Source organism: Pleuronectes platessa, chromosome 2, assembly GCF_947347685.1.
Source record: "Pleuronectes platessa chromosome 2, fPlePla1.1, whole genome shotgun sequence".
NCBI lineage: Eukaryota > Metazoa > Chordata > Actinopteri > Pleuronectiformes > Pleuronectidae > Pleuronectes > Pleuronectes platessa.
This window is the reverse complement of record NC_070627.1, coordinates 24534300-24678478: the sequence shown is the minus strand read 5'-3', so window position 1 is coordinate 24678478 and position 144179 is coordinate 24534300. Positions and strand designations below refer to the sequence as shown.

At 43.3% G+C, this 144179-nt stretch overlaps 1 protein-coding gene and 1 long non-coding RNA gene across 3 annotated transcripts; both read left to right on the top strand.

Moving 5' to 3' along the window:
- The first annotated feature begins 33884 nt into the window (after window positions 1-33884).
- LOC128459457 (uncharacterized) lies at window positions 33885-36109 on the top strand. The gene is made up of 3 exons (XR_008342146.1): window positions 33885-34256; window positions 34655-34707; window positions 34884-36109. It is a non-coding gene; the product is annotated as an uncharacterized LOC128459457 (long non-coding RNA).
- An 8595-nt stretch (window positions 36110-44704) lies between these two features.
- Window positions 44705-141317, top strand: pdzrn3b (PDZ domain containing RING finger 3b). 2 transcript variants are annotated; one of them, XM_053444397.1, is made up of 10 exons: window positions 44705-45581; window positions 51996-52082; window positions 54502-54609; window positions 133251-133504; window positions 134970-135057; window positions 136977-137075; window positions 137216-137278; window positions 137576-137677; window positions 138033-138149; window positions 138917-141317. In XM_053444397.1, the coding sequence occupies exons 1-10, from the start codon at window positions 44868-44870 to the stop codon at window positions 140414-140416; spliced, it is 3132 nt and encodes a 1043-aa protein (XP_053300372.1). In that variant the 5' UTR covers window positions 44705-44867; the 3' UTR covers window positions 140417-141317. The 2 variants fall into 2 exon arrangements, with proteins under 2 accessions (XP_053300372.1, XP_053300379.1); XM_053444404.1 differs by lacking the exon at window positions 51996-52082.
- Window positions 141318-144179: the final 2862 nt, after the last annotated feature.

Below are 144179 nucleotides of genomic sequence, written 5' to 3'. Positions count from 1 at the left end.
GACTTGAAGGATGAAGAAGGGTTGGTTTGTTAAATTTATAATAATCCTAGTGATGTTTTCGCTAGTCTGTTTCATCTAAATTGTATTAATTGTTGTTTTCTTTACCCTGGAATAGGACCTTAGTATTTAAACACTTTATATTTACATCCAGAACGGGTCCTCGCTACAGAGGCCGCAATGTTTTTTACAGACGCCTGGACAAACTTAAAAACCTGTTGAGTTGTATGACAGCTGAAGGTTACAAAAAGGTCTTGTTTCAAGTTTGGAAGGGGATGTTGAGGTGAGGGGGATTCAGCTGCAACATGCAACTTCACCAATAGATGTCACTAGCTTCTACACACTGAACCTTTCATTGGAAGTATCCAGATTGTTAACGTGCACGTACAGAAGGAGCTTAAATGTACTTCAAAGATAAGAATACAGGCAGTGGTAAAATTGATACCCTCACGGTCTGTTAAATAAATAGCTACAATGTAGTTTGATGACATCTAAGTGCACTCACCTTCGGTTATACCTCCTGATGAAGTGTTAATAATCTGTAAACTGTTGCTTTGTAAACAACCTGTCTGAACACGTTCTGCTGTGAGTGAACACACGCTTTCAAAACATAGACCCAAGTCGCAATTTTCGTTTAAACTAATATACAACACGAGAATAAAGCCCAGTACAAATTCAACTTGTCACATGGTAAACGGCAAAACAAATAATAAAAAATACTCCTTGTGATAAATGGCTCGTTTTATCTCTTCTCACAATAATACCAGCAGATAGGAGAGAGGAGATGAAAACAGACAAAGCAGGAATAAGCCAGACAGGAGTGGCAGGGGATGCCGCAGAAAAGCAGGCTGGTATTTAACCAACACAAGGTAAAGATGAAGCAGGAGATCCCGACAAATAAGACTGAGCGCTTCACTCGGCTGTCAGCAGCAGCTTGAGATACAATGCACTCTTTTAGCGGAGCAGCTTGCAATCAAGGGTACAGAACGCAATGGTGAATCTAAGAATGGAGATCAAATCTGTCAGGACAAGACGGAGAGGTGCAGCAGGATGAGATGCTGACACAGATGACATCTCAATCACTCTCTGTTGCCACTTCCTTCGTCCGCCTCCTCCACAGGATCGTCTCTGGGAGATATATCGAGTCTAAGTCCACAAATTAAACCCTGATTAGGTTCCACTAATCAAACTCCTTCGGATTCCTAGATGTTCAGCAAAGTCAATTACATCATATCTATGAATTTGACTTTCTCATTACATTTTTTTTCCCCTTGCAGTTTTTAAATTACAGCGAGAGCTGAGCGCCTTGAGTCGAGTTTAATCAAGTGGAAACTACCAAAGCCCCGTGACTCTGCAGTAGGCAATCTCCCTGAGCCTCGCAGCCTATTGCAATGAGCCAAGGCTTCATCAGGCTTATGAGCGCTGTGTCATATCTGCATTACAGCTGCGCCACTCTGAAAATACCCCCACTGTCTTACTAATGAACTAGGTAAGGGCCAATCCATAAACTCTACCACTGGCCCAAAAAAAAGTGAAAAAAGACATGTCAGTCCTTCCACGATCATCATGAATCTTCAGCGGTGCAGAGCTATATGAATGATTTAAACTAGCATCTGTAGAGGCGCATCAGCTGTCAGCTGTCAGGAGATGAAAGCCTGGATTGGCTCACAGGACTTGATGAGAGAACATAGTCACTGGGTATTCTGGGACAGAGAGTGGAGGCAAGCATGGAGACCAGCTGTCGCACTAACTGCCGGCACCACAGTGCGTGGCGATAGGAGGCCTCGGGTGCAGAAGGATGCTGTGACAAGAGCAGGAAGGAATCCAGCATCTCAGGCTCTGTGCTCGGCATCGCTGGAGCCCTCTCTGCTCAGGATATTTGATATCTGAATTCAAGTAACCCAAAGATCGATAAGGTTTCAATCACGCTTTATGAGACCAGGCCCGCTAGGACCGTTTTTTTTCCCTCTATCATAATTTGGGCACTTTAAAAAGATAGGGGGAGGAGCTGCCGCCTCACATTTTCTCAATATCTGAGCCAAGGCACAGCTGGTTTGATGTGCACTAACTCAGCTTGTCAAAGGGTTATGAGCTCTGCCCTACATTTATGTGCTTGGACTTCATCGTGCGTAAAGTAAAGGGTAGTCACATTCTGTTACTGAAGTGGTTGCACCACACATGCCTGCACATGCTGGCATGCCACTGTGTTTTCACACCGCAATAAAAAGCATCCTCTATTTAGATTATTTTCCTGACATATGACACTGATCTAATGGTTTCTGCTGGGGGTGAATGAAGCCAACAGTGAGACTTGATTTAAATGAAGACTCCTTAGTAAGATTTACATAAAAATACATAAAATGTTTTATTTTTTCAAGTGTTTACATTGAGTTTAGGACACTTGCATTAATTTATTACTCTAAATATTTCTATACATCTGTCTTTATGCACATTTGCAATTTGTGCATGAAAAACCTGGTTAGAATCAGGGTGAGAGTACTTAATTTGTTGGCTAGGAAGACATCTGTCTGGAGCAATGAGGAGGTTGTAACCTTCCTCACATGAATACATAAATCAAACATGAATGACATATTCCCATTAGGTTTTCAATGTTTTGTCCTTTTGACCATTTGTGATTTGACTCATGCTCTTTTAATTAAATTGTTTCAGCGTGCCCTCTTCTGCACCAGTCTAACAAGCCTTCATTTGCATCTCCTTTTTGCAATTTTCTTGAACTTCAGGGATGTAAACCCTGGCTAATGATCTCCTTAGAAAACCAGTAAACAAGGTCTGAACCCCCCTCTGAAAATTCTTCCACTAATATTGAGTGAATACAAAATTTGGGCGAACTTGCAAAGGCAGTGCAAACCCTCCAAATGATGTTTGAAATATTCGTTTTTTCAGCTTGGGTTTTGTGTTATTTGTTTATTTCTTTAATCTGTTTCTCCACACTCAACATTTTAATATAATCTACCCAATAAATCCTCTGATTTATGTATGTGGAAAAATAAATCCTGAAAATAATGAGCAGTTCTGATCTGTATAAAATGTGGCAACAAATCATTTTCTGGGGCATGAATAAGCCTTGAAAAAAGACACAAACACACATACACAGAAACACACACACGAACACGTATACCTTCACCATGACTTCAGAGAATGTTGACTTCCTTATCCTAATAGGTACTACTTGCCTAACCCTTAACCTAACCTTAAAGTTAACCTAACCGTAACCCAATCCTAACGTTGACCTAACTTCAACCTAACCTTTACCTAAACCTTAACCTCAACCTCAATCTAACCTTTAGCTAAACCTTAACATAATCTAAAAAACAATTGAATAATTTACATTATGGGACTTGCTATCATCTTCATAAGGATGAGAAATCCCCATAATTTGACCATGTGTAAACTGATTAAGGTCCCCACAACATTAGTAATACCTTCACCACACACACATACACAAACATACACCAGAGAAAATGGCCATAATCACAGATGCAGCCATGTGAAATACCTGCCTTGATTAGTATCTGGGTAGATGTCTCAGGTGAGTCCAAGGTTGACAGTAACCACAACAAGAATATAGATGTACATGTATAAGTGCTGTATATATACATGCACATTTTTTCATGTCCTCTTTTTGATGCTGCTGTCAGCTCGTAGTGGTATCAGATGCATCCTAGAATAGACTGGAACACTGATCCAAGAACATCAGATACAAGCAGCGATTCAGAACTGAGGGGGAGGCGCTGCAGTGAACGTAGCCAAACACACCCACTCATCCTCATGCAAATTCTCCGTCTTATTCCATTGAGCCTCTGTGCTCATCTCGCAGTCAGCCCTGAATACTGCCAGGGGTTAAGAAGAAAGGAGACCGCTAGTATGGCAGGAGTGCGTTAAAAGCAATCTGAGATGGAACATAAAGGGGGAGGTGCAGCCATTCCCTGCAAGTGTGTGTGATTTCAAAGAGCATTGGTGAATCAGTATCATCTGGTGGCACCAGCGGGGTTTCTGGGTGGTCAAGGCTCCACAGTTTCCCATCGATAAGCCTTGTTTTTGCCAACTTTCCTGATCTACATATGCAGTGGGGACACTCGTGGTACAAACGTTTAGTACAACTCGTTTGTTTTCTCCCCCTTTTTTGTCAGTCTCAGCACCGTATTCTCCCGGGCGTGCTGGGGATGCAGCATGGCACTTCAAAGATGGAAAACTAGCAAGGGGACAGCACACATCATCCACTGTAGGTCTCTCACTGGGGGTGTAAACATGTTTATGGAGCCAGAACACGGCTAATGTTGAAGAATCTATCCTGGGATGAAAGCACGCTGCCTTACAGGAGATTTTATCTGTTTGAATATGTCTTATACTCACCAGCTGTACGCTTAAAAGATGTGTGGCTGTAAAAAGTTGGCGTTTTGGCAGACTATTTATCTGTAGTTGACTTGAATTGAGAGCCTACGTTCTCTGGCAGCAACTACAACACTTACAGCTTGCTGCTGAAACCTTTGTCATGTTGACAAAGTTTTAAATGATCAAATGATTAGCACAGAAAAAGCTACAGCTCCAATGAAAATTTGCCAGAGCTGTAGAGCGGATACTTAAAGCCATCGTAACTTGATTTAGCCTATATCCATATTATCCACTCCACCCTCTTCTACTGCATTCTAATGCTACAAACAACAACTGTGAAGTTTATGCCACGTATGCACAATATTGTTTAAGCCATAATTACAAGCAGCCTAGTGGGAAAAACTATGCACGTCAGACTTGTAATTCCCAGTCTGAGATATCGGATACTGTTAATGTCTCCCAGTGAGATGAAAAGAACCATAAACAGATCAACAAACGTGGCAGAATGGCTGCACATGTGCCGCAACTAGCAATCACATCAAAATAAAATCCAGTATTAGATAAGGTAAGATACAGAAAAGATACATTTACTGGTCCCACACACATGCACAGACACACGACATGCAAATGGGGGGACATTTGTTCTCTGCTTTTGACCCATCTGGTGAACACAGGAGGACACCGAGAGCAGTGGGCAGCCATGCACGGCACCCGGGGAGCAGGTGTTGGGGGAGTAAGGTGCCTTGCTCAGGGGCACTTAGACAGTGGGGTAGGGAGAGTCCTCTTGGACTTTTGAACAGATCCAGGTGTTGTCACTCCGTGGAGTCGAACCAGAGACCATCCAGTCAGATTCTCTGCCCATAGTCCAATTTTTCTGCCACTAGTCACTAATACAACCCGTTCAGCTCATTTTATATTTGATACACACACTTTGTCTTTTGTCTCACTTACTGCTACAAAAACAGAACAAAACAAAATAAGTTAATTCAAGCTATTTATCTGAAGTGACTACAATTACCACCAGGGCTAATACCCTTGAATAATGCATGAAAAATCCCAAATTCAGAAAGAAGACAAATATAATCCTGTTCTCCCCATTATTCCAACATTGAGCCAATTCAGCATTAATGTGTGATGTTTTTTGGTCTATTAAAGGATAACGTATCAGATTTTATTAAATGATCACTTGTTATTCTGTTCATGAGCGCAGACTTAAGCTAAGGAGGTTACGTTTTTATCTCAATTAGATGGTTTGTATAGCAAAAGCTACTAAACCGACTTCCATGGAATTTTGTGAAGGGGGGGAGCATGTCATGTGATCCAGAAAATTCATTTTTTACTGTCTTTAACATTGTAAGACATGGTGTTTTCAACATTTTTGTTGAATTCTCAGATAAATAATTCATACATCTTTAGGAGTGTGTGCAATTTGGTGCAGATCCAAATTTGGATCTAGGTAATTAAATATGTTTGACCTTATGGCACGTATGTACTCTACTGGGTGAAATTGTAGATAATTTGTTGGTTTGATATGTTGATACCAGAGAAGTTCTGTTTACAGATTAGATTTCTATTAGTGTCAGTTGCGAGTATTCATGTCAGAAAGAAATATTAAAAGGGTTCATGAATTTTTTTTAAACCAGACTCACACTAATTTGTATTTGAAGCACATTTCAACACTCATTGCTTAACCAAAATCAAACTAAATGCCTGTGATGGAGCCGCACAACTTCAAAGAGAGAAGAAGAAGAAGAAGAAGAAGAAGAAGAAGAAGAAGAAGAAGAAGAAGAGGATTTGGGTAAAACATCGACCTTTGGAAAGAGACATTTGTAGATTTGTATTTTCCTTCGTAGGGGAGAGCGGGGTAATGTGGGACATTTTTTACATTTGCTCCCCTCTAGGCGAGCTAAAATGATGTATCAGTAAAATTTACACATTTCCCATTAATTCAGGATGTTTTCTAGCAATGGAATTGATCAGAATGTCTTCAGGACAAAGGGCAGTGAAAATATGATTGTTTTAAAAAAAGTGGTCTTGTGTCCCACTTTACCCCGGCTACTTGTTTCAAGTGTTTGGCAAGCTCCTCTTCCATCTCATCTTTGAATATTCTCTTTGCCTCAGCTACTTCACCCCAGGCTACTGATTTTACTTTCCCTTTCTCTTTTTTCTTTATGAATCTTTTGAGGATTGTCTTGTCAATATTTCTATCCCTTCCAGCTTTTCTTAAGGACTTCTTTCCTTGCATGACCTCAGCGGCTGCACTCTCCATCTCTGCGAGGGGTGTTTGGCCCCAGGTTGTCTTCCTGGTGTCGTTTCTTGGCATGATGGCTTTTCTACAATGTTTATGACATTAAAAATAAAACATATATAATGTAATATAACACTAAAATATGTTTGAGACTAAACTTAACTTGTGCTTAATGGTGGGGTAAAGTGAGCCAGTGTCCCACTTTACCCCGAAGCCACAATTTTAGAAAAACAACATCTTTTATCAATTCAGGCTAATCTTCAGCTAGCATCAATCACATGGTTTTATAGGTTGGAAGTTCACCAACATGTATGATATAAGTTTTTCTACCTCATTCAATTTGTTTTGACACAACAGTTGATTCAGTTCAAAGCAAGAAAACTTACTTTTACATGCAAAAAACACATTTTTGTGAAAAAACATACTTACCACAGCACCAGCACCAACTTCTCCTTCATGGCAAGGGGGGAATGGGAGGGGCTTTTAAACATAATAGTCACATGACCACAAATGTGTTCCGTTGCCTAGATACAGGGGGTGTTTCACATCACCCAATGTCCCACATTACCCCGCTCTCCCCTATCCTTAGTATGTTTGAACACATGGCTACATCCTGCACCTTGTATAGAAAGATGAATGATGCATCCCCACTTCCTCTCGCAATCCAGAAAATATCCAAGATGCAAAGGCTGCCATATCTCTTCAAGGACATCATTTGGATTAGTCTGCACAGCAGCGATGAAATGATGCCTCATTCGTGAAGTCCCATCGATACACATGCTCGACCAATCGTGGGTAATTTTCAGCTGTCATTCATGACGTCTCAGCCCTTATTTAAGGACAAACATCAGTCTGATGAGAACTACTTAAAATGACAGGACCATCTTCAAAAAAAATTATTGGATGTGAACCTTGACAGTTTGGCCAAATTACAGCATGTCTACTTTAAATATAGAGGTTCAAGCTGATACAACTAAGTAGCTCCTATTTAAGTTGTTACTTTCCATGGCAAAACAAATCAAATTACAGGACATGGCTGCTTTAGAGAGTGTGTTAAAATTGCAGCAGAGGTTAAAACTGCCGTTTCCAGTGTGATTTGATATAGATGTTGGCTAAATAAAGTTTATTCCATCCCGCTGTTATAGGATTTATGTTTTTTTCATTTACTTTAATATGACAGAGAAATTGAGACTGCGTTAAAATGTGCAGCCTGCAAAGTTTTTTTTCCTAAATGTGCAGATGCATAAAAGAGATGTTTTACAACTCAGTGGATAACTAGAATATACGTGATTTATTGGACTATCTGAAAAACAACTTTTTTCAGTTCTCCTCCCCCTGAGAAGCGGGCAGAGGGTAAACACAACTCTGCACACATTGGATTTCATCTGTCTCGTATTTCTCCATAACTAACTATGGATTTTAGATTGTCTTAGCCATTAAACCTGTTTGTTGTAAACTGAACGGCGATGGCTCCCCACACCAGCCTCAGGATGAGCGTGTGAGAAAAAACACAAAGCCTGCATGGCCGGCTGGTATATTTCTTTGTAAGGAGCTGAAAATGAGATTTGTGCTCTTATCTGAGGGGATCAGCTGCTCAGACGCCAGATCTTTCTTCAGCAAATTGCGCCTCAGATATCCTCTTGGCACCATTGTCAATCAATTGTTGTTGTTCTAGCCATGTTCTCTGCGTGATACACAGAGCACAATAATTATTTTGTGTGAGGCTACATCCACACTACAATGTTTTAATGCAAGAACAGATACGGCTGCTGCACACGAAAACTTTGGGGCTCTGATTTAGACTGAATTAGCAGAAATGGAGATGTTTGGACATTTTATTTCATTTTCAATTAATATGTATAAACTAAGACACTCACTACCACTTGCTCATTGGGTCTTTTCGATGATGTAGCCTTCGCTTATTCGTCAGGCTCCTATCACACGACACCCTTCTGTAAGAAAACAACCGGCATTAGCCTCAGCTAACAGTGTACAACACTACATGGATAATCAATTACAATTGTTGCTGACCCATGTTGTCTTTGCCAACAGATGTTGGATAAGATCTGTAATTTACAATAATACAACTGCATGTATAAGAGACAGGCTATTATTGACACAATCTGAGACGATTCAACCAAATATTTCCTGTGAAAACCGGGCAGGCCCAGTTTGTGTGAGTGGTCACGTGATGTGCTTCTCAGGCGTGTTAGTATGGACAGGGATTAAAATTGATACGGGGCAAAAACGCTCACGTGGACAGATATTGAAATAGTAGTAGTAGTAGTCTGAGGCCTCAACAGAAACCCAAACCATTATGACCATTGCTAACCCAACTTATGTTGCATGTTTCTCAATGCGTCTGATTATCAGTGAAAGAGGAGTAATGCTTTCACATAATTAGGATGTTAGTAATATGAGTATTAATAATCCGAATGACAGTGTTTTTATATTTTTCCCTTGACTTCAAGGGCATTAGGATCCACATTAGGAAAGGGATTTGATGGCCCTTCTGCCAATCTTTATGACGAACAGAATGCATCACTGCATGTGGCTTATATATAGAGATTGAGAGATGTAAGAATTATTTTTCCAATATTTCTCTGCCTGCGAGATGGGTCAGCCAATCACATTAATAGTTCATTGCTTGGACAGGGTGAACTGGGGTGATGTGCCTTGAAAGAGGAATCCATGACCAAACCAAAGTGAACGACTTTGAAGGACATTCAGGCTTTTAAAGGATATCACAAAGCAATCACCGCGCATGCTGTTTCAGGATGGGAGTGAACGAGGTTAAGCTGCTGGGCCGAGGCTGGAGGAGAACAGTGACGCTCTACCTGTCAACTTTATGATGCAGTCCCACAGGGGCTGCCGACTGATGTAATGTGAATAAACAGGTGAATGACAGAAGGGGGGAAAAGAGGAAGAAGAACGGTGTCAAGTTGATCAGCTGTCCGTCGCTGTCAGACTGAGACTTTTCACAAAAGCTGAGGTCGCTCCATGTGTGACCTTTTGTGAGTGGCAGCATGTGACCTGAGCTGTTGCGCAGCGCGCTGTGATTTGCACTAAAAAGACACATTTCCTTTTGAAGGCGTCCCACACAGGAAGGAGCTTAAGCTTTAACTTTAAAGGGTTCGAACATGAATCCGATTTCCCCGGGAGCCCACGGGTTCCTGAACCACAGCGTACTTTGACTCCAAATGTAACTTCACCTCAGGAGCCTTGAATGTTTTATACAATGTAGGCTACATTTACCCTCTTGGGAAGCAGAGTAGCCAACTGTGTGTAATTTGATCTGGCATTAAAATAAAAAAGAGCTTTTTTTTCCCTGCTGAATTTCTAAAGATTTTTTGTTACAGCCCTGAAATTAAGGTTTTCCAAATTTGATACAATAATAAGTTGTCATTTGGCAAACACCTTGTGACATTTCCATTATTAAAAAAGACAGATCATCTTTGCATAGAGAGCTGCAGCCGGCTGCAGTTTTATTTATTTTATATTTTTTACAGAATCGCTGGTGTTACCGCAAACTAAGTATTGTGTGGCTGCCAGTCACTGGAAGGTCTGGGCAGGCGACGCAGGCCTGATGAAAGATCTATTCAACAGAGCAGTTGTACACTATACGTCTGTTTAGCTTCCATTGCTCCATTTCGTTGTTATTATTTCCTTCTACAGTTGTCTCAGTTCATTTATCTACAAGAGAGCTGGTCCCCGGAGAACCAGCAGGAACAAGCTGTCATTTCTTTTTACAGGCGCTAACGTTAACTCTCAGTTTAGGAGCTTTTGTAGTGGACCCCTTTCTTCTGCACGTCATATACTGTATGAGCCTCTACCTACCGTATCACAAACAATAAAAAACTGAGAGGCAGCCTTGCATCTGTCTATCGTAGTCTGAATATTTCCACCCAGCAGCTCTGCCGCCGACTAAAATCACGGAAGGTTCACGGAGGTCACGGGAAAGCACGACGAAGGAGAGCCCAAGGAGAGACACCGGAGGGGGGGGGGGGGGGCATACAAGGCAGAGCGCCATGTTTGTGTTTCTAGGCCAATGATGCATGACCTCTCTTTCACACCCTGCTGATTGTTTACTGGGCTCTCATGCACACACTTGAACGGGAATGATTCTGCCTGCCACATGGAGTACTTTCACTGCCCTCCAGTGGCTCTATAATAAAAGTACGACTCAGTTACTCAATCTCTCTCTCTCCATCTCTCTCTCTCTCTCACACACACACACACACAGAAACAGACACAAACACACACACACACACACACACACTCCAGCATGCCACCGCCCTAACCAATTCCATCAGTGTTTGCGCAAATGTTCCTGGAGCTGGAATGACAGGCTCCGCAGAGAAGATCCAATAAATGTTTACTTACCTCACTGCTATCATCATTTCACTTTATCTCATTTGGCGTCCCCAAGGCACTACATAAATTACTTTCAATGCAATTATGGAAGTAACCAATTACAGCCCTTGTCATTTCACCGTGGAGTCTACAAATAAGCAGCGCAAGCCTCCATTTATTACTCCAAACCGTATTCTTAAGACCAAATTGAACGTGGGGAGAGATCTCAGCAAAGCAAAACCAGATGTGGTTCGCAGTGTTTCTCTCCAAGCCTCATGAGGAATGCATGAGGGTTTTTCCTTCTTCTTCTTCTTTTTTTTTGGTGAGAGAGTCTGTGGGATGAGGCGAAGGGGTCGAGGGGTCGAGGGGTTCAATATTACAATGGATCCACATCAAGAGCGTGTGCAGCCTTGAGGTCGCTCCCCACGCCAGGAGGACCTCTCAGTAGCCATGCTGGGGTTTGGAGCTGCAGGGTGTGTGGTATGTGATGATGATGTGTGTGTGAGGGTAGGTGAGTGGCTGAGGGGGTAGGGGTGGTTACAGTCAGACAGCAGGGGGCGTCATTGTGTTGCCAGACTCACAATCAGAGCACCCTGGAGTCCTCCATCATCTCCGGCCTCTCACTTTCCCTGAATCACGGCCAATGGGATTGAGCCTGGGATTTAAAATAACACGACACACTGGCTGAGACGAGCGGCTCGCCATTCTGTTTGAAGCTTGTTTGTTTTAATTTGGCGTCGGAATTACACTGGGATTTTCAATTTGCCTGCAAAGGAGTCAAACCAAATCTGCAGCGTCTGGACGGAGAACAGAAGGTCCCACGGGAGAGGTTCTTCTGGGTCAGCCATGTCCCCTACACGTCTATAAATAGAGAAATCGTCTGAAACGTTAGCTACATGTGCTATTTCATTTAATGACTTTGGTTACACACGTGCACGCGGGCTCACACGCAACCAAAGCCAACCTATAAATGCAGCCGAGGCAGAACATTTTACTGTTTGTTTGCCAAAACAAGATTATCTGGTCAGGGGTTCAAATCGCCAACCCGGTGATTAAAAGTTTTATGCAAAATTTCCAACATGAGTCTGCAGCTTCCTCGGATGAAGACACAAGACGATACACAATTTGAAGTCATTCCTTGTTTTCTGGCTTTTCATTTTCACCACTTGATGCAGTAATATGTTCGTTTTCAATTTGCCATCCAAAGGTTTCACATATTCGGCCTGTGTGCCTCTTTGTTCCAGCCTGCCCCGCGCTTGAAATTTGGTTGACCTTCTTATTACAGGCTCGTTGTTTGGCGCTTTCTGGAAAATGTCAAGGCCCTCCCTTTCACTGACGTAAGGATTACCAGGTGTTGACCCAGAATCCATTATCTCCTATTAGAGCCTGTCTTTCTTCTCTCCTTAATGTGGGTGTGTGTGTGTGTGAGTGCATGGCTTTTGTCATTGTTACAAAAAAATATGAATACTTAAACTGAACTCGTTGGGTTTTAATTAGAAAATGTAAACTGATAATAGATGATAACTGATAAAATGATAGTGTGTCCAAATCATTCAATTTTAAGGGGAAAACATATTTTCAGGTTTGGTTAGGTTAAGGTAAGGTTGACTGTGTGTGTGTGTTAATTAGAAAATGTAAACTATAAAGATAGTGTGTCCATTGTTTACATTTTAGTAAAAGAGGATAAAACTGTTTATTCGTGGAAATGGTGTCTAAGCTTCAAGCCTCTGCGTGGCGTTCTTCCATGTTCCCATTCTGTGCTGTGCATCCTAATCGCTATTCTCTTCTTCTTCTTTTTAACAAGCCCACACAGTGTTATCTATCAACTGCTGCTGATTTAAGATGTATGTTCGAGAGACATTTGTGAGGATCCATTGTAATGAAATTGGACTGTACGCTCCCTCAAGGATTTCAGAGGATTTTTTTATTGAGGATTTTTGCAGCTTAAAAAAATGTCTGATTTCAAGGCAGCTTTTCTGAAAGAACTAAAATATGCAATGCTTGTTGTTTTTGTGTTGATGATGTTGTGGAAGCGAATGGAAATGGTAAAAAATAAAGTTGTTATTAAAGCTTCCACACCATGTTTAAAAAATACTTTATTCGTTGTTTCATAGGCACAATCGTGCATACACACTTACACACACACACACACACACACACACAAACACACACACACGTCATTTCACACCCATATCAGAGAATGCACAAGTTTGACAATACAAGAGTTAAAATGATTGTTGACCTTTGGAACTATTGGAAAATAGAAAACTGTTAGATGTTTACATGTGATGTACTGTGGTTTGCACTGTATTGTATTTTACACTGTCCTGCCCAAGGACTGCAGATCCAAACCAGGACAGAGAACTCATACCTCATCCAAGGCTGATTGGCCACTTATTAAATATTGAGATCAGATATGTGAACCTTGTAGAGATGTTCTACAAACTGATCACATTAAAGATTTTTATAATTTGGATGACATACAAAAATCTAAAGTCGCAGATGAAAAGAAAACCTCCCTAGTTGAGGTAATAAGCTTTATTGCTTATTCTGACTCAACAGTTGTGTTGTCTAGCCCCACTTAAATAAACACATGACCTCAAAAACTTAATTGAACAAAGGTGTACACGTGCACACTAAACATTTAATGAAACCAACATTGATTCTTTCAGCATTTGCGACAGATTTAAATACAACAGGATTGTTTGCTCAACATCCTTTCGTGTTCCAACTCCATGTGGGAGATGATACAAACCAATTCACACTGAGATCTTGCACCCACGTAGAAGTAACTAATGTGAGATTTGTTTCTCCGTCTTTAGAAATAGAAATGAGGAGTTGAACTTGTGGAAAAGTTGCAGTGATTGATCAAATTTGTTATGCTCTGCAGGATTCACAGGGATTGGTTTTGACATCCTGGAGGGAATGACCGGAGAAACTGGGACTGTGATCCACAATGATGACTGGATGACTGGATTTTATTTATAGGCATAAGGACAAAAGGGAATCTGCCACTGTGCCCTCGTATCAGTTCCTCCTCACTCAGTTACAGACTCTTCTTCCTCCGCCCTTCTCGTGCAGTTTGCCTTTCCCTCCCACGCTTCCCCACAATCCATCTTGCTAATATTACACTCCACTAGCAGAGGCAGCAAACTGAGCTAACTACTTTCTACTCCTCAAAAAAAATGGAGGGCTGTCTGAGTTTTCTGGTGCATCACGGATTCCTGAGGGCATGTTGGTGTTAGCACTGATTCTGTCTTGGAGGTAAAGATGGGTTTTTCAATTATCACAAGGTCGCTGGTTCAATCCCCGCTTCCTCCAGTGTGCATGTTGAAGTGTGTCGGCAGTCTGTGAATGGGATGGAGCACGTAGGCTAAACCGCTGAATAAATGTGCATTTGTGAATGTGACTCGTAATGTAAAGCACTCTGACTGGTTGTTACGACTAGAAAAATACTGGATATAAAGGCAGTTCATTTAACTCAGCTTTACCTTTCACCAAACTGATGATTCATCACCAGCTCCCACACAGTCAGTGCAGTGTTCATCTCACGTTATACAAAGGAGGGGTCTTAGCCCGAGCTAACTCATGGGTCAATTTGTGTAGATTCAGCACTCTATACATTATGCAGTGATTGAAACAATGACCTTTGGAGACCCACAGTACCTAGTGCTCAAATAAATCCTAGATGTGTCCATGCAGCAGCACATCTGACCCTGCAGCTGGTTCACTTCCCCTGTGGCCGGTGGATATTACAAACCATTTTTAGATCTAGTCCATATAGCATCAATCAGATTCCTCATCCTGACCCAAAAATACATGTCCCCTAAAGAGCAGTAATATAGGGGATAAAATCTCTGCTGCACAAAACGTTTCTTTCTTTCTATTTGGCAAGTAAAGTGTCTGAGTGACGGCCACAGGGCCTCTGTCAGGGATCTGTGTGTGTTGCAGGCTCCTGGTTTGGGTGGAGCTGGAGGCCAACAGTGAAGTGGAGGCAGCTGGCCTCGGCTTCACAGATTATAAAAGACCTGCTCATCATGGCTTTCAGATGAACTCCCTGCTCTGCACCACTCTCACTTTTGAATTGTACATTTTGTTGGTCTGGCTTTAGCTTAAACCAGTCCTATTATTTTAATTAATTATTTTTTTATAAAAGTTTTTTTTTTTAAACCATCGGGTGTCTTGCCTTATTAAATATGATCTCTGAGCCGAGCTCATAACCCAAATCAAACTGGAGTGGCACTCAGGAGAGCACATACACTTCCACCAAGACCCAACCCTTATGAAACCACTTTCAAATTCACTTGATCCACATTTTTTATTTGGATCTGTATGAAAATCCACAAAACCATAAATACCAGTCCCCTAAACAAGCCAGGTTGTTTTCAACCAGATCCATGAATTATTCTCTGAGAAATCAAGGAAAATGTAGAAATACGTCATATCTCACAATGCTAAAGAAAGTGAAAATAAATTCCTGGATCTGTCCCCTGATATAGATCCAAACCAAAATATATAATAATGAGTTTTTCCCTACCAATACCGCATCCTTCCACCGTTTCGTGGTAAACAGTAGAGTAGTTTTTCTAGGTAATCCTGCCAATTTACAAACAGAAAACGCCAGTGAAAACCTCAATGACAGAGGTAACGAACACTGAGGTAAACCTAGATTTTTCAGCAAAAATGACCGATTGATGAATCAAGTTTATTGGGTTGCTCGTTATGTGTCTCCTTGTGGGTTCTTTCCGGGGTTTCTGTAACTTTGGTCCTAATGTGCATCATCGCGCGGCGCTGTCTTTAATGTGAAACCCATCCACAGCCATTAAAATCCGATGGAGTTTCACCCCCAAAGAATTTTTTTTTTCTCCCTGCACCTGGTGTCTGTCAAGCGAAGCCATTACAAAAGGCCAGTTGAGGCGTATCCTTTAAGAGGGTCATGTGTTCAGATTTCCTTTCACTTTGTCTCCCCTTGAACTTCTGAGGGATGTGCGTGAGCTTAAATGCCTTGAGCAGCTCGTGAGTGGGTTAACACATGAGAAAGAAAGAAACAGCGCCGGCGTCCTCCTGTTCCCTGCGATTCAGCAGAGCACTCAGGAAGAATTTTCCGTGTGTGCCGGTGTTTGTGTGTTCGTCGCTGTTTTCCATTTAACTGGGCCATCTCCGAGAGAGAGGTAGCCTGAAAATACAGTGTGAGGGGTTGTGTTGATTTAAACCAGCAGCAGTATAACATACACAGAGAGGTCGACGTGTCCAGTCGTCGTGTATTTTCAGCTCCCTTAGCTTGTGAGGGGCCAGATTTCCTTTGTTTGGCCACCACAGCTGAATTCTGCCTGTAGAGATCAGCCACGGTGGCTCCAGACGCCACAGAACAGGGAGTCAAGTAAAATCAGACAAACTGCGAGTTGACTTCTTGACGTTGTCTCGTTTCTGTCACACGAGCTTATACCGAGCAGCATGTGACTCTTTCTCCACATGCTCATTATGTGTGCGTAACCTTTCAAAAAGAATTACCCTGACACAAGCGAGCCCAACCTGAATGTTCCGTAATGAGATATTAATGAGACGAGGTCATATGAAAACACTGATCCCCGTGTCTGTATCCCTTCTTCCCCTCTCAGCTGATCATTGTAATCGTTGTTATCGTCGTTATCTTTCTCATTATCCCAATCAGCACTCATGATCGCCGCCAGTGCCACTTCCCCGGCCGCCGTCTAATTACCATCAGAGCTGTAATCGTCATCACGCCGTCCTCAGCATCATCAGCACCGCCACGAACAAAGTGCCATTTCCACTCTTGCTTTTGAGTATGCTTCTAATTTAGGTGTTCAGAAGCTTCAACTCGCATGGATGGCCACGAACACCAGTCCCGCGATTAGCATTCGAAGTTGAAAAAAAGCAAATAGAAGCTAATGTCGTGTCATTACCGTCGCTGATGAGGAAGGTTTCGCTCTTGTTTAACTGAGCAGAGCTGATTTTAATTTGAGGGAACAACAAATAGCTGGCTCCACGCCAGGGAGGCCTTTATTTTTTCCGAGCCTCCTCATCATCATCCCGGAGGCTGCCTGTCAAGCAACCTGGCCCAGATAAGATTGAGAGCATGTATGTCGACTCCGATTTGACTCACGGAGCGGATGTTCCCTTTTAAAAAACATTGTCTTCTCACTTTACATTACTCCATTGTGTGCGGCGGTATCACTTATATCGTCTTTTTATGGCAGCCCCGCGGCGAGAGGCAGTTCCACGGCAACTGTGTCTTTACCTCCACTCATGATTCCTCCCACTGCTGTTCAGACACGTTGCTATTTTCTGACTCCACGCTGGATGTGTGCATTAAGAGATTCCAGCATTCCTCACAATCCTCCCTTCTTTTTTCCTTTTTTCCCCTCCTCCATGCACTTTTATGGATTCCGCCTTCCTGTTCTCAGTGTTTTTCAGCCCAGACTCAGGTCAGAGAGATGGATGTTGTGTAATGAGTGTAATTGCTCTAATCCTTCCGTTTTCGCAGCACTTTAATTTGTTCATGCTGTTACCTAATCTTTATTGGGCCATAATTTGTATTCTGTATATGATTACATTTCCTCTTCCAGTGGTTTGGCAATTATGGGGCTTGCACGCTCATGCTGGCTTGTGCAAAACTTGTCGTTACTTTGCCGCTGACTTGTAAATAACAACATGAAGGCGAACCCTAGAATCCACATTGGCCCATCCAGATGTTCTCCTTTTTTTTGTAACATTTAAAGCTTGCTGCTCGGCTGCTAACCTACACTCACATGACTTTGACGTTTAATTGAGCTGTGACGTTCAATTATTTGGTGCCGGCTTGTCTCCGACTCTCCAACATTTAGCTGATTTTTCTCTTACAACGCATTCACGTTGAACAGTCCAGCAGAGGGAATATTAGCTATATGCAATTTAGTGGTTTGTGGACTTCTGCAGGGCTGCGTCGTGTGATGTCTGTGATGGCAGGGGGAGAGCGCTTTCAGGTCAGTTGCTGTTTATTCTGAGAGAGTTACAGGGAAGGGGGAGAAAAGGAGCTCCACCACAATCAAGGCTCATTCGCTGATTAAGCTCCATTGTACTTGGTGTGTTTTCTTCCCTCCCACTCCTCAGCCTGATAGGAGGCTCTCAGTTGTGTAAATAACGCGTGGATGGTGTCAGCCCCATGCTGTCTGACTCTGAGTGATGCACAAAGACGTGTCTGGGCTCAGCTGTTTGTAATGCACCTCTGGGACAGAGGTATTTGCAGCACAAGTAGCAGCGACAACATGACTCCTGTAGGATATGAGTTTGATTGCCTGCTCGGTTTACTCAGTAGCTCCACAGCAGCATTTGAGGAGGCAGAGCGGTGGTGAGGGTGTAGTTGATGCCCTGTTAGACTCATTATCATCAGAGGCACATTTTCCCCCCGGCCGCACTGGCTTCAGGACCGCAAATCTACTCCATCTGATTCCCTGACTCCTCATTTCCCTGCTGATTCTGCGAGGAAAGTCCCTCCACCGCTATCTGCAGGGTCTAATTTAGCTGTCTCCCGTCCGTCCAATATCCGCTCACATGCGCAGCGGCTCAGCCCAGGTGGTCGGAGCCCGATGCAGGAACCGACTTGACCTGGATCCCCCTTGTACAAGGCTCTGTGAAGTAACAGCAGCAAATCTCCTTTGATTAAGCCTCTCAGCTTTTAAAAGCCCTTCAAAGAGTTTCAAGTAAATGCGGCTGTTCAGCGGGAGAAGAATGCTTGTTTTTCTCCAATTTTCATTCATATATGGAATAAATGTTAACACAGATTAAGGCCAGCCTTCTAATACAGCTTATTGCGTTACAAAATACTGTAGCAACTAAACACAGCAGCCTCCGTCAACCTCCCGGGAGGCAATCTGAGCGTTAGGTCAGAGAGTCAGGGAGGACACAGGCCAGGTGGCGTCTGAGAAAGAACAGCAGCCGCAGTCGTCCTTTGGAGACGAGCGTGACGAATCAATGCAGATGGAGTCCCCAAAGTCAAGGACAGAGGACCTTTGGAGTCCAACTCTCAGGGGGGTCTTTTCTGCTCCTGCTGCCCTCCGACTCATCAGCGTCATGAACCGGCAGTCAAACATGTCAAGTCAGACTAACCCTGGGCCAACACTCAGTGCATCATTGCAGTTCCTCAAGGCACTTCAGTCACTGTTATACTCCCAGTGGGACAGAGACAACACACAATGATTTCCACAGCCGACCACAAAATAACAGAAAGGCAGTTTGCATTAGTGTTTTCCCAGTTTGACTCCCGAGAGGAGTTTATCCTGACAACTTGAATATTGTGCGGAGGGGAACAGAGTTGTTGTCTAATAAGGTCGAGAGCTCTTAAAACAATGCACATTGATACGGCTGCTGGAAGTCTGCAAGTGTTGATGCTAAGCAGGAACAGCTGCTGCGGAGCTGACACAGGAAGCAGAGTCATACTGGTGTTAAGCCCAAGGGGATCACATCACCGTACGTGGGTAAAGCCGCCGGGGCAGGGTCAGCACCCGCAGCATCTGGCCTCCGATGTTTCACGCTTAAAGAGGAAGGTCAGTTCATATTTAGAATGATACCCTGCTCAATACTGATCAAAGCAGCTCTTTAAAGAACTGATCCGAGCGCTGTTCTTCGTACAGAGATCACTTTTTTTTTTTTTTCTTTTATCTGCCAAGCGGCTGCGTTTCATCTGGAGCTACTGTCAGGGCAACAAGAGTTAACCTGCAAATGTGTATCTTATTGACAGTTAACTAGATCACCATCAAGACTTTTTTTCATGATATTATATTATTTAAAAATATTGATATGCTGGTCTAATTATCCTTTCCTGGTTTGAGTTTTCTTAGAGTTTCCCACACTAATACTTCATAAAAAATACAACCAAATTTAAAAAAGAAGTTGCGATCCACCAAAAATGTTGTGAACAAAAAGACAAACCGTCTATTAAATGACCAATACAGACAAAAATGGTGCATTTCATATTTTATTTGAATACTAAACCACATTTAGCGATTAAATGCAGAACTCACTTAGCTAAAAACATGTCTAATCAAAAACAGGTAATTCAAGTTTTTTCCCCCCAAGTTTATAGTAATTTAATTTATAGTTTTCATTTCCCATGTGTTTAGCAATGATATAAAGTGTGAAAACACTGTGAAGCATAATATGGAACAGTAACATTGCAGGAACATGCACCAAACAAGACTCTCCTGAAAGCTTGTCTCTTTGCCTGCTAATGCCACCAACTGTCAGCATGTGAACCTGCGTTGGACTTTGCCCACATACATGATACAAGTAAAGCTGAGACCCTTTCGTTAAACAATGCTCCATAGTGCTTCTAGTGGTTAAAAAAATCCATAGTTTACCTTTAAGCCCAACCTACAGAGCTAAAGAAGTACTGGAGTCTGAAGGGGAGTACTTCTAAAAACCCATAATGTCTTAATGTCTTTACGTCCCATAAAGAAACAAGTCCACCTTCTTCACTGTTCATGATATATGGTCTCTTTCAGCTGTGCTGAAGAGTCAAATTAAACACATTTGGAGAAAGCATTAGAGAACATCTGCAAGACATTACTCCTTCAGGGTGTTGATCACGAGTGGCGGTCTTCAAATCAAGACAATCGTCTAAAGCAGTCATATTCCCATGTGTGTAAATTTAACATAGACAATCCACTGCAGCTTTTGTTGGCAAATTAAAGTCCTAATTGATGTGTAGACAGTTGAATAAGATGAAAATGCACGATTAACGTATACTACACAGTGTAATTAGCAAGATCTCTGCTCATATATACTGTGAGAAGACTAATAAATGATCCTCATGGATTCAGTCACTAAAGGAGTTTAAGACTGGACACTGTGATAGTGGAAGATGTTACTTAGTTTCCTACCCTGTCAGTAAGTGTCAGCGTCTGTGTTGTACTGTATGCCCAGTTTCAGTGCTGTCTCCAACCACTTCACCAACCAGCCTCTCCACCTCTCGCTACATCTGTTTCCCATTTTCACTGCTTCCTCTCTCCTGACACCAGAGACTGTTTGCCTTTATGATGTAAGCAACCTACTGTGAGTGTGGCGTATTTGGAGGGCACTGATTGGAGATGCATGGTCGGAAATAGAAAAATGAAGAGTTTGAAAAGCCGAACTGTGAAAATGAATTTTCTTTTCTCCGATAAAAGGCTGTTTTGTACTTCCTGGCACCGGTGGCAGCTCAACTCCCCCCCCCTTCTGCTGTCAGCATTGTACAAGGGATGAGGATGAGGGTCAAGATGTATAAGAAGCCGTTTCACCCACAATCGTGTTACTACAAAGAAAATGGAATGGAGAGATACAAGTATATTGTACCAGCTATATTTGTTGATCTGTTGTTTATGAAACATAATTTCACCACTCAAATTATTAAGTTTTGGTTGTGTGCTTGTACAGCATGTTCGTCTATTTGAAAATGGGCGTGTGGATTTTCTTAATTTGCTCGTGTTTTGTGTATTTGTATGTTTCTTCTTAAACGTACGATATATAACTTCAGCTGCCAGGGGGTCTTTCAATCCGAAATACCAATTTTAATGACTCACTATATTAAGTTATCACAGCTCATCAAAATACAGTTTGGAACTTGAAACCTGTTGTTTGCCCCAGAGATGGGGAAAGCCACAGGCAAAGTGGATATGGTGCAATGGAAAGGCGCCAACATGAAACGTCCCATTAGCTTATATAAGCTAAGGAATTTCTCTGAGTTTTAACATTATTGGAAACATTTTGGATAATGTAAGTACAAAAGTCAACAAAATATACAAAATAAGTACCCTATTAATACATTTGAATGTAGAATTGTTACATATTATACCTTTAAGTTGCAGTGTTTGGAACTCTCTGGGGCCTCTGTGATTTCTAGAAGAAAAAAAGGTCATCTTCCTGATGATAGCCGATGCTCACTGAAGGAGGTAAGAGCTTCACGGAGAGAGTGGTAGAAGCTCCTGTTATTCCACAAGGAAGCAAACATGCTTTTCCATGACTGTTATCACTGTGAGAAAGCACAGCTGGGTTTGAAGTCAAAATTCAAACAAACACAGTTTTTTGTGTGTGTGTGCAGCAGCTCCAGGTTTCGTCTCACAGATAACAGGCCTGGTTTTCTGGTTGCTATAATTTTTGGAGAGAGTTGTTTATCTTGTAAAGTGGTGACTGGAAAAGCAGAACATTTTTGGGACAGGTAATTGCAAACGTGAGTTGCAGTATGGGACATAATACAAATGCCAGGATTTGATATGCATATGTTAAATTATATTACATTATAAAGGGACATGCAATCAGCAGGAAAACCCATTTCTACTGTGATTTACAGCTAAAGCTATGTATGCACATGTACATTGTGTTGCACACAGTCATGTCATCTTGCAAGCCCTTCCATTGTAAATCTAAATTTATCCCACATTTAACATTACATGACAAGGCCATCCAAATAGGTCAGTGACACTGAACATTATTCATCCTTCATATCAGGGACACTTCTCTGGAGCAGAAATGTCTCATTAGACAGGTTGAGACCTGACTGATGGCTTCATGGTTCCCAGATCTCTCTCACCTGACAAGCAGCTCTCAGTCTGCAGGAGCTGACGTGCCTCAGTCCTCCCCCATGCATCTCTGCATCTGTCTGCGGACGGCAGCGAGCAGATAAGACATTTGATTATCTGGCCCTGGGAACAAGAGTGTGTTGATGTTTCTCAAAAACCCTGCTGTAATAAGGATACGCGATAATAAGGAGCAGCCATATTAAAATACAAAATAAAACTAATAGATCCCTCTCCCGCATGCTGCTTTAATATGTCATCCTGGGGGTGAGATTTTACATAACCCTGTGAACTGATTCAGATCTGGAGGGGGAAATTATCTTTTGCCATGAACGCTCATCTCCAGAGTGTGTAAATAGCTCCCAGAGCTCGTGGATATAAATATGTACCTCCTTCCATTCAGGTTCTAATGTGAAGCCGCTTGGCGAGAAAGAGACGTTTCAACTTCCAAGTGGCAAAAACTTTTGAGGCATATGAGGGATGTGTGGAAGATTTACAGAATGCCGTGTCTCTGAGACACTGAATTTTAATTAAATTGTAACAATGCCAAGAGTCTACAGCCGTGCTGGCAAGTCAGTGTGGCTGCACTGAGGCCCAGGTTTGGTTATATTTAGTCACAAAATAGACATGGGGACATTTGGGGGAATATATATGGTTTGGATTGAAATAAGTAATAGCCTGACAATAGAAATATCTTTATTATATACAACTTATTTTTTATTTATTTATATACCACTCATTTTTTATATGAACCTACCTGTACACCCTTATTTCTTCTGTATGCAGACTTTGTCACTCTACACTGTCACCTTACCTCATCGTGTGTGCCCGTAGAATTTGCTACGACTACAACTTCCTTAAACAGAGTATGTTGACCTTTTTCTTGGGAGGACATGCTCATAAAGTGAAGGTGAGGATGATAGTAATATCTCTAGTTTTTCATTTATCAAAGTATTGGACAAAGTTAAATTGTATCCTTATTGCAGCAAAAGAAAAAGGATTTTTTAAATATTTTATTTTTATATTATTCAAATATAAAATTGAAGGTGGCAGGAGAGGAAAAGTCACGAGATCCCATCAAATTCATTAAGATCTTTGATATGAGAATCACGAATGTCTGAATGAAATTTGATTACAGTCCAACCAGCAGTTTATGAGACTGGACCAAAGTGGTGATAGCAATGAAACTTCAGTCTGATGTCAGACAGTCCATCAGACTGAAACCAGCCTTAAACGTGTATTTCAACTGTCTAATCTTGGCTTGGGGATGTATCTTGAAATACTTTTTGCTCACACATGGATTTATGTGCATATAAAGATTTTAGAATTGCACAATATCACTTTCTGCCTTAGAGTTTGAATGACATTGTATTCATTTTCTTCTTGTCATAGTTGTTTTGTATTCTTGCTTTTATTAGTCTACTTTGTGAAGCACTTTGTAGTGACTGTTTTCAAAGGTGCTAAATAAATAAGGTTATTATAGTAAATATAACATTTTCTTGTTCTGTCTTTAACCTCCTTTAAAATATTCAATGGACACCACATTTTCTTGCGTTTTAGATGCGCTCTTTGAAGCTGTGTAGTTATCTTATGCCATCACAACAACACTTAAATCATCTTCTTGTCATTACATGTTCCCATCCATCATTTTCAACTTGGCAAAAGGCTCAAATGTCTCTCCACTTTGTTATTTGACTTTAGTCCCATGGCAGTTGCCCTCAGCAGGACTATGTGAGGTAAGCTTTGAAATAAGCTTTGCAAAGAGGAACGCTCGGTTTGAACATCGCTTGTACATAATCTACAAACCCAGCAGCATGCAAGGCAATAGGTCACAGCGTCGGGGGAAGAAAACCAACAGGGGAAGTCTCAGATGTGACTTTGATACACTGTAAAAGCGCAGCATGAGCAGAAGAATGCTCTCCCCAGAGCAGATATCCCATTTCCACATAATCTGGGCCCGTTAGCGGGGGGTCCTGCAGCTCTTGACCAGACTTCCTCAGGACAACAGAGAGCTTTACTGACCCATCCATCAGTCCTGTTTACATTCCATCCTGTAAACTCGCAACTAATTCTGCGTCCAACTGCCCAGCTCTCCTTTGAATTCCTTGCAACAGTCGCACCCAGCCCCCACTGCAGCTCTTTGTTTATGTATTCCATAGTTGTTCCAGATGTTGGCAATGATTGAGAGTCAGTGTTCTGAGAAATCACTTGCAGCTCAGTTATGTGGGGAGCTTTCATCAATGACACAGATCATTACAGCCTCAGTTTTCTACTGAGTCAGGGGCACAAGTGGATTCTGTCCACTAAAAAGGCACAAAACAGTAAATTAGATAATGATGATGGATAAGGATACATCACAATGATTCTCCCCCGCTGGAAAATAATTTTTAACTCCCAATGGTATTTATCATTGTGAGAAGTTGAATGTGACTTTCCTGGGTAATTCTTTGAAGGGGCATCAGTTCATTTTGACCACATCAGAGCAGCTAAGAGATAATCTAAAAGATACGGCGTCCCCTTGATCGTGTGTCCTTAATACAGATTTAAGACCAAGGAGACAGTCACGTTGCTCAAAGTCATAGACAACCTAGACCTAATCTCCTGTCACCTTCGGAGGGCATAAAAATCGCAACATGGTTCAACTCAAGTGTGAGACAGGGTGAAAATTGAAGGAAGAATGGAAAATAAGGGGGAAAGGGGCTTTCACAGAGCAGCCTGGCTTGAATTCAACTCATTTTTCACAAGGCAAGTTTAAGAAAAAGAGAGGCTTGCAGCTTGTCACGGACGCCAGAAGCAATTTAACCCAAGCTACCAATAAAGTAAAGAAGAGGACAACTTTTCAACTTGTTTTAGTTGCAGACTTGCCAGCCACAATTAGACCCACTGTGATATACACAACACTCTGCGGAGACTCTGTTCCTCCACACAAAGAAATCGATACCTTTAAAAAGGAGCTGGAGCTAAACGCGCACCAAAACAACATCAAAAGTCTACTGCCCAATTCATCACTTTCACTGCCGCTATTTCTAGTTAACAGTACCTGTGTTAGCTAAACAACGGTGCTTTTCTGTAGCTCCTCTTAATGTTGCCCCAAGGCACTTAGCTTTCATCAATCTGACACAGCCAAACAAAGCACAAGCAACCTCACCTCTGAGTTAGGGAGGTATTGCTAATGGTCCACAGACATTTAAAGATAGTCTTGCTCCGTACCTTCATTTCTCAACAGCACGGTATGCTTAACTTAATAGATAGTGACACGCTGAACAGAAGAAAGGGCTAATTTCAAACTGTTAACTGTCAGTAATAAAATAGACGTTTACTTACCAGCAAATAACACAAGATGAATGCTGTTGTTAACTTTATCTCCCTGTTTTATAAAGCTTTGATGTGATAGGAAAGTGGTGCGAGTAAAGCAGCTAACTTGTAATTGCCATTGACTTTAAATAAATATGGAGGAAATGGCTCCAAAATCTGTACAGAAGGGTTCAGGGGGTCGTCTCAGATGTCATTCATGACGTTTCAACCAAACTAACTAACTTAAACCAAACTTACCAGAGTAATGAACTCTTCACACAAGACAGACAAAATCGTTGAGAAAAATGTATTTTTATGTATACTTTGAGTTTTACTTAGGCCCATGTCCCATCCACTAACACAGAGAAGGCGACATGTCGTCCATCTTTCGTAGAGTCTATTGTTAGCTGCATGGTTCACCTGTTTCATTTATCTGGTATTTTTCTGAAAATCTATCCAACTCTCCACACTTCCAACTCTTCAAAACTTACTACAATGTGTATGTGTGTCCAACCTAGGCAGCTATGGGATGTAAGAGAATATGAATGTGTTGCATGAATAGCAATGAAATCTGTGACAGAACAGGAAAATTATGTTTTGTTTTAATTCTGAAAACCAATGACATCTTCAGTTAAAACCGGAAAAACAAGCATTTATTACATCGTCATTGCCAATTACATGCTGTCTGTCTTTGTCCTGTCTTCTGCTCATCCTTCCACTGACACACCACCAAAATAGTAATTTGTTGTTTTGTCGTTCACACAGGAAGGGAAAAACGATCTGTCATATAATAGGAATTCAAAAAGCATTCTTTTGCTTTATGGATTTTATCGGTATTACCTTTGAGAGATAAAGGATGGATTGTCCTTCCAAATCATGAAATGAAAAAAAAGGCTTTTGGCTTTTAAATACACTAGACATAGGATGTAATAACGGTTATTTCACAGAGAAGTACTGTATTATTTCAAAGTTAATTGTGTTTCATAAATTAAGTGTATATGCCATAAAAACACAGGGAATTATTTTCATTAAGAATACTAACCATAAAGGGATATTAAAGATTTTAGAGGACTATTCAAGTGATTATTGGTGTTGAAAAAATTCACACTGAATTCTATTTAAAAGTACAAAAAGTAAAGCAAGACCTTTTACGTTTTTTTCTACCTTTTTTCTTTTTTTTACAGTGTTCGTCTGTTCAACACAGACCACCAGGGCAGTGACACGCTCTGAGTGCTGACATGGTTGATGTCAGTCAGTCGGGATCTGTTCCTGTATTAAGTCCAGTCCCTCCCTGTCCGAGGTTAAGTTTCTCTTCATCAAATGAAACGTTCGTGGATGTAGAAATGTGGTAGATTTCTTGGGAACTTGAAGATGAATCAGTTTGACCACCGTCTGAGAGACACTGGGAATTTTCATATTGAATATCTGAGGATAATTGTCCTATTTTACAGAGCCCACTTTTTCTTGAGGCACTGTATAAGCTTACTATTTCACTTGCGACAACTTACATTATTTATTATGACTTTGGCTCTAATTAATCCTGCAGCCACCAAGTGTGGTAGTATAAGTGGCTGAAATATGACCTATTTTCTGCCTCCCAGTCCAGCCTCTAACTAAGACATTCTTTAGATAAATAGCTTTTCAAAGAAAGCCTCGCTTTTCTGCGGTACGAGTAGCAGCTCCTTCCCCCCCCCCCCCCCCTCCTGTCTGTGACAACTTTGATGGTCAATTATATTTAATAAACAGTTAGGGCGCAGAAGTAAATCAATTTCAGGAGGGCCTAATCCTCCTTCTCAAGCAGACTGTGAAGCCACAAGTCCTGCAGAAATGTTTGAAAATGAACTGTAATGGAACACATGTGTCATGCAGCAGAGGACCCTGGGAGCCCCACATCCCGCAGTGCTCGCTGCCGCCTCCCTCACCGAGGACTTACACGCCAAGAAAAGACACTGCTCCTCATCCGCTCAGTATATTTTCCTAGCGGATATGTGGACGACATTTTGAACCGATGTCATCTGTTCATCAGGGCCCTTTTTAATTATGCTATCACCCAGGGCTTAGCACATGACAGAGCCCAAATTTCAGCAGCATATGCCCAGATCCACATGTGTGGTTGGGAGAGTTTACAAACTCTTGGGCTGGAGGTTTGGTTGCTTTCACCAGTCTGGTTAACCCTGAATACATCTCTGAGACACTCCAGATGCTGCTGGTGAAACTACACATACACAAACAAGTCATTTCTGAAGAAACGCCTTTCTGAAAAATCGTAACAATCACTTTTTCCTAATTCTCTCTTGTCTAATGGATTATGTGCACATAGGCAACGTCAGCAGCAGGAGCAGCGGCAGCAGCTCTAAGTGCTTACAAATGTTTGCCCTTTTCAACCCCTGCACTCAGCTGTTATACTTTCATTTATTCCCTTTCATCGGCTCATTCAAAAGCCCCCTCTTCTTACAAAGCGTCTTGGCGGAGAGCAGAGCCGGTCCATCTCTGATGTGGGACCAGCTACCTTTTGAGCTGTGCGTCTGTTTTGTGTAGCCAATTGTCCATCGCTAAGCAACAGTGGACAGTCGTGGAGGCGTTCAGTTGTTGGTGCCGTTCCAGAAGGTTAATGATGACCACGGGGACGCCACATGTTTCCTGCTCATCCTCCATGGTTTAATGCTGAAGTGGTTTTAGCGTGCCAGAGGAAGAAGAAGGGGTTTGATGGGGTGAAACCGTGCAGCTGCTAAGTCTCAACAACGAGTTGCGTGCACGCTGAAGAATATCTCGCTCAGGAATCCCACTTTTCCTTTCCTCCTCAGAGCTCGCTTCAAGAATTGATGCGTGAGTGAAATAACGTTCAAGCGGTTAATTTTCTGATTCAGCATGGTGTTAGAGGACATCTGTGAAACTGGTGTTGATATTCAAATTGACTGGGATTATTGAAAAGAGCTGGATTGTGGGAGACAACCGTAAACTGTGTTGCGGTGCGATAATGTATCACGTTTTTTCGCCCCTAATTTGCATCTGTTTTCACAAGGCTGGTTCAACATGAACCAATTTACTATTAATAAATTCCCATGTGTCCCTGGGAATGAGTAAATAATCTTTATTCCCTCATTAGGATTCCACAAGGTAAATCCTCTCCGGTGTGAGGAAACACTGATTTGCATCCTGCAGGTATATTCGTATAATCCCACTGGGAGAAGAGTGTGCTTACGCCAGGCTCGCATTAACTAATATCATGTAATGAGAGCCTGTATTCACATAAGTGTCCTGAGCCAAGCTGAACTGTGCCTGCAAGGAATCAGTAAAAGCCTGAAATCGGTGGAAAAATCATCATCGTATGCTTCTGGCATTCATAACTCAAATATCATATGATATCTCACTTTGTTTGCTCACTCTATCATATACAGATGTGCCTGCTCTGTACTTTTGGTCAGCTCATCTATTATCATTGACACACTCAAGCAAAATTGTTTACGTTATCCATTTAATTATGATTTTTTTTCCTATCAAAGAGGTAGGGATGTTTTTCTGAATAGCATCAGCGCTGGAGAAGATGTGGTGGAACAATCATGGCCACAGTATGTGATGTGTAATATAAGATTTGCTTTGGAGGGGATTTCAGTTTGTTCACGTGGGCTAGATTCTTGCCAGTTTAACCATCTTTTTCACTCCGTAACCTCATGAGGCCGGGGACATTTTCAACAACTGCAAATATCCATATTGTTATGCTATATTTGTGAAATGTATTTATTTACTGTGTGGACTTCATTACATGATACTGTGACACTATAACGGGTTATTTAAGCAAATTTATAATAAAAAATCCAAAAGTTGGGGGGACATGACAGTCAGCGGTAACAGGTCTTTGTCACTATAAGTATAAAATGTTTCTTTATACCTTGTTTACACAAAAAGTAGGGGTAAACCCTATGTACAGTAAAATGTAAACCAACCCCAAAAAAAGGCAATTGATTCCTTTCCCTTTGCCAGAAGAGGAGTTTGCCTTTGTGTGTTTTTTCCCTGATGAGTCACAGACGTGTTGGAAACTGTGAAGCTCTCCCACTTCGCTGTGTTGCCAGTGCTGCAACTTGCTCGATACAAAGATTAATGGTCCTGAGATCTAAAAAAAAGAATGTCCATGGCTATTGGCACGTCAAGAGCTCAATGAAAATGATAAAGTCGCACCAGAAAACGTGCAGCGTCATCATCTAGCCAAAATAACAAAGTCATGTGTCATTGTATCCATTGGTAGAAGAATCCAGATGTAAGTGGGTGTTTGTGGGACTTTTTCCCAGTGGAAAAGGGGCTCGAGCGTGTCAGCATGTAAAAACGTGGTAATTAGCTCTACACATAAAGTACAGCTGAGGCTGATGGGAGCTGAACAGCGTGAGCATGTATTTTGTCACAAAGTTAAATGCTGTACAAATTAAAATGTTGTTGTGATGGTGGACATGAAATGTTCCCTGAAAACCAAAGTAATTTCTGTTCAACTGGGGAGAACAATAATCTCTGTGACACATTTAAACAAACCATGAATGACCTCATGGTGACACTAGATACAGAGAATGGGATCAGTGAGAACAGATGGCTTCATCCTCTGGGGACCATGAATGTCTGTATAAAATGTAACACCAATATTTGCTGGGATAGTCACTGCAGCTTGGAAGCATATTTCATTCAACTCTCCCTGGCTGCCTGTGTCTTTCAAACTTTTCACTTCCAGTTTGTAACTAAATTATATAAAAATCTGTCTCTAAACTGAGATAATCCTGATGTAATCTCTATGACATCATCATTTTCTCAGACCTCCAGAGCGACATCATGCAACTGTTCCAGCAGCTTTTCGATTATGATGTGTAAAATCACTGCAATGCTCCTTTAATATCTCGTTTAGTGGGTCTTATTATATGTGGGCCCCATTTTCCCATGATAAGATCCAAAATATAATTTGCTGAGCGGCTAACTCATCAACTATTACATTTGTCATCCACGATGGTTTAACTATGTGAATTCTTTCCATATTATATAGGCCAGGAGAATTAAATTTACCACAGATGTTATGATTTTGGAGCCGGGCAAGTGCTTCTCCGCTGCAACACTCAGAGAACAAAGTCGATGAATCTAAGCAGATTTGTAAGTGTGGAATGAGAAGCTGCTCTAGTTTGTAAGAACGTGTTCTATGTCAAAGCGATACCTTTCTTGTGGTTTCGCTGCGTTCTCATGAGCACCGACGTCGACACGGTTCTTTACAACAAAAGCACGTCTGGCCGCAACACTGAGAGGCATGACATCACGGGCTAACTATAAGCTACGCTGGAGAGCGTCCAGATAAAAGTGGCAGGATATGCAAGGTATTTAAGCCCCATCTGGTATGAGGCCTGTGTATGCAGCCTCGGAGCTTTATTGTATGTGGCATGAAAGGATTACACCACAACGCCTTATTTAGTCTCCCTTGAAGATCACTGATTTGGACCCGCTGCAGAGTCAACATTTGACCTGGAGGGCACCAGGGCAGCCAGATGGACAGCTCACACAGACCAGAAGACGCATCACTGCTGTGTAGAAAACTTTTCATGCAGAGTTTTCCCACTGAATCTCTGAGTTACTCAGCATCAAAGATTTAGCATATCATGTCATATTATAGATAAAAGGCAGGAAAAGTTAAGAAATAACATCACAACATCATGAATATGAATGTGTTGATAACAAATCTTAGATAGGAACGGAATGAAGTCTAATGGAACTTTAATTCCAAGTGCACAAAATAAAGAAGAGTGCAAATTACTCTAACTCCTTGAGAGTAGTCCTTGTTTCCTGGATGATCATTATCAGGCTCATTACATGCTCATAGTTTTTATTTGGAAAACAAAAGCGCTGGAGCGTGTTCGAAAGGTGTCATATATATTAAAGTGTCATGAATAATGTTATCGATGGCATGCCGCACACGTGGCTTTGAAATATGGTCTGGTTTTAATAAGCATCACAGTCCTCACGCTGCCATTCTTAAAGGTACTAATGACGTCCCGATGGACTTGTGAATCTGCGAGCGTGCATTAGTTCTGCTCGAACTGAGTTCAACATTCACCCTGTCTCATCATATATTGCTGATAGCTCAGGAGAACCCCACCCCCACAGTTACCCACACCACACAAATCAACTGCACCACTTCTGATTTTCTTTGCATGGCAGTGACTCCCAAAGAGTTAGTTTCAGCCAAATTCCCAGAGGAATATTTTCACCTCAGTTGGCAGTTAAAAAAGACACAGGTCGTTTTTGGATAATGTAAAGAAGGCATTTTAAACAGTTTGAAGAGGGACTATATATTCAGAAGGTGATATTTAAAGTGAAAACGGTTGAAAGTAAGGTCCAGAGTGAAAAGGACATTGATTCAGAAGGAAAAACACACTGTGAAAGAAGGCATTTTAAACAGTTTGAAGAGGGACTATATATTCAGAAGGTGATATTTAAAGTGAAAACGGTTGAAAGTAAGGTCCAGAGTGAAAAGGACGTTGATTCAGAAGGAAAAACACACTGTGAAATTTTTAAATGTCATTTTTCAATGGTTTCAGTACCACACAAAGAATTACAATAGCATCTGTATCGAGTTGGAGACAGCTGTATTCGAGTCACATATAAAACTGGAAAAAAATTAAATCACAAACAACTGGATTCTGCCAGGGATAAATAATACATGCTTTTCTTTTAAGTCACTCCATAGAGAGGCTTGTATTGAAGTATTCAAACAATACAGAAGGGGCGGCTGAGGGGTAGAGCAGTCGTCCTCCAACAAGAAGGTCGTGGCTCGATCCTCAGTCTTTCCGATCTGCATGCTGAAGTGTCCTTGGGCAAGATGCAAATCCCCTAAATTGCCCCTCGTAGATGTTGAATACACTAATTGCAGGTGGCTTTGGATAAAAACGTCCGCCAAATGACATGTAATAATGTAATGGAATACAGAAGTGCATTGTACTCAACAAAGAAAAGAAGCAGAAACACTGTTTTAGGGGATTATGAGCTACATCTCATAATTTCAAGAAAAGATCCCATAATTATGACCTCATTATAACGACATCAGGTGAAGCTGGTAGACGGTCATCGCTGTTTGAGGAGATGGACCTATGGGATGATACGTGTATGGTGTGATTATTACGAGTGGAGTCATTTGTGCTTTGAGTAAATAACCACTCTGGTCTCTTGATGCTGAAAATGCTGTAGTGGACATTGGGCTCGTTCAGGCAAAAGCACATCTAGACCTGCTGTGCTCGGACATGTGCCGCTAAACCAATAAAGGATGAATTGTTCCTACAGCAGAAGTGCAGCCAAGCTTCGGCTGCTAACTGCACTACAAAAAACATTTGCAATGGCTGTGTAACTTATATCTCTTACCAGTTCACATTTGTTGACATGTGACACCTTCTAATTATGAGACTGTTTTCTACTATAGTTCCTTCTTTCTTTGGTGAGAGCCGTTCCTCTTTAAGACTCACAGAGCAATAGTTGTGTTATTGAATGCATTTGTACGGAAGCACTTTTCTACCATTTTCCAGGAAGCACACGTTCAATTTCATGGAAGCAACTCAGAAAAAAAGCTGGGCTTGTGTTATCACTCGCAATAATCCTCAAATCTCAACAATAATCACATTTCTGAAACACTACAGCCCAGTTCTCAGAAATGTGCACAGTTATGTAACAGTGATTTGTAATATTTGGGTGGAAACATACTAAGTCACTGAAGTGGCCCTTCGGGCGTTATCTGTTTTTAGACAGCTTTGTTTTTCTTATGTTGAGATTGTATTCGATACTACTCAAGTGACCTACACCTATCAAAACAGTTCTATTGATTGATTGATTGATTTGCCCCATCTTATCCTCCTTCTTTTACATTTTGTTAGTCTCATAGGCTTTAATTCATAATTTCACTGTTTTTAAAGCACTTATCAATATTTACTGTACTTATTTACTCTATATTATGTCCCAGAGACACAAACCAGGGCAGCCTCAAGACAAACATTTTCATATTCTTCTACAAAATGCAGAAGTTATTAAAGCCCTGCTCATTTGTGTGTAACAAGTAGGTCACAAACCAGAAAGCTAAATAGGATATTTGTGCTATGTACACGAATTAACATATTTTTGCACATAATATTTTTAAACCAAAGCTGCAGTGTGTTATTTTTGGGCCCGGCCCACACACTGCTTCTTTTGAGAGATTTATCATGCACCGCGATCCTAAGTAGAACAACCATTATCTAAAAAAGCCAAATAGGGAGTGGGCCTGTTTTTCTTTTCTTTTCTTTTTGGAAAGTGATGACAGGAAGATTGTCTTCGCCTGTGGACTGGAGGTGTGTTTGCTTTCACACTGCTCCAGAGAACATAAGCAGAGACGCTATCTCCATTCCCATCTGATCTGGCCAGGTAGAGCAGCAGTAGCATTGGCAGGCAAAGATTCCTTTAGACCAAATGGAGTTGAGGTATTTGCCTCTCAGGCATGTGAAGTAGGACCAGTAGCTGAATAGCCCTGCAATGATGGGATCACTAAGTCAGGTCTGAAGTAAAGTTTTTAAGTCAGTTCTTTGCAATATTGAGATTTTCCATCAGAAAATAATAATTTGGGTAATAAAAAAAACAATATGGTTTATATTTGCAGATGATTTAACATCTGTTGCTGTCTGGTAGAAAAATCCTCATTGGTTTGCAGTTGTTGTACTTTGTGTTAATGGCAGCATCCCCAGAAATGAAAAAGAGAGAATGACCAAACTACAGAAACTTAAAGGTCCCGTAAACTTGACCTGTTTTAAGACACCAACTCCGGAGTGACCCTGATAATTGGATCAGAAATGTCTTTGCCTTTCTCACATGAACAATGCAGCAGGAGATCCTCGCGTTCACAACAACAACAAAAAAGATCCCCGGAGTGTTCAGGTGAGTGGTGGTGCAGCATTCAGGACGTAACGTGTGGAGATCATGTGAGATTGTTTACAGAACACCAGCCACGACTCTTATCACCAAAAGTTCTCTTGACCTCTTTATCTGTGTCTTTTTCGTGTGTCCCTTTGCTTATTCATCCTGAGATATTTGTTTTCTTGTTGTTTCTCAAGGTTTTGAGTCCATCTTGGGTTGGAGCGTCATCAACATACCCACTTGCTCGAGGTGAATCCTCTGGAGGACCTCCTGCTGTTTTCTCACATCGACTCGTTTGGACTCCTGAGTTTATACCAGGGTTATGGCAGGAGAAACGCCCGCAGAAAGTCGGGAGCGTCTCACACGGACATGTCCATTCTCACATACATCCCCTTCAGAGAAAGTCAGGAGATTACCGGAGATCAGTGCATGTCTGAAAGCTTTATCTTGTAATGTTTAATATTCTTGACGAATACAACAATAAAAGTCAAAGCTCAGGTATAGAAACTGTCCAAACTCCAACAACCTAGCAACTGTCGAGCATTGCAACAGACAGTTTGGTGCATGGAAACACCTTTTTCTACAAACAAACAAATGAGAAATATAGAAATGTCCTATTTGAAATTGCCCAATGCTTCACTGCATCACTCATAGTAAAAGGATAAGTCAGATAATGGGTTCTGGGGGCCTTGTAAGAGCTTAATCAACTGAACACTCACAGAGCGCTGCATTCCCGAACACATGAATTTCCTCACGAGTGATCTCTCAAATCACTGAGGAAACGCCAAGGATGGAAGCTACGGAGGGAAACACGAGCAACAAAAAGAGAACACTGTTATTAATATAAATGTGTGTTTTTGAATCTGACATGACAATAGATAATCATTGAAGAATATTCACTTGATTATGTGGCCATCTGTTCAGATGAAGGCTGCGAGTCTAAAAATACTTCAGTTCAGCAACCGTCCAAATTGAGTCAAACCCGGACCAGTGTTCCCCGTAAGGGAAGGCAACAACTATGACCTCAGTCTGTTATTTTGGTAATGGCTAATTAGAAGGGGCTTGTTTCCGATTAGCTCCTAATGTTACTTACACAGACCATTGCCTTGTTTCCGTGTATATTGAGTTATCCCTCAGTGAACCCCTCTCGCTGGTGCACTGCTGGAATAACTGGTTTGGTGCTTCCAATCAGGCTGTTTATTTTTGTCCTTGATAATGTATGCAATCATGACACTGTCAGTCCATTATTCTTATATTCAATCCCAGTTTTTGTCACCTTGTGTATGTTTAACTAATCACTTAACTGGGGAAGGGCCCTGAGACCCTCCCCAGAGAAACAACTGGTATTTGGTTGAATGGTTTTAATTATTCTATGTAGAAAAGACTCGCTAAACTTTGGAGTGTAATTTCTCTGCCTTCCTCTTTGTACATCTTGGGAAAAAACTTACAACCATAGATTTTCTCTGTATTTATTGAAAGGTTTTTATACATTGTAATATATGGAGCACCATGGGTCTTGCATGACATATGTCCTGTTGACATCATCTACTTAGACATGACCTTGATTGGTTTGCAGACCAGCGTGCATCTTATGTTGCTGTGTTGTCAATCAGGCCAGTTTATTCTGTAACTGTTTTTAATAAAGTGCATTGAAACATAAGCTTTCCCATCGAATAGAGAAAGTGAATGAACTAGTTCATTTTGTCAATTCCATAGCTACTTTAATTTCACAATGGTATTACCACCACTAAAATGAATGTCCTCCTTATTCAAACATAACAATTACAAGCATTGATGTTTTATGACTACTAGCAATCCTGCGAGCTGCTTCTGCTGCTTTTTCCTATTTTATTTTATATTAGTGTGTCCCAACTTCCTGCAGTTGGTCCAAAATCATGAGCCACATTAAGCATTTAAACAAACTGCATTCATTGTTATGATTTTTAATGAGCACAGTCCCCGACAAACTGCTCTATTTCTATATAAGATTAATTGAGCAAAAGATACCAGAAGCACAAACATATCCTTATTTTCCTATTTATGTCGGCACACTATATTTGAAAAGTGTCCAAATATTAATCTTGAGCTGGCCTATTCCAAACATTATTTTATTGTACACAAGGACAAATGTGAACTGAACCAAAGCTAAAACAGCTCTTTCATGTTCATCAGGGAATAAATGGGATTTTTGTGGCACAGAGAGATAAATATTTAAAATAAAACAACTGTGTGTGTGTGTGCTTGTGTATAATTATTATTTATATTATCATTACCACATAGAAGTCACCAGTAGCAGACTTGTATAATACACGTAGAGAAATGTTGATAAAGCTAAGTAATTCTATTCAAATTAGTCTGTATGTTGGATGAAGATGAATACAAATTGCATTCCGTAATTTCACTAAACCCAGGCTCTGCGTGGGGATGGGGGGTAACACGTGTCACATTCGTTGGTGGCTGCACACGTTTGATGTGACACAAAGGGAGGCAGCGTGGCCACTGAACAGCTAGCCTAGAAACTTTGTGGCAAGCAAGTGGCAAAGAAATGGAACGTCGGTTTCGGTTGAGTTGAAATCTGGCTTCACTTTCTGCAGGGACTGATAAGGACTCTGCTCTAAAAAATTGAACCCCTTAAATCTGCTTCTAGGATTTTTGAAAAAGATCTGTTGTAACACCTGACTCATCCAAACATGTTGTTTATTAACGGCTCTCCTGTAACCGTAATTATCCATACTTTGACTATCAGGTATTTAATCAATCAACTGAGATCGGGTGGTGTGTTCTCAGGAAGCATGCTCACATCGCACTCACGCTGTGTGAGCCTGGCTCTTGGAGAGCCTGTCAACACTCCAGTCACAGCTCGCTGGTTCGTTGCTGTTCTCATTATCAAACAGCGTTCGTCATAGCGGCTTTTATCTGCATCTCCGATCCTGCTGTCACCCTGATGCAGGTGTTTGACGAGCGCATGGAACAGCTTCTCCCACACCTCAGACTGTTGGCTGAGCAGGCGGCTGTTGTTAAATCCAACGGCGAATATGAGCGTCAGCGGGTGCAGCTCATGCACGTAATCATCCTTTAAACCTGCAGTAATTAATTTTAATAAGGTGTGAAAACAGACACATCATCACCTTTTAAATTGATGATGGTGATCCTGTTAATAAACAGTTACTTATTTACACATCCAGCGGCAACTTTCCATGGTCTTGCTTTGTCTTTACATGTGATGTATATTGGATTTGGCTGCAACCACTAAAACAATGTGTTTTGTGGACTTTTGTGGAGTAGATAATGAGTGATTTTTTTTATATTTTCTTAAATTATTATTATTTTCTTATGGTAAATGGGCTTTTAAGACCACTCAGAAGAACTTCAAACCTCTTTTCAAGTGGCCAACAAGTTCTCACAGCATTTGGTGTTTGGAGACTGGTGTTTTGGTGCCTTGGTCTTAGGGTGCAAGTGGCATGACTAAAGATGAAGATGTAACAAAGAGACGAGACATGCTCAAGCAATTAGCGCCGATTAAAACCAGCATGTGCCTGTGTTCTTGTGAAGAGAGCTACAATTATTTTGATTATTATGATTATTATGATGGAGTCTTGTGTCTGGCCATCTTGTGTACCAAGTCCAATATTCACTCTCCCTTTAGATCTCTCTGAATAATGCAGAGGATTTGTTGCTGTTGTGAACGTGTCGGTGCAGAAAACTGCGTAAACTCTGTAGGCAATTCTTCGGATTTTACCTGGAGGTTATATGGCTTAAGTGAATAAAGACATCTGTTGATGAATCCAAGTCAGTTACGAGCATAGAAAACGAGTCATTTTAACAAAAAAGCAAAATGCAGCTAAAAGTAGTAGTATTTGTCCATGGGGAGAATTCAAGAAAACAATGCTCCTGAAACCACGTCAGTAGTTTGGCCGATACTGGGCATGGTAAGACATCAAGATATCTACTATAGACTGGCACCTAACAAGGCCAAGTAAAGCAAGAGTGGAGGCTGACATTTCCTATGTGAGCTGAGAAGCAGTTGACCAATAACAACAGTCTGGGCCAACTGGCAGATCAGAGCAGACTGGAGGGAGGGGGGCCTTAAGAAGAGAGGAGCTCAAATTAGGTTTTTCAGACAGAGGCTTAAAAGAGGTGCTGCAGTAATGGAAAGTAGGGTAATATCACAAAATGAAATTATGAATCTGAATATGAGCTTCAGATGTTGCTTTCAAGTCCTTGATATATAAACAGACAGCTGATTTGTTCAAGATGTCCTGACAGTGTATGGAGTGTCCGAAGTGTCCTGACGGTGGGGCTGAAGTGACAATCAGCACCAAAGGTCTCTAAAATATTGGAGGCAAAGTTGTCAAGATACGTTATGAATCTTAATGTTAAATCTGCCAGATAAGTGTTGGGCCGTCATTAAATGTGCTTTATATAAATGTGGAGCTCATATACATGCACATGGTTTATCTTTGAACTACGATTTTTCTTCTCTGCAATAAGCTGCAGAGATAAGATGTGCCAAATCTACTTTGCCTGTTATTTATGGACCCAGTGAGAACAGAGCCGCTAGAAAATCAGCAGCTCTTCACAGGCTTCAGAAAGGAACTTTTGATTGGAGTTTCTGGAGCGCCCTTCTTCTTTCCCTCCCCCCCGCAGAGGGACTCATCTGTTCCTAATATTACACACTTGTGCTTCGGAAACCTCTGTGACTAATGCATTATGCTAGTCCTTCTGAAAAAATGCTGAGGGCTTCATACGAGCTCTAGAGCGCATCACACTCAGCCGAGAGTTTCAGGTAGAAAACACATGAATGCACATAATCAATAATGTGTGATGCTGTTTATTGCAGTTGGCCATTAGGGTCAATCATGTTTGTCTCAACACGGTTCAATCGGCCCCTGTGTTTTTTTTCTATTCAGAATCAAATTGATTTAGCTGCACTGTAAGTCTCCATATGTGCTTAATAGATTATTCACACAGATAAACAGTGACCCACTTTATTTATGCTTGTTGGCATAAATATAGCGGGGTCCAATAGGCCAAGGCTGTGGAATCCAAACACTACTGTTAAACTTCAAACTCCCAGTAGCCTCTGGTCATGAAGCTACTTGGTCAAATGTAGTAGGTTTTATTTAATAGTTATTTTACTATTATCTAATGCAGACTTATGAAAGTGCATGTGAATTTTTTTTCGGCTCTAAGTGGTTTGCTTTTCTCCCTTTCCTGAGAAAAGCCTTTTCACACAGAGGCATCACTTCGCTAACGCTAATGACAAATATTGAACGGCCATCAATTAGCCCCGGGCGAACATGCGAAAGCAGCCATAACTACTGACTAAACAGCACCCACATGATAATTAAGAACTTACATGTCCATTCCTGCATAAAACAGGAAAGAATGGTGTGAAGGACAAGTTCTCTCACAAGCATTACGATAATAACAGCAGCAGCAGCTCCGCGCCAATAAAACTTGTAACAATGATTATTATTATTTTGCTTTGGTCCAGAAGGGTTCTTTAGCCAGAGGGCAAAGGCACAGTGTCTGTGTGCTTCCGTCTGCACGTCTATGCCATGAAGGTTTAATGAGCTACTGTATGTGACTTCAGATGTAGGTCAGATTTTCTTCAAAGACTTTGACTTAGTTCTTAGAAAATGGGGATTTTTTCTACTTGTGCAGTTTTGCTTTTGAGTGAATCTGGGTTCCCCTAACCCACATCCTGTTTTGAGCCTCACCGAGTTCAGAGCAGTCTACCAGGGGAAGTGAAGCTGTATTGGCTTCTCTTCAAGCTTGTGATAATGATCTATTCATCAACTGCAAATATTTTGCACTTCACTATCTCTGCCGTGGATCTCTAAAGTTTTCTGCTTTTGATTATCTATTGTGTTTAGTCAGACGTTGATCTTGTGGCAGAGAGTGTTAACCATTGAATGGGAGCGTCACACCGGTGCACTTCAACAACGTCTCTGCTGACACCTGCATTGTGCAATCATTACCACTCGCTCAGTCACATGTTTATGCCTGTGAGGATGTTGTGATGGTTGAGCTGCTGTTCTCTGTCAAAACACACCACAAGGCCGGAGTGGTTGTTTGGATCACACCATCTGTCAGTCGTGAAGACAAATGCACAGCGTTGGCTCTCAGTCACAAGCCCGACCTGCAGTAAGGTCACCCTGAGACCTTTACCAACAGCCTTTAAAGTTACTTATTCACTCAGGACGCCGGAGCCACAAAACTCCAGTTCCCCCCTCTGTGAACGGCACAATAAGTCACTGATGTTTGTAAGAAAAACAAACTATACTATTGGCGTATAAATCATTTGGGGGCTCAACTTAGTTTTGACAATATTACTGACTCCCGAGGGAGTCACAGGCGCATGGGAAACCACAGTGAGATGGATAGTGTATTTCTTTTGTAAGTACATCATGTTTGAGCGGAACATGAAAAGGCATCCAGAAGAGCAATAACTCATCTTCGCAGTTTCCCACAAGGCCCTCATGTCTTTGACATATCTAAAGAAGAGTGGTGATGATTACTAAATGGCCCGACTCCAAAGCCATATAGCCAACAAACCACCCTCATCATACACGCTGTAACAGAGATCTCTCTGTTGCTTTACAACAAAGGCTTCTTCAAGTAAAATGGCTCCACAATAAAACCCAGAGCCACTATATATATATATATATATATCGCTGGGAGCATGGATTACTTTGAATACTTGTTTCCTCACATTTACAGTGCAGCCATTATGGACGGATCCTTTTTTTTATTGTGACCATTTTAACTTGAATTTGGGAAACTAGTCTGATTCGCTTTCTTGCCAAGCATTAGATTAGAAGATCAATACTTTTTTTAATATATATTATATATTGACACTTGTGCTTGTTTTCTAAATATAAAGAAAAAGCCAGAAGTCTATTAGCTTAGCTTAGCATAAAGACAGAAAGCAGATGATAACAGATACTATGGCTCTGTCCGAAGGTAAAAGGGGGTCGAATTACTGACCAGCACCTATAAAACTTTCTATTTAACATGTTTTATTGCTTGTGTCAGACAGGAAGTCAATACAACCTAGAAATAATCTGGTAAATAAATCCCCACAAAATACAATTTTGTTGTTACCACTACCAAGGAGGTTATGTTTCCAGTACTGTTGGGTTTGTTAGTTGGCAAGATTACACAAAAAACAATTTTATTTTAGTAAAGAAAGACTGATAACATATAGATAAACGACACTGAGAGGTATAAGGCAGTTTTTTCCTCAGAAAAATTCAACTGACTTCCCCTTGATTCCGGTTTTCGTGCAAGACAACATAAAACCACATTTTCCAAAATGTTCAAATTATTGCTTCAAATGAGAATCAGCTATTTAGCCGTAAAACTACAAAACTGGAAGCTTGACTTATTGCATGGAAATTATCTTCATAGGCTATTGTGACCTGCAGGGTCTGGTCAGAGCATTTCAACCCTGTCTGTCCTGATCCCTCAATCACAGTTTGGGTTGGGGGGGGGGGGGGGGGGGTTAACTCCTATCTCCCCCGGGACGTTGTCTGTCTTTTAGACTGGACCCAACATGGACTCATCTAAATCCCCCTCTGTTGCCACTTGACCCAGCTTCATGGAAAACATTCCTATAGAAACCAGTCTTACAGATACCGTATCACTTGCCTCAATGTACTGTACCGCAGAAATTCCCAAACTTCCCTCTGCCATATACCTTCCTGCTCACTCTGACTCTGACGCAGTCTATGAAAACAACCGCTTATTTTCTCTGTCTCCATTTTGAGAGCAAACATGTCTCCAGCCCAGGCACACCAAACAACTCACTCTCACAGTAAACAGCCATGCACAGACAGGCAAGTTGTTTGTCCCTGCACAGAAATAATAAATCACAGGCAGCAGGTTGGCCCTGAGGCTGAGAGGAAAAGTGTAAACCTGGGAGGTTGCTGGTTTGATCCTACAGCGCTGACCACAATATTCTGGCATAAACCTTAGACCAAAAGTACAAGATTTTACATTTACATATATCCTAGCAAAGATTAATTTATCATCTGAAGAAACAGGTGTTAAAGTAAAACACCAGTCCCCCCTTCCATTTTTTATCAGTCCATTTTTCTACATCTGCTTAATCATTTCCTGACACACCATGTATCAACTCTATTAGAAGTAATTTAAAAAGAAATCAAGCCATGACCCCGGGAGCACCAGCAGGGAAAAACATTTAATCACAAAAATCTCAGTGTTAACCAGGCTGTAAACAGAACAAGGACCTTTGACGTGACTGCACAGGGAGGTTTCTTTCCCATCCCTTCTAAGACATCCCATAACATCAGTATAGGATTACCCGCCAGCTCAGACTCTCTTTGTCACACTTTGTCCATGAAGTCTTTGATAAGCCCTTGTTTTTAGTTCTGGATAATGCACATATGGAAAGGTTTTATTGAGCATGGCATTGCATAAAAAGGGATTTCCGAAAAGAGGAGGCGACTGGTAGGAACGGGTATCTAATCGAGACAGGGTCAGACCCGACAAGCGCCGTTTCTGCAGAGAGAAGCAGAAGCTGTTCTTTCCCCACTGGAGTTTCATCTACAATTCAAATACGTTCCAGACGATAGGACTTCCTGCTGGGATTGAAAATGCAGCCAAATCTCGGGGTGGATAAAAAAAAATGTAATACCACGCTTCCTTCACATGCAAAGGGCAGTGAAAGGTGCGCTCAACACAAATCTAACGGCGACTCCTCAATTATAAATTTTCAAGCCACACATTGTGATGCAGGTCGATTGGCCCCCAGACTTTCACCTGATCTCCTCCTCAGTCAAAGTGTGTTGCAACATGAACGTCTTCACTTGCGGTTGTACAGCTAGTGTCCTTCCAAAGTTGCTTGTTTTCACAAGTGTTGTGCATGCCTGAACGCTCACCCGCACAGTTGTAACTTTCTGACTGTCATGTCATTCTATCTAATATTAAGGCCTGTGCGCTCCATTCTGGCAGTTCATCATGTAGACATATTTATGTGTGGCATGTTTAGTTATAGCTTGGCATTGCGAAACTACGATAGTAGCACTATAGGCTACAGTGTAAAGAGTGTAACTGAAGACAGTGGGTGGAATTTATAACACCTCAAGTTCATCTTTATAGTTTTAGTCAGCCGATATTTTCAGCCAGTAAATTGCAGCCAAGAAGTGTTCAATGGCTCCAAATAAATAACCAAAAACTACTTTAAAAATGTTATATTTCAGAATCTAAATATGTGGCACACCAAATATATATTTGTTTAGAAAAACTTTGAAAATCGTGTATATGTGTGTGTGTTTCTGTAAGACTGCCACACAGAACAAGGGACACATACTTGTGTGCCCTCTCACACAGGATATCCGTATGAAATATGAACACGACTCCGATGAAACTGAGTTCACTCTTTGTTTGACACAAATCAACAAACCTCAGTTATGTTAAATACTTCTCTTGCAACATTTTAGCTCCAGTGAGCTTCCTTTAATATCATTTTTGTTTGTTTTGTAAATGTTTTGTTTTGTTTATGAACGCCTTTTATGTTGTTTGAACCCCAATGTTTTATTTGTTTGTGTCAATAAAGTAACAGATTTGCTCTCTGCGCACTTCATATTGTAGATACGGTATTCAAGTTTTCGCCCCGATGAGTGATGCCTTCACTGACTGCAAGAACTGATGCGTTTACTTGTTAAAGTCACTCAAACTGTCTATGAATTTGATGGTTTTCTTACACAAAGACCACAAGTACAGTGGGACCAACTGATCTTAACTTATTGAAGAATAGATTACTGCTGTAACTTTCTGTAACTTTCGGCTTAAATTCTTAAAGTTTAACTTTTAACAAGCCCACTGTTTTTTCATTTTTTGCTTACACAAAAAAGCTGTTTCTACTAGAAAAAGTGAACTAAAGTTACTCCTCTCAGAGTTACAAACTTTTTTTCCAACTTTTAAAGTGTGACTTTCCGAGGCGGACCTGAAGGCATCAAAAGTGTGTGTCAATTAGCGGAGCCGAGTGTAGCGCTCAGTGTGTGTGTGCGTGTGTGTGAGGGGAGAGAGAGAGCCCAGTGTGTTTGTGAGAGCTTCACCAATGACCAGCTGAAAACAACCACTGCTCCGACTCTGATCCGCGGGGGTGGGAGCGCACAAGTTCGGATTTGGACTTTTTTCGTGTGAAAACCATGGGATTCGAGCTGGACCGCTTCAAGGGCACCGTGGACCCGGACTTCAAATGCAACTTGTGCAACAAAGTGCTGGAGGACCCGCTGACGACTCCGTGCGGCCACGTCTTCTGCTCCGGCTGCGTGCTGCCCTGGGTGGTGCAGCAGAGCAGCTGCCCCGTCAAATGTCAGCGGATCTCCGCCAAGGAGCTGAACCACGTCCTGCCGCTGAAGAACCTCATCCTGAAGCTGGAGATCAGATGTGACAACCACGCGCAGGGCTGCGATGCGGTGGTGAGGCTGCAGCATCTGGCCGAGCACACCGAGATGTGCGAGTACAGCCCGGCCAAGTGCCGGAACCGGGGCTGCGGCGAGGTGCTCACCCTGCGGGACGTGGACGCTCACGCGCGGGAGACGTGCGACTACAGGCCGGCGGGGATCTGCGAGGGCGGCTGCGGGCTGATGCTCACCCACAGGGAGCAGACGTCGGGCGGCCACTGCTGCCTGGGAGCCCTGAAGGCGCACAACAGCGCGCTGCACTGCAAGATCCTCAGCCTGGACCGGGAGTTCAAGAAGCAGACCATCAAAGCCAACAAGAGGGAGAAGACGCTGCTGGCGCAACTTTCCTCCGTGCACAGCGAGCTGCAGATGACTGCGCTGAAGTATCAGAAGAAATTCACCGAGTACAGCGAGAGGATCGACTCCCTCACCGAGACCGTGGCTTTCTCGTGCAAGGTAACTTTCCTCTCTCAGGGAACTTTCCCCCCTCTGGAATCCGCTGTTCATTCTCCCTCTCTTTGAGAAGAAACCTGCAGATTTACCACAAAATGCATGAAACAACAAGGAAAACAGCAAAACACACACTTGCACCTCAAAAAGTTTATTAGAACATCAACAAACGAACCTCAACTGAAGTGTTTTCCCCTTTAAACATATACCTGAAACACGGTTGAGTCAAGCTGCTCTATAAATGTTGGTGATCCAACTTTACAGGCTTTAAAATGTCAAATGCATTCTGGGACTCAGTATCTCACTTTCATTGTGCCTCCATGTTGTTTTGGCTCAGTGTGGACCGACTTCTTCTTTAGATTTGACCTCATCACAGATGCAAATGGAAGACAAACTGATTTTTTTTGATTTTTTCCCGACCTGTTCCCCCCTGTGAAACCAACTTTTTCAGGAGTTAGTTTCCCCCTGCGAGTGTCAGGGATGTCAGCTGTGCCTCTGGCCAGCTGGCAGTCTTTGGGTGGGGGTGCAGGGCCAAATATTTACTGCATTTCTGTACACAACAAGGGCCAGTCTCCAGCTCTACTGTATGTCCCGCTGTAGCTGCATGCTTGGTTGAGCCTTTCTGTCATCGGCCATTTGAAGTTGTGTGAGTGTGGTGGAAGATATAGATTTCCAATAGGGGCCCCAGCAGCGAGTAGAAGAACTTCTGAGGGCCCGAATGTCCTATTGACAGACACTGTTTTTGGAGATAGTGAACACAGTGATCGTGAGAAAGATTTGATGAGTGCTCCCGTCCGTTTTACACTGTTTAAAGGTGAAGCATTTCTCATAAATCTTGCGTTAATAAAAGTACGTACATCCCTGGGGCCTTTGGTTCAACAATACATTCATACTACTAACCCCCTCCCTGCCTTTTTTAAACTTTAACAATCTCTGTACTCTGGGCATGAGGGTGCCGGTGTAAACAGGAAGCATTTGGTTGTTATTTGCAGAACTGTGCTGATTGCTCGAATAAAATCTCATCTTCTACCCACGTAAGCAGTTGCATCATTGTAAAATGCAGAATTGAACTACACAACATCTGTTAGCAAAGATAACAGTCGGCAACGCTTGCAACTGATTATCCATGTTGTGTTCGACACTGGTGCTGCCAGGTGTTTTCTTCTGTAAGGAGGTCATGTGATAGGTAACTGACGAATCAGCCAAGGGCTTCGATAGTGGCCAGAAAAGACCCAATCAGCAAGCGGTCGTGAGTGTCTACATCCTCGTTTCCAAATGTCTCGGTGTCTGCTCGTCCAGATCAAATTAAAGTTTTCAAACTAAAGCGGGGCCAGCAGCGTTTCTACACGTCTGTTTTAATACTCTGGAGTATAGTGTGGACGTCAGGGGTATCTGTAGCAGAGTTGATACAAAACAGTGTGGGTGAAGCCTTGGGATGGTTTTATGGCTCTTGGTAATCCTCAGCATCATAAAGGATGCACTAAGGCCTATAATGAATTGAATTATGAATGAATATGGTGTGTGGCTGTGCTGCTGCGGTGGGGAGGGGTCACATTGTCCAATAAGGCTTAGTTAATAGAAAAGCCTGTCCAAGAAGAGGAGGAACAAGTTGCACAGATTGAGCAGACACCGCTGACAGTTGAAGGATGAAAGTGAAGTGAGGATGAAAGTTCCCTGTCATCCACGTAATCAGTGAGTGAGATCTTTATCTCCGGTGTTGTGCTCATTTCGATTCCCCCCTCTTAATTCCCTGTTTTTGTCAGTGAGGTTTCTCACACAAGTGGCTTCTCACAAAGACTTCACTCTTCTCTCAATTATCTCTGTCTTTTTTTCCTGGCTCTGTGATTTCATTTATTCATTACGGGCTCATGTTCTCGGCAACACGAGTTTCGGTAGAATGGTGAATTGCGCAACAAAAGCACCGATGCAGGGAAATGGTGGAATCGCTCACGCTGGTGTGGAGAAGCTTGCTGGGCCCGAAGCACAGCTAGTCATCATGGTTGGTTTGACAGCGGCATAAGTCCTTCCACTGAGATACATGCTTCCAGTGCTGAGTTACCACCACCCAGTGTAAACAGGCAGACAACTGAAACGCACTGTAAGTGGAAGATGTGGTAATTCTTCCGGAAATCCTCCACGGAGGAGAAGGAGAGGCATTTTTGTGAATGATGTGGTTTGTCTGAAAAGTTTTCTTTCATTGGGTTCAGCCGAGCAGCGAACAGGATTGTTCGGTGTGAAAATCAGTGTGAAATAGCACCACAAGTGAGATTAGTTCTGGGAAGCAGGCGAGTTGCAGACTATGGCGGGAACTCTCTGAGACCCTATAGCTGGATATATGCTTCTGTTTCAATAGGCTGTGGTGGAACCATATAGGCTCTGAGGTTTCGTGGTACCTGATCTGTGCCTTCCCAAAAAACAACTAATGTTTGGGGTGTAGACATGTCATGTGCTTACAGCAACAAGTGTGACCTGCTGCTTGTGTTTTCCTGTGCATCATTCAGTCTTTCTGACCTGTGTGGCCTGTTGAGTGCAAAGACGACAATAAGGAGGTTAAAACCTTGATCACAGATGTGTAAAGCAAACATTCACAAAGATTGGGACCGGACTTTCTCCGGAGTTTGCCTTCCACACATGAACAACCTAGCAGGAGATTCTCCACTCAGACAATTCACAAGAGCACGGACATCTGAATAGTGTTTGGGTGACGGGTGACGCAGGGGGCAGGATACAACAGCTGCGTGGTTCATGTGTTTCTGTTTACAGCTCCTCCACTCCTGCGTCGGCCCTTATCACCTAAAGTCTCTGTCTTTCCAAGTTGACATCTTCCAAGGCTGTCTTCACAGTGTCTGGCTCTGTCTCTCTCTTTCATCCTGAGATATTTGTATCCTCTTTGGTATTTTCAGTGTAACACATTTTTTCCCAGTTTAACACGCCCACTCACTCGCAGTGAATCCTCCACATAATCTCCTGTGTATTCTCACGTGGGCTCATTCAGACATCGTGCAGTTTTTACCGAGAGGCTGGGCCAGGAGAAACTCAGCAGACTTGGACATTTAGGTTCCTACATACAGATTTCCCCGGTTAATCTCCTAAAATCACCGCCTGAAAGCGGCTTTAGAATGACTGTATGTAAACACAGAGATTACACAACAGGATTCTACACATTAAGTAACCTGTAGGAAACTGCACAACCTCAAATCTGTGTATCTTGCTGTGGGGAATATAAGATATAATACGGCCTCATCCTATACAACACATAGAGTACATCTAGTGCTGTGCAGGTGATATAACTGTGTGAAATCTGACCCTCGCCTATAAATCACAATCTGCCGTTGACGCCTGGAGTCGACTATAAATCCATGTTAACTTCTTTTTTGTGATTTGAATGATCAGTCGATCGTTGATCAGTCAGATTAGATGAGATTTATGGCCTATTAAACATTACTCAGGAGGGAAGCTCAGGTTTTGACATTTATGATGGCTTCCTTCAAAGTCCCAGTGAGCCAGCATTCACAACAGCACACAGCTGGAACAGTTAAATGAAGTGCATCCATCTCCAGCTGTGTTACACAATACTAAATGTCTGCGGTGGAAAGGCTCTATAATCCAGATTTTCTGTGACACATTTGTTCCTCGAATCACTGTCAAATTGTGAACACAGACCCATCATGTCATGCGACGTCTGACGGGTAACCCACTTTACTTTGTTTTTGAGTTCCTGTCACTCTTCGTCTTAACGCGTCCTCAGCCAGATGGAGGATTTTAACGTTTTCTTAAGACATTAACATCAGACGCCGACTGCGAGGGAGATCAGGGTTGGCCTGGCTATGTGGAAATACTGACTGAGGTTTCCAAGAATAGACCTTTTTTTAAAAACATGTTAAACTTCTTCGGTGAGAGAGGAAAGGGCGATAAACCAAAGCGAAAACAAAAAGGAGCTCAGATCCGACCGTGGTTCACTTCAGGGCTGCTAGAACTGCTGTCCCACTTTCCATTCAGCCACAGATCTCTGTTTTGAACCGAGCCTCCTCTGTAGCTGCTTCGGACGACAGTGTTTGCGCTCTGTGATGGGATAAAGGGCATCGATCAAAATCACAAGGCATCAGACAGATTGAAGCTGCATTGAATTTGATCTGGGTAATCAGCGGCCCAATCTGATTAGGCTAATTGTGGATTAATTTTAAAGCATGAATCTACAAGATAAGTTAATAGACTAATGTGCTCCATTAGTTATCTCTCACGCATGGGTGTCAATTGAATGTGATATTAATAAATGGCTTGTAGAAGTACAACCCTTCCAGAAATTGATGATGATGCGGTTTCCGTTGAATACATGCATCATCTTCACTCAGTAATTATCTCCTGATTGATTTGAAATCCATCATACCTTCCCCGCCCTGAAATCCCTCAGATGACCAGGTCACAGAGTTTCTCTTCTTGGCTCTCAGGCCAACAGTTCATGAATCAATATTTCCTTTTACGTTCTACGTCTAAATAGCTACTCTATAATTAGATGCTCTATGTTGAGAGGAGGAAGACAGAGGGGAAGGCAGTGTGACGGAGGACAGACTCGGAAAGTGTGACTGGTGCTGAGGTGAAGGCTCGCTGCGCCTGTGCCAAGTCACCAGAGAGCAGCAGCCCGAAGTTTCACTGCAACTTTGCTTTCTTTCTGTGCTCTTTTTTTCCTTCAGCCCCTTCATCTTTTTCGTCTTCTTCCTCCTTTTCTTCTTCTTCCCCCTCTCCTTCGTCTTCATCATCTTCCCCCTGTCCTTTCTTCTGATTCTTCTTCTCCTTCCTCTTCCTCTTATCTTGCACTTCTCCTTCGTATTCTCTTTCTTCTCCTTCTTGCTCTTCTTCTTCATCTTCTCCTTCCTTCCGTTCCTATTCTTTCTCCTTCTGTCGTCCCTTTTTTCCTTCTTGCTCCTCTTCATCCTCTCTTTTTTCCTCTCCTTCCTTTCTGTCTCTCGCTCATCTTCTCCTTCTTCCTCCTATTCTTTCCGTCTTTGTTCTTGTACTTCTATTCTTTTTCTTCCTCCTTTTCTTCTTCTTCTTCTTCTTCATCCTCTTCCTCCTCTCTATTCTCCTCCTCCCAGTAAAGTTTTGTTTACTTGACACATGTTTCCCCCATGTCCACATGATCTTGATTTGGTCGCAAGGACATTTTATTTTTTATCACCTAGGCATACCTAAAGTTTTAGGAAATGCTCAACCTCCTGAAGGGATTCACTTGTTGTCTTGGAGATCAGAGCTTAGCTCGAGTGTTTGCAGATGTGGAAAAAAATAATCTGCTTAATTACTGAGTTTATTTTAATGGCTCTCGTAGACGACATGTGAAAACACCTTTAAAATTCTTCCGGCTTGTTGTGAGGCTTGTGGCAGTTACAGCTTAATTATCCTGTTGTTTTATTTGTGTTAAATTCTGAGTCATATCCAGCTCATTATTCACCTAACGGCCAACTGTCCTCCTGTTGACAATAACGGCTGTAGGGACCACAATATGGAAGCATGTGTCACTAATGTGTCTGTGACACTGAGCAGGAGTGGACATTCCAGCATGACCCGACAAGCACATGACGGTCGTTTTAGCCTATATGGCAGTGAGGCCACTGTACATGCCAATAATATCTGCTTTATATTTAGTCCCACTATGCAGCGGCATACTGAAGTGGCAGCTGAAATTATGCTACCTCATAACTCCCCTCTAAGTCCTGCTAAAAAAAACAGATTAAGAGCTGACTAGGCGAGTTTCCCAGCGTTCTTCATGTCATGTTGCGACTGGGTAAGAGGTCCGCTGGTGTATTATTTACATAGGACAACGGTTTGCGGGAGGGAAGGGCCGGCGGCTCCTCTTTGAAACGCTCACTTTTGCTCTTTGGGCTAAGCCTGGAGTACGGTGAAACTTAGACCTGAGCGACTGGAGGGAAAATACCCGATCCAGTTCGAGACCATTCGCCAGCAACAGTTGTCGCTGTAGCTGGTGACATCTACAGCTGCATTTCAATCTTCCATTTCCTGCAGCGTGTAAGGCATTGTTAACTCTGTGAGTTGTTATCGTTTAGCTCTCGAGGTTGCACTCTTCAAAATTGCAGTTTTGCTATAAAATTGATTATCTGCTCAGCCCAAGTGAAGATGGGAATAAAGAGGTGTCATTAAGCCAATCTCTTCAGTTACTCCCCTTAATGTGCGGGGGAATGGTGTCATTAACTTTGTCCTGCCCCTGCACCTTGCTCCATCTGTAATGTTATGTGTTTCAGCCCCTCAATTATCGGCTAATAAGAAAATATTCTTCCGTGTCCTGTTTTTTCCTCTCCACGTAGCCGGCTCCATCAATCTGTCGCTCACCTGGAGCTGATGATAGATTATTAGGAATAACCTCCTGCCATCTCTTTGTTCACGTGTCTCTCCTCTGTCTGTCCGTAGGAAGGCGAGACAAAAAGCTTGACGGTTGTCCTTCTCCGTGAGGGCGGATCTCTGGGTTTTAACATCGTAGGAGGAAGGCCATGCGCGGTAGGTTTTAAAAGCCGAGCGATCTTTGGGGGGTTTTTTCATCTCCCTCGGTGATCAGCCAAGTGTCATATGGCAACCCAGGAATGAATAGCATATACTTTAAGAGCACCACAAGCTCTCTGTGTACTGACTGACACAGCTTAGTCATGCATGTGTTTTGTAGTCTGTGGACAGATGGACCGCATCTATCAAGTTTTTATTGTGTTTATATATTGGTCTGGTTTAGCGGATTTGGCATCGCAGATTAAAAAAAAGTATAATTAGTTTTATGAGAGTTAAATGTGGGATTATGGCTTCGACCGCAGTTGTTTTGTCTCTAATTGAGGGGATTTCGGTGGTGAGGTAAACACAGAGGAGTGGAAAGGGGTCTCTCCTTCCGCCCCTGAACCTTTCACAGCCACAATGTTTCCTGCCTCGGGGCTCTGAAGTGAAAGTCATTAATGATCCCGCTTGTCCGCTGAGTGACGGGTTGAAAATATCTCCGCGCCGGGTTCAACGCTGTCTTCCATACATGGATCTCCTTTCTGCCGATCATATTGAAATGGTGTTCCCCTGTATCCCTTTCACCGGGACTGCCCTCTCAAACTGTTACGGGGCACTTTTTCCACCGCCACAGTGACGCACATTTCTGTAGTGATGTTTAACACAGTGAAACTTTCTATTGCAGGAAACTATAAACGTTTTTTTTTTGTCTGTGTGTGTTTACCCGACTCCATGGTCTGGTAGATTTGCAGCCTCGCTCACTGTTGTGACAGAACCCATGTATCAAACTCAACCAGAAGAGAGCGGAGATGATACTTGGCGTTTTCTTTCCCTGCTAGCCTCAAATCAACAGTCTGTGTAAGAAGCTATTCATTAAAATGGAAATAGCTAATATCCCTGTAGCCTGAGACAAGAGCGTTTCATGTGGCTGTTGTTTTGGCATGGCTTGGTAGGAGCAATCAGCTGCCAGGTTTTGTGGTCTCTAGAAGGGCTAGTTTGTCCACAGCTCTCAAGATAGGAGTAATTGTATGGCAGAGGAGTGAGCCTGATGAAGCATTGCTGCAAATTCACTGTACTCGACGCCACTGAAAGAGGAAGCAGAGCAGAAATGACTAATTAGAGTTTGCACTGTGACTGTGGGGTTTCCTCAAGCGTCCCTTTTTAAATTGCTGTTGTTCACCGTTGTTCTGCTCGCTACCACTCAATAGGGTGATTAAAATGTTTTTTTTTTTGTTGTTAAATCAACAACAGGGCTGGGCAATTGAACAATTTCAATAATTATAGTAATTAAATTTCCTTGATCATCAGTAGCGTTATTAAAAAAGTTTATTATATATTGATATAATGCTCAGGAGGCTTAACTAATAATTGATCTACCTCAGATTCATAAAACGTTTTGCTCTGTTTAAAACCACAACCTTTCCGTCTGGAGCAAAAATCTCTCTTTAAATTTAAAAGAAATAATGTAACATTTATCGTTAAATATTTCCATTTCAATTTCGACACACTCAGTAAAAGGTATTTGGTTGGTGAGTTCAACCTACGTTAATGTGTATATGAAATCCCTGAGCTTTTTTAAGTAATTTTACACAGTTTTATTTATTCAATGTTTGTTCTAGTGTCGCAATGGGTGGGTGATCTGATGATTTCATATTGTTAACCATCTTAAAGCAAAGTGTAGATAACAACATTTCATGTCCTAGTTATTCCCAGTTTACCCACATAGTGTTGATCTATGTAACATTTACAAACCAACAAAAACCTAAACTCCTGGATAGTTACGCTGACTGGCCAGAATTGATGTCTTTCATGTATGATATATACTGTATGTTTATCCAACGTGAAATAACAGCATGGCTGATGAGCTGGTGCCAAAAAGGACTCAATGAGTGCAGTGTGGCTTAGTCAGATATTTCTTCTATTTGTTGACTTTGTCGGGCTGTGATTGGCATTTCTAAGGTAATGCGAGTGTTTCACTCAGCTAGTTTCAACCCCGCCCATCTGCACATCACAAGCTCCTGAAACGTAAACACTCATCTCTGACTGAGGCGTTGGAGCAGTTCAAAAAATGGATAAAAGCAGCTACTCTATTTAATTTGTGAAACATCTTTTTTTATTCAGTGGTTCACTGTTATTGTTGACTGCTGATTTCAGCTTTATTTAGTATTCAAAAGAAAGTTTAACTCTGGTTTTAATGACCAGTTTGTTAATGGAATATTTTTTTTTAAACAGATGAGTCCACAGGATGAGTGGAGTCAGGATATTCTCTCCAGTACATGTACAAAAAGTGGGAAGGAAGGTCACAATACAGATTGATCATGTGTAAAAAAGATAGTGATATATTCGCCCATCCTTTGTTCACACTGCTTCTCTCCTTAACAATTAAAGCTCTTTGCTTTTATAATGTTGGAGATAATAACTGCTGTTTATTTCACAGGATGATAATGACGGCACCTCAAATGAAGGGATCTATGTATCCAAGATCGTCGAGGATGGTCCAGCGGACAAGGAAGGAGGCCTTCAAATCCACGACAGAATAATCGAGGTATGTGTAGCCCACCCTGTCGTGTTTCCTGGAGCAGGAAAACAATGTGGAAGTCAATGTAGTGTAGACGTGGAACTTGGATTATGTGACAGCTGCTGTCTGCCCCATAAAGATGACGAGAGCGAGGAAGCACGAGACCATCACTCCATATTTCTGTTCCAGTGACCTCTGGAAATGAAACTCGGGCTGAAAGCAGCAAATGTGACGCATCGCATGAGCATTTTACATTTTGGGCTTTTATTTCAGCTCGAAATGGTAAATCCTGCAGACAGCTCAAGTTTCGACACGTACTTCTACCAATCAACACTCAGGCAAAGCCTTTGTTAAGTGGGGCATCACTGCAGATATGCCGAGATAAACCTGAGGCGAGGATGTCTGTCTTTGGTTTTGCTGAGTGAGACGGAGCCCTGCGTTCGCTTCCTCGCTGACAAATCCCTTGTGACAGTGCTGCCGTGTAGCGTCCTCAAACCCTTTAAACAGAATCTCGTGTGGAAGAGCCGGCTCACCCCGAGGTCAACTTGAGGGATGCATCGAAAAACTCAACATCACAAAGGTTGCTTTTATAGAACAGTTGTCAGCCAGGATCTCACACAATGGCTGCATTGAACAATGAGATGTATGTGGACTATGAGTCTGTATTACCAAGTGCAGCAGGAGGACAAATATGGTTTGTCATAAGCTTTATTGTCAAACCTAAGTGAAATTGCCCCCAGGCCTTTTTGACCATCACATCGCTCGCAGAGATGTTTTTGAAAAGTGTTTACAAGAAAAGAGGATGCCAACATCTGGGCTCTGTTGATTGTTCTATCCTCTCATTCATGCAGTCAAATGCAAACGACTTACCTCACCCTGGGGTCTTCAATAATGTTACAATCATTGCAACACCAAACCGAGGATGTGACATGGCCTGCTTTAAATTTCTTCAAGTAACCCAATAAAGGGTCTCAAAGCTCACTGTAACCTGAGATCTGTCATGAGATCCCTTAACAGGTTGAGCCAGCAGTTCACCTGGATCCGGGTGTCTCGAGGTCAGACAGTGACTGCATTTGGGCCACTAGCAGGATGACGAACATGAATCAGTGGTAGTGTGTGTTTGCGTCCAACTGTAGTGTCTGTTTTTACGAGCTTGCGTGCATCTGCGAGCGCAACAAGGAAGGGTAAAGTCATGTTTACAGGCCAGATGTTGCCGTATTTTGTTACTTGAGACCGTATCTTGTGGTGGATTTAGTTTTCCACTCACAGCCATTCGGGTAATTCGCTTTAGGATAATGCTGCACTTGTGTTTGTCTTGTTTCTGAGCCATTGTGAATGAAGTCACGAAATCTCTCCGACAAGGGGAACACATGAGGACGTGGAAAGCCTGAGGAGGTAGCACAGCACGCTATTAAGTGACCCTTTCTTTACAAGAGATGAGGGATTAGTGGACAAAAACCAACCAAATAAATCACTCAGCCATTGAAATAGAAATGTATAGACGGTACAGAGTTGTTGTTCCACATTGGAGCTTTTCATCGGATGGGAAACCTGATAGTGGAGGTAGTTCATATTTCGAAAAGAATTTCCCTTTGTTAGCTTATTTAAGCAACAAATTTCCATGTCATGATTTGTCAGATCACAATATGAAGTGCAACATCATTGTGACATGTTTATAGTTTAGTGGGTTGCATCTTTAACCTCAGGTTATTGGATCTGTGGGTGACAATGGTGAATCAAAGGAATTTAATCCCAGGCCCCTAAAGGCAGTTTCTTCTTTGGGTTTTGACCTTCTGGCCTGAAACCAACAGTTTGTAACTTTTGTCTTATTTAAAATCTTGTGTGGAACGTGGCGCATTTGGAAAAGCAGAGCCTACTAATGTGGTTTCTCATCACACCTTGTTCTTTAGACAAATACTGCGTGACCTCACTGGTTGTCACATATTATAGCTATAGAAATTGTTCTAGTTGATGGTTGGTAATATATTTCGTGAAGATTCTTTCAAACTAAAGTACATACACATAAAGATACCATAGTTGATTGAGAGAAGAATTAATCCTTGGTTCGAAATGTGAAAATATAACAGGATGTGAGGTTTTTTGGTGTGTGATCTATCGTTTCTTAAATTTTAAGACAGTTTGTTGATAATTTTTTAGATAAAGCTGTTAATCTTACAGTCTGGCCAGAGATTCATCAAGGCTGCTGTTGACCACAATGGTAACAATCAATCCATCATTTAATTGATGTCTTCAGTGTGAATTGGCACTGACAAAGTGAAAAGGTTTGAATCCCCAGTTTAAACCTCATTGCAAAGGTCGAGTTATCTCTTGTCTGTTTAAGGTGAGGCGTGTCTCTCGGTTTAAACCTTCCAGATTTATCCAATGCCTTCAAATTCTGCATTCTATCAACCACTTCTTGAAACCATTTTGAAGTTTTGTTTGTTTAGTTTTATTGGAAACATTGAGGTTGTGGAACCAACTCAAAACACAACACTGACACATTGTCACCTTAGTCGGCACGATGAATATGTCAGCAATAGCTCTTCCGTGTTTACATGTTGGGGTTAGACAGACACAGAGCAACGTGTGCATTTAATTTGGAATCATATTTCAGGAGTCCCAGACAATAAGTCCAATGCTTTTAACTCTGGTTTTATCTCCACCAACTTCAGAGGGAAGTATCTTTATCTGCTAAATCCTTTACATTTTTTGTAAGCTAGCATGCAGCATATGGTGAGTTAATCAAGTCATTTTTAGTATCAATACTGTAATTTTCCATGACAGTGCAATTGAAAACGTTTGTTTCTTTCTCAAACCCATGAAATGCGGCTTAGCGGCAAACAGAGGTGATCATTTTGACAGCCACACCGCTGCTGTGGGGATCCGCCGCTCTGCAAAAGGACAATCGTGTTACATGGAGAAGTGAAAAGAGCGCTCGCTTCAGGAGGCAGAAGAACCACAGCTCCGTCAAGAGCTGTAGCGCTGTTTTCTCCTCCTGCAGCAGAGGTGTTAGTTCCAGTAAGTCTATATGGATGTAACATGTACATGATGATCCACAGCTACTCCTTCTATAAAAGGCTCTTAGCGGGGGAGTGTGATGGCAGATGGCTGTCCTCTAACGCAGCTACAGGCTGGTATGATTCAGCACATGAATGCCTCCTTGTTCATCCAGACATTTTTCTCATAAAAACCTTGAGGTGTGTTTGCTTTTGCTCCGCAAGCTGAAAAATGGTAGCACTCTGGTCGGGATCTGTCTGCCACGGTTAGATAAATAAGTTTGGATCCAGTTTAATAGTTGGACCTGTCGAGAACTTAGGGCTTTTTCTTTAGCCATGCTCTGCTTGCTTTGATAATTTATGATTCTGCACTTGCAAGTTGTTTACCATGTCAATGTAGCCTTTGTACATAGTTTTCTCTCTCGCTTCACATCAAGTATTGCCGGATGTACGATTTCTGAGTATATAAATATTCCCACTAAAATTTCATCAAGCCTGTTTACTTGTGCAATATGACTAAACCCATGTTGCAACAGCAGAATGACTGTGCAGGAGCTCTCAGGGTGAAGGGGATGTTTTTCTGTGTGGGCTCCTGAGTGTGAAAATAGGAAGAGAATGGAGACGCCCGGGCTGCTGTTGTAAATGTCGCCTTGTAAATCCTCAGCAAACATTCCCAGGTCGCCGAGGGTGAACAGCAACAACCACTTTAAAATAAACTGACATTGGGAGATGCCAGGCTCCAATATGGAGGATGGGTTTGTGTGTTGTTTTTAGGGGGGGGTTGGATGAGGGGCTAACAAACAGGATAGTGTCCCAACTATAACATGTCATTAGAATTGGACAGTGAAAATTGGCAGGGCAGCATTCAACACAATAATGTTTTCATTCAGTGTCAACTACTCAACATGCGACAGGGTGTCTTAAGAATTTGAGCCCAAAACAGCATGAATGTTTACGCTGGCACAGTTTTGTAACAGATGATGCAAGTTGGATTAACTGGCGGTTACATCTGTTCATTTAACCTGTTTGAGATGCATCATGCATTTTTTATTTGGCTTATTTTGCTTGAGGAAGAGCAGGAGGAATGTGGTGAAAAAGAGCTAGGGGTCACGATTAAATGTGTCTGAAATGCAAAAGAGGCTGCTCTAAGTACAGTGACTTTATTGGTGGCGAGACCAGATCAACTTCATTATGCTTGATGGATCCTCTTCTTATTAGCATATCGCTACAGCTTATACTGCTTATTATTAAAGATTCCATGAGGCTGAAGTTAATAACATTGTACATTTTTTTTAATGAATGTGGTATGTGACTGCGACCCTCTTTCAGGCAGCACATGTGTTGTTTCTTTCTTGTCATTAGCCGTGTGAGTTGCGAGGTTACCCACAGTGAGCCACTAAACACCTCAAACTGCCCCGTAGCTACTTAAGTATCGAATCACCAGGCCAGAGACAGCTTAAAAGCCAAGCCAGATAGCACTTAGCAGTGACTGACAGAAATGTGAGGCGAGCTCTAGTGGAGGCGGGTCGGAGGCGTGCATGTCAATGAGCCTTTATTCTTCTCCAGGGCGAGGAAGATTGAGACACTTGAAGGATTTTGTGAGAAATCTGAGGCAAGCCGCTGCCCTTTTCAGCCAATCGTGGCTAAAAGTTTCCTTTTAGACTTTTTAAGAGCGTAATGACAAAGGTCAGGTCAGTTTTTTGGTTGATTTAGGGAATGATCAGTACTATAACGCTACTTTCAAGCATAATTTTCCGAGTTCAGAGTTAAACTGTTTACCTGATGGTTCAACTCATGATTGTTGGGTTCAGTCTTGGTTGCTTGGAGTTTAATACGTTTTTTCTGCAGCATGACTGATATAAGAGTTGGCCTATAATTTTGGATGATATTAGCCCTATCAGGATTTGATTATGTTGGCCTTTATAAAAACGTATATTTGACAGACTAAGCAATGCAGAAAATATGTGCATTTTTGTTTAGTTTACATAATTTTTTTTTTTTATATATGGTTGTATTTTATTTTTAATTAGTTATTTATAAAAAAATGTTTACCGTTAAACTGTAGAATACCCTGGAAAAAAAGCATCAGTTACATTTCTTTGTCATTAGGATCTGCCAACGACTTTTTAGGAATCATTGCACGCAGGCGATGTGTGGCCTAGTGGTTAGAGTGGTGGTTCTCCAACAAGAAGGTTGCCGGTTCAAACCCCACTCTCTCCCATCTGCATGCCGAAGCGTCCTTGGCAAGATACTGAACCCCTAAATGGCCCCTCATAAATATTGAGTGTACTAATTGTAAGTCGCTTTGGACAAAAGCGTCAGCTAAATGACATGTAATGTAATTTAAAAAATATATATAATTCAACAATTCTTTGGCTTTTACTGTTTTACTGAATCTGTCTAAAGGGGATTTTAGGACGCCATCAATAGTCCTAGATAAATAAAGTCTCATTGAGTAGTGAATGGGAGAATGGTGCGATTGACTTCACGCCTACTGTCACCAATAAGTTGTTGCAGCACATGGCATCAACAGCAGGACATGTGCCAAAAGTTCTTTAGGTGTTATTTCTGACCCGGAGGGCTACGAGGAACAGACGTCGTAGTTGTTTCTCTAAGGGAATCACATGTTGTTTGGCATTTCTGAGGCAAGAAGCGACCCTTTGTCAGACTCTTTATTAGATTTTGGCCCCTGCGCAGGCAGCGTGTTTATTCCCCAGATGGGCAGGCCAGGCAGAATGTGGCCCCGCTCCGCTGCTCCTGTCTGGCCCATAGACGGGATGAATCCACCCAAGGCTAAGCGGGGCCAATCCTAGCAGTGAGCCACATTCCTGTGCCCCGTGGTCCAGCTGAGGCCGGAGCAGGACATTAACAACAAATCTAACTTTAAAGAGTCAGTTTAATCAGCTTCTGGTGGTGGCTGCATGCTGCTGCCCTTTGCTGAGCTGGTTATAAGAAGCGAAGACAAGCACATCTTTGTTTTCCCCTGCTCCATACGGGGGGGGGAAAGAGGAAAAATAAGTTTTTAAGATGTGGAGTCGTGTCAGTCTAGGGATGGTGTGAGTTGAGCTTGTGCTTTGCTCCAGCCAAGAGGCGGCTTTTGTGTCTGTCCCTCGCCACACACAGAATATTGTACTTTCCACTCAGTTTAACCGGCTTGCGTCCTCAAAGGAGAGCCGACACTCGATGATTTTGCGGAGACACACAGTCTGGGCCTACTGTAAATGTGTTTGCTCTGCTCCAGCCCAGTCTCAGCCGGCTCCTTGTTCATCAGGGCTAGTGGCTTAATTTATGGCTCCTGAAAGGTTTTGAGGGGGGCAGAAATAGACAGTTGTCATTAAGGCTAATTTTCCTGCCTATCAATCACAGGCCTTGTATAAATGGATCAGCAACAATCGGCTCAGGTTGCTCTGCCAGCTGCTTCTCATGTCAGCCCCTGACCCCCAAGCACAGACTGCCCACTGACTCCTAATTAACTACCCTCAATTAAACCCTAATAGGCTGATTAACAGACCCTTAGTTGTGCTGTAATGGCCCGTCGTTTCCTCCCAGATTTCCTCTGAAATGCATCCTGACTGCAGCATGTTAATCACCGCCCACTCGCTCGCTCTCTCTCTCGCTACCTCTGTTCGTACCAGTGTCTCTCTCCCTCTCTCTGTCCAGCAGGGCAGAGATGAGCATGTTCAAATTCCTCAGACAAAACGTTTGGCACCATATTTAGATAAATAGACTGATGCACAGATAATCACAATAAATAAATTCCTGACACATGCTCATTTATAAAATGATCAGTTTAAGTGTTTACATAACATTTGAAACGCCTTGGAATTTGAACAAAACTATTAAAACAACTCTAAAATGAACTCTCTCGCTAAAAAACATACATAATGTTTCTTAACTGATCCATGACCAACAAACATTAAAAATTGCATGTTCCTATAGTTAGAGATTAAATTTTCGATCTTTTTAAAGTTATTTGACATAAGAATCCTCCTCGTTCATTCAGTAGCAGATCTTAAGCTTCTGTCCAATTACCTAGTCTTTCAAATGTCAAGTTGAAAAAGGCTACTAAAACAGTTTTCAGTTTAAAATCTGTCAACTCCTTATATGAGGGAATAACATGTATTCATCATGTAGTATTTGGTCCTCGAAACAATTTCTGCATCTATTTTTGGAATAAAATGTTAAAATTGACATTGATTTGAAACCAGTTTTATAATTAATTTGTCATTTTAGACCTCAATAAACATACCGAGCATTGTTTCATCTTCTCATTTTGGAGAATTTGATGCTTTTCTATATCATATATAGTATTTATCCAAAATTAAAATAATCTTTATTTGCTGCCTTAAATCCTATATAAAATATCTTTTGTCAAATTGTCAGCAAAATGTCTCGACCACAGTTGCTATGTGCATCTCCACTGTGGTTGAGTCTTATTCCATTCGTCTTGCAACCGCAGCTCCCAAAAAGTTTTTTAACTGCACCAAAATAATACAACACGCCAAAGTAGCTTTCTTAATATTTAACATGATCACAGCATGTATCTCACAAGGGAACGCGATGGGAATGGGAAACAGTGGCACAATCCCCCAAAACCCTCATCCTAATGGAAGTGTTGACATTTTCCACCAGATTTATGTTTATGTTGCGTGTAGACCACAGTTGAAAACTGTTTCTACATTTTCAAAGTTGTAAATCTTTGGTTTGTGCTGCAGACGAGGCAGAAATGTTGGAGACTCGAAGTCTTACTCATCTCTGTTAGAGGGACACTCTGCAGGGACATAAAACTACTTCACTGTATCCGATAGGATCAAATAACACAACTTATCATTAGTTCTGTATAGAGGAAGTTTATCCCACTTAGAGCTGATAGATAGAGCAATATAATAGCAACGATAAAAACTAAATGAGGAGTGGTAATTGAGGGAATGCTCCATGCAGAGAAATCAATTAGGTGGAGAATCAGGCTGCCACGCCTCAATGGTAAAACTTTAGAATAAATCACGAGATGTTGACAAGCACGCAGCTTTGTTTGTGGAGGTTTTCCAGTAACATTTCAATAGAAACGTACATTGTGTATAATTTCAGCTGAACAAAGCATAGAGTTGGCTAACCTGACACGACCACTGGATTCCTGCAAGTGTGTTTTACGAGCGGTGCCAACATGGTTATGATACACAGAGGGACTTTCCTCTTTTAAGACACAGATTCCGTCTCATGACTTGTTGGCAGCAGATGTTTGTTTCTATGGAACTGGCCATAGGCTGACAGTGATTTAAACATGGTGTGTGTGGCACTGTGCGATCCAACATGGGTCCTTCCAGAGATTATAGGTTATAGATTTCACTCATCAATCAAAGTGCCGGAGCGCGCTTGTCTCCCCTCTCATATGGAACCGTTACAGTCGCCGCTTCAGTGAGATGATGAAGTGGACTTCACTTCTTCTCCCCATGACTTTTAACCCAACTGGCTGTTAATCATGTACTGTCGGCTCCACTCTTTTTTGGTTTCTTCTTTTTTTCGCAGTTGCATGAATACTCAGAAGTGAAATCTGAGATTTAAAAACTTCTCTTAATCATTCTCCAACTCAAGTTCAGCCCTTAAGGTCTCAATAAATTCCATTCTGAAGCTAAAACGTCTAAACTCATTAAACTTTGTTGTTCCTCGCAACTTTAACAAAGTGCAAGACTGGCCATCAACAAGGACAGCAGAGTTATACAGAGGAGGATGGGTCAGAGCTAATTCTTTCTATTCTACCTGTTGGCCTGCCTTGAGGTACTCTACATTCTCTGTGAGGTGAGGGGACTTGCCTCAGGTGGTAGCCTTCGCTTGGATCAGTCGGAGACGGAGTGTGATGAATGTGGTGCGGCAGGTTCAGCGTGCACTCAGCAGTCTGGAGCACTCAGTCTCAACTTAATGCAAATGAATCTGACCTGTTACGATGCGTTTGGCTCATGATACTCAGACCCACTGTCAGTCTTGGTTTGTTTTAGGTGGAATATGTGTAGGCTGCCATGTGTATCGCCATAAGAGTCACTAACACAGTGATATTTGTGCACAGTAGAAGCATTGTATTTGTTCTACATTTGTTTATTTGATTTGATACAGGGTGGCTGCGTGTCCTTAAAAAGTCTTAAATTCCATTTTACAAATAAAAGGCCTTAGAAATATTAAATTTCCTTTAATTCAAATTAGATGAGTTACAATTTTTTGAGGCACGCCAACATGAAAATGTCCCCCCTCTGCCAGACCAAAGGAGAGGAAGAATCCTTAGTTCTGGTTTGCTCTGCCTCGTTAGTCTGTCTCTGGTTAAGTTTATGGTTTAAACCAATGCCTTTCCAATCAGCCTTCTAACTAGCTTATTGGCAAGTTTAACAATAAGTGACTTTAGAACGATGAGTACTCGTGGTGGTTACAGCCAGTTCCTGGTATGAAGCAAACCGCATTGTGTGTTTAAAGTCTGAGAAACTCGGATCATCGCGGTTGAGTCTAATGGACATGAATGTGCTTGCTTGGAAAGTACATTTAATTTACAGGTTAGGTTTTCCATCGCAAGTTTGGTCTTAAAAAGTCCTAAATGTACGTTTTTTTATTTCGGTAGACTCCCTGTGGACGATGCACTGCGCTTCTACTGACTGAAAATGAAAGTAACGTTTTCCTTGCACATTCTGCCTGTATTTACTGGTCATGGTGCCTATTCTCTTATACTCCATATTTTGAACATTTGCTTAAATTGAACTAAATCACCAAAGTTACTCAGCCACTTCAACATTCACCACATTGCATGGTTTATCTCTGCACACAGGAACTTTCTAAAGTCTTTCAGTCCCTCACATCCCATGTGCCGGTCCGACCTTCAGAACAAGAGTGAGACTGTTGTGAAGCCTTGCGAGTCTAATCAGCCTCCACACGCTGCAGCACTGAGGCCGCGGCCACTGCCAGCAGATGTTAAATTTCATTAGGACTCAACAGATGCAAAACACACAGGGCTGACATCACCGTACATAATTGTCCCTCCTGTACATGACAGATGTTCAGTGATATCTGAGCTAATTGGACCACATCAACACACATATTTTGCAGAGAACTATGGCTTATGTGCCTTAACTTTACATGTTTATTTAGTCTAGCAGTGTAAAATGAATATGAACACCTGCTCTTTTTTTCTCCTTCACTTTGCCGGCTAATCCCGATGACACAACCCGCTGCCGAGTCGCCAACTCTCCCACTCTCCCCAGCCTCTCTCTGAGGTCTGAAGCTCCCCTCCATTCGGCAGCCAGCTAGTGGAACCGACGGCCGCTGCGCAGCCTTTTCTCATGCAAATGTGTGCAAATAGAAAACATTGTTCGTAAGCGTGGTTCTCCGTCTGTTACGCTGCTATGCGCTGGCCTTTCTCTTGTTCCCCTGGGAGAGATGTTCCTTTTCAAGTGTTACCTCTCTGTCTCATTCAAGACTTCCTCTTCCCTTTAGAAAAACAGCCCGGAGGAACGGCCAGAGCTGGCTCATTGAGCAGGCTTTTCAGGGACGGGGAGTTAAAAAAAAAAAGAAAAGGGAGAGAGATGGTCCGCAGGCGCCTCCCACAGACACCCCACCCTCTGAGGATGAGTTATTCTATAGTGGGAAGTGAAGTGTTCTCTCCCTATACTCCCCTTCCCTGAGAATATACAGGTGCTTTCCTTGTAAGAGCACACTTCCTTGTCTTCTAGTTCCACATATGTGCAGTGATGTATGCCATATGCTCTGCATCACCGAGAAACCAGAAAAAAATACAGCTTTTCCCTGAGTCATCACCGAATAACTTGCTAGACGCTACTAGGGTTTCTAATCACACTATTCAGAGGCCACTTGTGAAAAGGCGTTGAGTTATTCACTGAAAAAAAAACAGAGCGAGCGTGCAATTTAATGAAAAGCATATGTTTAATCACTTGTCTCCTCTATTCACGCTGATCCACTGTGCATTTTGTCCTCCACCTAAAATGGTACACCTTGTACCTGGGGTTGAATTGGTTCTGTCCACAAATTCCTGTAGATTAGTACGACGGTGCTTAGGAAGGGAAAATAACTTGCAGGCTCAGGAGAAGCCCGGGACCACCGGGTGAGAGCACAGAGCCCCGTGCCAAGGTCAACGCCAAGGTGTCAATAAAGATACCTGTGCTCCCTGCTAACAGAGGCCTGCTTTGATTAGAACCTCAGCAAGAATATATGTAGCATTTTAATCAGAGACGTGTGCCAGCGGACGCACAGTGCCAGCCATTTTGTCTTGGAGTGAGATCCACAAAGATTTTTTTCCCCCTCGTCTTCTCTCCGTATTCCAGCTGAGTGCTCGGCCAAATGCGTGATTGATATGTGCAGGTGGTAGAGGATATTCCCCTGAGTGCGAACTCCCAGCGAACTTAAAAGAGAATATTTTCCCTCTTTGCCACTTTATGAAAACAGTAGTCTCAAACTTGGAGCAGGCCAGGAAAAGAAAGAAGTAATTTAATGTGTAATGTCTCTAACGCCATGCCTGTCCTGGCTGGACAATAGGCCTTTGTAAGTCCATTGTAGTTTATTTTTTTCTTCAGTGCTCATAACACCATAAGCCCTGCTGCCTTTGGTTTACTTTTAAACACAGGGAAATTAAGCCTTTTTGTCACTACAGTTTCCACGTCCCGTCTTCTGTGACAGTTTACCTTGTGAATAAATGGAAGGAGGCCGCGAGTGCCAAGAGGGAAGATGGAAAATAGTTTTGCGAGGGTAAGGCGGGGAGGCATCTCGTTTGCAGCGGGCGAAGGTCTTCCAGTTTGTGTGTGTGTGTGTGTGTGTGTGTGTGTGTGTGTGTGTGTGTGTGTGTGTGCACCGGTGAGTCCACATAAACTGAGATAACCTTTTTAAACTCTTTTAACATAGAAGTGGAACGCAGTCGCATACCTGGCACAAAGATGACGTTTTAAGCTTTAAGGTATAATCCAAAAGTAAATAGAGTTTGGTCATCTAAGATTGTTCTTTTATATTTCAGTGTCTGTTGGCTTAGGTTAACGTTAGGGTTAGGTTTAAGGTTTGGGGTTAACCTGAAACCTTCTTGAATTCTCGATTTCCTAAGCACAAGGTCACAATCATCTCTCAGACACGTCCTAGATTCAGACCAGATATTATGTTCTCTTTTGTTTTCATATCATATAGCATCATCTGGCCCTATTCTGCCAGGACACGCTCTCTTGGCGATAACCGAACAAAAACAACAGATAAATATGAGAGTTCAGGAATCCAGCCTCCTGAAACAGGGCAGATGTAGATAACAAAGAATTTTGGAAATGCTATCACTCAGTTTGTCTTTGAAACACTGTGGGCAGACATTACATTCGATGTAGTTCTGTAATTTAAATCCAAAAATGTATTTTCGTCTGTCAATACCAAGAGTCAGTGAATGTCATTACTTTTTCTTTGCCTTTTTATTAAAGAAGAGTACCTGTAGTCTTTCCCGGAGAAAGGGAGCCTGTGAAAGAACAAGGCTGGTTTTCACGCTGTGGCCTCTCTGCTCTCTAGCCATGCTATATCAGGCCAACAGCTGCTGTCTCTCAGCGAAGGCATGCTGAGTGCCGGGGCTTGGTTTCCACACACAGCGGATCTTACACAAGGCCCTTTATTTTTGGGCTTATGGCTTACAGAAAACACACGCACATCTCCAGCTCTATCTTGGATTTTATTAGTAGAAGAGATGAAACAGTTTATTCATGTCGGACGTGAAACCCTCAGCTGTCAACTGTAATGTTTGCTGTGTAGTGTAGTCTGTGTAGTCTGAAGCTGAAGATTTAAACAAGGTATCTCAGGTAAAGGGTATGCGTTGTGCTCCACTACTCAAATTCCTTGAATCCAAGCCAAAGAAATGTAAGACCTCTCCCAGCTGTCCCTTGGCACATCAAGACAAGGCCTTTATCAGATTTTTGAGTTTGAGATGGTGCAGTTTGAAGTGTGTTCACAGACAACAGCCTTGCACAACATAAGACGAATGCCACTGAGACCACCACCCGGGACAAAGACCCCCCTTACATCTGTATATGTCACAACTTGCATCCACTTTCTAAAAGCTAAAGAATTTGATGGTTGCTTAAATTTTTCTGAACATTATCACCACACAAAAAAAAGAACCATGTGTGCCTTAATTGCCTAATTATGTACATAAAGGTTAAAAAAAAAGTAAACTTCTGTCTCAGCTGGACCTCTTCCCAGTCCCTTACCTCCAAGTAGCCGCCTTGCTCCTGCAGACATACCGCAACCGCAGCGCGTAATACTGACATACTCTCCTGCCCCTAGAAAAGCCTTAACTCCTCCTGCAAGAAACATTTCCACTTCCAGAACTCAAACATAATTCAAACAATAATTAGGAAATGTTCATGGCACCGACTAACCCGTAAGTTCACGATTCAGGTTGGGGTTAGAGAGAGAAGTGGTTCCAGACTGTTAATGTCTGTCACAGCAGAGTCAGAGCCCTGTGATTATTTTAGTGCAAAGGTCCAAATAAACCCAGAGCGGGTCACGACCTCACTGATCTGAACCAAATGTGCTGGGCTTTGTGACCTTTGTTTAAAGACTTAGCGCGCTGAGTGGCGGGATGTGACTGGCTGTAGACCTTTTCTGTTTTTCTTCCACTATCACTGTCTCGTAAGTTCGTCCCTGGCAGAACATTCCAACAGTGAGAACAGGACTGCGCACAAGCCGGGCTGTATCTGCTCTCAAGTTTATTTACCCAACATCATTTGTCAAGGAGTCATCGGGCAGGTTTTTAGACAAATATACAAATCCTTACTTGAGCCCACCTTTTGAAGGCTCCTTCAAAATGTGTCTAGCCAAATGCCTTTCACATCGATACCAATCCATTTGCGGTCGGATTTGGTTTTCATCTCTCCTGAAGGTGGATTAAAACCGTACCATCAGCATGTACTTCACATGTCCGTTCAAGTGGGCAAACACAGTTCATTATCATGGGATTCCTTTGAAGGGTGAGCGATCCATCAACCGATGAAAGTCAACACTTTCAAACACGTTCAAAGCCTAAAGGACTCCGTCAAGCGTGCCGTGGCCATCTCTTTGCTTCTCTACCGCAGAACAATTTACATGGCCCTCCGAACTCAGTCAATATTTATGTAAGCTTGTACATTAGGGGCTGGCTGACAAAGCTCGGATCCGACGACTCTTTCATCTGTGACCTTCCTCTGACTCGGCTCACAGAATTCTTCTAACTAGGCTGGGGTTAATCAGATGTCAGGCTGGGTGCTCGCCAGGTACTGCAGTGCAGCTTCACACATGGGGGGCCAAGGCTTTTGCACACCCGCCCCCGTGGCTTACCTATTGGACTTACACCCGACTTTTCCCTTCACTCTGACGCATTGCAGTGACAGAAGTTAAATTCCTTTCAGCGTGCAGATACTAACAGGGAATGAAGGACAGGAGTGGGAGGATGGGGCTAGGATCGAAGAGTTCACATCCACAGAGAACACATAATTCTGCCCAGATTTTTTTTGTGCAGATCTCTACGACCATGAAATGCTTCTTAATCTATTATTCATCTCGATGTGCTGCCTTACATATGATGGCTCTGAGTAATATTTCTTGGCAGTTGAAGCAAACTTTTTTTGCAAATGTAAAAATGTATTTATGCAAACACAACGTCTCTAAGAACGGTTAAGACGTGGCTCTGCTGGACAAAGAAAAACGAATCCTCACCTTTTTGTGTTGAAGAACATGCCAACCCGATGAGGTCAAGGGCCATAAAGGGCCACCACTGGTAGCGGTATGACGAGGGCTATGTTGAAGACCTTGCAGCAAGCTTGTATTCTGGTACTTAATGTTTACAGACTAGAACAGGGATTAACTTTCCCCTCACAATTGCTGGAAATGTTTTCTCAGATGTTTATGCACTCATTTGTCTGGCAGTAAACGCACAAAATCACCGTCATTCATAAATGGCTGCTGTGGTTATGTGTCTCCGCCTCTCACTGCTGTGTTTTGTAGCCCATGAATTAAATTACATGATGCAGAAACTCTAGGGGGCCAGACTGGAGACTCCACTCACTCGGTGGTGAGGGGCGGTGAAATAACACTCCTGGTTAGCCTTTTCCAAGAGCATTCTCTGCCATCACGCTGAAATGACAAGTAGCTGCTTTCGACTTTGAAAGCCTCACACTCTCACTCGTCTCGCTGTCTCCCACACTGTCTCCTCCAGTGTTTGCTCAGATGGTTCTCTCCTCATCTTGAGCGCACATTTATTCTCTTTATTCTCCAAACCTCTGATTAATCAAGTATGACTCTCTGAGGAAAAAATGCAACTCGGTGGTTTTGATGCTTCGGCTCTTGTCGGTGTGTCCAAATAAGGAAGGCTCGGAGCTAAATATTAGGTCTGGACTTCAGGGGGAGAAGTGAATGTCATCCTGTTGCACCATGAATGGTGTTATTGTAATGTCTTACAGTCAAGTGACTCAGAATTCAAAATATTCTCAGTTAAACCAAATGGATACCTTTTGTGTTAACTTGACAGATGCATGACATGGAAATTAAAGAGCACACCTTTTTAATGAAGTGTAGCGTTGTATGATTTCCCCAGCATGTGTCTGTGGGCTAGCACCTCAGGACTATACATAAAGTTCACAGTTTCACATCAACAACTCCAGTGAGGTTCATTTGGGGAGAGGCGCCACTTGGCTGCATATTATTTACATCCGTTCAACAGGGATTAAGGTAATCTTCAACTTGCATCTTCAACAGCTACCCCTTGTTTGCGGCGTCTACCGAGGAGGATGCTGCTGCGCGGGCTTTTACAGCTGACTGAGCAGTTTGTCCAGCTCCTACACAGAGCTAAAGTCAACACGGAGGTAAACCGGTCTCCTCTCATCACAAAGACTCATCCAGCCGGAACCAGAGGAAGAACGCTCGCCCACCGACACATGATTCACTTTAGTCAGTTACCCTGTTCGTTCAAAAAAAATAATATTCTTTTTCGTACCTCTGCAAAAAATATCTTTCCTTTGTGCCATTCGTTCCAGAGCTTGATCTATAAATAGAAAACAAGCGTGTCTTAAAAACTAAAAGTGTTACGGCCTTGACAAAGGAATGAGGCTGTCTACACGTCAAAGTGATCAAGAACACTCGGGGCTCAAGAGGACAGAACTTGGAGCTGCGATCGAGCAGCACCTGAGACTGATTATAAATTATTCAGCGCTGAATCAATGATAAGAACACAAAGATCTCCCTCTTGGCCGCATACCTTTTAATAGCCTGCACCATTTAGCCATAAGCCGTGGACTGTGTATATAAAATCAGGTTCTTGCTTCGGAGCCAAGTAAAGAAAAAACATTTTACCATGTCAAGCTTAATAACTCATGCGTCCACGTCCCAAACCCCAAGGTAATACAGTATGGAAATAGCCTGGCGAGGAATGCATCATTTACGTATTTAGTTTTATGAAACTATAAATCAGCCTGTGTGCAGGGCTAAGTTTTTTAGTATTTGTTAGTTTAGAACAATAACAACATTTATCAGCAAGGGGGAGTGGACACAGTGCTAAAGAGGTACCTGCGAAGGGAAACATTTGTCTTGTTTTAAATGGTACTTCTCTTGTGTTCCTGACCTCCTCAAAGATTCTGCAAAGGACTTTTTGTACAAAAGTTTCCTTGTCGGAACAACTAAAGAATATGCTTTTGTGAACACTTTTACAGAGTGCTGAAGTTTTGGATGAGAAAAATGCTAATAACGTGAGATCCTGGGATGCAGAGTAATGTACCGGTTCAAGACGTTTGGCTGTTGATTGGGCTTTTCATGAGGTGCAACACTTTCAGCTTGTGCTTAAGGAGCAATTTGCACGCTGATTATCAAGTGTGACATCACCATCTTGTCAAGTCTGCACAAAGGGTGTGTTGAGGCAGTGAAGGGAGCTTTGTATATTGTAAAACAAGAAGGAACAAAGGAGGGGATGGTGCATGTATGGTCACCTTAAAGAGAGCTTGAGAAAACATTCCTTTACAGTTTCCCATCTGGAGCACAGGGGGGAAAAAAGGCTCACATAACCATATTGGTGAAAGGAAATATGGATGAGACAAAGGCAGGAGTGGAATTAAAACAGGATCTCCCTATTCCTGCACTGCCTGCAGGCTGTTTGCTGTATTGCTCCGAGGGCCAGATCCCCCCCCAGATCTGCTTATCTAAGCACATCCAGTTTGGGCCAGTTTTTGACCCACTGCTCACTTTCCCCAATGTTTGCTGCTTTGAGCTGAATGTGTGGTCCATTGTGAGTGTGGTAAGAGGTTGGCAGCACAGGGACCACCAAAGTGAAGGAAAAGCCCAGTGGCCTCTATCCGCATGAGGTGTCACTGAGGCCTGTACCAGAAACCAAATTATTTCTATCACCATCTTCTATTTATGTATCTACTCTGAAAGTTACCATTAGTCACATTTATATCCTGAATAATTAAATGTACCCAGTGGAGTTTTTTTCTTTACCACCCTTAATCCACCTTTCAGTTGCTTGCCCTGATTTGCATGAAGCCCAGGACAACCATGGCGTATGCTATTAGATTAATGGTCAGGCTAACGTCGGTGTATATATTTGTAACAGCAAGTCTATTAAATTGCAAATGAGGCTTTGAAATGACATGTGTAAATAGGCCTCTTAACTTTGAATATGAAAAATGCTAAATGCATTTTCTGCCTCATAAAAAGGTTTGCAAAGCCAATTTAGGGGAAATATTTGGGTACCCTGCATTATTTTGCAGGTACCATTTTTTTTTTTTTATATATGAAACCATTAGCAGCTTGAAACTGATGAATGACTTGTATCCCCCTTTTCAGCTTGCAGACATGTCCAGTGTTTGAGGTCCATAATTGCCCTTTTAATTTCTCATTACATGGATAATTTAATGAGCAGGTCTGTAGCTGATGACATGTTTCCAGCTGAGATCATCTCAGATTGAGACTCCACTTATTCCTTTTCTTTTTCTTTTACATTTTTAAGGTGGTCCCAACTGGTGAGAAGGAAATGAGAGATTCCCTGTTGACCTGGCTGCACCATTTATCTTCTCAGTTTTAACAGTTGTGTGCTGAACTCTGTGCTCCTGCTGAATCTGTCATTTTTCAGCAAGAAACACTTCACCACATAATACAAGCAACTGCTGTTTGGGAAGTTCAATTTCACTCATGGCACCCTCCAACTCCTCGACATGGCCATTATGTGCCTGAAGTCATGTATTGCAACTGTGGCATCGTTTTTTTCGGGTATGCAACATATGCCTTTTGGGTATGAAGAACACAGCAGGAGTTTGGCGGAGTCAAACGATTTCAAAGCAACAAGACATTTTTCAGAACATTCAGGTGATGGGTGTCGCCTGTGTAGAACATGGAGAGTGCAGTTTATGATGGGTAAATTCTTCTGCAGGGAGTGTTTATTCACAGAATGCCGAATATGGTGGGAGAAGAAGCTACTGACTGAATGTATCTTTTGTGTTGATAGCTGTCCAGCATGAAATTGTCGAAAGTGGTACACAGGCAAACAGAAATGGGAACAAAGCAGCTACACGCCATCACATGTTAGAGACTTCATCAACACACACACTTGTTCGTTGTGAGATTTCTGGAAATATTCCTGCTGCATTCTCACATGGGTTCACTTAGACAACGGCTGGCTGGAAAAGTTGTAGAAAGAGTCTGGATTAACTGACTCTCACGTACAGCTCCTCTCGAAGATTTCAGGAAAATGTCTAGACTTCAGTAAATGTCTAAAAGCAGCTTCAGCTAACACTAAATCTCCCTTTCCTGTTTGTGATTTATGGCATGCATGCACTATACAGGAATGTGTATAAAGACAAACGTGTGTTCCTTAGCGTCTCTGTGTGCACGCTAGTGACCACGAGCTACGAACAAAACGAGGATCTGCACATCAACAATTGGCGCCCCCACGTGGCCAAAAAAACTGCACAGGCTCCCTTTTGAGCTTCGCTACAGCAAAAAGAAAAATCGAAGATATAAACCTGTCTCATTTTAAAGCCCACAAGGGTCTGCTGGAAAGAGTCTCATCCCTCGCTGATGAAAACATGCAGATAACTTATGGCCCATCATGTTTAATTCCCAGGCCTGAAGCCATCTATACTTGATTTCCATGATAATGTCTCTGCTTGTAGATTCTGCTGATTACTGGATCTGAACATGTCAGCAGAGAACTTGGCAGGGTCGGCCTGGTGCTGCATGACAGATCTGCAGCCATATTCATTTGCTTGCTGCTCACAGGCGGACTCATCCAACCTCACACAGCTCTGGATGGGAGCAGCTGGGAGGCTCAAATGTCTCAAACACATTATGAATGTGTATGAGTAGAGCAAGGCTAACATTGCCAGTAGAAATCTCAGTTATCACTACGTCTCTAACCTTGATGTATCAGTTGGATCTCTTTAAAGTTTCGAGTAATGAGCCTGAGAATAATGGATGTTGTGGGGGTGGGAGGCAAAGAAAGTCGTGATCCGTTGCCCATTCAAACAACAGTTTTCAAACGCGATAAGCTGCGGTGTGTTCATATTTCACAAGTTTGATGTCAGTGGTTCTAGCTCAGTTCATATGAAACCCGGATCTGGATTTTCATTTTCTTTCTGTTTGGAAAAGAAACACCTTGGCATAAAGTGAAAGGAATTCAATTTTACAAGGTTCTTCAAAGAGATCAGTCTTAAGAACTGTGTCCCATTGTTCCCTCTCGTAGTATTTACTAGTTCGCCTCGTGCTGCTTCTCTGAGCTTTTTCCTCACCACTACAACAAGTGTGTTGGTTGCATAAACAGCTACAGACAAGATTATAAATTGTTTGGGTTTGACAGCGTAATAGTTGAGCTGGCAATTTAGTTAAATTTTTCGAATTGTCCGCGTAATACAAGGGAATAATCAAAGAAAATGTGGGTTTCATGCCCATAAGCTGCTGACTGTGCGTGTGTGCCCTCCGAAAATCAAGTCATCAGTCCCTGACCGCGGTGATGACACAGGACCATATGACACCATACCGGCCTCTGATATGCTTTTTGTCAAGAGAACAAGAGCGGTGTCATTCCATACATTCCTTAGCAGAGCCTCTGTTCTCTCAGGATGACCTTCAACTTATCTCTCCATCAGAGCATGTCTGGGAGAGAGAGGAGCAGCCAGACAAGAGAGGAGGGGGTGGTAGGGTGAGGGGTACAACCGCTCTCACACACGCACACAAGCACAAAACTGGTCTAGCTTGTCCAGCTAAGAAAACCCACAGAACTTGCTCAGAATTTTCTTCTTTTTTGTGTGTGTGAGTCTGTAACTGTAAGGAATTAACTCTTCTTTGTGTGTGGTTGGTGTCGGCGTGAGCTCTGGGTGTTTCATCCTTGTCATAAGATCTTCGGAGTCGGGAAGTTCCATGAAGTGAAGTAATTTTGGATTTTTCCCACTTCAGTGAGGCTCTATTTCGGGACTAATCTTTTGGTTTAGGGCTCCACTTACATTTAGGTGCACCATAGAAAATCAAATGAATTTAATTATCATAGAGGCCCAGCAAACTTCTCAATTTTTTTCGAGGTTAACATCAAACCAGACAAGCAAGCTCTCCCATCATGATGTAACGGTTGAGGTCCCAAAATGGCTGAGGTGGCTCCTGTGGACGACTGGTTCAACTTTCATTCTGGTCTCTCTGGTTGCTCCAGGCTACCCACACAGGAAGCTGACTTGAGAATTTGGTATTGTTTGCCAAGGTTGTCTCCACACTAATATCACAACACAGCTCAGCCTCCCCCCCCCCCACCCACCCAAAATGGGTCCTTACACTTACTGCATGTACTGTTGTAGATCAGGTTCTGGTGGTTTCTGCTGCTCGTGCACTCACGCACACGTCTGCCTGGATAGGAAACCGTGCTGGCGTCCCAGCTCCCAACTCTCAACTTCAGGCTTCCACTTTTGTACTCAAAACCTCAGCCTCACTTTATTAAGTCATTTCAGCCCCATAGGATCCAAGAACCGCACTAAATCTGTCACTCGTCCATAATGCAGGCAAAGGAAGCCCCGAGTACTGTTGCTAGAATATTACCTCTTGTCACAATAATGGAGTCATTTTGGAGGAGTGAATGTAGGTGGGGAGACGTCTGCTGGCCTCAGCTCTGTGGAGTCTGACTCGCGATCGTGTATTAACTTCTTTATACTGTGTGTTTGACCAGATACTACAACAAGATTCAATGCTGCTGCGAAGAGCTACTGTCACAACACTCTAAGTGATAATTGGATGTCAGTCTAAGACTGAAAATAATATCGTATTATATAAACCAGAAAAGTCTGGAAAGTTGGAACTGCAGTGTTTGGCTCTGTGTTGCTCGATAAGTGACCAGTGATAGATTTAGCATCAGAACAGAAGGCAAACTTTCTGTTCTGATCCACGAATTTAATTAATTGACGAGTAATTTTAGTCCTCACCGTTTTCCGCCTCGTTTGAATGGGATTTGACAGTTTATCTATTTATTTATGAACTGGTTAATGCTTCGTTGACTGATGCAGCCTAAATAAACCTGAACCACAGAGGTTGTTACATTCCGTGTGTAGGATGTGTCCTTGCTGCTCGTACAGAAGACCTAGTGAATTAGTAAAGCAGTGGTATGAGGTGGTGCTTAACTTTGTGTCCGTGTCGTTTCACACCACAACTCTGATTGACAGATTGAATTACTTCAGGCTCTAAGCAACAGAACGCCTGCATAAACAACGTTACCTAAGAACAATGTAGCTGTTGGGAGTTTATATTTTGTTTATGTAGGGGATGACTGCGGTTCAGTGGGGACCTGTGAAACGTTACGCTGTACTCACATCATTAGCTCTTTGGTTGGACGTGACGTTAAACAGGCGCAGCATCAATGTACATAACTGAATAGATAAACATATTGGTGCTTCCATGCATTGATTTTTCGTGATGTCAGCTTGTGTGTGTGTGTATATGTGTGTGCATGTGTGTGTGAGGGTCCAACTAAAGCCCTGTAGACTTTTCACATAACTCCCTCTTATGGCCCCGTAAAGCCTGATAGCCAAACGCCACAGGACTAATTGGAGAATGTGTGACTATGTAGTTGCCTACAGCCGAGGTCGTGGGATGTCATAACCCGGCTAATCAACATCAACTGCCTGCAAATTAGCAACACATGCTGCCTAGTTACAGACGGAGGGTGTGGGCCTGGGTCTGGTGCAGCAGGTGGGGACTAGCTGATGAGCATGCTTCAGAGCTGTAAGTGTTGGGGAAGAGATTCAGTCGATACCATTTGCTTGGGATTGTTTAAGCACTTGTGGCTTGTTATCGTCTGAGCTGCTGCGATTTTTGTTTTTTGTGCTGCTTTTATTTAAGAAGCCGCCCGAAGTGTAATCGATTGATGGATTTCTTCCCCTCAAAAAATCAGCGGACTTGAAAGACTTTTCTCTCATTCTGCAGGGTGTGCTGCAGTGCAGATTAAACCGGTTCTCCACTCCTCTCAGTAGAAAAGCAGAGCTGAGGAGAGGCCCATTGCCATTTGACATTATGCATGGATGGGTCCCAGAGCACATTACATATTTGTCAAAACCATGAACAGCTACTTGCTCTGAGCTCCCTGTGTAGTGCTCTGCCTGCTGAAAGCTTCCCAGATGGCTACTCCACTATCAGCAGAAAATCTGACTTGGAGGTGACTCGGCACTCAAGTTCCGACCAAAGCTCACTGTGGATTTAAGCTGCCATGCCTGGGAGAGAGGCTCGTGGCACAATGCTCAGATGGACCTCCTGGGGAAAAAAAGCACACAGTCCCCACACTTGCCTTCCGTTGCACTCGTAATTAGCTTCTCGACGTTTCAGTCATGATTTAGGCCTGGACCAGAAAACGGAGAGTATAAATCTTCTTAAAGCCAGACCAGTCAGAGTGTGGGCAAACTGCCGAGGACCGTGAACTGTAACGGTGTTCATGTCTACACAGATGAGCCATTCTTATTTCATTAGCAGACTACGTAGAGAGCCCCCGCCACCCCATGCAAATGATAAATTGCATCTTCTTAGGAGCGCTGGTGATTTAGAGTGGGTCTGATTCAGGAGCTGAAGCAGGCAGCAATGTTAAACTTGGCAGCGAGGGTCTGTGCTGAGCTGTGCTGGGCCAGGGAAGTGGATGACTGAGTTAAAGCTTGCCTCAGCATCCAGCTGGAGCTGAGCTCATCTCCCTGCCCTGACTCAGGCCTGAGTGAAGGAGCAGATGATATGTGTGTCTGTGTGTGTGTGTGTGTGTGTGTGTTGGTTTGAGGGGAGGTGTATTTACAGACATCATTAATATCTCCCTGCCCTGCGTGGCCACATTGTTGGAGTTAGACATCATCAGTCAGAGGAGGGGGAGCGATGCTTAGCGGCTCCAGTAATGACCCAAATCTCTTTTAGTGTTTTTAAAACTGTCCCTTCAGATTATTCTCCTCAATACAAACACATTTCAGCACACTTAGTTCTGTCGCTGCTTTAAGATTGAAATCTTTTGTTAAAATGATCTTGGTTTTTGTATCTCCTGGTTCATATTGAGGATGTTTAAAGGCCAAGAAACCTTTTATTTTAATCTTTATCTTAGTGTAAGGGCTTCTACGTTAGATCACTTTGAGTTTAATAATAAGAGATTTGTTTATCTTTAATTTTGTGCTGCCCTTTGTTCACTGGTTAGAAATGTCCCAACTGGAATTAGGTGATCTCCTTCGTTTCCTTGTACCAACTCTTTTCACATACATTTTTTACAAGTTAGTGGTACTCCACAAAGCAGAAGATCTATATTTTGTTGATTAAACTTTTTTAAATGTGACGGTACTTTAAAAAGTTGTTTTCTACTTTAAGTTTGGATTGTTTATCATGGCAGGAAACTTTTCACCTTGTAAAGCTGATGTGGCGAACAACTAGAAAGATCTGATTCTCTCTGGTTCCCTTGTTAGTGCAGCTCATGTGCAGTGGGTTTATTAAAGCTTTTTTGTGGCCTTTTGCTGCTGGAAAAGCAAAACAATGAGATGCAAACAGCCTAAAACAGGCTTAAATATACTGTGTTCTCCTTTCACATTATACAGAGTCATTTGACCCAGTGTTGATATAAAAAGTACTGTTACCAACATTCAGCTGCAGATCTTGGATCTAGTTCATTCACTTCAAGGTAGGGTTGGTCATAATTCTTATTTGTTAAAAATATATAATTTAAAAAAGGCTGGCATTTGTCGCCCTCGCAGGTCTGTAGAAAACATGACTAATCATTTAATTCAGACCAAATGAAATGATTGCTGTTTTACCTGTCTGTCACTAACTCACCTGCCTGTCCACACTTTTCTGTGTTCTCATTGGTTCTCACTGCACATGTCTTCAGCTGGAGAGACATACACAGCTGAAGCAGAGATGACAGTGAGAAAAGTCATCTTCTAGCAGTTGCCAGTCAGTGCACGTTCACATCTTTCGAGGATCTAACTTTCAGAGAGAGAGGGCTGATGGGAGTGGTTGGAATGTATCCGTTGCATTTTTTCAAAGTGTACCCTGCTCTTGCTAACATTTCCAGGAAGATCAACCCTAGCTTTAAAGCAAGTTTCTTTTTATGTCCCCTTTGCAGCGTCAGTGAGCTGACATCTTTGTCTGGTCATCCCAGGCCATGTGTACTGAGCTGAGCAGGGTTTATGTTTTATTCGTTCTGGGTTTCTGTTGCGTTTGCGCTAGAATGTTCTAATTGAAAAGTTTTTTAAAGTTAGATATGATATTGTCTTGCTCTAAATCCTGACATAACATGTTATGTATGACATTAGCAGCACGTCTGGGTGTGTTCTGTATTTGCTCCAGACCCTGGCAGGGCAGCGCCCTCCTCCGTGCCCACACACCAACAGGTGCCACTACTAGTCTCAGTGTTCACAGCTTCCATCATGACCGGTCTTGCATGTTGCTGCATGGCGCTTGGTGTGCCTGGGTGTGTTTTCGCCATTTTCCGATGTCAGTTATCGTCCTTGGATCCTGAGGTTACAAGTCTGCGGCTTGTTCACACGCTCTCAGCCCGGCACTGATACCTCACCTCGAAACTGGAGCCGTATATCAGCCCTTAATTTGGCGTGAGCAACACCGATCTGTTTTGTCGCCACGCTTGGACGGCACGAAGTGTCAAAGCAATCGGCATTGGTGGAAACTAATAGGACAGATGAGCACATAGCCGTGTAACTTCATCTTCAGCCTGCACATGCCTTCAAGTGGACTTACCCTGATAACCACCTGCATAAACCAGTGCTGAGTGCATAAAAAAAACATATATCCAAGAGGCGGTGCGACAGCTCATAAACAGTCTTTATTAATAGCCGGCGCTTTCAGATGTTGGTGTTCCATTTGCACGGCAAGCGAGCAGGAGGTATTCTGGGTAGTTTGCCTCCTGAAACACTAGCATGCTGTTCACTCGCATAGACACATAAACCTTCTCCTCAACCGCCAGGCTTTATGTTTATCCTGCATTAGGTCATTTGTATCCTTACACCTTGGAGGCCTGCTTTTAGCAGTAGAGGCTGAAAGAGAGTAAGTGCTCTGTCTGAGCGCTAGAAGTCTTTTTCTCCTCCGGATTGTTCTCGCACTGAAAGACACGGTGTGCGGTTGCTCCCTCTCCCATCACGGCTCAGGTTGTGCTTGTTTTGTGTGTTTATGTGATAGCAGTGAGTGGCATGCCGCTCACATCCAAACATCCTTCGTGTGACATGGGGTTTTGGTTATGAAAGTTTGTAGCTGCCTTTTGCATGTGCACACTGTTTTCCAACTGTGTGTGTGGTGTGTGTTTGTGTGGTTTACTCTTAAAGGTCCACATTCATCCAGTGAGGCCTAGCGGTGGCCAGGAGCTCGCCGAGCACACAACAGAGCGCCTGTTGTGTGATTGGTCTGCAGCAGCATCAGCGCCTGTGGGAGAGACGTAAAAAACATGCCTCGGTCAAGAATCCAATTTCTTATACAACTCTAAGTCATCCTTAAGCCTCGATTCTGAGGGCACTGAGTCAATCATGAGCAGCCTCAATGACGTTTGCACAGTTTGGCCAACAGACTTACAAAACAGTGGTTACTTGTTTTTAGGGAACTTTTTGTTTCAAAGCTTTTATTGTTTCAAAAACCTGTCCTCCCACCCATCCCAGACATGGAGCCTGAGGAAAAGAATGAGCCCAGCAGCATCTCAGCTGATTAAATCTGCATCATTACTGTGATTGATTAGATTAGTCTGGCGTCTCCTTGAAAAGGTGTGCGTGTTTTGAAGTAGCTGCCGTGTTCATATTTCAAGGAGCCCTCGCTAAAAGTTGTCACTGATCTCCTCTTTTTCATTTACTTTAACAAGACGGATTTGTTATCGCAGCAGAAGTGTCCGTTGTCACCACTTGTCATGTTATCAAAAAGAACAAAAAAAAAACGGAATAAATCTAATTATGTGCACGGTGCTCAAGGAAAATCAAAGATGTGGCTGAAAGCGAGGTGTTTTTAATCAGGTTGTGTTTACACTGTTGATAACCTTACATGGATTAAAGCACCAACATGACAATCAGTGTAATTGCCTTGAAAATGAATTACATATCTTCCCTCTAATGTTTTGGAAAAGTGAGCTACTGTAAACATCACACTGTGCCGGGCTGCTTCCTAAAACTTGTTGTGTCCATTTAAAGTTGAGTTGTCAACAGATTCATCCATCTTGTCAGGTTCAATTTGCGACCCCAATAGTTGTGTCTGCTCTAAACAAACTAATGCAATGTTTTTTACCTGCCTCGGTGCACATCACATAACATTCAAACTCTGTGGGTGACAGAGCGTTCAGCTGCTCTGCACCACGACTCTGCCAAAACTCTGCCAACTGGACATACCCATCTGAATAGCTCAGTCTACCATACACACCACCTTACTCTTTGATTTACTTTATTTATGCGTTTATTAATGATATATTGTAAGGGGTCGTGAAATACAATTTTTTGTTATTATTAATTTATTATAACCTCCTCTATCAGGAGAGACTTCATTTGAAGAAAGAAAGTGATGTGATCATTCGGTGCTTAGACCCTTTGTGATGTCGTGAGGGTTGACTGGGGCGTGTGGCCGCATAGTATAGGAAACCCCCCTCAGGGGTCCAGACATTGGTGGATATGGAGACTGGAGGTGACTGGGGAGGAGGGTCCCAGTGAATCAATGAAATGACAGCTGACAAAGAGGAGAACAGGTTTAAGATTACACAGCAACAACATAATTGGATGATGGAGATCATGGCAAAATCTGATTGGATTACCGTAAACCTCCACCAGTGAGCTGCTTGAAAGAGGCGGGGCTATTGATGGAGGATTGTGAGTGAATGAGACGTCTTCCTGGTTGACCTCCGCTGCAGCTACGTCTGAGTGTGGTCAGATTGTTCATAAAATGGCTGAGCTGTGAGGCAGTGAAGGGGAAGCTGTAGAGGAGACGGATGGACGAAGGCAAGTGGAAAATAAACAGGAGGATGAGCAGTTACCAAGCATGTGCTTCTTCCTTCCTTTTTTTTTTTTACAGCAAGAGGAAGACGTGCGCGTACTCCAAGAAAAACTCCAAAACTCTTTATTCTTTCTGTCAGCACTGACTCGTAAAATCGTATTTTTCTCTTTCATGAAGCAAGCAAAAGAAAAATCTGCCTTCAGAGGTCACGTACTTAAAAAGTCTCCTCGGTACAAACTTATTCTAAGAACTTCCATGAGTCGAGCGACATTTTCTTAATGCTAGGCGGAGCCATCTGGCTTCCTCCGACTTGTTTCGACCCCCCCCCCCCCCCCCGCTGCTAGAAAATCCCTGAAGCCTGTGGCGGTGAGGGAATTATTATCTGACCCTTTTCACAGAAGTTTCAAAGTAAAACTTTGTTGCAGTGCACATGATTATTTTTCAAGAAACATGTGCATCATACAGAAAATGTTTTCCCTCAGTCTTTAATCGGATTAAGTTGAATTATCTCAAATGCATAATCACAACATTGTACATAATGTCTCTGAGTTTGCAGCTCCTCCACTTTGCCCTCATTGTCTTTCGAAGGGTAGGTTTTTTCCCTCCCTTCGTCTCTTCTCCCCCAGGTCCCTCTAGGTTTGATTCGTATTATATCTTCCAAATCTGCAGCTCACTACGATGGCATAACTCTTCATGATAGCTGGATTTGTGCTAAGGCTGCTGTCAGAACAGGATATCTTGCTAATGTGTTCAGCAGGCCTCGGCACAATAGAGGACAAGGGACGGTGAGAGAGAGCGAGGGAGGGAGAGGGAGGATGGAGGAGAAAGAGAGGACAACAGAATAGAAAAGGAGAATGTAGAAACACAAGGATAAAGTCTTTATTGGGTTTTAAGTGCAGGACGAATCTGTCTGAGATGTCGATGCTCTGCTCTAAGTAGATTGTTGCAGGAACAGTGTGGCTGCTTCTCCTCCTCTACCTCGCGTCTTCTCCATTTCCGAGCGAGTGAGTTGGCCTGACACGCACGGCACAGCTGCGCCCACAGCTGTGCGTCGGCCCACAGCAGACCCCGCTCTTTATCAGCTTGATTGGTCACATCTGGCGTCATTACTTCCACCTTTGGGCTGTCCGGCGTGGAGCCTGGATGTTGGGGGAGGGGCCCGGGTATTGGTGGACAGGGGTTTGGGTTTTGGAGGGAGCTCCTGAGGGGGCGGTGGTACTGGATGTAAGGGTTTAGCTAAAAGCAACATGGCTGTGTTTGTGTTTGCTGGGGCCGGACCCCCTCCGCTCCCCTCCTCCCTGGTTTGTTTTCGCTCTCTGTGCCCTCGGGGTCTTCCAGCACACTGGGCCAACAGATTGTCTTCAGTGCAGGAGTGTTCTTTCACTCAGACCTGTCCTGTGGTGGGGCTTAATGCTTAATGCAGTGTGTGAGGGGAAAACTACTATTTGGACTTGTTGAGTGAAGTAAACACAGAGCAGATATCCACTCCCCCTTGGTAGCTAATCCTAAATATTTTTGGTGTATGTCTGATTTAGAAAGTTTCTTCAATATTAATATATAAAATACATGCATTATTAATCGTAAACTCTGGCCATGCATATGCAGTCCACATAGCAGATGGTGCCTCGAGCAGCGGTGCAAACTCTCCCGTCAGATGCCGGATTGTAGAAGAAGAAGTTGCGGCGAGATGATATAATTAAAAAACCTCAAACAAAATCACAGGTGATGTTAGACAACCTGATGGAAACATGATATGTGTTTCTTTGATCCACGTTATGTGGGGCGTTTTCAGTTTTCCTCATTGATGTTGAGCTTTTGACACCGATATTGATATTGATATTATTTTAAAGTGAGAGAAATTTCATTTTGTATCAACTCTGGAAACTGTGTCAGCGTTCCGTGGGAGTCTGCTGAAATGTACATGAAATAGGATGCAAGAATAACAAAAGCAGGAGACGACATGTTCTGTTTGTGTAGAAAATGAGTCTCCTTCGACAAGCGCCTCTGACATAGACGTCTCTCATCCGCCCTCACACAGAGGTTCTACATTTCCAGGACAGCCTCACAGTACCTCACACCCTTTAAGGCCCAAACCCTTTATTTTCCATCAGCTTCATTTCCTTTTTCCCCTCTTTGGACCACTCTTAGTTGAACTTGGCCCCTGCGTTCAAGCAGCTTGCTGCTACCACCAAGCGCCCTGGAAGTCGCTGTCATTGCGAGATGCCTAGAAGCGGCGAAAGCAAGCCAGTGACAAATAAGATCAAGAGTAGCGTGTTACATGGAGGCTAAGTAACAAAGGGTTTTTAAGCATCTGAACGCTGCGTAGCCTGAGCTAATTCTCTGCACATGTGCTGAGTTGTATCCCTCTGGCTCTGCAGCCAGGGAGTCGTGATCCAGATGCAGATACACGGCTCTGAACTGAGTTGACCTCCCCGTGGCACAAGGATCTGCATCAGGGCCTCGTGCCCGTCTGATGACGTACTACGCAGGTTAGAATCTGACCGCTGCCTGCACAGACTCTGACTGTATGTCAGCCATCGTGGCTGGATGGGCACTGAGTGAAGAGGACGATTGTTCTGTTTCTAAAAATCTCTCTGTCTCTCTCTTTTCTCTGCGAGGACATGAAGTGTAAACCCCCCCCACCCCCCAAGAGGAACCAGTTTCCTGCCATGCCTCCACACTGAAATCAGATCCCAGCGTCGCTCAGGCCTTGTTTTTCTTGGCAAGGGCCGCACACAGACACTCACACAGAGCTGAGTCTCCCGACCATTTCCACCCACCATCGCGACCTCTGTATTTTTCCCCTCGCTCCGTCTTGCTCACGCCTTTATAGACTCACAAGGAAACCAGGCTTTGATCGACTTTCCCACCAAACTAGTTTTCACATTACCAGAGCGTAAATATTTCACAGATATAAAGCTGTGTGCTGAGGTTCTGCCTGACTGTTTAGAAGGGGAAAAAAACTTGTGATGAGGAGAGATGCTAGACGTGCAAGTTTCTCCAGCCATTTTGGGGCTGTAACTTGAGCCCATGCAGGCCGTTCAGCCAGCACATATTTTAATGACATTTAAACATCTCCAGATGTAATTTGAAAAAGGTCCAAACTAATGCTTCATGAGACTTTTCGGATGATATTTTTCTCCCTGTAGCAGACTGATGCATCCTGTTTTACAGATGAGTTTTACAGAAAGTTCTCCCTCCTTTTCTGACACTGAACAACCTCAGAGCTCCTCAAAGGCTCGTCTTTGTCGAGCAGGGCAGCATTCCACTGAGTTAACGCGAAGGATTTTTTTTGAATTTCCTTCCTCCGGTTCGGAGCTTTACTATCCCCACAACTTGGCCCGAGTGCGGCTAACTTGACAGAATGTAAGTGATGCAAAGTAAGCGTATTGTTTTCCAACGCAGCTCTGTGGCTTGTGGGAACAGGGTTGTAAAGGGGCTTTGAATGACAGAAGCGTGCACTCTGGTCAGTATGCTCATTGTCGTCTGGTGTTTACATGCCTTTGGCCCTCGCACCACTGCCATGCCCCGGGGCCGTTTAACTGCACACCCGTGAGTTAGTGCTGTCTGTTGAAAAGGTGCTCTGTCTCAGGATCCCAGAGGTGTGTGTGTGCGTGTGCGTATGTGCGTGTGTGCGTGCGCGCACAAGGCCCACATTCCCACCGCCTGTCTGCTTGTGTTTGTGTGGTTACGTGTGTGTACACACACACATGCAGGGCCGAGGGGGTGGGGAGCACTACAACAACAAACTGGGCTCATCGGTGACATTAAACAGTCCCATATTTCACCAGGAAGGCAAACAGAGCTGGCTGCTGTGCTGCATTTCCATTTCTTTCAAGTGCATGCAAGTCAGCTTAGCACTTGAAAGAAGGAGTCGTTCTCACAAGGACATTAAATCCAGAATCAAAGCCATTGATGCAAGTTTAGTTATCTCAGGCTATTAACTCTCCACCTCCCTCTGTCCCTCTCCCCCTCTTACCTACAGCGGCGAGCAAATGAAACCCATATGCCAGTCGCGCAGACATTGTGAGTTACTGAATCGAAAAATGACCCAGTGCCTGGATTCCCATCTATCCGTCATGCGATGTTTTCCACTGAGGCTGTAGCGAGCTGCGAGGAGGCAGGACGGAGAGGCGAGTCGAGGCCCTCGTCTGCCGCTCCACGTCACCAAGCAGCCTGTGGAGTTATCACACAATTACAGCTGTTTAAATACATAGACGTGCCTTGTTATGAAGCCGACAGACACTGACCACAGGCCCCCTTCCTCACCGCCTCGCCGGAGCCTTCACGTGTCTCCGTCCCCTGCTCATTACACAAGGATACAGCTGAGCCTCCTTTTTTTTCCCCTCGTTCTTTTTTTTTTTTTTGTCTCTGCTGCCTAATTTGATTTGAGGCTCTGCGGATGTTAGAGCCTGATCTCTGCACATCCCAGTGTCTTGCTGTTGTTGCATGTTGTAAAATTGTGTTGTTTTCCCAGCTTTCCCATGACTTGTAATTAGAGGCGTGTGATACGTGGGTGGCTAAGAAACGGGAAAAAAGGGTGATGGCTAGGACGAGGCAGGGACTGTCTTCCCTTCAACCCCCCCCCCCCACACACACACACACACCAAGCACCCACCCTCCCACCCAGCTCCGCCCCACCCGTGGTGTGTGTCTCCAGCCGAGGCCAAATTAAAAGCCTGTGCGACTCACATTCACATTCAATTAAAAGCTCCCCTCTGCGGCCGTGCAGAGACAGCTGCAGAGACTCAATGCTGTCTGTTCTTTTCAGATGTTTGTCGAGAAGGTTGTGGCTCGTCTCCTGTCGGAGGTTTACACCCCCTCCCAAACACAAAGACACACACACACACACACACTAGACACTGGGAGAGAACAGCAAAGATAACGCAAGCCGAAATCACATCCAAATGTTTACATGAGTGGCGGTGTCCCTGTTTCATCATTCCCTTATCGCTCCAGTATAATAAGGCGCAATTACAGAAAAGATAGCGCGACGTGGACAACAAGGCAGCTAGACAGGGAAGTGAGTTATAGCTTGTAAACAGATACTCTCCAGCCTCGTATTCTTTGATGGAAAAAGATGTGCCTCAAAGACCTGAATGAGCCCGTCCGCAATTATGCCTTATTTGCTGATTTGAATGCCGGTCAGACTTTCCACATCAGAAGCTCTGATAAGAAATCTCACTGTTATCGTTACCCCAGCTTGAACTGCTGCTTGCACACTGCAAAATGCTTCATTGTAGTAGGCTGATGCATTTCTGAGTCTTCTGTGTTGTCAGAGTGAACACAAAGGAGAAATTGCTCTTGAAACCAGCATCAGTCTGCTTATATACACAGTGGAAATTCAGCTGGTGGTCCAGAACTTAAGAGTATAACGTACACAGCATGTTAAGATTTTGATTTGTAGGTGGGAAGCATGCTCGCAGTGTTAAACCGCTATTACTCAAAATGACACGCGAGAGTTAAACATCGCAAATGTCCTGAAACACATATTCATCAGCCGTAAACAGACGCTCTTGCGGCCAGAGATCGGTTAATACTTTTCACTTTGAACCGATTATGAGTCCTGACATTTTCTGCATGCATCAAGTCAGGTCTGGTGTTGGGTGGCCACGTCTCTCTCCCCCCCCCCCCCCCACGTGGAGGTAGGGAGAAATGATAATGTGGTCAGTGATGGTACGCGCCGGCTGGCCACGAGGGCCGAAGCTCCTCGTCTGATCCGGCCTAAATTTAAACCTGTGGACAGACGAGTCTAGCCAGCGGCCAGCCTCATTCCAGCCGCTGATCATCCCCAGCATGAAGAGAGAGAAACCGAGAGAGAGAGAGACAGAGAGAGAGATCGAGCTCCATGCCATTTAAGCCTGTCCTCCTACTCTCATCCGTCCCTCCTCTGCTCTCCCTCACTCCCCTCATCTGTTTTCTCCCTCACTTCTTCAAACTCCTGCTTTGAAATGATACTTTGAAACTCATGTTCTCAGGCCTCCAGACTCGCCAGAAGTGGGTGTAAAACTGTATCTATATATTAGTACTTAGAGCGTTGTTGAGATGAGGTATAGTGCTCCGGCAGGGATTCGCTATCTTCAGTCCTCTCACTACTGTCTCTTAGACTCCAAAGCTGTCATTTGCACTAATTATCCACATTATCTCCCTTAACCAAGTACATCTGGCCTGTCTCGGCTTCTGAAAACACAAAAGTGAATAAATGGTATGGTTTCATTCGTTGTTACGAGTCCCTGGGAGGATGTTTCCTTGAAAAAAAATCCTCCTGCACACTGGAAGTGATGTTTTATAGATTCAGCTGGAATCGGTTTCTTTGTTTTGGAATACCAGTAAATAAAAAGCAAAGGAACAGCATGTGATTGTTACCATGCCTGAAGAGAGACCAAGAAAGTCAGGACATGATAAATTCCACCAAAAAGGACAAACAAAGTGTGATATATTTTACAACTTATAGGTTTAAAATGATGGACAGCATTATTTTGAAGGTTTTGATTGATTGTAATCAGACCCGGGCAGACAGACGCTTTTTACAGGACATACTTGTTTGGGGTTATGATAACAATATAGTCTGTTGTTCTGGGAAGAAAGTTGGCTCACTCTCCCTGATGTGCTTGCACAGCCTTTCCTTATCTCCGCTCTGAATACTTTGGCTCCTCAAGTCATGTAATAGATTGGAGAGTTGCGACGGTCTCAATGGAAGATTGGAAATAATTCAAAAACACAGACAGATGTTCACAGAAACAGAACGGCTATTATGCTGCATTTGTCTGCTTGGTTTTATTGGTGCACTGAGGATCAGCCTGGCATTTATGTGACAATGAAAAAATGAAAAACCTGGCTGTACACGCGCTCGTCTGTGCCTCATACCCTCAAATGCAGCAGATTTGAGCCCAGTCCCACATGGCTTATGCCTTCCAGGGCTGAGCTAAGCCAGTGGAGACGCATCAGCTGGGAGCTGATCGGACCTCCACGCCAGACGGATCAGAGACAGACAAGATATGTTTCCATTCTGGCTCTGTCCACCTTCCTTCCTTCCTTCCCTTCTTTCATCCCCATATTTCCACCCTGTCTGCTCTCTCTCTCTCTCTCTCTCTGTCTCTCTCCCTCTGTTGCACCATTCTTCTCCTCCCTGTAATCAGGGCTCTTTGAAGTGGGCCGAGGAGACGGATTAGAGTGGGACCTGTAGGGTCTTTGACCTGGGGTGAGCTGGGGATGAGTAATTAGACAGGGAATTAAGAGGAAGCCCCTCCCCTCTCTGTGTCTCTCAGGAATTGTGTGCTCCTGTATCAGAGCCACTCTATTTGCTGAACTTTTATTTGAGATATATGTGAAGTAGTTTTTCCAGCAGCATATTGTTGTGACTGTGAGATGCAGTAAAAGAAGCGATTGAGCTTTTTTTCCAATCTCGATTAACAAAACTCATGTACAGCAGGAAATATGATTTAAAAGTGACCACATGCAATTTCCATGTGGTCAGATGCTGTTGTTTTGGTGACTGACACCAGGAATCCGTCAAAGCCTGGTTTATTCTCCTGCGTAGGATTGACGCAGAACCGACGCACGTGACCTAGGCTGCACTGAGCTTTTATACTTTTGTGCTGCTGTGTTTGTGTCGCTCTGCAAGTTGCTTTTGTTTTTTTCTATGCCACTGTGTGTGTGGTGTAGAGAAAATGATGTATGACCATTAAACAGTTTAAGGTAGAAGGAGGGTGAGTTTTGTGTGCTTGTCTGGCCACTGAGAAGCAATCACAGTTGTCACAGTCTGGATGTGCGTCAGGTGTATTTACATTTCTAGGAAGTTGCACGTCAGGCTATGGCATTCAATACAGGCATGGTGATACTAAGCCCTTTATAGATTTTTACAAAATATCAATGTATGATCAGTGACATCCATTTTGCCAGCCAATTTTGTATAGTTACTTTAAAGTATTTATTTTACTTTACTGAGTATGCAGAATTTACATGAAATAAGAAATATTCTCTGTCATTCAACGCCTTCTACTGTAAGTGCAGGAAAAGTTCTAGCATCAGTATAAAAAGTTGCATCAGTGGTAGTACTTGCGTTAAATATTTACTGGAGTATTATTATTGTGCTTTCCTCTTATAAAAAAGCTTGTGCCAGCAGCTAATTAGGACCCGTATTTATGTTTTATTGTTGGTGGACGTCTAGTGGCTGAAGTAATTATGATGGGAGAAAGCGTATAAGAGTAAAAAGAGTGTTAAGTCCACATTCAGAGGAGGTTGGAAGAATGGACACATAAAGCACTTAACCACTACGAAAGTCTGTTCCTTAACCAAAGCGTAGGTTGTTAATCTGAACCTAACCAAACCGTGGACGTTCCACAACCTTAACTCTCTTTCTTTATATTGTTGCTATGACTGCTGGTATGCTTCCATTGGTTGTGTTCGGTTTGATCCAAGATGGGGGATGCAGTGGTGGTATATAGCACTTAATTAAAAAAGAGTAATAGTACCTTGTAAAGGGTTACTTTTACACCAACTTTACTTCTGTGAATCCTTTACATTTGTGTGTGTGTGTGTGTGTGTGTGTGTGTGTGTGTGTGTGTGTGTGTGTGTGTGTGTGTGTGTGTGTGTGTGTGTGTGTGTGTGTGTGTGTGTGTGTGTGTGTGTGTGTGTGTGTGTGTGTGTGTGTGTGTGTGTGAATTGCCTAGTTAAATATAAGGGTTAACTGTGGAGAGAGCAAAGCCCAGACGCTGTGTTATTAGACGGAGGCCGTCTCGAGGAGCGCCCACATGGCCAAATATGGACATCCAGTCACCCTCTCTGTCTGTGAGGGAGAATGAAGCCAAACCAACAGGGAGACAAGTGACATGAACACTCTGTGCTCGAGAAATACGTTTAACATTCTGCATCTGTCTTTTTCTCTTTTTGTGTCTGCAGGTAAGAAAGATTTCCAGTCCTAAAAAAAAAAACTTTGATCGAGAATGTAAGTAGTGTCACAATTTCAGTTTCTCAGTGCTTCCATCCTTCCTGATATCTCCCGTCTGAGTGAGTCTGCGTGTGTGTATGTGTGATATCCCCAGGGTACCTGTTGTTGTGACAGGCTCTTGACTTGAGCGGTGTTAGTAGATAGCGTGTAAATTGTAATCTGGGAGCTCCCATTGCTCAGCCTGTGTCATGCTAATAATGCTGCACGTCAGTCAGACCTGGCCGCTCATTACAGACACACAGCCCCGGCTATCGCTCCTCCTTTTCCTTTTGTGCCAACGCCACAAAAGGAACCATTTACTGGGGGCGGTTTAGTGCCAAGAGGAGAGTATTGGCTGTGCGATAATAGAGATCTAACCTGTATTGACTTACTCATTTGCATAATCCTCAAGCTAGTGCCAAAGAGTAACTTTCAGTGGGAGAGCATGTGATTAGAACAAGTTAATAGCGTAGAGGTAAACAGATGAGTGACACTGGCTGTAATATATACTAAAGGGCTGTGAACTGAGGCCCAAAGATGGAAGAGAAACGCAAAAGAGAGCAACTGGATCGTCACATTATCGATTTGAAAAATATGATGGTTATTCGACTGAGAAGTTCAGGAAAGAAAAATCCCTTTTGTCTTTTCTTTAGTTTCCCCAAACTACTGTTTGTAATCGAGAAATATTACTCTTTAAGTGAACCTCTTCTTTTTTTCCGTCATTCTTGAGACAAGTGTCAGCTGTCAATGTCTAAAATGTGAAAGGAACACTGTCTGTATCTGTGAAGAGGACAGGAAGCTCTAGACAGTTTATAGAAGTAGAAAGGACACTGAGAATCTCAGCAACATCAACACCCCCCCCCCCCTCACTACTTTCAAACGCACGCACGCACGCACGCACACACACACCTTGCACACTTCCCCTGCAGAGACTCATAACTCTTTCTTACATAACCCACCTGCCTTTCCCAGACCTGGACCACATCCTGGGAGCAACAGGGAGCAGAGGAGGGGAAGACGACAGGGGGCTGTTGAAGATAAGAGTGTTTACTCTGACATTGTGGGGGAAGTTGTAGACATCCTTATCATGAACAATGAACAGAGACAACAACGGAATGAGCAATATTTTTGTATCATCTGCAACAGTTTCAAGAATCTGACAATAAGAAGTACAAAGAATACAAAGAGACTTTATTGTCGTCTTATACCATGACAGGCCAGAGGCCTTTTCTATGTTGGCAAATAAAGTGTTTGCACAGCATAGCATCATGGCTGGTCAAGAAGCAGGAGTGACGTAGTGGTGTTTCAGAGTCAGAACAGTAAATCCTGGTGGTTCTGTCTCTGCACAAACACAGGAGAAAGCAGCGGAAATTACTGAAAGTATGCTAATGAGAATGAACTCTCGGTGTAAAGTCCCTTTTAAGACTTGACATTTTGACCCTCGATCTCACCACATTTCAAACCCAGGGACATTGGTTTGTGACCAAATCCTATGCCCGTACTGCCTGTGATGGATGACCTCATCACTGCTTTGCCCATTAGGGTCGCCTCTCCTGAGCAGAAACATCTGCGTCACCCAGGGACCACGTTGAGGGTGTATTTCGGTTATCCCTGGTTAATTAGACCATTTAAACTGGGTTCTCTAGAGGACCGGCCAATCCGACCTTTGGGATGGGGGGGGCAGAGCATGTTGTGCAGTCTCACATTCAAACTCACTTCCCTTCCAAACCTTCATCCACTTTGGCCAGACCACACATCCTTAAATGCTGATAGTTTTGCTGGCTTGCTCATGGTCTCCCTTACACACAACCATGCAGTCATGACCTCAGATAGGGATCACATTCATCCCTGCTTGGCTGCTAACTAACCCCAATTGCATTGAGGGTTTACAACCAAGCTGAGCTTGAGGTACCCCTCAGTATTTATAAACAGTTATGATCGCATTTGCTAAATGATCTGAAATTAGTATTTTTCTGGAGGGTCAACAAAAACACGGTTGTCAAGTCGACTGGATTTGCACTGCGTATTCCAATCTCCCGCTGTTAATGCGGTTTGATGTTGGCTGGACTGCCAGTAAGAATCCACTGTGGATTGGGTTGAGCAGGAGGTTACAAAAGAGCTGCAGCAGTCATGATAAAACCTTATGTGGGCAGCTGGTAAAGAGCACAGCCTGGCCCGTCAAGGACTAATAAATCCAGGCCTGTTTTGGACTGTTGTTTGCACAGAATAGCGAGGTCGTGGTAGGATCAGTTTACGGTGATCTTGTTGCGAAAGTCATGTATTTTGATATTAGGTTGCACCTTGTGAGGAGGCATGTATTGGATCTGCTAAAGCTAAATGTAGATAGACACAGATGAGTGAATTCATTTTTAGATAAGTTGAGAAAAAGGCAATTTGGAAAATTTCTTCCCCGATATATCTAGACATCTACAATGAATTTTCAAGGGGACCGGATCAGATAGAAAAGAATAAATGATTGGCTTCATAATTGGTGAGGGCAAAAGTTCCCATGATAAGGAGGGGGTCAAGGCCCCATGCTGCTCTGAAGCCAGGAGGCAATGCCGGGGGGAGGAATGCGCTGTTATCAGACGAAGAGCGAGAGGTACGGGCCGTGATGGAGGAGGGAGGGATGATGTGCCGTGTGATGCAGAGAGAAGTGATAATGAGCCTTATCTTACTGTTCCACATCCCCTCTCCCCAACACCTCCATACTATCACAGCAATCTGCCCCCGATTGTGCTTCACAGTACCAGTGACTAACTGGCTGCTAGTCCCTCCTCTCTCCTCTGGGTCGTCGCTGTGAATAAGCATGTGTCTCTCTCTCTTTCTGCTCATTGTTTTTCTTTCTCAGTTTTTACTTCCATTATTCCATTTCCCTCCAAATCCCCTCAATCAGCCTCGAAGTCAAGTCAAGATGCCAAAGGGGGTATTTGCTGATCAGCTGATGACGTGCGCGAGGGGTCGGAGGAACATGGATTACAGCTCCAGCCCATGATGAGCCAGCAGGGCGAATTATGGCAGCGCTTTGGCATCTGTAGATCTGGGTTGGGTTGGGTTGGAGGGCATCAATATAAAGTGACAGCAAGTTGTAAGTGGCTGGGAGCATACTGACAGATCTGGCACAAATGCTACTTTACCCTTCAAAATCTGTTAAAGCCAGCTTCAAGAGTCAGCGAAGCGTCGTTAGTTGAAGTCTTTTGGAAATGAATACAGGCTCGCTGACATTTATCTGGGAGACAATCATTTGAAAATGTGCCAAGCAGTTGTAACTAAGCGATCCAGGGTTTAACAAGAGTGCCGACACAGCACACATGAGCTGTGTGGCTTGTCTTTAATTTAACCCCGCTGGACTGGAGCACAGCTGGAGGGAGCCTTGTTCGCTGGATACAAATCCTCTGTTGCGACAATGTGCAAACCCCCCCCATCGTCAAAGCGACTCACACACTAGGGTACATTCCTCTTACCCAGGGAAGGGATCGGCTGAAGAATCCCTCACCCTATTAAAAACCCTCCATCTAGCAACCGAACCAAGATTTGATTCAGGTGGGAGTTGCTCAGAGGATAAAAATGTGTTTGTGTTGCTGTGTGTTTTTATGAAGCCCAGAGGTACTTTGGAAAACGGATGAACAGATTGAAACAGACTGAAGAACTTTTCCCGTCCTCAATGGTGTTTGTAATTTTCAGATATTGAGTCTTGTGTCAAACAAGTTATATTAAAGATGTGTTTGTATTCCTGCTTGGCTTTAATTTGGAACTTTAGCAATAAGGCTTGGTTTGCATGCTAAAATACCATCAGGGACTCACACAAGATGGTTTTAGACATCCTGACTTTTATTTTCTGGTCAATTTTCAGAAATCCTGGGTCCTTCATTTCTTACAATGCCGCTTTGTAGTACCTCTCATTGGACTGTCCCCATCTGGTAAATTCACTATAGCCGTTTTCAGACATGATCTACGTGTAAAATCCAGAGAATTGGCTACAGAGTTTACCAAGGGTTTTCCTTTAGCACATGCACATCACATTGGGAGGTTTTCTGCACAGACGCATTCACAACAAGTCCTCAGCATTATTCAGGCAAGGGGATCCAGGTGCAGCAGGCATAGACAGGATGTCACATATTCACTCCGGTGCAGAGATAACGTGATGGTCATGTGTCTTATAAATGTATGACATGACTTTTTCACCGGGAGATATTTATTCATTTTTGCGTCTGTTGCGTGTTAGAATCTTAAACGCAGCAATCTTCCCCTGCTGTGTCCTCACATCGACTTCTCCTGGATTTCTACGGACTTTATACAAGGTGGTCAGGTGGATAAAGTCCAAAGAAACTGTGGAGAAAATACGGAGGACATCCAGGGTCCAATACATGTCTGAAAGCGGCTCGTAACAGACCCAGTTTTGATATATTTGATCCTTGACACACCTCCTCTTTCTGTATTCAACTACATTTAATCCAATTCACCCCATAATACCCGAAATGTAAGAACTCCCCAGTTTCCTTAGGTCATATGGTTTGATCTTGTCAGTCCCTTGCTATTTTTTAACTTCTGTTTTACATTCAGACAGCAAAATGGTATCTTCTTAAAGCAAATTTTGGAGCTGCAAGCAGGGCAATACTTCAATAAAAATGCAGATGAATTTGCATTGCTGCTCAACCGGCCTTACACTGCCTATATAGCTGCAGAGAGCAGCTCCAGCTCATCCAACTTTGACTCAGTGCGTCCAAGAGGTGATGCTTCTAATAAAATTGGAAATGTTTTGTACTGTGTACATGGATCAGAACAGAGAGAAAACTTGTGTTTAGCATAAACCCTTTTGGTATTCTCAAGACTGCTGACAGGTACATTTGCTGTTAAAAAGAAGCACATGTACCTCTGGAGGTGAATATGATATGAGTAAAATTAATTTTTATTTAGTCATTTACTTCCTGAGATTAGTTTTGGAACTCTATAGATATGACAATTTGTTATTCGATCATCTCATCACCATTTATTGTTGTGAAGTTTGTTTGTTCTTTTCATTATATATTCTTGACAATAGATCTTAATTAAATTATATTTTATTTTATTAAATTAGTTCATTTCTGTGCATCTGTATAGACAAGATGCATGACAAATGAACTTGTCTCTGTGGAATCATTGCCGCTTCCAAGATTTCAGTCTGAGTTGGTATGGCAACATCTGTGGTTACCGCTTGTAACCGTTACTGCAGTGGACAAATAATCACAGAATGAAATTGTGCACAAAAAAGAATCAGGCAATAAATAGTATTTGAGATAAGGGAAATCTCGAGAGCGATGAGTTAAACATTCGGATGTTCAGTGTGTTGTGTGTTTCTTGGTAGGAGATGGTTGTGGCCAGTGAAATGTTCTCACAAGGATAGAAATACAATGATCTCTCTGTGTCTGTGGGCTGCACTGTATGTTTTGGCATGCCCATGTGGCTCAGTGTGTGTGTATATGTGTGCTGTGCAATCCACAGGCTGCTTGTTAGTACAATGTCAAACATGTCCATCAGTGACATCCCTTGCTGCTCCGTAGGCGAGCCCCCCTGCAGCTCTGACGCACATTTCACCTCTCTCTCCTCTTGTTTACCTCCTCACCCCCCGTTTCTCTGTCTCTGTGCTCCAGGCTTCGTCTTCTCAATTAGAGTTTCCCATCTTCTTACTCTTCCCCCCTTGGCCCACGTCCTTGCAGTACCTGCGAGTAAAACTTGATTATAAAGCATCCCTGTGTCTCACAGAGCCTTCATACTTTTTTTTTTTTTTTTACTTGCTCATTTAATGTGTGCATGCATTGGGAGTGTTTTTCCTGACCTTGTTTTTCTTCCACGTTTGCTCTGCTGACAAAAAAGAAACGCTGAGCAGCACCGGGTTTGTATCACAAGCCAGAGTACTATCTTTCCAGCAGACACCGGATCTGGAACTCAATCAAGGGAGAGGAAAGTTGAAGCAAGACCTCCCTTGTCACCTTTGGCTTCTGTCAAGGCTTCGGCTCCAATGTGAGAAATGAAATTCCCTTAGTGGGTGCAAGGGCAGTAGGTGTGTGTACAGTTGAGTGACATGAGGGGAGAGGGGGAGATACTGAGAACCCAAGGTTGGATGGGTCTAATCCTGATCCTCCTTATCAATGCCGACCTCTGGGAGGCTGTGTGTGCATCTTGGCGTCCAGGGGTGCCTCCTTTTGAGGGGGAAGTGCCCCGTGTGATTGGACTTCAAAGACAGCACCGGGGAGTGGCCACCATCCTTTCTTTCATTACCAGGAGCTTTGCTCTTATCTTCGAGGGCAAACCTGACTCCCCTCCCCTCCCCGAATCCCACAAAATGCCTCGCCTTCGCCTTCTGCCATGGGGGCTAAATGCTGCGTAATCTGGGTATAAAGGAGACTTAATCCTCAAAAGCCCAGTCTTGAACTCATCCACACCTCTACCTGAAGCCGGGCTAAATACCTGAGCTCGTTAATTTGTTAATCAGAGCCGGGTTACAGGGAAGGCCTAGCAGGTATCAGTGGATGAGTCAGTGATGTTGTTGGTTGGAGGTGGAGTTTCTATCTCTGACCAATGCATGGGACAGTTAGTCGCATTGAGTTTTTTCATGAAATTTTCCTACTGTTTTCTCAAACGGACTCCGATGGACACTTTCTGTACATTTAACGGTGGTTGTGGTCTGGAACAACTCACATGGGCACTGGCCCTACAGCTAATTTCCAGAAGATTTCAGTGCATGTCTGAGAGCAGCTTATTGGCTACCTGATTGGATTTTGGAAGTTGTAACTTGTTAGTCAAAGTTAAAGAGTAACCACTAATAAACGGCTGTTGAAGCGTCTTCAAAGATTAACAGCCCTCTGAGTGGTTGTGAGCCACGAAGATGGTAAAAAAAACGGGTGCTAATTGTCCAACAAAGTGGGGTTTGTTCAGGACCCTTTATTATATGAGGGACGAACCGAAATAACCACAACAACAACAAGTGCAAAAGTCTGGGTACGTTTTAGCTCTAGCCGACAATAATGAAGAGTATTCGATTCGATTTCCTTCAAGGGATCATATATTTCTCTCATGCCAGGTCATGGGTAAAAGTGCAAGAGGAAAATCTTGGATGTTATGCTTTTTTTTTTTTTCTACTGCAAGTCCATTGTAAAATTTCCACCGACTTCATTTTCAACACTCTGGCTCTCAGTAGCATGAGAGCTGATTTGCCAAGGGCCTCTGGAACTGAGTATGTAAGAAGTGTTTGGCTTCAGAAGTGCTGGTGTGAAATGCACCGCCTGCCCCCGGCCCGTTCTCTGTGTAATTCTCTCCCTGGGAATCTGTGATAGATAAAGATCGATGTGAGGGTTGGAACCATGGCCCCCTGCTCCAGCCCTTTGCCCCAGCCCTAATGCCCCCTGTTTCCCTCCTTTCCCTCAACCTCATCCACTTCTTCTCCTCCCTTTCTCATGACCAGGCAGCTGTTACTGCAGCTCACCACCAGAATAAGCTGTTTACATTGGGCAACTTGCCTCTGGTACCCCAGTGAGCCCAGCAGGAGCAAGTCACTGAAACTCGCCCCCAGCATGCCCCAGTGCCCACCAGGCCCAGCTCCAACCCCACCTGACCTCCACCTAGCCACTACTGCTCCACCTGAAATCCCCACACACCTTCATCAGTCATGTTCTACACACAACCCCTCTTTTCTCCCTCCACTTCCCAGTGACAGCTCGCGCTAGTTTGGATTCCCAGCCCAGCTGGGGGAAATCCGTCTCATTTGTTGTAGCGTAAAGAAGGCGTGTCTCATCGCTGACACTTCTACAACACGCTGTTCTACTCTGCCTCTTCTGTGCCTGAGGGTGGACGTTGAATGAAAGAGCTTGGTCCCCTGTGCCACCGCCTCGTACAGCCGAGATATCTTTGTTTACACACAGGCAGCTATGGGAGTGCTTTTTAGAGCAACGCAGGACCCTTTTAGTCAAGCTGATGATGTGTTGAGTTGGGTGGGGTTGAGGAGCCAGCCCCCCCCCCCCCCCCCTCCTCCATCGCCATTTACCGGCCCTCGGACCCAGGTGCTTCCTGTCTGCTGGAAATTGACGAATGTGCCCATGATGGGCCATGTCAACTGTAAGCCTTGTGCTGCTGCTGCAGGGCCCGATGGGACGAGCAAAAATACTTTAAACATCCAGCAATCTTTTCTTTCTCGCTCTATTCTCTTACCTCTCCTACTCCCACACTCGCTGCTGTTCTCTTGTTCGCTTTTAATAAAGAAACAAAAATTGTCACCAACATCTGCAGAGACAGTTGCAGGTTAATCTGAGAGCTTTTCCTCCTCCTTATTGTTTGTTTCTCTCCCTCCTCGGGTGTGGCCTGTAACCCTGGCATACCATTTTATACTTTTTTAAATGGTTTACTTTTTATTTTTTTCATTGTTCTGCAGAAGATCCCTGGAGTTGTACTATAGTTATAATTCCAAGACAAAGGAATATTCCTGGCAGATATTTCCACAAATTAGATGAGAAGGGATTTACGAGTTGCAGTGCCAGCTGTGGCAGTTCCATAAAGTATTTATATGCTCCCTAAAATATGTATCTTATATGTAACTGGAGCTGTTGTCTGTTTAAAGAGCACATGCAGGACGACCTGTGGGAGCTACAGGCTGGTGTCTGTGGATCGAGGCTCAGTCCCGTGAAGATCACTCTTGACTGCCGTCCAGCTGGCCTTGCCCTGTTCTGCAAAAACCCAACACTGGAGGGAGGGAGTGACCCCTAGTGGCCACAGTCCTCACTTACACTTTCGGAGCCATTTCACTCTTGCAAACAGCTTGTCAGGAAAGATAAGTCCTAGGGAAAGGAGCACGTCACTTTCAGTTGTTGTGAATTTCCAGTTTGAAGGCTCTCCACCGCAGCTCCACTCTACCCTTACACTCTTAGTAGCTGCCTCACCTCTCCCCACCTGTCATGCTTATGTTTTATGTCTGACACAAAAGCATTTAACCAACAAGCGCCTGATTTACGACTCGTCTGAAAGGTGTAATTTGAGGTTTCTGGTGGAAGCTCACAAAAGCTTTGCTGTCAAACCACGCAGGGACGAGCCAGTGCTTCAATCGCTTGTCGCCGCTTTCCCTCCGTCAGCCATTGGTGCGGGCCTTTCTGCCTTCAGGGAAACAACGAGGTGACAGAATACATTAACAACACCTCTTCTTCATCCCCCTGCTCCTGCTCAGTAGCATGAGTCATCAGATGAGTCTGTGTTGAGAGGACCAAGTGAACGACAGTAATAATGGACAGCCCTGACAGGCATGAGAGTACATTAGTCGCTCGTAAAAAGGAGCTGATGGTACTTGCTGGCATGCTGTTCCCCCATTGTCAGCTATTTCATTGGCCTCCCCCCTGAGGAGATCTGCTTGGCGATGGGTGTAGTTAAGGTGATGTTTATTTCCAGGTACCGGCAGTCTGCCCCGTCTGACGCCAGGAGTCTGCATCTGCTGATAAGGCCGAGACTGGCTGGAAACTCAAGGTTAATACCCACAGTCTGCGAGACGCTTGCTTTTGCTGCAGGGTAAAGTTGTGCAAGAGAAACTCTGCTCCCATTCGTCCAGTGCAACCGAAAAATATATTATCCCTTCAGCTTTGTCAACTAGCAAAAGCCAACGACTGCAGCAATGAGTTAATCCTAAAAGAAATATCTCATTTATTTAATAAAAAAAAAGAAAAATGTATCCTCTCTTAATTGACTGTATATTCTTGTTGTTTTTATTGGAGAATAAAAGTATCACAGCATTGTGTTTTATGCTGTCGGCACTGCATAAAGAAGCCATTCTTAACTGTCTAAATACAGCGCTTAAAGGTCAGAGGGGTCAACACAGCATGACCCTTAGAGTCATCCCACGCCTCGGTGTGAGCAGTGACCTGAGCAATGACCAGCCAAGGTCAGTCACAGTCCACGGTTGTCCCCCATCCCTCCTCACTGCCACCCACCAACAGCAACATTGTGCAGGACTTCGACCTCCACTGCACAGCCGAGCTGCAGCCAGTTCCTGTGGCGTCGCTTTGAGCGAGTGGGCCGGTGAATAATTACAGCTGCGTCAGGGCAGGGAGCTGACCCACTTGCAAGTCGGCCTGCATACCATAAGTTTAATAGACATATATGTGACATACTGCAGGAAACGTTGACGTTCTAAGACTTTAATTTTCCACTTGAATGAGTTGAGGGATTTTTATTTGGTCCTGTGCCGGGTCTAGATGTGAAGATAAAGGCAGGGGAGAGAGAGACGCTCCTGGAGCCAGCTGTGGAAACAGAGAGATAGGGAGCGAGCCAGTGTGGAAGTGCAGGGGGATTTGGTGTGCAGGGGATCTGCGAAGCTCTGCTCAGATGGAAGTTTTCATTTCCTCCGGATAGCTGTGGCTGTTTGAACAGGTGGGCCATTCTTCAAAACCACCCCCACCCCTCTCGACCCCCCCCAGGGCTGTAAGCTCAGCCCCTCTTATGTCGTCCAGTTTGCTCTCTCTCTCTCTCTCTCTCTCGCGCACGCTCTCTCCTGGGCGTCGCATTTTTTCAGTCCGCAGTACAGCGGAGCCTCTGGAGCAGGGAAGCAGCGGTGGTACAGGTCTTTGTTCCCAGCTCCCCCTGACAGACCCTGCTCTAATGCTTATCCAGCCACCCTCCTGTCATTTTTGTTATTACCGCTCCGAGCAGCTGGGCTAGGAGACGTGGAGAATGCTTGTTAAAAGGGGGGAAAGTGAGCGTCTGAACGCTCTGATTACAGACGAGGGGGAGAACAGTGTGTTTTGCTCCGTGTTTTGCATGTTTTCCCCCAGAGGCATGGATGCACCCAGACTGAGTCATGCTAGACTGGAGCCACGGTCCTGGCTCCCCCACACTCCTTTCCCTTCTTTTTCCTCTTCCCTCTCCTCCCACTGCCGAATTAACCAGCTGGTCTTCTGAAACATCCAAACACACACAAACCCCACACAAACACATACACACTTGTTGGAGAGGTACTTGATGGAAGGACATGAGGGGGGGGGGGGGGAGGAGTGATGAAATGCCAAAAGCAGTGAGGGCGGGCGGCATGAGGCCCACATTGAGATTGATGTGCTGCTGTAGAATCTAGCAGGTAAACACCAGCCAGCCGCCCCACCCCACCCCCCCACCCCCCCACACACACACACACAGGACAGCTCTCTGAGATTAGGCAACTTCTCAAAGCTGTTTTCACAAAATCTCTGTTTGCTAAAAGCCCACCTCGATGCTCTCACTCCTTCACTTCTCGTCTGTCTACCTGTTTAAGTTAGTTTTTTCGGCTTCCCATTCCTGTCTCTGCCTTCTTCCATCCCCTCCTCTTTCTCCCCTCTTCCTCGATGGACATTTGTTAAAGCCAATACATGTCGAACATGAAAGCAGAACACACAAAGCTTTGAGCATTTTGATGACTCCCCCCAGACTTTTCCCACTACCGCCAGTAGGTGGCGATATGACTCTACATTAGCTCACTCAGGAGCCCTGTTAAATAAGTAGCCTCCCTGGCTTGTCCTCATTTGATCCCACCTCCCCACAGCAAAACAATCCTCACCGCTTTGTGAGATGTCCAAGAAAGAGAAAAACCTGGATGTCTCTGAAACGTTCCTGACTGCGGGACTGTCTGCCTGTAATGAGATTGATGGATATGCATGTCACTGTGGAGCACATACAGCACGATCCCCCGAGCTCTATTGGCAGCATGTGAGGACAAAAGACGGTTTCCTTGTTCGTCAGGGAGACACAAAAGGAGAAGCTCTCCAAATGTGTCGACACATGTACAACAACATTTTTTGTTGTACACATTGACTGCTTGCAACAACCGCAATATTCCATCTACATCACAGCTTAATAAACTCAAAATTTTTCCCTCTATTGAAGGATAATAAAAGATTTCTATAGGAAAAGAAGGCTGTGCACCTTCTGATAAAGCTGACCCATACGTACAAACATTTTTGAGATGGTAAACTGCCGTTTCACAGGGGAGGTGGTGAATTAGAGCCAGATTATAAATACACTTGAAACCAGCAGGGTTGTTTGTGCTTGTGTGAAAGAACTCTTAAAACCCTTCAAATGTGTGTGATGTACGTCAATTTAAAGCAAATTTCCACTCAGATACCAAAAAATTGCAGAGTTGCAGGACCATGCAAACCGAGAACTGAGCAATATCTCAACAAATAAGGTTTTTGTTTTTGTATAGTTCGCTGCAGTGAGCGCACTGGAAACCACTTTAAAAAATATATATATAATAAGGCCCTATATGGGCTTGGCTATGTGGTAGGTTATACCTGATATCAAACCTTTTTAATAAGATTCATGAAGAGTCACCGCTTTCTGAGGGTTGTTTAGTCTGGACTGCAAGAAGGCAGAAGCCTGACGTCTCTCTGTGAGATGTGTGTTTTACATGGGCAAGCTATTTATTGGCGTTTCCCATTGAGTGGTGGAATGTGAATGAGTGTGCATACTAGAAAGTGTGTGTGTGTGTGTGATCTCAGTGATGTACACTATGTATTGGCAGAGGACAGAAGCTTGGGGCAGATTTGTGATGTAATCGGGCGTTAATCTCTGCCCTTGTTGCTTGATGATCAGCCCCTCGGGCAGGTCAATGCAGGCATGCATGTAAACCCCACCCCCACGACAAACACACACACACACACACACACACACACACACACACACTAGCAATATATCTGCTGCTCTGCCATCCTTCTGCCTCCCTGACTCCCATTTCGACCACTAATCTCATTACTAAAGTGAGCGCACTGAGAGAGAGCAAGAGCTCCAGCTCACCTGAACCCTCGTACTCATTACACATCAAGGGCAGCATCCCAGCCGGACGGAGTAAATCACGTTCTCGGTTCAGCTCGGGTTGCATAACATGACTGTGTGTGTAGCTGAGCTGGTTGAACAGCCACCGGAGAGCGGCAGCTCAAAGGCCCGATCTGTTGATGCAGACGGGTTTTTACTGACTGCCAAGGAGCATCAATTTAATGGAAAACATGAAAAGCATCATAAGGATTTTTTGGCACGTTGGCTGCTATTTCAGCATGCTAATTCTTTCCTTGCTAATTGCAAAAGATTATCTCAGATTATTTCGCAGTTGGAAGGACGGGGTCGATCTCTTTTTCTTGAGTTTGCACAATCTTTTATTATGGAGCATTTGAATGGAAAATCTCCAAAGCTTTTATTCATTTTGAAAGATTCCGATGGAGACTGAGGGGGACAGAAAACCTTAAGATAGAAATCTTCTGACTCTGGGACTTCGCCCCTTGAAGAGAGCCCTCGACAGTTTTGGGATGCAGGTTGCCATGGTAATGGTCAGACACAGATTGTGTTTCCTTGGCGACTGGGGTCCTGCCCTGCATGTGCATCAGCTTCATTGTTGCTGTTCTTCCAGATGCTGCCTGCCTGGGTCTTCAACACACACACACACACCCCAATGTCTTAATATCATTACAGCTATATCTAACAGTATTACCCTTGTTCTAGTCTATTCTATTGTTGAGTGAATGTGATGTGCCTCTGCCTGTCTTTGCCTTTATCTGTTTTATGGGGTATGATCTCGTTGAGGTGACTCTAATGGTTTTCCTTGCTCACCTTTTTCTTAGGAGCATGTGTGTGTTGAGGCAATTGGGAAACACTAGTATAAAAGACGTCGGGGTCAGTGAGACATGTCTACCTGTAGCTCTCTAGGAGAAGAGTGAAATATTCCCATGGGATGGCTAATGACAGTGTGGAGTCGAGGAGGGGAAGAGACATGCAGGGAGTTTGAAATACAAATCTGAGTCTTTTCCTTGTCTTCTATTTTGCTTGGGATGAATTTGGCTTTTTGTTGTTGCTCGTCAAAAGTCTCTTGTGTTTCTTCTGCCAGTGAATAAATACATGCTTTCTGTCATAGTGAGCTGCTTGCACTAAAATAATTATTAGATAATAATTCCATTGTAAAAACTTGAAAGCGGTGGCAGAGGATTGTTCTCTTACATTAATACAATTTTGGAAACATCAATCCATTTTTCTCCTCAAGGTACTTGTAAATACTGAGTATCTACCAGATGTAGGACTCGCGCTGCATGGAGCGCATTGAAATCATTTTAATGTGAGGTCGCCTAAGGCCAGGGACTGTGGCCCCACGGCCCGCCATGACTGGAAGCAGAAAAACAAAATAAGCTGTATTTATTGTGCACCAGTTACACCACGGCTGCTACTTGATCCACTTAGTCAGGATTCTGCATACGATTAGAAACTCAGAAACTTTGAATCATTGTTGACATGAAAAGATGCTGAATTAAAGCATATTTATTAAGCCCTAAATACTGGTGCATTTAACACCCATCGGCTCTTTATTTTTAAAGTTGCACTCAGACATGAACTCTGCATATTTTCCTGTAATCTTACAATAGGGGCAATGTCTGAGAACGCAAATGTCCAAGGCAGTTTCTTTGGACTTTTTCTGGAATTTTTCTTGCCCTAGCAAAGTGCCTGAAAAATATCAGATTGAGCCCATGTGAGAAAACAGCAGGAAAAGTAAGTGGGGAAATATCAGCCACAATATGAACTAAGAAATACCCTTGCAAAAACGTTCTGGTCTTTTGTCTTAGGCTCAACTTTAGATCTTGTCATTGTGTTAGAGTTGTAACTGGCATTACTTGTTCAGCTCTGTATAATCATGATTATGCTGCCGGTGGAGTCTTCAGTCGGTGTATCCTCACTTTTCTACTTTACATTAAACCTGTGTATTCAGTGTTGAGCCCCAGGTTTTTTTTGTGTTATCCAGCAGTCTCAGTCTGTGAGAGCCACTCTCTGTAGCCCTTCACTCCAGCTGCACGCACAACAAGCTGTGACTTGGTAATGCCTACCAATACTCACCTCCACAACTTAGCTGCAAAAATATCGATCTCTTGTTTTTTCTTGGCTGAGGCTCGTCCACTGGCTCGGAAGCAGTTTGAATGATGGTGTGTGAGCTGAGAGCGGTAGATAAGGAAGCAGTCGGTGCTGGACTGAGGAAAGAGTTCGTACCTTTGACAGAGATAGATGGAGCTGAAGAGCTCAGAGTGTGGACCTGAGTGGAAAGAAAAGCTCGGTCTCTTCTGACAGTGATGCATTTGGAAACTGCAAATAGAGATGGTTTAGAAGCACAATACACAATAACAGAGTGAAAAAGAAACTAACCATCTTTACTTAAGAGTTGTATATCTGTGTTGTGAGTAATCAAACCTGCACTGTTGAATAACTATTGAAATATAAACTATATGGTCAGACGTTTGTGTACACTCAGCATCCACATATTGATTGATGAGCATCTCTTTTCAAAAGCAGGGACATTAATATAGAGTTGGTTTGTAATAATTCGGAGGCTGCATTTGGGGACCGACTGTGTCACAGTGCTGCAACTAGGTCCTTCCTTTCCCGAGCAATGAAGGATCCTACTCAGGCCGACCTATATTAAGATACATCGCACACCAGTGGCAAAACTGGTGAGGAAAATAGGAGACCCTCTGTGGACCAGAGCATCTCATTTCAGTTCAGCCTTTGCAGACTACTTGGCCTATGACGACATGGGCTTTGAAGGCGTGGCCATCATCGCATGAGCAGGCAGAGTCCTCCACAGGATGCCGTCCCTCAATTGGAACACAGCAATAATCATCATGAGTATGTGGTTATGCTGACAATTAAAAGCACCAGGACATCTAAGTACAGCCTCAAAGACCTGGGGCCTCATGTACTAAGGTTGCGTACGCAGAAAAACGTGGCGTACGTCCTTTTCCACGCTCACGTTCAGATGTACAAAACGTGAAATGACCGTAAAAATGTGCGGTCCCCACGCCAGCTCCAGAGCTGTCGTACGCACGTTTCTACAGCTATTGTTCCTTTGGCGACACTTAGAGGAGACGCCGGGAACGACGGAGGAGACCCCGGGGCCGATGGAGGAGACGCCGGGGCCGACGGACCAATCCCTGCCCTCTCCTTGCTTGTCTATTCAAAAAAATTTAAGTTAATAAACACGAGTCAAAGTCTTTAATATCCTGGCATCTTTACGCACGACTTATGTGTATTGTAAGCAGCCAATTGTATGACCAGTATAATTACAGCATTTATGAATTCAGCATATTTACCTTGGGGATGATCGGTGTCCCCTTCATGGGCTCCCACCACTCCGGTGAGAGCTGTGTCACCGATCAAAGCGGCCACTCTCAAATCGAAGGGGGAGAGTTCCCCCACTCCCGTCCCCCCACCTGTTGCGGTCACGCTTCGGCGGTGGGCAGAAACCCTCCGCTTCACCTCCACCTTGAGGTCTGACCACTTTTTTTTAATTTCAGAGTGTGTGCGCTGCTGAGACCCCACTGCATTGACGGCCTCGCAAACACGCTCCCACTCATTTGTCTTTTGTTTAGCATTTATCCCTGTTGACAGGGTACCAAATAACATATGCTTGCGCATTTCTACCTCGTGGAGCAAAATCTCGAGCTCGGACTCCGTGAAGTTGCGTTTTTTAACTCTGTTCATGGTGCCAGGTGATCGGATTAAGAGGTGAATCTCAGGTCCAGGGGCCTATTTAAATGAAATTGCATATTTAAATGAGGGCGTGGACAGGGAGGAGTTTGGCACGTCGGCATGTGCGCTCAATTCCACGTTGATTGAGATGTACAAAAGAAACGTGCTTGGATCCATGCGTTCGCACACTTTGATACATCTGAATTTATTTGTGCGTAAGACAGTTTCTGGGTTTTGGCGTACGCCAAGTTTCAGTATGAAATCCACGCAAGTCTTAGTACATGAGGCCCCTGAGGTCCATGTCTGTCTCTACACACGTCTGCCCTGCTGCAGCAGCCAGCTGTTCTGTGCCTCTCTTTGTTAACTGATGTTTTTAAGGCGGAGGGGGGAATCACCTGCTGGCGGGGGACTGCCCTCGGTCAAGGACCTCTCACCTCGCTCCCCTCTCGAGGTGTCCCCCCTGTCCCCCGGCAGGCTGTCTGTGTCACGGCTTGACTGACAGGTACAAAGTAACCACTGTGTGCTCGGAGGCCCTAAACTCACCCCTGTCACTCAGCTGTCCCAGGACAAAGCCGGGCTGTCCCGCCCGCTCAGCCTGACTCTTTGTGTCCTTTATTGAATTACAGAACAACTTGGTTCTGTGCACTCCTAGAGTAATTGAAAACACGTGATTTTAAAAAAAAATGGCAGGGATGTGCACCGGTGAACATGACATCATCCAACAGGAGCACCGGTCAGATGGAGCCTGTGAAAGATGATATCGGCATGTGGCATCCTCATTATGAGGACTTCAATGTTCCCATTGTAGGTGTTAAAAACTGAGCCAGGACTTTGAAGCGATTGAAGGGATTTTGCCGACCTGAGAATGAAGTCATGTTCCACCAGTCTGCTGCAGACAGAGCGTAGCCTTTTAAGGTCCCTCTTCAACCCTTGGTCTTGTCAGGGTGTCTGCTGGGATGCAGAAGGCCTGTTATACCTCTGCTCGCTGCTGTACCGACTGAGATACAATTACAAAGTCAGCCCACTCTCTCTCTTTTTTTATTTATTCAAGATTTTTTAGGGATACCATTAATATTTTATATTATATCCCAACTTGAAAATCCCTAATCCTAACTAAATCAAAACAGAGATAGTGTTCCAGTTTCCAACAACTTGCCATAACAGTGTTTTCAGGATTTTCCAACATTGTATTGGGTATCATTCATTCCTGTCCTTATAGCTTATCGCACAATTTTGGCAAAGATAGTCACCATTCCAAACTTTTGGAAAATGCAATCCTTTATGTTATGACAGCTAAGTCCATTTTACCAAGTCTGGTGTCAATGATGGATCAATGTAGAAATTAAAAATGAAAGTACAGAAACTCCAAGTTGTTAGTTTCGTCCAACTTACTGTAAAATATTAATTATCGGATGTTATAAATAAGTAAAAATAGCAACAACTCCTCATATTTCAAGAGATGGAAAGAACAAATGTCCGGCTACCAGCTGATGTTCCGTATCTCACCTATCCACTTCCTGAAAACTCAGTCCTGTCAACTCACATTGAAGTGTTGTCTGAACCAGCTATTAGACACACGTCCTTGTAAAGTGGGACAAAGGCTAGGTATTCTATTAACTGGGGGTGGGATGATCCCGGGGCACTGCTCCAAACATCTATATCTGTCTGCTGTGGCCCCCTTCTGTCATAGTGAAGGAAACCACCACAGGCGCAGATGATGTGTATGTTCAGGAACACATGTGTGTGTGTGTGTGTGTGTGTGTGTGTGTGTGTGTGTGTGTGTGTGTGTGTGTGTGTGTGAGGGGGTTGAGAAGGTGTATGGTGCAGAATTGTTGCTTTCGGGGGGAGTGCCCCGGCTGATGAACGTGTGCTCTGTTGTCATTACTGCCCTTGATTACCTTAATCCCCTGTCTCAGTCCTGTCACCCACACCGAAGGATCTGAGAGGTCAAAGATCAACCCCCCCCCCCCCCCCCCCCCCCCCCCGCTCGTTCCTAAAATCACTGTCTCCTCATTAAAACACAGCCATATCTCCTTCTCTCCTTTCTCTCTGTATATCCACACTCACTCCCTGCTCCCTCCATCCAGTATCCGTTTGCCCTCTGCATTTTTGTTCCTCTCTCCCCTCGCTTTTCTTGAAATAGATGACGGTTCCCTCTCAGCCTCTCTCTCTTAATGCACAAGGTCCTCTCAGCACTACAGCACTGTGCTCTGTAAAGGCTGCATTTGCAGGTTACTTCAAGGCAAATTAAGTTGGAACTAGATGGAAATTACAAGCTTGGGTTCCTTAAAAGCACACTCGCATTTTTCTCCTCCATTTAGAAGGGAATAGGGTGTAAGGCGAGAGGGGTGTGTGTGTGTGTGTGTGTGTGCGTGTGCGTGTGTGCGTTTGGAGGCGGCAGACGGCTGAATTTTACAGTTCTTGTTATTTTCAATCAAACACTCTCCTTCTGAAGATGTCTTGGTTGAAATAGTGCTAGAGAAATTATATTTGGGTTAATGATGCTCAGAGCATCAAAGCAGAAACCTGCACTTTGGGACCATTTTCCAATTCCCACTTTGATGTGAAATACACTGAGCCCCCGCACCGACTGAATCAGACATGAAAGTTCTTCAACTACTGCCTCATATTGACATCAGCATTATCCAATTGTCTTGGCAGCCGTCTGTGTCTATAATTGTGGCATGTAATGTCTTTCATTTGAAAAGATGGGCAGGCTAAACAACAGGCTTCATTATGATTCACCAAGTTGTTTGGTAAAAGCTCTCGTGGCCTCGTTTATTTGGAAAAAATAGGGAAATCATAGCATGAACATCTTTTTACAGTTGCTATTCACATTTCCATTTTATTCATTACTTTTTGCGGGCTTTGTATAGTGAAAGGACACTTGCATAATAACCCATTGGCACCCTACATAATTCTATTTGCACCACTTTGCACAAACACTGCGGTACATTTATTGACACATGTCACCAATTCATTTCCTCTCAGGCTAATGGTATCAGAGTTGCTTCGTTAAAAGCCTCTCTGTTTTGAGTCATCATTGGATCAGTACTGAAGAAACAGGCCATTGTACACACATGGATTTCCTGGGAGTTGATAATTAAATTAGCTGTGGGCAAACCTGGTTAGTATTGTCGAGAGCAGATGTGTCATGGGAAGCCTTTTGAGTTTGTTGGCAAAATGAAATCCATTATAGCCGACCAATGAATGATTACATAATGAGTGATTTAAAACATTCAAACTCTGGAAAACAAAGTGCTCCTGTGTCGACGTCACGGCCCCTCCGGCCTGGTTCACTCTGCTGTTGCCGTGGTTTCTGTCTCCAGGGCCGAAGACCAATGAGGATCTCGATCATCGAGATGGGACACACCTGGACCGCGGGGGCCCGGTGCCTTCCAGCAGCAGTTAGTCCTCGGGCAGATCCCCGCACAAACGTCCACACAGCAAAGTTTCAATTGGACAATCCCTACACTACTGACTACCACCACATTTCTTTGCGTGTCTTTTGGGGGATTTCATTATAATTGAATTCTCATAATAACATTAATTACACAATTCCAGTTCTGGGGCAGGCTAAATGTGCATCTCCAGGCTCCTCGGATATTAGCATGTCAAGACTTCTAAAGCCAGAATAGGTAAATAAAACATTTAGGGTATCAACAAAATGTGTTTTAATTATGTTTTATGGGCCTTTAAACAACACCTTGACCTCTCTCTTGACCAAAGAACAGGGATCAAGTGTGACAGGCATAATTTAAAACAAGTGCATGTTAATCATAAAAATGTCAGCATTAAAGTGATGGTGTTAGGCTCTTGTGAGAGATTTGCAGTTCGCAAGTGACAAAGCGAAACATAGGACACGTCCACATTACAAGCTTCTATGTAATTCTGTGCAATAGTACATTTATGTTAACTGGTTTACATGTAATGACGTCAGCAAATTGGTGGAGCAAATTCTTTTGCCGACTTTCAATTATGCCGTTTTTCCGACTTGAGTTGGAATTCACCTGAATTTTCCATTATTTTGAAACCGTGTGAACGCACAATAACAGCAGGGCAGCAACAATCAGGTTTATGTATTTACTGGTTCCAAATTCTGTGTAAACCAGAAACAGATATCTGGATATAGTATACTTTAACCTTGGAAGATAAAAAGCGAGTACAGATGAGCTCAATTCACCATATCAGAGCTTAATTTGTTTATTTAAAAACCTGTTTCAAAGTGACAAATCTTGTATTTCGTTTTTAATCCAAAAGGTCAGCCTTCATCATCAAACCAGATTGTCTCAGGTGTCCTCTGGGATTTCTTGGTAATGATGATACTCGAAGTACAACCTTTCCATTTCACACCTCTTAAATGTCCTACAATGGTTAAGAGGCAGTGTGTATCCAAACAAAAATGACGCCTGCTGTTACATTAATATTGCACACATTTAATATTTGGATCAAAGTCGGTGTGTTTTCCTTGGGATAGGAATATATTCAGTATTTAAAAGGCTCGACCATTTTTCTTTGAACACAGAACATAAAGAACTGTGAAATGGCTCAAAGCTCTTACATCTTGCTTTGGTGTATAGTTATTCAGCTACTTATGAAGTGGTAACTGTCAACTGTGAAGTGGTAAGTACGTTTAGAATATGTGTCATCTGGCAGCCGCTAGAGCCTGACACATGTGAAGAGCAGTGGGCATGTCGCTTTGACATTTTTCACAGACTCAGCTAAAATTAGAACAGGGAGGCAGTGAATCGGCCTCTACTGCCCTGATGTCACTGCCTTACCCGGGCTAAAGGGCTGGGGGTCACCTGGTAGAGAGATTTACCGACTGATCGAGGAATCCAGTTAGCATCTCCAGCAATTTCATCAAAAATCCTGTGTAGTGCTAAAGGTAGGAATGAGTCACAGCTGACTCTGGGCAGTTAGACACGGTCATCCGTCTGGGTATTGAGACGTTTGAGTGATGTCAACCAACATGTCAGTCACTTACCTCCCAATGACCTCAAGGGTTTTCATTTGGAAGAGCACTGTAATGTAATGAGATTGAGGCCTGAACATGGATCTTTGGCTATAACTCACTCTTAGGAACCCTTCACTCAAACAGGTTGACGCGTTGCCGCTTTCCCACCACAGGAACTGAACCTAATGTACTGTAGCATGTAGACATTGTCAAGGGGTCTGCTCTTAGTTCTATTTCCAGTCATTTCCCTTGCTATAGAACCTTTCAATCTCAGCCCTGCTCAGGAAGTCTTTCAGGTTCATCTGTGTGCCAATCTGTGCTGTCATTCGTGATTGATAGAGCAAAGTTACCATTAGCATATGAGAAGGTGTCATTCAGAGTGAACTCAGCTGTAAGACCTAAATGTGTACAGTTCCAGTGGATATGCAGCAAGTGTCATTTTTCATAAAGTACAACCGATACCAAGTTCCGGCAACTTCTTACAAGTTGCGGTCCTGAAAGTGTTGGACCTTTTTGATATTAGAGGGGCTGTGTCCAACAATTTTTTTTATTGACATTTATTTTCAAGAGAGGCAGATGCTGATTTTTCAGACTAATTGCCTCATTATTACAACAACAAAAAAAGATGTGGAACTCTTAAAGATAACTTGGGTATAAACTGCCATCACCACCTTCCAGCTTAAGAGCCTGGCCCTACATGTTGCAAGTTTAAATTATGTAGTTCATGCTTCCCTGGCAGAAAATGACTGATTCGACTGTGCTCTGTGTCATCCATGCTATGTACTGTTGCAAGGTTTGTGACCAAAGTTGTTGTCTGGTACCCTCTTGTGTGATTGGTCTGTCCGCACTTCCCTTGGTTTACTCTGCTCAAGTTGTGTCGTCTTGGTCCAAAAGGATGGATAACTACGTTCCACATTGTGTGAAGGCACCCGGCATCACCTAAGCGTGTTGCATCAGCGGCTAATCTCTGTATCGGACATTCCTCGGTGTGTAACACCAGGTCTGACCCTCCAATCTCTTCCAGACAGATGTCCAAACCAGAATTATTTGCACAAGGGAAATCCTCCTGGTCAATTTTTAACCCCTTCTAAAGTAAACTGATTGAATTTATGAAGCATTTATCCAAAGCACTTCCTCTCATTCACCCATTCTCACATGTCAGTGGCTAAAAGCTGCAGTGCAAGGTACAGGACCATCCTTGGGCAGCAATTGGAGTTCAGTGTCTTGCTCAAGGACACTTTGACATGTGGACAGAATTGAAACACCAACCATGCAGTTAATAAATTACCTGCTCTGCCTTCTGATTGACAGCTGATAGGTGTCATAGGTTCAACTCCAAACTGACGAATATACTCCTTATACTGTAAATGATCTAAATAATGAATGGCTGTCAGCTCCATGCTTGCTCACACCCTTTGTCCAAGTTATCTGATATTCTCTGACAGTTTCGGTCCAGAGCCAGAGCCATGCACTTGGTCTTCCTCGCCCAGTGTGTCTGGAGGCTTCCGCTGGTGACTGTGGCTGCCAACATGCTACAGCAGCTAGAAGTGATGAAGGCACAGGGAATAAGCTGGTGACAGCAACTCTGTGTGGACTCCTGAATTGGCAGAGCCCTGCGCCGAGACAGAGAGTTCAGTCACATCATTTAGCCCTGCTCTCAGGTCCAGGAGAGGGGATGAAATATAGACACCTTTTTAATATCCCACCTAATAACTGTGTTGACAAGCGCTGTGAGTTACCTTCTGCAGGAATGTCGTGGCATTTGGGTAATTAGCTGTAAACAGTATTTTATTATACCTCACGCTCACACAGTGCTGAAGAGGTTTTTATAGCAAAGGTTGGGTGGTAATTCTACTAGCCCTGTTATGGAGCGAAATACAGATGTCTCATAGGTGGTGGTAGGTTTCAGGGCAGTCAGCCGGGGACCGAGCCAAGCGAATGATTGAAAGAGCTAGTGTGTCTTCACCAAGACTAATTCATTTATACTTAATCCATCCTGCCTGTATTCACTTGGCACCGATACTGGCTCATTTACAAAGCCACAAAGCTGTCGCCTGTTCTCTTTTGTTAGTTATGTGTGTTTCGTTCTACGAGAACTTGAAAAAAAAATCTCAATAAAAAATTTGCAGAAGGACAGAGGTGTTACTCTGTAATCACACAAAAAAACTGATCTTTTTATTTGTTGGTTTCTAGTGTCCTGATAAACTACAGTTACTTCACCACAATGCCCAAACTGTTCTTTTACCAAACTTCTAAAAAATGAAGGTGATTTCAAACAGCCCCAGGCAAGAATTATGTGCATTTAACTTCCAGGAGGTTGATAATGGAAAACAACCTCAGGGAACATGGGGGGGGGGGGGGAGATTTGCATCTTCTGTTAACAAAAGAAGATAAATTATGTCCCAAAACATCCAGTTTCAAACTGGATGTTTATCACAGCGTCTTAGCACATCAGTCTTGTTAAACATCGCCTCATAGTTAAGTAATTAAACTGAAGTGATAGTGATGGCATTATTAGTGGCTTGAGTCTCCAATTAAACTGTTTTGGTGGATGTCATTCCTGCTGGCTGGAGCCTCTGTTGGCTCAGGATCTGGCTCACACAGTAAATAGGAGTACAAAGCTGACAGCTGTCTGATAAATTATGCACAGCCCAGTGTTACAGAGGTGGATACACACACTCACACATCCACATACACACTGATCCTCGGGTCCCAGCGGTACACTTGAGAGGAACCGGAGACTCATTAAACTCCTCCACACATTTAGTCTGTTTCTGTCCTGTTCCGTCTTCTGCGGGTCCTGTGTGTTTTCCTGTCTCGCCTGTCTTTCTTTTAACACCGTCTTTTTAACATCCCTTGTGTTAGCGCTCGCTCCCCTGTGCTGCTCCTCTTCACTCGTGAGCTGTTCGCTTACAATCGGGTTGGGTTCTTAACAGTGTGTGAAATCCCAAAGCATGTGTAAAAATACAAATAAATTATTATCCTTAACATAGTCATGGACATTTAGCCATACTCAATATTAACACAAATGCTCTTGAATGAAGCTTTGCAGTAAGTTAATGTACCGGCACTTCGTCGGTGGCGTCAGCCCAACCTACTACAAGCACTACAACTGCACATGTGTGGAACATGTTAACTTAAACAGGCTGTTCACATTCAGATGAGTAGAGCAGAACTACTTCTCACTAATGAAGGCAGACATGATGGATTACTGCATGAATGCTTCTTTAAAGACTGTACAGGCAGCCTGTGGAGTTTTTAACTTCTAGTGGTGCTCTGGAGCCATGTTTTTAAACTTGCGATTCACATTATATCACTGATTGACAAGCGGTGGTAATGTGCAAGACTGCGAGAGAGAAGACTTAATTTTAGTTTTAAATCTGTATTTAAAACAAATGTATGACAGAGAAAAAGCATTTAACCCATTTGGTGGAACACAAGGACACACTCAGTTTACTACACAGGGCACCGTAAACATTTTAATTGGTTTAATTTGTGCTATTTTGCTTATCAAGCTCCCAAAAGTGAAGCCAAAGCGTCCTATCCAGGATATTTGAACTTCAAGAACTTCATCACCACTTCATAAATGCTGCCTTTAAAGAAAATGAACTACTTTGTTTACCTATATAATGAGTAGCCTGTCCATTTCGTTATATTGTATAAACAGAAATTCCAAGCATCCTCCTGTTTATGTTAATCAGTGGATTCGGCTGAATGATACATTTTATTTAATCTTCACTGGGATACGAACCTGTGCAATAAACACATGAAAAAACTGCCTGAAACACGATTAATTAGGAACAAATTGTTTTCTTGAACACTTGAGCCAAATGAACAGGAAAAGAAAATATGCTGAACGTTGTTTACCCCATGTTGGGCTGCAGCCTCTCTAGCACACACGCGCACACACAAACACATACACACCCACGCACACACTCACACTCACACACACTAACCCACACAGAGTGGACCCAGTTAGATATGAATGTTTTACTCTAATGGACAACAACTACACTAGTAGCAGTGTTAAACCTTTACTAGTAGAACACAAACAAACCTATCACTTATTTTGTGGAGCCCTCAACGCACAGGTCATGCATTCATAACCATTTAGCCCATCAGCCCCAGCTAAGCTGTCAGCTACCCTCATAATAATTGGTGTCAATGTGGTTGTGACCAGGAGGTTAGCTGAAGAAGACAGGAAATAAGTATTTATCGCAGCTCATATAATCATTGCAATAGTGAACAATGCTACTAGCCTATTTCTGTCATTGTAAAGGCCTTTCAAACCTCTGAACACTAGACAACAGTGGGCTTGCAAGTTTTTTTTTATACTTAATTTAACATGATGTGAGGCGACGTTAATCCCCCCTGCTGCTGCAGAAACCAATCACACTCCAAACAACAGACATGCCACACCATGACATTCTCCCTCATGGATTCACAATATGTAGCCAATTTAGTCCCCCCCGTACCTCTATCGCTCCACATCTTCCACCCTTCCTCCCCCTGTTTATCTCTCATCCTGCCGTCTGGACGCCGCATTAGAGTCGTGTGACCGGACCCGGACATCATGCTTTTACCCTGTGTTATCACTCAGCCATCAGTGTCCTGTTTCTTCACATGTTGCCACGTCGTCACCTTCTGCAGACTTGGTCTCCACACCCTCTTAAGACCTGCTCTCTTAAATCCTCGCCCCGCTCCGATCGCCGGGATCTGGCTTCCCACGATGTGGAGATAAATAGCTTAGCATTTTGCCACATGGCAGGCTGAAGTGTGGAAGTCGGGTCGTATTCATTTCAGTGGGTCTGGAGCAATGCCATCATATGAACTGAGGACAGTAAAGGGTCAAGTCTCTGCAGTTAGTCCTTGATCACATACTGTAACTCTTAATATCCAATATAATAATCTATGCAAATAACCCAAAACATCACTTCTACACCAGTCACTCCGCTGGTTGGTCATCTGGTCCTAGCTAATAAATGGCCCAGCACATATCACACATGAAACTACTAATTCTTGTGTTTATGCCTTTTATATTTGTGTGGATTAAACAAATTACATAACGTGTAGCTATTTGTTATGACAGAGTTGGGTGTGCTGTGTTCCCCTCTCCTCAATCTGAATGCTCAGTTACTGGCTGCTCGCCCCATGTGTCATATAGTACACAGACAGGTTAGTGTTATGAATCTTATTTGAAAAGCTTATTTCTAAAAATGTTAAGATACCAGTATTCAATGATGGATGTCCAAGTAGTTTTGGGTTTCAGCTTCTTTAAAGTGAAGATTTGGTTATTTGCTCTGTTCTCATCAATAGATGGATTTTTTTAGGGGGTTTTGGATCATTGTTCCGACAAAATAAGCTATTAATAAATAATAAATATTGTACTCTAGGAAATTGTGATGGTGGTGTTTCCCTACAAGCGCCAACGAAACAAATGGAATATTACCAATATAAATATTATTGTAGATAAAAGGTTAGGATGGCATGGTGGTGTGGTTGTCAGCACTGTCACCCCACAGCAAAAATGTCCGTTTTTGAATTGGAGTCTGGCCGAGGTCTTTTTGTTCGGAGTTTGCTTGGGTTTTTTTCTGGGTTTCTCCCACAATCCAAAGACATGCAGATTATATTTGAATATTCTTCTGTAACCAGTTATGACAAATATTTTGAGTATTGTCAAATAATTCGATTTTACTGTGTATTTTGATGTAAACAATTAATGAGGTAAAAAAAACTGTTATACCTCGCAGCGCAGGCTCTAACTGTGTAAGCTTTGTCTGTTCTTGAAGCTATGTCTCTGAGCACGACGAGCTCAGAGACAAAGTAGACGATGTGTTGGGGAGTTACAAACCACACAGAAACGATGTACGCCACGGCGATCGCCACCTGATCCCACTGTGGCTCTAGTTAAAACCATGACTCTTAAACTGGGCCCAGTGGGACGCAGACACAACACCAGGCAGTTGCTATGAATATGAATGATCCAACCAAGCATGGATCAAATGCACAGGACCCGAGCCCCACATTGCTAATTGGGAGTGGATGTGGTAACCTCTAGCTCTCCAGTCTCTATTAAAAGAAGATTAAAAAAAACAAATGCTGATGTTTATTATCACAAACCGCATGACATTATTATTGTTTGGTCTTGCTCCCGCTGAGACTGGAACCTCTGTGTGGACCAGTAATGAATAAAAGCTAAACCGTGTGTGTGTGTGTGTCTCTGCTGAACCCAGAGATCAAACCATACCACATGGGACAGAGGAGAAAGACCTTGTCGCGAGCGAGAGCAAGAAATTTAATCAGCAGCGGAAAAATTAAATCTGCGAACACAATGACGGACAGTTTGTAGCTCCTCCAGTTTGACTTCTGAGCTCCATGTTCTTCTGCTGCTGCCGATTTATTCATTAACCCAACACGCGTTGCTCTTTTTTTCTGCCATAGCTGCCATAACCTTTAGTGCAGCTGTTCATATCTGAGGGCTGTCTCCGTTTTGACTTAGTGAATGGGATAATCTCAGTGTGAAAGAAAGATTAGCCGGGCAAGAGCGCCGGCTAAAAACCCTCCACTGATCACTGCCCCAGGCACAACAGTCGGACTAATGTGAGCGTAGAATTAGTTTCCACGCTACAGTGGATGAAAGTCTAAGCCTAAAAACCCAGACAAGCAAAGCCTGCAGTGATTATGAATGATTGTTGCGTTCGCACAGATACCTTTGCGGCTTTGTCCCCAGGCTACTTTTTGTCACCATCACTTCTTCTACCTTGAGGATCGTAATTTAAGATCGTTTCTTTCTTCTTCTTTTTTTATCTTCCTGTAGGATTCTGTAGGTTGTGGGGAAAAGGAGGAGAAGTTATTTGTAGTGAGACATTAACTCTTGGTTCATAACAGTTGGACAGAAGACAAGCATAGATTAAATGATTTAAATGGGAGAGTGAAATCTCATTTGCCGAATTCCTATCCCGAGTGTATGTATGTGAAATAAAATTTGGGATTAGCAATTGTAGATTTTATCTACTTTTAACGAAACTATTGCACTGTCTATTCTTAACACTGATCAGTATGTCCTCCTCAAACAGTTCTACAATATATTGTCACTTTATTGTTTGTGTGCTGGGCGCTGTGTGTAGAGCTTTTTACAAGTCTTTGGTGCAGAGTGATGTTCGAAAACTTTGTGTTCATCCTACCTGGCTTATCGTGAATATTTTATCGTCAATGCTTTTCAAAAAATTAAACAGAATTTCCTTTAGTACTGCTCCTGTGTGAGGTTTTGATATAAGTCTGAATGATTTAATTAAGTGCTGTGATTTTTTCCAAACATTGCATGTCGGCTTTTTCAGTGGTCTGTTCCCAATCTTCAGACCAGAGTTCACAACTTTTCTAAATAACAGCTAGTTGAAGACTGCTGCTGTAGTTTATCCAAGGATGTAGAACAAGACATGCTTAGCCTCCACAGGCTGCAAGGTGCTGTTTGCCTCATTCAAATCGCACCAAATGTGACACCACACTTTACAACACACTTGCCTAGTGTGAAGCCAATAAGATGTTTCACAGGATATGTCGTCTACATACAGGCAAACAGATATATGTGGGATTAGTAGTTAGATACTAAGAGTGTTTCCTTTATAAAATATGGCAAAATTTAGATGACTTGTTTGTTTTTTCTAATATTTGACCTTTGCTCAGATGTCATATTTTGTTTTCTGTGGCATTTGAAAATATTTACATAAAATTTCCCTGACATTTATTTGACTGGAAACCTTTGAGCCTCGCTAATTATGTGGAGAAGTGCTGAAGGTGTGGAGGTGCTGATAGATAGGGATCAGTGGACACATCTGGCGGGAGGAAATACCACTATCGCCAGCAGTCAGGGTTCTACCGCAGGATCCCCCCCCCCCATGCTGCCATGAAATCTATCCAGGTATTTTGCCGTATGGATGAAACTGAAGCAAATCTATTAAATCAGGAGTGGAAGCATCATATGGTGAATTCATGCACTCAGGCTGCTGTGACACTTCATCATGTTGTCTGCAAGTGGAAACTTTTCTATAGTATTATTATCTCTGACCTCTACAAACCCGCAGATTGTAACCAGCTCTCACAGTTGGCTGTGTGGCACCGGAACAAACACTCAAGAGATATGGAGCCGTATCCTTTGTCTGCACACAGTGCTGCAGACTCCATGAAGGACTGAGAGAACCATTCTATGTTGTCGACATGCACGGCTCCGCTGGGTAAAGTTTGTCCGGCTTCACTCGGGGAGGGACAGCATAAATATTTATCTGCCTTATTTGTTTGTGCTGCCTGTGCATGTGGGGAGAGAGATACACGAGGAAAGGATGCTCGGCGTCTCTTTCTGCTGGATTAGTTTACCAGAGGTCACAAAGTGCTGAGTTTAACTGGGGCACAGAAAGGATACGCTCCAACTGAGCCATGGTACATATTGAGATGCGTAAATCCCAAATAATTAGCGCCTTAATCAACTGTCACGGATAAATGCCTGCATGTTGAACTCGTGCATATGCATCTGGATTTAAAATTAAAAGTGTGGAGCTGTTAACAAACAAGCTTCCAGGGCCCCTCAAGAGAAAACATGCTGTCGTGAAGGGAGAAGCCCCTCCATCCCTCAGCTTGTTCCTATAGATCTAATGATGCCTATAAATTAACTAGACTTTATTTTGCATGACGTCAACACCCACCTCAATGAATGATCAACGAGAGGATGCTTAATAAACGGGAGGGGGTTTACTTAGCTGAGCCCCAGCACCAGCCTCGGTGAGCTCAGCAGAAGGCTGGAGAATGACCAAGAGGGAGGGTGCATGCGAGGTGAGGAGGGGTGGGGGGGCTTAGCATTTGTGTGTGTGTGTGACAGAGAGAGAGAAAGAGAGAGAGAGAGAGAGAGAGAGAGAGGAGGCTGAGCGCAGAGATAGAGCCACAAGCTGGGGGAAGTCAGTCCTGTCAGCCGAAGTCGCTGTGTGGCAGTGGAGGAAAAGACAGGGAGCTGACAGACGGAGGCATTTCAGAGAGGAGAGGAAAAAGTATCTAGCTCCCTCTCTCTCTCTCTCTCCCTCCCTATCTCTCTCTTGTCCTGCCTGGAGTGGCTGCAGGGGGGATCCTGGATGGTGTGATCTCCTCCACCATGGGATGCAGCCTCTGTACCCTGCAGAAGCCTCAGGAGCAGTACAAACTACTCTATGAAGTCTGCCAGGTACTGTGACCAAGCCTCATGCAGCAGTTTTTTTATTTTACTCACTAACTCACTTTTAGTAGTTTTACTGTGCTTCTTCGTCTCTCTCTTAGAATGGGGATGTAGTTTATGGTGTTGTCCGACTTGTGTACTTGTGTAGCTGTGAGTTTGCTCTGCTGGGGGGGGGGGGGGTCTTTCAATGGCTGGTTGTTAGAAGCGTAAAATAAAGTTGCTTTGCGTGGAGCTCCCGCAACTGAGCAGGGTGAACTCTGGCCGCAGGGGTCAGTGAGAGGTGGTGCACTGTAGCTTAAAGGGGGTGATGAAGAGGTGACAGCTCTCTCAATGCGTCTGCTAGTGTGTGCGCCGATCACTGCCCACCTCCTCATTGTCAGCTGAATGCTGACTCTGGGCTTTTCGAGCTTTAACCCCAGTTTGGTTTTCCACCAAAGTTTATGTTTAACGCTCCTCTGCCTGTTTTGCTTTTTTTAGTTTTCCTCCACCAAAGAAAATAGAGCGACGTGTTAGAGGCGCACCATTAACATGTGTAAAGTTTTCACATGAGAGTGCAGGACAACTTTTTGTCATTCATTGATTTGACTGTTTTTCAAGTTTCTTTAAAACAAGACTTCAGACTGATTAGTGCTGAAACTATTTATTGATTATTTGGCTCTTCAAAATTGGCGATGATGATTTGACGACTTTTCATTGTTTTTATATCAGAATGTTTCTGAATTTTAAAAAATATCAACCTTGACACATCAGTTGGGACCTCGATAGGCATTTTTCACAACTTTCTAATTTAAAAACTAATTGAGGGTTGATTAATAATGAAAACGTAGCATTGATAACTACAGTCCTTACACTGAAAAATTTAAAAAGTTATGTTTTGTTGATGGATTCATATAGAAAATTGCCTATTTCCCCAGATGTTGGTAATTATTTCAAAGCAATGTACCATTGTCCACCTCTTTCTGGATCCTCTCTGCCCTCAGATAAACTCACATGAACCCACCTTCTGCAGCTCAGTCACTGTGGACTCTAACACAAAGAGAAACGTCTCATATTGAAGTCAGGTTAAAGTTTGAACTGACTAAATTGTTGTGTATTCCTTCAGTGGAGATTATGTTGTATGGTGCGTCGTTTGCTCTGTGAGTGTCATGCGGTGCCCCAGAACAAACCCTCTGTGGCATGTTGCCATTCTCTGCTCCCTCAGGCTTCGCTTTGTCAACCTTATTTGAGAAGACGCACTCGGGGAGCGCTGCTTCATTCATCTGAGTGTTTGGATTCAAGGGCTGGTCTGGTCTAATGAGTGAAAACAGCGACCTGTCAGACGGCAGCGAGCGTGTACGACTCTGACAGACACATCTTTCGGGACTGCTCGCTGTCATACGCGCAAATGTGATTTTGGAAAAAAAGGAATTCTCCATCTTTTCATCCAGTATTGGACCCCGGCCAAATGTTATCCTCCTGTCACACCAAATTACATCTCATTTGCTGCACAGGGTGGCGAGTGGCGGCTTTAACTGAATGTAATGATGAAGCTCTCTGTGGATCGCGATCATTATTCTCCCCCAGAAAAACTACTGTCTGGGGGGAGATAACAGGGTGTCTGTCATTGTGCCTGCAAATACTTTGGCTTTGATTTTCATGCGGGAGGAAAAAGAGAGAAAGTTTTGGCTCGCCTCAGAGAAAACGTAGCTGTTATGCAGTGGCATAATAAATGGATTATGGGTGCTAACATTGGGGTAAAAATCCCTACACTCCTGCACCCCCAACCCACCTCTACAGCAAAAACATGGTGTTTAGCAGATCGCTGTACATCATTGTTCTGCCTTCTGTCTCGGTCACAGTGTCATCTTACGTGTCTTTGCGCTTATACTTCCGTATTTATCTTCCAATGGCCGGCTACTGCTTCTGCCAATGTTGAGAAAGGATGCATCCAAACTAATACATTTTGGTTTTTAAACGCAGCACCGTTGTTACGTTTACCAGCTTTCAAGAACCAAAAGTTAAGATGTTTGGAAATGCCGCTGGCCCTGTACGAAAACTCCAGAGGTCTGGACCGGCCTTAATGGAGATGTCCTTGTCAGTCACAACTTAACTACCAGCAGTGAAAGCAAAACTCACAGCTCTGTTCCATCGTTGGTCCAAGAAACTGAAGCCTCTTACCTTTCACCATTGTTCTTTCTCATTTGTAGTGTTTGATGTAAGTATTGGACCGGCTGTAGAGTAGAGAATCAACTTCCTGTTCACATCGGTACATACGTCCAGCATATATGACTGTTGATGTGATATTCGTCTTCAGGTGTGTTGGTATGGACAGGGATTATTGCTGATGCAGATCTAAAACAAACTTCACTTTAAAGTGAAAATATCTTAGTAGTGATGATGCTCAAGTCAGTGCCAAGGTTTAAACTTCCCAACTGTTTTAGCTGCCCTCAGACAAACCAGTCAGCTTCTGACATGTGACAGCAGAGACAACAAGCTGTAGATTATTTATAGTTAACCTTGAAAAAAACAAAACATGCTTTTTCCCCTTTATCCTGTGTCAAAGCTCGGTAATGGTTGTGCTCATGGAAGAATCATGGAACACATTTGTCATCCCACCCAAGACCTGGTTGGGACATTTTTATTTGCCTGGTTGCTGAGTCTATAAAATGGTTGTAAAAATAGTGAATTGATCAGTTAACCTGGTAAAGTGTCCAGGCTCTATTTAATTATTTCTTTAACCTATTCACAGTGACTGAATGACTGACAGTTTGGTATTTTGTCTATTTAGTGTTGATTTATGAGAAACAGTGAGTTTTTCATGTCCTTCGACCAATTATTTCACAAAGATTGATCTCAGGGAGCACAGACACATTACACATGAGAGAGCAGCTGGTCCAGTGCTCGGAAACACTCTGTATGTTTAATCATTACATATGACCTACAGCAATGTGCACCCATAGGCTTTAACTACAACTACTAGCACTGGTTAATAATAGCCAAGTTCACACTATTTGGGCTAACTTGCATTCACCATGCAATACCACCATACGTGTGTGTGTGTGTGTGTGTGTGTGTGCGTGTGCGTGTGTGTGTGTGTGTGTGTGTGTGTGTGTTACTCATAAGAAGTTCTTATAAATAGTGACCTATCGAAGAGATGTGTTGTATTGGTGTGAGCTCTGTCACTGCCCTTATTTAGTAGATTATGGATCATGTATCCAGGATGTGACACATTACATTACACAGATACACTCTCTCTCCTTACTGGCTCTACTTACTGGTACAGTCAATATGATATTCAGTGCTTCCACCAGCAGATTAATTCAGTCATGGCTGGCTGCTGACAGTTTTTTTTATTTTCTTTGTGCAAACACAATTCCTGGCGCCTTGTTATCTTGCATAAAACGATTGACAGGAGTCCAACACAGTGTGGTGAACATATTACAATTTTGGGGAAAGATTGGATTGGTGAATATCAAGAAGTAATGTGCATGGATTTAATTTTTGGGAATGTTTCAAATATTGATCTGCTTTCAACATCTTTTTGTGTTGTACTCTATATTTTATGAGATCATTTAGGAAGCACACTAAAGACCTTGGTATGACATATACACATCCTGTCATCGTGACCTCAGTGGACTGCGTCTACCTATACTCTGATGTCAGCCTGTTTTCAACCCGGCTGGTAGAAGTCTTTCTACTCGAATGGAGAAAATGAATGAAACGGTCATTTCTTATTTCTTGCTGGGTTGATCATGAGGAGCTTGGTCGTGGCCACAACTCTTATACACACTCATCTTCTGTGGCTGCACAGTCGACAATAATGCACAAAATCTATGTCGGCACATCCTTAGCATGTACCTCCTGCAGGATTGTGGCGAGGTCTTAATTCTCCTTAACTGATATAACAGGCAGATCCTTCTGATCAGAGCCTGGCACAGCGCCCATCTGCTCTCCGCCTCATCTCTCTGAGGGTTTAATAATCCATGAACACTTGAAATCTTTCCAGTTCATTAAACACCTTAGCTCTAACTCCCATGTTGGAGGCATGAAAAATATGCTTTTGCTCTGTTTTATAAAAGTCAACAGATTGCACATTCCTGGAGGCATTTTATCAGTCCTGGCAGGATCACTGGCAACAGTCGCTTTAGATGGAGAAAGGCGTTTCTATCTTCGTACTCACAGGAAATATTTTGTTTACACCACTGAAAGTCAAATACAGCCAAACTGGAGATCAAACATTGTTAAGGTTTATTAGACGCAGCCAGCACAGCATTTTAGACAAGTGTTTTCCCTTCTCGCTGTAATTATTTAAGGCCTGAGCTGCACCGGCCTCGGTGCTCCCTTTTAAACTTGACCCCTCTGACAGCGGTGAACCCCTCGGTCTTTGCTTCAAAGCTAAAGGTAAGCACCATGTGGAGATGTAAGCTCAGCTGCTTTTGTCAGGGACTTTAAGGTAGAGGCCTTGGAAACTCTGTTTGACAGTCCTAGGGCTCTTAATCTCTCCAGAAGTACTCTGTAATGGCTGTGGCGCCGTGCTGCGGCTCATACGAGAGCCAGAGCTTAATTAGAGCCTCAGCACAAGCCGACTGTTGAGGCTCTGATCCGCACTGAACTGATCGGACAACAGTCTCTCTCTCTCTCTCTCTCTCTCTCTCTCTCTCTCTCTCTCTCTCTCTCTCTCTCTCTCTCTCCCTCTGTGTATCTGTCGTTCTCTTTCGATTCGTCTCTCTCCGTCTCCTGCAGAGCAACATTCTCAAAACAAAATATGTTTCATCTCCTGACCTTAAGAAGTTTACAAATGTTTACTCTGAAATTGTTTCTAATCGTGCCACTGCCTAATTAGGCATGTTTGTGATTGAAGGCCGCAAAGATGACACCCTCAGCTCAGGACGCCATGTTGGCGAAGTGGCAGATGGTCTCGGTGTGACATCCTCTGGACCAGACAGACAGAAAGATGAGATGTAAATATTTGTGCAAGAGATCTCCTCAGCCCTCCCCCCATATCCTACTGTTAGACAACCCTGTCATCAAAGAACTTACCAAAAAGAAAAGAGGACTCCTGAGATGCAGCTCCTGCTCATCTCAGCTCCTGTAATGAGGCTTGACACAGGCCGCGTACGGAGACAAAGCAGGGATCACCAGTGGCCACCGGGGGCCTGACACCGTGTGTTTTTAATAACGGCTAAGACCAGCCGTGGTGTGCAGGCGTCACATCTGTCAGACACTGGAGCAGGTGGCGGGCTGCCACAGGGGAGCTCTCCCCGGAGCCTGCGCTCTTACTGTTAGTCCACAGTAAATGACAGAGAGGGATCACAGCCACATCAGAGACATAACAAGATCCTTTATCTGCCCAGCGAGGATTACTGTACTCAGGAAGATAGTCCGAAAACAAACTGTCAATGAGCTTTGAGTATATTATCACACATATTGAGGTAATATGAAAAATGAGAAACCTTTCAGGAGAGAGAAACTGTAAAATATAAATTAATTAATTGAGAGAAACATTGACTCAGTTCATGGTCAACTTTTTCCAACTGGCTGTCAGAGGGCACCACCTACGCTTTAACTGCTGAAATGTTGCCACTATATATTGAAATTCTGTAATCATGTCTTATACATTTTAAGTACCTTAACTATTTTCAACTACAAATTAACTGAGTTTGCCTAAAGCAGACAAAACACAATTTTATTTTCATCAAAATACTGCATATGCATACAATATAAAGTGACACATACCACGACAGGAGTCACTCACCCGCACCACTTACAGATGTCACTCAGTATAGATGTCAAGCGGGTGGCTCAGTGTCAGACATGCTTATGAAATCCCATGAGGCTTCAACCAGACACCATAACTGTGATTGACAGGACAGCATGCTCTGCAACTCAGTGTGTGATAATGACAAAGACATCATATCATTTGTATCACAGGCTCACTGGACAAAGAAATCCTAATCGGCACATTTCCGGCCTATATTGAAGTCACAGATGTTGTTTTACGGTGAAACGCCGAGACGAGGCGCTCTGATCTTTATACGAGGAAACATGAACAGGACGAGTTCAGCTCCGTGCGGACGCATCAGGGAATCAGGGGAAGACGTCATCCTGAATCGTTTCCAGCCGTTCAGCGCTCTTAGTTTGCATCAATAGGCTGTTGCATTAATCTAATACACGATTAAGAGTTTGCTTATAATAGAATAAGCTTACACACACCTTGTAAGTGCTTTACTTGCGTGTGCATGAATAAAACATGCGCGGCCCATGTGGGCTGAGAGCACTTGTTCAATAGCTCCAACTTGTGAGGCACGTTCGAATGATTAAGGATTATCAAGCTGTGAAAAGGATCTGTTTGAAGACGTGTGTGTTTGACACACAGTCAGCTGCATGGAGGGAGCTGTGATCTCCCTGGATATGAGACTTCCAAGGGACTTGTTGTGGCGTTGTCATACTTTGACTTGTTTGTGTGTGACTATTGCCCGCTTCCAGTGGAGTCCATCTCTGTGCAGCTCTTTTGATCGCTGCTGGACAAAACTTGAACAATCAGACTTATCCCTGACATAGAGCTGAATGTTCTCTCACCACTCAGAGGGAATATGTGTGTTGGGTTTGTTTATCATTGTGGTTTGAGGAGTGTGTTTGTGTGTGGAGCCACAGAGGTTTGGAAGAGGAGAAGCCTGGTTCAGCAGGAGTTGATGACATGAACTGGGGTTCCAGCTCATTTGCTGATATTACCTCTCCTGTGAACTCCGCCCTATTTCACGTGACACTCAGGCGCTGCACTCAGTTTAGACACGGCCAGGTCGATTCAGATGCCACAGATTATCAGCTTCTTTGAGAGCTCTCACTGTTTATCTGTAACACACAATGAGTCATATAGTTTTGAGGCTGATGAAGGCTGCCGCTTTGATTGGAAAATTATACTCGTGAGTTTTTTGTGTTTAAAAAGCACGTCTATTTTTTCAGACAAGTGGGACTAAATGACACGACATTATGTCCATCATGCACTAGACGATTTGCCCAGTGTTAACTGGGATTACTTCCTAAAAGGATTAATGGTATAGCTATAATGGGTAAGTGGATGAGATTCCAATTAAAAAGCACAAATTAAACTCTGAAGTATCATCAGAGGATCATCTCATCTATTATATATTTTATATGTTTTCTTTCAGAGGTCATTGATGTTAAAGGGCTGACTTCACACCTTCAGCCAGGATCATTAGATTACACAGAGGCAGCACAGAGTGTGTTGGAAGTGATTTGGATTCTTGGTTGATCAGCTCTGGAGAACACAGTGTCCCGTGCTTAAATCAGATTAGGTGAAAGTTAACAGTGGGGTCTCTTTCAGCAAGTGTTACCTTTTTAGCCGTTTGTTCTGTAATCCTCAGTAAACTCACGTGCGGAGGTAAATAAAAAATGCTGTGTTTTTAACACCCACACCATGGAGAGATTCCCATCCAGTCAGGTAAAAGAACAGTGTGTGCACGTTTAAAGAGGCACTTAAAAGCGTGCATATCCTCACGCTCTCATTGGCTGCTCCCTCTGTTTTCTTTCTTTCTTATGAAAATGGTCAAAGTGAGATAAAAGAGGGATTAACCATGTTTTGAAAGAAGAATGACCCACATTCACACTGCCTCTCAAACTATACAGGCCTCCCACGAAAATAAGTCTGCATGCTCTCCATCACGTCAGCTGCTCGTCTCCGTTCCAAAATACAGACTTTGAAGAATTCGTCTAAGAGGTGTATCCGACCAGAAAGAGGAGGCATGTGCGCCCCGGCTCTGGAAGCTCTTCAAACTGTCTGTCTGTAGAGTGAGGTTCCCGGGGTTCTCTCTTCACAGCTCTCAAAGGTTTGCCTGGCAGAGTTTCCACTCTGTTCACCTCGGTGCGTTTCCCCAAGGAACAGAAAGACCGGCTCTGTAATGATGTCCTCCTCTTTATTAAAGGATTACGTGGCGACTGAATGGCCGTATCGGAGACTAATGTTACACATCGCAGGCTGTAAATTGACTTAATATTCCGCAAAGCCTGATTCTGTATGATAATCATTAGAACTGTGGGTTTTGTTAGTGTTTCAATGGCTCAGGCACTTTTTTGCTACTAGTTTTGTCCCCTTTTATATATTTTTTGGAGCAGAATTTCACATTTAATAGGGTTGCATATCCTATGAATAAGCCTGACGTAGTTGTCATAATCATATAATAGTTTTATTTATATAGCCTCTTTCAAAAGAGCCATTAGTGCTTCACAAAGAGGAAAAATAAAAACAAGTCTAGAAGCAATGCCATTTCAAATCAAAGACAACAAAGAGAGGACAAAATCTGAAATCAAATTTGTTGATAAAGTAAAAAGAATATTTCTAAGGTAATGGCAAATGGAAAAAAAGATCAAAGAAACATAAGTAATAGTCAATAACAATCACTATAAGCCATTCTGTATAAATGTGTTTAGAATTTGAAAGCCTGGAAGAAGTGGCAGCTGTTATTAACTTCAAAAACTAAATTCAGTTTTCTATTATCTGTGGGTGTTAGTTTTTTTTGTTACCAGGGTTCTCATGAGTATGAGAGCTCAGTTTCAGTGAGACTACCTGAATAGATAATACAAATTGATAAATAATGCATTGAAAACCTGAGGCAGCCGCACCCCATCTTCCATAATATAATGATGGTAATGAAAGAGAGTGAGTCCGCCGCTTGGTAGATAAGCATCTCTGGCAGAGGATTAGCAATCACTTTATACACACACACACACACACACACACACACATGCACACACACACACACACACACACACACACACACACACACACACACACACACATGCACACACATAGACTTCAAGATCAACATCTCAATCCTACTCGATTTGCGTTCCAGGGATGATACCACGCCGGGGCCTCGCAGCGCCGCTCACCCCTGCTGCCCCTTATTACTACCCAGAGTGCTGACGACTGACATAACTATCACATGAGGCTTCGAGAAAATCTGAAACCCTGAACTGCTCTGAAGGAGCCTCAACCAAGTCGTCGTGCGCAGGCAGGGACACAGGTCCCCTAGTCCACTGTTGCTGCGGAGGTCAAATGTGACATTTTAATTAAAGAACATAGGCTGTGAATAACCAAAGCCACAGCTGTGTAAATTCCTCCCCAGCCAGCGACACAACAGACACTTAAGTACTGTCCTCTTGTCATTAAAATGGATTTAACAGAGACGCCTCTCAGAGGATGCAGCAGAGGTTGACAGAGTCATTTTGGCGTGTCAGTCACCAATGCCTTGTCAACATGAACAACAGCTCAAGTAGGAAACCTGGTCTTTCACTACACTTGAGGACGTATTCATAGTGAAACTGTTAAAGTCACGTTTGTTTGACTCTTCTGTTGGCCACAAGCAGCTGAGCTGCAGTTGTGTTAAAGCACAGGGTTAACGTAGCGTTGTGGGAGAGCTCAGCGGTGGTGAAGCATTGTGTATTGTGTCCGGGGGAGTGTTGTGTGTTTTCTCTCAGTGTACGGCAAAGGGCCGCTCCGTGTCAGAGGTGAGCGCGGTGAATGGGGGCCGCGGGACCCCCTCTGAAGCTGGGAGGAGACTCCCCCCATTGAGAGCGCTGAGGCAGAATGCCATGGGCTCAACAAGACGGGGGCTAAAGGCTTTGTCTCTGGTTCACTGCCTTCGAGTAGCCCTGGGATTCCAGGCAACCAGGTTTGACTGTTGGAGCCTGCGCGCAGAGAGAAGAAAGCACAAAGGCGCTTGTATTCCTCAGCTGATGTGCAACATGGTGGCTCGCTGTGGGAAACAAAGATGTGTTAAAGATATGCCGACATGTTAGATTTTAGGACGGCACATTCCTGATACCAGCAGCAACAACAAATAAGAATTAAGAAGTCTTTCTTAGATTGTGATTCTATTTGTCCTGGTCGAGTTTCAGCTCACGGTCGGGCCAGTTTTTCATTTCTTCTTCTCATCAGAGGCCGGCGGTCTTAAGTCTCAAGGTTGTTTTTTAAGGATTTCGCCATTATTATTCTGTGATATGAGAACTGGCTTTTCTCAGTGTCAAATTATTCCAAGCAAACTGCAAATAGATGAGCTATTCATTTTTTTGGCCAGGTTTTGATATTGGAGGAATAGAAGTTTGAGTCCACTGAGATGATCCAATTATACTGCAGACCCAAGATTAGCATTAATCTGCTCTGGTTATTAGTGGGCGCATATACCCTCTTTTGACTTCTGCATGAAGCTCCCACTTTCTCCAGCCTTCCTTCTCCTTCCCCTCACACACACACACACATACACACACACACAAAAGCACAAACACATTCCTTTTTACAAATATGTTCTAAGATTGTACATTGTCTGGTTCAATGTCGGGTTTTGTATATATGCCGCGCTCGTTCCCTGGAGGCGGTTTAATATCGCTGCTGCTCTTGATGTGCAGCACCACACTTAAAGTCTGTGAACTACGACATGAATTCAGATGAGACAGTCGTAGCCAGAGGCAGGCGCACCAAACCAGCTACATGTTTATCAGAAAATGAATCCTCAAACGCGTACTTGCACGTATGTTCAATGTCAGAGGGAGTGAGGAAGGACGGTAAAGATGCATTACTTGCAACGCTACGCCCAGTAACCCTGCTAGAAAGTAAAATTATTCCTAGAAGGCTGTGAGCGTGCGTGTATGTGAACGTGTGTGTGTGTGTTTGGTTTGTGCATGTGTGCAGTGGAGGGGCAGGAGGGGGGAAGCCTGTGCAGTGGGAAGAGCCGCGGGCTGAGATCCTATCAAAGCTCTCAACACATCCCCAAATCAAAAACCAACAAAAGCATCCGTATGATGTGGCGACTGAACGAGGACCAGAAGCTCTTTGCAAATCCCGATAAAGCGAAGGTCCAGTGGGATGACCCAGAATGCAATAGGCAAAGGATGCTGCTCTTCATAAAATTCATTATGCCACCACTTCTTCAGGATTCCACATCCGCGGTTTTTTGTTCCCACAGTCGCTTCTTTGTGAACTCCTGGTGACACGATGAGCCGGAGCGGAAATTCTTTGATTTAATCTGAGCACACATCCAGACATTCTGGACATCACAAATGTGTGTGCGCAGACATAAGTTTCCTTCATTTCATTTTAAGTCTCTCTGGATCCGCTGATATTCTGTCGAGAGCAGGAACTTGAGAGGGCCCGCTCTCATCTTTCATCAACACACAGAGAACTTTAAGTGCCTCGACCAAGCTTAATTAGCCTCTTCTTCGCGACACGCCGCAGCCTTTTGCTCAAATCAATCTTCGGGGGTTACAGTGCCGCGCCCGATCCACTGTCTCTGATGGGAGGTCAAATTTGTCGTCTGCTGAGAAATTAGTTAGCTAAATGAGAGCTCCATCGTGCAGCCTCGGCTAATGGTCTTGATTAATTAAAAAGAGACGGCAGCTAATTAAGCCCTTATTCTGCCTGGTCTGACTGTGACCCTGTAAAACAAGCCAAGGCAGTAATGAGTTGTTCTCAAACAGAACTACACTGCTTCTTGAAGTTTGTGTGGGCACGGTTTTCATGTGAGGTCTTAATCATCAGTGATAGCATTACACCAGTCTGCTGTGATGAGTATCCTTTCAGTTCAAATGGAAAACAAACAGGTTGCCTCTTTTGCATCAACGCAATTATTTTGTATTTTTTTTTATAAAAAATGCTAATTCATCTCCCTCGTCTTCTCAACCTTCTTCCAGGTCAATGGCAAGGACCTGTCCAAAGCCACCCATGACCAGGCGGTGGAGGCCTTCCGCACCGCCAAGGAGCCCATCGTGGTCCAGGTCCTGCGCCGGGCCCCTCACCCCAAATCGGTCAGCCCCGCCGCTGACACCCAGGTGTCGGACACCAGCACTCAGACCGACATCACCCTTCAGCACATCATGGCCCTCACCAAGCTGCCTCCTGCTTCCCCACCCATGATGGAGCTGGAGGAGTATCTGCTCACAGAGGAGTAAGTACCAGTTTGTTTCATAAAGACCCAGCGAGAGGCCACACACACTCAGTTCACTTTCACAGAACAGATATGGCCTTGACTTGCAAAATTACGACGAAGTATAATTTGAGATTTTGAGAATAATAAAAAAAAGGAAAAAAACACAGACTTATACCTTAGACCTTATACTGAAGGATATCACCTCTTTTGTAGAGGAGGAAATGTTTGTAGTGGGTGACTGTATACCATCTGTGAGCTGTTTAAAGAGGTTTTATAGTTTGAGATTGGTTCAAGATTTTGGATCTAGAAAGAGAGAAACTCTGGCGCCCTTGGGTTCTCTTTGCTGCTCATTTCTTTACAAAAAATGTTGTCCTTAATTATAGTAAAATTTTGACTTTATTCTCATAAATCAGTATTGTGACTTTCCTCTTTTTTCTTCAACATGGCCTTCACACTCCATCCTAGAAGTATACCTCCAGTCAGTAGATAAAAATGATTTGCTCTGATAGCTGTGTCATGGCATCAGAAAAAGCCTTCAAACTAATGGTTTAATGACTCAAACCAGTCTTCCTGAACCATGTCTCATCTCTCCACAAACAACCACCACCAGCATTATTTATTACTAACATAATTTTTTCAGTTTGAAATCGAGCTCGAGACTGACCTCAACCAGACTTTTTTAAAAACAAACAATATTTAGTTGCAGAATTGCTAGAAATGTCATAAAGAATAAACACATTTCTGCACCAAAGACCTGTCTCTTCCAGAAAGTCCACTTTAAATGAGAAGATACAGGAAATCTTAAGTTCCAATGTCAGCTATGTTGAAAAGGCAATTTTTCTCTCACACACAATCAGACCTCTCGCCCTATTAGTTAATTAAGAGAGTGTCTCCTTATCTTCTTCTTCTAGTCTAGACGGCTGGGATCACAATGGGTTGTGTCCAACGCCTGAAGGGAAAGGGCCCCTGTCACTTATGGAGGATGACAGTTCCTCCGAGGCACACAGCCACATTAGAATTATGATTCTGCTCATTCATTTTCATTCTCTCTCTCACTCTCTGTTTCTTCATGTGTGTTTGTGTTTGTGTGTTTGTGTGTGTGTGTGTGTGTGTGTGTGTGTTTGTGTGCGTGTGTGTTAGACCCTGCAGCTCTGAGTCTGGCTTCATTCTACTATTTGTGGCAGCAGCAGTTGCCCTTTAATGAATAATCATGATTTCTATAATTGATTTCAGAGTCAAATTAATCACGCAGCGTGTTAATTTGTGATTAGCCTGCGGGTGTAGCCTCAATATATCTGATTCAAGAGTCATTTCAGCATTGACTTCTTATTACTCCCTCTCTAATTCTCATTTATTTTTTCAAACTCTGGGGCCAAATTAAAATCCAGTTTGACAAATGTGTTGCTTGTCTCACTTTTGACTGTGTAAATGTTAAATGAGCGTTTCCCCTCTTTTCCAATTCCACTCTTGTTTCTCGTCTCAGGCATCCTGCAGGACATGCATACTTTGACCCCAATGATTTCCTGGAGGGCATTCAGCAGGACATAGAACGTGAGGAGCTGGAATATGAGGTAAACATCTTCTCCCTCCCTCCACTGTCTCCTCAATGAAGATCTACATTCAGACAGCAGTGCATTATTAGTCCATAAGCAGACCTGAGGTCGCCACTGTGTCTCCACTGTAGTGGCCTCGCTGGCCAACACAGCTCCTGATGTATTGTGGTTATTGATGGAGGACTCAACCTGCATACAGACCCAGAGATATCGGCCAGACAGAAATCGAGTTGTTGGTTTGGCCCAGCAGATGCACAATGGTGACATCATTACTTATTAGTGACAAGGCCTAATAAGTCTTCCTCGGGCGCGGCGCAGTGGAGACGAGGTCCACTCGATAATTAGATGGCACAGATAATGGGTCTGTAGTGATGAATCTTATGATGCACGCTAACAATGCCTGGATGAGGCCATGATGAGGCCGTGATCAAGCCTCTGCTGTGCTCCTCCGGTGACCTTCGCAACCCCCACACCCCCTCCCAGTAAACCCCCAGCCACCTACTGCTCGATATTAATAATAACCACGGAGGAAGTATGAGGTGAAGAGGCGAGAGGTGATGTTCAGGACGATTAATGGCAGAGGCACAGCAGAACAACACAGACTAAACCAAGTGTCAGTCTCTAATCTACACAACAATGAATTAGATTTGATAGTATATCTGTATCTGTAGCTATGAATTAAAGTTTGTCATATTAAAAATCATTATTTTAGTAATAGTTTAGTTTATGTAGCAGCTTTTCTGGTAATATTATTGATATATTAATATGTTTTGCAAAAATCTTTGCTGAACGCAATGACTTCCAGGTAGAATCTAACTGCACTCCCCCCAAGTGCTGCTGCCTGAGCCAAGTTACAAATCTGACAAAAACTGACGTTTGTTGTAAAGAGTGAAAGAGGAGAATGAAGGTCAACACATCTGACTTGACACTCGCTCTAAATGCTGTTTGATAAAGATGCAAACTGTATTTAAGTATTTAATCTAATGTTGAATGCTAACATCTGATTTAATGACAAAATGTTAATTAGGTTAACATGACTGGATATTAATCTTACATTCTAAACTGTATGAATCATTTAGCTGAAGTATATTTCTCCATTTATACAGAAAGAAATAAAGACACTCAAAAGGTTCGCATTTTAGTTTGATGTAGTGTAATTGGAATATATATTAATGTATCATTTTACCCTGAAACTGTTATTTCTGGTTAGTTATATCACAGCTTCCTGTTTACATAGTTAAATGTATTTGATTGGACAGTGCTGCAAAAGTGTTCCAATCCCAAATCACTAGTTTGAAAAATGTCAGTGTAATAAGAAAGACCTTTAGCCCCTTAAAATCAGAATTTGTTGTTTTAACACTTAGTTTTAAGTACAGATTAAATGTAAACAGTTGATTAGTGAGTGCCTGCTGTTTTCTCCTGAGACCAATCATTGCACTGAGCTATCTAACTGCTGGCTGTAGCTTCACATTTTCTTGTGTGGATCCTCATCAAATTCTCTGAGAGAACACAAATGAAATATTCCACAAAATGTCAAGCTTTACCTTTTCTTCTGGGACAGCTCGTTTTTTTTGTATTAAACCTCTGGAGGCCGTCCTCTGCCCTGAAAGAACAGCGCTGCTCGTATCTTTCTCTGTATCTGTGAGATTACAGGTGCTGACAAGTGAGAGACGGGACTCTGCCCGTCTGCAGACGGCCGCATCATCTCTCATTCTGTCACAGGCCTCGAAAAAAAACCAATGGCTTCCCTCCAGTCCGGCTGAAAGATTCATTACAGTGATTGATGGGTCCCTGTTGCTCTGTGATCCCATTACATAGTCAATATATTCAGTGTGTCCAGAAACAAAAATGTTATCCCCTCAATTTTGAAAAAGGGAAAACAGAATCCTTTCAGAAGCGAGTGGATATGAACTTTTCCATTTGTTCATTTGCACCAGGAGGTGGATTTATACCGAGCCAACATCCAAGACAAGCTCGGCCTGACCATCTGTTACAGGACTGATGACGAGGACGAGGCTGGGATCTACATTAGTGAGGTACGTGGTGCACCGTAACTCTCAAATGATGATGTTAACAGTGAAGCTCAAATGAAGCTGTTATCCCCAAAAGGTCTGATTGGAGAGATAGATGGAGATTAATCTTGTTCTCTTATCGCTTAATTCTGCGTTTTCTTTAGATCGATCCGAACAGCATTGCTGCAAAGGACGGCAGAATAAGAGAAGGGGACAAAATCATCCAGGTGAGATTTTTGTAATCCGGTTTTTTAAATGACCAACCTGCCAATTACTATTCCACTTCGATTTCGAATTACTGTTTTTGCATTTATCACGTTTAAGCCTATTAGAGTATACTTTAAATGCTAGTTTTTCATCACTCTTGTGGAGGGTTGATGGCATGGATGTCGCACCTTGTTGCACTCTCTGAGGCAAACTGTGATTTGTGAATATGGTTTATGTCTGTATCGATGAATGCACAACCAGCCATGTTTACAATTAAATAAGGAAATGCTTTTAAATCATTCTCTGTGTCCATCAAGATCAATGGTATCGAGATCCAGAACCGGGAGGATGCTGTAGTTCTGCTGACCAGTGAGGGGAACCAGAACATCTCCCTGCTGGTGGCCAGACCAGAGCTGCAGGTAATTAGGATCTCATCACGGGTTTGATCTTTGAATTATTTGCTTTGTTAATTAAAGTCTTGTAAAAGAAGATCAGATAATATAAGATTATACTTCTTTCTGCTCCTTTTGATTCAAGATTTGAGATTGAGTTTGCATTTCAATTATTTAGTTTGGTCTTTAAATAAATAAACGTATATGTATAGAGCTCAGTAAAGGTTAATTAAAACAAGGCAATACAAACCTCATATGCTGGATTTCTGAAGCAAATGTGGTGAGTATTCTGTTTTGATGGGACTGTTCCACTGTTTGAGCACAACTCTGCATTTGAATGTTTGCACCTAATGAGGCTCCTCTTCTTCATGCTGCGTCACAGCTGGATGAGGGCTGGATGGATGATGACAGGAACGACTTCCTGGATGACCTCCACATGGACATGCTGGAGCAGCAGCACCATCAGGCCATGCAGTTCACCGCCAGCATGCTTCAGCAGGTAAACTCACTTTCTCTCTGTCACACTAGCACACAGTTGCGGGAAGCAAACTTCCACAATCAATCTGCATTACTACATAGGCTACAGTATGTTCATCTAGAGATTATTTTGGCAGAGGCAGATCTGTAGAACAGCTGCTCAGTTGCTATTAGCAAAAAATGTCTTATTTACACAAAATAGAGCCTGTGACATTTTGATATAATTTCGCAGATAAACTCAGCAGGAAGCCTGTTCCTCTGATCATTTGTCAAAAAAGGAAAAAAAGTCATGCTTTTTAACAAGAAGAAGAACACAGCAGGAGATTCTCCAGTCAGACACATTGACAACAATGCCGAAATCTCTGGAGATTTGAGGCGATGGTTGGCTCAGCAGGCAGAGGCAGGACATAGTGTATAAATACTGGCGTTGGCCCCGATTTTTGTCTTTCCAAATTGACATCTTCATCTGTGCATGTGTGGCTCCTCTTTTTGAGATATTTGTATTCTTTTTGGGGGGGGGTCTCAGTTTTGTTTCTGGCGAATGTTACAAAACGGCATCAATGCACCTACTCGCTTGTGGTGAATCCTCCGGGAAATCTCCTACCGTTTTCTCACGTTAACATATGGTTTTTACAAGAGGGAGGCAGAAGAATCTTCAAGAATTTTGTCTGTGACTGACTCAGACATTTGCATTCTCACATACAGCCCCTCCAAATAAGTTCAGTGCATGTCTGAAAGCTGCTTTCGATGCACCGCTATCTTTGAGCTATATGTGTTCTGTGTTTCTAGAAGAAGCACGAGGAGGACGGAGGCACCACCGACACAGCCACGCTGATGTCCAACCACCATGAGAAGGACAGTGGGGTTGGGCGCACAGATGAGAGCACGCGGAATGACGAGAGCTCGGAGCAGGAGAACCTAGGCGATGACCAGACCACAGCCTCCAACACGCTGGGCAGCTGCAGAAAGCTGACCTACAGCCAGGACACGCTGGGCAGCAACGACCTGCCCTTCAGCAGCGAGTCGTTCATCTCCACTGACTACACCGACACCGACTTCCTGGGCATCCCGGCTGACGAGTGCGAGCGCTTCAGGGAACTCCTGGAGCTGAAGTGCCAGATGAGGAGCAGCGGAGCCCAGGGCCTGTACTGCCAGAGCGGCGGGGCAGGAGGTCAAGACCCCGAGTGTGTGGACAAGGAGCTGGAGCTCCTCAATGAGGAGCTGCGCACCATCGAGCTGGAGTGCCTGAACATCGTCCGCGCGCATAAGATGCAGCAACTGAAGGAGCAGTGCCGTGAGTCCTGGATACTGCACGACAGCGGTTTCCGCAACTACAATACTAGCATAGATGCCGGTCGCCATGAGCTCTCAGACATCACAGAGCTGCCAGAGAAATCAGACAAGGACAGCTCCAGTGCCTACAACACTGGGGAGAGCTGCCGCAGCACGCCTCTCACGCTGGAGCTGTCTCCAGATAACTCACTCCGCAGAGGAGAAGAGAATCCGGCCGGGGCATCTGGCTCTACCAGCAGGTTGCTCAAACCAGTCCCGTCTCCCATCCAGGAAGCTTCTGGCCAAAGCCGCAGCAGAGGGTCCTCCAAAGATCAAGACGGAGCCCTGCAGGCGGAGGGCAAGGAGAGGAAGCTAGGAGAGTCCAGCAAGTCTGGGCGGAGCTTTCCACATTCGCCTTACAAGCACGCTCACATCCCCGCCCACGCCCAGCACTACCAGAGCTACATGCAGCTGATCCAGCAGAAATCGGCTGTGGAGTACGCCCAGAGCCAGATGAGTCTTGTCAGCTTGTGCCGAGACCCAATCACAACTAGTGACATGGATCGTAAGATGGAGTGGAAGGTGAAGATCCGCAGCGATGGCACGCGTTACATCACCAAGCGCCCCATCCGGGATAAGCTGCTGAGGGAGCGCGCCCTCCGCATTCACGAGGAACGCAGCGGCATGACCACAGACGACGACGCCATAAGCGAGCTGAAGATGGGCCGCTACTGGAGCAAGGAGGAGAGGAAGCAGCACGCCAGTCGGGCCAAGGAGCAGAGGCAGCGCCGAGAGTTTATGAAGCAGAGCCGAGTTGATAGCCTGAAGGAGCAGACCTACCTGGAGGACAAAAAGGAGCCCAACATCATCGAACTCAGCCACAAAAAGATGATGAAAAAGAGGAGTAAGAAAATATTCGACAACTGGATGACGATCCAGGAAATGCTGACTCATGGTACCAAGTCACCAGACGGCACCAGGGTTTACAACTCACTCCTGTCTGTGACCACAGTCTAAGTCCTGCCTTGAGTCCAGTGTCAGCCAGCTAGAGGAGGAAGGACTGGAGTGTAATGGACTGTACATAGAACACTACCAGTTAGGGTAGAGATTCCTGCCTCGTTCAATGTGGCAACATTTTGTAAATAGGAAATAAGGAAAGCCTTTTCTGGACAGACATTTTCCACCCTTGCGGTGAAGAGGAGCTCCTGTAGATGAGGGTTGGACTTGGACATGAACTCGACATGGCTATGAAGATGATTTTGGAAACATTTTTCAGATTCTTTCAATAACCTTTTCTACCTTATTGCTTGCTCTTTTGAATAATTTTGGAAACGAAAAAAACGACTTTGACATTTTGGAAGGTTTTCAGAAATGTGTAAAGACTGTGTGCCATACAGAAAACAGCCAGCATTTACACTATTATACATTACTTTGCTTGTACTATATATCTCTTATCAGTATTTTACTGTTATGAATACTTAATGCTTTTATGGAAACAATGCTTTTTCCCTGCAAGGTAGAACACATGATCCTTTTCAAAAGGACTTTTGTAAATTAAAAAATAAAATTTTGTAACAAATCCACTTTTTTTAGTTTTAATTTCTTTCTATGGGTGCTGATCTACCAAAGTTGATACCACCAGCGATATATACCATCTGTTACATAATGCAGAGAAAAACATAACATGATCTCATTGTGTCTGTACGTATGTTTAGAAGAAAGAAAGATGTTTCTCACATTGTTGATACTGAGATGTCTGTTTGTTGAAACACACCTTGTAGTCGCTTTTGCTTTCTTAGGGTTTACATGTATTGAGCAGAATAACAGCCTTTCAAATCCTTAGTTAGCCACACAATTTGATGTCTTGTAAAATGAGAGAAATAATAAATTATTGTTTTATATATGATGAGCTTTGAAACGTTGTTGGGATTTGTCATTTTTAAGCATTGTTCCTTCATGAAATAATTTAATTATTATGATAATGATAGCCACATAAGAGGAAGAAGAATACAAATAAACCCTTTGTTAAACCCTACTCTATATAGAGTTTAACACTGTGTTACAAAAGCCTCTTGTTGTATACATTTCAGCATTTCCCACAGAATTAATTCCCTCTGTCAGCAATAGGGGTGCACATGCACGAAGGTCACTTTCACCTGCACAAGAGTCGAAATACACAGACCAAAGAGTAAAAGATCCGTTCTCACATATGAGAAAGAACTTCATTGCATGCTTCATCTGAAACTATGTGGTCTGACTGTCGGCATGGACGGTAAAAGTGTTATTGACCATAGCCTAAGAACTTTTGCATTTTCTTCCTGTGTCTGTGTGGCTTTTTTCTCCGGGTACTCTAACTTCCTCTCACAGGCCAAAGATAAGCTGCTTCGGGTTAAGTTGATAGGAAACTTTTAATTGACCGAAGGTGTGAAAGTGAGAGTGAATGGTTGTTTGTTTCCGTATGTTGGCCTTGGGATATGCCAATGATCTATCCAGGGTGTAACCCACCTCTTGCCCAATGTCAGCTGGAATTGACTTCAGCTCCCCCCCACGAGTCTCAAAGGATGAGTGGAATGGTTGGATGGAGGGATGTTTAATGGATCACAGAGTCAGAATCATGTACATTTGCCAACTTGTAGTGATGGAAGTAGCAGTAGTCAGCTTACTGTGATTCAAGTTAGATCAAGAGCAAGGTATCAGTCAGTCAGTCTGGCTGGCGTCAACATAAAACAGACCAATCAGCAGAGAATCCTGCTGTCCACACATAGAAGGCTGACAACAAAGCTTTGTATCTTTTCTTTCCTTCTGTGGACATGGCTGCTATTCCTTCACATGGATAAAACAGTGGTGGCTTGGGCTCATCATGGCCCACTGTTCTTCTCAGCAAGAAAAGAGGGCCATCAGTGTTAAACCAAGATCTGACAGCACACTGTGTGGTATATGTTAATGAAAGTTATTAGTGAACGTGGCATGAGGCCCACTCACATGGCAACGTCTCCTTGCTGAGCTAACGGTTTTGTTTATCTGAATCCAGGCTCCGACCATCTGTTAGAGGGACCTCATACCCTCAGTCCCATATGATCCTCCAATTATCAGTTAAGTGCATCATTACTGAGGACAAAGGCAGCTCCATGTCTCTTCTGAGCTACACAACGTCAGTCATCAAACACATCTTTTGTGTCTAATGAGGCAACATTAATTAGGGCAGCATTCAAAGATATTTGGGGTATTGTATTCACACTCAAGTACTACTACAATCTCAGAAATGTTTGACATGCTAATGTTTTCTTTTAAACATCGTACAAATAAATATGAACTATTTTAAATCCTCACTTGTAGTAACATAACTATTCTACGGATAATTTGACCATCTTTCATGGCCCACAACTGCTGTTTAGGGTTTCTCTATTCACTGCACACTGCCTGTAGCAACAAACAGCACAAAGAAAAACATAGAATGAGAATATAGCATTTAGCTGCTTACAAGATATCTCTCAGGAGTTTGAAGAGACTATATATTGTATATAAGGATGGACATGTGTTTTCTAAAATGGGGCCAAAGCATTTCAAGTGGCACCTGGTGGCTGGCTGCTGTTGCCCCTCCATGTTAATGGAGGGAGCATAGATACAATAAAAAAGTAAAAGTACAAATCAAAAATATTTTTCTCGAAGAAGGTTTCTGTCATTTATGGTGGTTCTTGTCACACTAATGCAGTGTATGTCCAAGTACTCTTTTTTTCTTGTACGTTTGCTTTAAGTAGCTTTTTGATGCTATAAAAACAGGGGGGAAATTTCATGGTTGACACCTGAGACTGACTCATGATTGGTCGAGCACTGAGTCAGTTGGGCCTCACTACTGCATAGACTGGCTACAAATGTACAAGATGCAGGGTTGGTATCCAAAGTGTTTTGGTCAAATTTTGGGAGAGTGGAAGGAAGTGTATCTCTGGTAGAGACCAAAACAGAGCCAAAAGAGATTGAATAAAGGATTAAAGGTCATCAGGTAGCCAGAAACACACCTCCAAATACATGCTAATTTTACTCTACTACTGCTAGATGTGTAAGTAGGCTGTTCTTAGCTAGCATGTTGGCCACTATCAGCTTCTTACATCACTGTTGAGTTTGCTGCCTGTTCTGTTTTCCCACAATGACCAAAAAAAAGAAAATGTGTATAGTTTTTTGAGGACACTATTTACCTGGACATTTTTTATTAGATGAGCTGCAAGTCATAGAGAAATAAAAGAATAGTAAAAACTAAAGCAGTTTAGGCCAAGTTGTATAAACCTTTAGTTCCTACAATGGATCAAGCTCCCAAACCCCGTATTCTACACTTCCCATGATGCAACCTGAGAGCATATTTCATTAGAACCGCCATACCAGATCAGAGGGTTAACACAGACATAACAATATATACATCAATAAACGATAGAATTGTATAAATTTAGAGTCGACAAATAAAAATTGTGTACATTGTCATTCTTGGCTAAGTACTTAAAGAACCCATCGTATTTCCATTTTACCACAGTTGATATGGTTCCTTGGGGTCTTAATGAAATGTCTGTAACATATTTTGGTCAAAATACCACAAGGATAATTTAAAACAGCACCTTTTTACCCTGTCTAAAACAGCCTTCCTCAGATTGACCTGTTTTGAGTGACCCGCCCCCCTATTTTTCGGACGTAATCCCTTTCGACGCCATCTAGCTTATCGTTTCTGACATAGAGGAACCACAACAAATCGCGGGAGACCGAGTTTTTGGGACGGTAGACATGCCAGATACCC

What these genes read in the sequence shown, in the direction of transcription:
- pdzrn3b (XM_053444397.1), top strand. Translation starts at nt 44,868, where the DNA reads ATGGGATTCGAGCTGGACCGCTTCAAGGGCACCGTGGACCCGGACTTC. An exon ending in TCCACGACAGAATAATCGAG is followed by an intron (nt 54,610 to 133,250) that starts GTATGTGTAGCC and finishes ACCTTCTTCCAG; the next exon opens with GTCAATGGCAAGGACCTGTC. An exon ending in TGGCCAGACCAGAGCTGCAG is followed by an intron (nt 137,678 to 138,032) that starts GTAATTAGGATC and finishes GCTGCGTCACAG; the next exon opens with CTGGATGAGGGCTGGATGGA.